The 144,179-nt window shown below is 39.2% G+C and overlaps 6 protein-coding genes across 9 annotated transcripts; 2 read left to right on the forward strand and 4 right to left on the reverse strand.

Moving 5' to 3' along the window:
• The first annotated feature begins 2,348 nt into the window (after positions 1-2,348).
• On the forward strand, positions 2,349-30,166 carry LOC134838906 (signal peptide, CUB and EGF-like domain-containing protein 1). Of its 4 annotated transcripts, none has more exons than XM_063854218.1 (16): positions 2,349-2,936; positions 6,397-6,713; positions 7,089-7,473; positions 7,707-7,814; positions 8,395-8,547; positions 11,972-12,511; positions 24,695-24,949; positions 25,468-25,725; positions 26,114-26,383; positions 26,728-26,964; positions 27,254-27,415; positions 27,791-27,955; positions 28,102-28,203; positions 28,698-28,907; positions 29,258-29,422; positions 29,866-30,166. In XM_063854218.1, exons 1-16 carry the CDS (start codon positions 2,819-2,821, stop codon positions 30,132-30,134), a joined length of 3,714 nt encoding a protein of 1,237 aa, XP_063710288.1. In that variant the 5' UTR covers positions 2,349-2,818; the 3' UTR covers positions 30,135-30,166. The 4 variants fall into 4 exon arrangements, with proteins under 4 accessions (XP_063710288.1, XP_063710289.1, XP_063710290.1 ...); XM_063854219.1 differs by having other exon boundaries at positions 6,400-6,713; XM_063854220.1 differs by having other exon boundaries at positions 2,858-3,033.
• Positions 30,167-33,276: 3,110 nt separating this feature from the next.
• LOC134838907 (cleavage stimulation factor subunit 2-like) lies at positions 33,277-35,509 on the reverse strand. Its single transcript, XM_063854222.1, has 2 exons — positions 35,178-35,509; positions 33,277-34,392 (listed from the first exon to the last, which is right to left on the reverse strand). The coding sequence occupies exons 1-2, from the start codon at positions 35,388-35,390 to the stop codon at positions 33,373-33,375; spliced, it is 1,233 nt and encodes a 410-aa protein (XP_063710292.1). The 5' UTR covers positions 35,391-35,509; the 3' UTR covers positions 33,277-33,372.
• Positions 35,510-35,882: 373 nt separating this feature from the next.
• Positions 35,883-63,282, forward strand: LOC134838912 (uncharacterized). Its single transcript, XM_063854226.1, has 4 exons — positions 35,883-36,224; positions 55,237-55,593; positions 56,208-56,305; positions 63,018-63,282. The coding sequence occupies exons 1-4, from the start codon at positions 36,083-36,085 to the stop codon at positions 63,153-63,155; spliced, it is 735 nt and encodes a 244-aa protein (XP_063710296.1). The 5' UTR covers positions 35,883-36,082; the 3' UTR covers positions 63,156-63,282.
• Positions 40,155-54,894, reverse strand: LOC134838909 (protein FAM50A-B-like). The gene is made up of 9 exons (XM_063854224.1): positions 54,653-54,894; positions 53,988-54,072; positions 53,808-53,901; positions 53,202-53,415; positions 52,749-52,877; positions 52,362-52,444; positions 52,230-52,284; positions 51,655-51,840; positions 40,155-40,451 (listed from the first exon to the last, which is right to left on the reverse strand). The coding sequence occupies exons 1-9, from the start codon at positions 54,761-54,763 to the stop codon at positions 40,275-40,277; spliced, it is 1,134 nt and encodes a 377-aa protein (XP_063710294.1). The 5' UTR covers positions 54,764-54,894; the 3' UTR covers positions 40,155-40,274.
• Positions 63,283-63,333: 51 nt separating the features above from the next.
• On the reverse strand, positions 63,334-65,922 carry LOC134838908 (NADP-dependent malic enzyme-like). The gene has a single exon (XM_063854223.1). The coding sequence runs from the start codon at positions 65,920-65,922 to the stop codon at positions 64,138-64,140; it is 1,785 nt and encodes a 594-aa protein (XP_063710293.1). The 3' UTR covers positions 63,334-64,137.
• An 89-nt stretch (positions 65,923-66,011) lies between these two features.
• On the reverse strand, positions 66,012-104,283 carry LOC134838910 (calcium release-activated calcium channel protein 1-like). Its single transcript, XM_063854225.1, has 3 exons — positions 104,259-104,283; positions 73,465-73,778; positions 66,012-66,770 (listed from the first exon to the last, which is right to left on the reverse strand). The coding sequence occupies exons 2-3, from the start codon at positions 73,769-73,771 to the stop codon at positions 66,301-66,303; spliced, it is 777 nt and encodes a 258-aa protein (XP_063710295.1). The 5' UTR covers positions 73,772-73,778; positions 104,259-104,283; the 3' UTR covers positions 66,012-66,300.
• Positions 104,284-144,179: the final 39,896 nt, after the last annotated feature.

The raw sequence follows: 144,179 nt of genomic DNA on the forward strand, positions 1-144,179 counted from the left end.
TAGCCGAATTCGAAGTCAGGTTCTGCAACTTCCCAGGTAGAGACATTAGCAGTGCAGCAAGCAGTCAAAAAGAGGCACTAAATTTCATGTTAAAATTAATCAGAACTTCAAAAGTCCGTCCATTGTTTTTAAGTGTTGATTACGACTGCTTAGCGTAATTATGTTTCAAAAGCGAGCAGCTCTTTCGAGGTTCTTTCAGTCGCATCCGTGAGAACAAAAATTTTTGCATCAAATCAAAATTTTTTGAACCGACCAAATCGAAGTGTATCTTAACTATTACTGATTTATACTGCGAATATTAAAAATTCGATTTAAGACATTTGGCCTATTGTAAGACTTTTAAAATTTTTTTCCTGCTCTAAAATGTTATTATAACGTCGTTAGAAAGTGTTTTCTCTCCCTTGTATATATACACGTGTGTGTGTGTGCCTAATTTGGATTAAAAAAATTTTCCGCCCTATTTTGAAAACGGGGAGAGTTAGATACAAATCAGTTTATGATAAAGAGTTGAATAGAGGTGGATATTTAATACTAGTTTATAATTTTTCTGATTTTGAATTTCTTGGTCTTCATATTTTTTTGATTTGATTATTAAAGTTTAACGATTCTGAGAAAAACCTGATGATAAAGTTTGTTATTTCGACCTTCGAAAAAATGCGGAATATTTAAGCTTGGGGTAGTTTTTATTCAGTTCCTACTTTTCAGCTACGCGTTTTTGACAAAAATTTTTATACCAATTGAAAGATATTGTTCTGTTGAGCTCAAAATCAAAAACTTTTTCCACTTCTGAAAATTTATCGCAAATTCACGTTGGTTTGAAAATTTCTACCTGGGTCATTTTGGGATAATTAAAACGCGATATACTGCGCTCTTGTAACCCGCGTAAGTGGGAAGTTAATACGTGCGAAATTAAAATGAAGCCAGCAATTTGGTCCTTTTAAAACATTATGAGGCGCTAAAGATATCATTTTATTTTACATAGCGTGTGGGGAGATAAAAACGGAGAAAAAAAAAAGAAAAAAAAACATTATTTTATAATGATTTCGTCAAATATTCAACCAAACTTTTTTAATTGGCCTCAAATTGCAGTCGAACATTCAGGGCTTTGCGCTGATATACGAGCAGTCTCATTTGTATATCTAGTGCTATTTTTGAGTTTCGCAAGACTGAGTTTGGAGCAGAAGCTTCAAAGAAAGCTTCAAAAGCTTCAAGTCTAATTAAATTTGGGCTTAAAAAATTTTAAACAATTTATAGTTGAAAGAAAACATTAAAACTTCCTTTATCAAAGTACGACCCAAATAAGTATCTTCATTTAGCTTAGTATCGTTTTAAACGATGAATTGGTTCAATTGGTCAATGGGGTATTTGTGATTGCATTGACCCATTTAATGTGATCTTTTTTTCATAAATTTTTGAAACATATTGAATAGGTTGATAGTTAGATCGAGTCCACAACGTGTTTTCGTGATTCGGTCATCAATTTTGCCTTTTGTCAGAAATATAATTTTTGTCATTTTGGTGAAATTTCGTCGAAGTTTTTTAGCTTGAAGCTTTAGAACTGATGAATCACTTCTTTTAGACTTTTAATGGGTATGACATATTGGATGGTAAGCATTTATGGTGCCTCAATTTATTATGCCCGCCAGTTAAAGCGCTCAAAAGGAAGGCAAGTGAGAGCTCTGCAGCCGTTTTATCGGGCACTTGTTAGTCCCGGGCAGAAATTGTTTGACATGAAACTGTGGCAATTTTCGCTTCAAATGATCTAGATTTGCAAGTTACACTGTCAAGTTTGTTGCTGTTGTGTTGAAGTTTTGTTTAAGGGTGATTAAATTAGCCTTTGAGGCAAAAGGTTTGGGTTAAATTTACGAGGAGGAACCACTTATTAGAGTAGTTATAACATTTAAGTTCCTGTCAACTTGCTCTTTTCGAAATCATATCTTGGTGATCAACGTCAAAACCAAGTGTAAAACTTCTGAAAACTTGAACAAGCTGAGCCATAATTTTAAATCTATACTGGCATGTTTGATTCCTTACTCAGAGTTTAAGCTAACAATTTCGCTGCCCTGGCGACGCCAGAACGCCATATTTCCGGGTTATCGAAATCTAGGTGCGTGGGTTGATTAATCCCTGGCAAATAAAGGTTTTTTGAAGCGGACTTAAATTGACAAAGATATGGCCAAATAGGCAACAAAAAAGAGGGGTTCGTTGCAATTCGCTTTTAGCAGATTTAGCTGAACCGCGTTGGTTATAGGATGAAATAACCATTTATTACCTTTGCAGCCCAAACTGACAAGTAACGACTTGGTTCCATCGCCCAGCAAATATCCATTAAGCCCACCAATCTCGACTTTAATCGGGTGGAATTAAAACCCAATTGATTGGCCAGTTACCTGTTCAAAACTGATCCCTTTGTCGCTAACTAGCTCAGCCATAGCGCCCCAACACACCTAGAAATTGTAATAAGTTATCAGACTTAGATTTAGATCGAAACTTAATTTGCGGACTCGCCCGCCATAGAGTTTGGCCGCGACCAGGCTTCTGGTCTGCAACTAACACTTTCCAGTCTCGTTTTTGAAGGAAACCTGGGAAAAATTGATCCCAATTTGTGATCAGCTAAACAAACTTGAGCTTAAAACATGGCTCCAATCCCTTTTTCAATTAGCAGCAAATCTTTCAATTCATTTACAACAGTATGAGTGGCGTCTCTATTCGATTTTTGACTCGCAGGAGCTGTAGAATATGTGTTCACGACTATTTCTTTGCCCGGACGCCACGGACCCTCGATCAGACTACTATCAGGAAGCAATAGTGCCTCGACATGAGTTGTGATAGAGTGGCGCCGACCACTCCACCGCCCGCCCTACTGCTGCTCATACTTTTTATCCTACTCTCTACTTTTTTCACACCTGTTTCTGTTGCAGGTAGTAGCCATTATGGTAAGTGAATTAGCGCAAGGCCAATAGATTATGATAAGCAAGTGTGAATCGTCAACATAGTTATCGAGGTTAATCGTGAGCTCAGAAGATCGATCAGGTATTTATTGTTTTTAACTTTCGAGTTTTCCGAAGCCAACGGCAAAAATTATGAATTTTTTAATAGCCAGGGAATTATTGTTGCGGTAAACAACTCTGACAATTTTTAATGATAACAGACTTCAGTTCAGCATGACCAAGTACATCAACACGCTAAATTACAGTTTTTAGAGTTTTCGGTAAAAATATTTCGGTAAAAAAACAACCTTTCAAAAATAAATATAAAACAAGACTGCTCGTATCAGAGCGAAGCCATGAATGTTCCGACTGCCTTTTAATGTTTAAGGACCAGTAATAACCTATAAAAATAAAAATTAATAAAAATGAATTTTTTTTTTAATTTGAAATTTTTTATGAAAATCATCCCCCCACACTCCATATAAAGTACAAAATGATACATTTTGCTCCAAGCAACAAATCAATTCTGGCAAATAAGCTTCTTCCAACTAATTTGGAATGATTTCTAAGACGGATTAAATCTCCGCTTACGCGTTAATAGCGCGAATTATATCGCGCGTTAATTGTCCCAAATTGGTCAAAATGGCCAAAATGGCAATCTTTAAACCCTCATAACTTCACGAAAAATGATCACAGGTGAAATATCTTTTCAAATTTAAGCTCAAGACAACAATAGCTTTCAAATGATATTAAAAAAATTCCGTCAAAAATGGCTAGTTAAAAAGTCGAAATTTGTCTGAAGAAAAAAAAACCCACCCCGAGCACAAATATTCCGTTACTTTCGTATCGAAAGTCGGAACAATAAACACCAGCTCAGAAGTTGTTTCTAGACTTTTATCATCGAGGTTAAGACAATCCCATAAAATATTCCAATTTTTGGATGTATTTATCTTGATAAAATTGGTTCACAACGTCCAATTCACGAAAGTGCTAAAAAATTGATGGGGCGATATTTTGTGAGAAGCAACAATTCGTAACAATCAAAAAGTCGCAATAAAGCATTGGCAATTCTTGCTCCACTTCCGTCCTCATTCGGCACAAGTGGAATACTGCGCGTGAATCAGTGTTCTGTGCCTGAATCTGCTATTTAAAAAATGTTAGAACAAAATTTGAATAACGACAAACATGTTTACATAACTATATAATAACTAATGTATAGGTTCTATATATATATACATATATAGATATATATATATATATATATATATATATATATATATATATATATATATATATATAAAATTATAATTAAATATATTATACAACTGCGTATACGTATAATTAAAGATAACGTTAATAAAGTTAATTAATACGATTTTTTTCTAGTTTTTTTTATAATTTCTTACAAGATAATCTTTTAATTTCTTTTTAAAAATTTTTTAAAAATTATGAAAACTCTTAAATCGACTCTTAAATTGATAAAAACTTATTGAAAATGTTTAATTTGTTGTTTTTTTTTTAACATTTGTTATTCTTGCATCAATCTTAGAATCTGCGTATTTCCAGGCAGGTTTGAACTTTCCTAAATTTCATGTTGATTCTACATAAGAGGCTCATTTAGATATTGGAGGATAAGATACATAATGCTCTGATGCTGAAAGCACAATAACATTTATTATCTCGCACACAAAATTGTTGTTCCGATCATTGAAAATGGGGAAGAATTTTGTATTTGGATGTTTTAATTTTTTTTTTAATTTTTTTTTGTTTTCCAAGCTAAAGCAGGTACCAGAAATAGTCATCAAACAAGATGATAAAAACCATTTTGAGATATTTTGATTTTTCAAAAAATTGATTTTACTACAAAATAGCTTCCTTTAGTTTTTCTCTGGCAATTTTTTTTTTCAAAAGTGTTTTAAAGTTTTTTTCAAGTTTTCTTTTTTCATGTTTTTAACTTATTTTTGAAAATCATTAAATTTATTTTTGCCTATTTTAATATTTTTTTACGCGTTCATGTAGGTGCATCATCACGCGATGTACAAAAACAAAACAAATTTGAAGAAAAAATATGGAAATATATTTCTCTGAAACGTGGTGCGAACATTCTGTGCTACTTGTAAAGCCACTGGCTACCTTGTTCCGTATTGAAATCGGTTACTTGGCCAGATACTTTTTATACGACTCTTTTTTAACATTTATTAGTTGATGCTCACAATACAAAATGCATGGTGTATCATATCTGTCCTAGCAAAAAACAATTGGAGACCAACAAAAAGGCAAAGGGAACATTCAGGGCTTTTCCCTTGTACACAAACAGTCTTGTAATACTATAACATACTGAAGACTCACAGTGTGAGTATAAAAATTGACAAGGAGGAGAACTTTTTGTTCGTTTTGGGCAGCTTCAAGAAAAATTAGTGGGGGTCAGTGCAAAACCATATTCGAAAAAAGTTACCTCCGTATTGCAATCAATTGGTTTCACTTCTTTGCTTTTCAGACTCAAATTTAGGAAAGAGCTGAAAAACCTCATTGTATATGTCGAGCATTTATGTCTCGTCCTTGATAGTTAACATGCCTTCATACGTACCATAACCTGCAGGTTTTTTCACTTCAAAAAACAAAAGTAACGGAGTATTTGTGGTCGGGGTGTTTTTTTTCTTCAAACAAATTTCGGCTTTTTAACTAGCCATTTTTGACTGAGTTTTTCGTTTTTTTTTATTGTTCCGACTTTCGTAACGAAAGTAACGGAATATTTGTGGTTTGGGTGCTTTTTTCTTTTGACAAATTTCGGCTGTTTAACTAGCCATTTTTGACTGAGTTTTTCAATTTATTTTTATTGTTCTGACTTTCGTAACAAAAGTAACGGAATATTTGTGCTCGGGATGTTTTTTTCTTTAGACAAATTTCGACTTTTTAAATAGTCGTTTTTGACGGAATTTTTCTACACCAATGAAAAATTATTGTTGTCCTGAGCTTAAATTTGGAAAGTTATTTCACCCATTATTGTTTTTTGTAAAGTTATGGGGGTTTAAAGATAGTCATTTTGGCCAGTTTGGGTCAATTAACGGGCGGTTAACGCTTAAGTAGAGACTTAATCCATCTTAGAAATCGTTTCAAATTGATTAAAGGAAGCTTATTTGCCATAATTGATTTGTTACTAGGAGCGAAATCTATCACTTTGTACTATATATGGCGTGTGGGGGGGGGGGGGGACAAAAAATCTCAAATTAAAAAAAAATCTTTTTCATTCTATTTTATTACAATTAATTTTTTCTTCTTATTACTGCTCCATAAACCTTAAAAGGCAGTCGGAACATTCAAGGCTTCGCCTTGATACGAGCAGTCTTGAAGAAACAGAAAAATTGAATAAAGTGAACTCCAAAAGGAAAGTAGCGATCGCAGTCTGTAGTTGACTAAGTTAAGTTTTTGGGCAGTGACATGTATTATTACGCATATTTTTTGCCAGCAGGTTTCAAAACGGCGACTTTGCCGGTTAGACAGACAGCGTCAGTTGACCTCAGCCACATCAGAGCAGCCAGTTTCTACACCAGCAACACATCCATATTCTCATTCGACCAATCGCATCTCACCCCAAGAGGACTTCTAAGAATGGACTTGGTTAACTTACACCAGATAATGTCAGAAATTAAGAGCATCGAGATCCAAGCGGAGCTGGAAATCAGTAAAGATGTCCCTGATTTATTCTCACTGCATATTTCGACTAAAAGTGACTCGACCGGTTTCGGATGTAAATCGCAACCATGTCCGCTAGCCGAGTTACAGGTAACCCAATGTTAAGTTGGAAACACAAAAAAATGCATTTTTTAAAGATCAAAATAATGCGCTCGCGGACTAAATCCCAAGGATAAAATCCTCCCGGATAAAATCCCACCGGATATAATCCCCCAGGACTAAATCCCCCATATTTTATTCAATATGATGGAAATCAAATTGTACACATTATACGATTTTATCTTTTTATTGATTCCATTTCGAATTGACTTCCATTTGGTTGTCCAGCTTACTTTTACTATATTCTAGAAAATCCAGAATTTCGCGACGAGGCAGTACCCAAAAAAGGCGAAAAATGCAACTAGATTTTCAATAGTCAATCATTTTTGGCTCTTTTTCCTTCCAAAAAGAAATAGTCTATTTTAGATTTTCAACGAACAGCTCTCTTTACATTCCAACCAATTTGACCATACATATCAATCATTTCGGACTACTTCCGAACACTATAACGACAGTATTTCACGACAAAAAATTGGGTCCAAGAAATGTTTTCGGATCAAAATTGACGATCAAGGCATGGTAAACGCCTTGGAATACTTCATAAGCATGAACTCTGACTGTTTTCACGTGTTCACAAACAGAGACAGTTCTATTAGTTTGCTGAGTCGACACTTTTCTCGACCTCTTTTGAACTTGAAAGACGAGACTGATTTGTACATTGGACTGAACAGATTAGTGGGCAGTGAAAAGAGATCTGGAACTAGTTTGAAGCGAATCAGTATGGTGGTCAATGCTGGCTTTCATCAGAATGGTAAGAATGGATCATTAACATTCTGATGGTAAAAATGATAGAAAAAGAATCAAAATGATAAAAATGAACCAAACTTTGATCTCGTGGGTCGAATTGTACTCACGGAGACTGAAAAAAGCTCAAATCACGCATGAAGATTAAAAGAATTAGTTTTTGGACACAAAAGACTGCAGAAAAATTTTAAGATAGAAAATACTAAAAAAAACGAGAGAGAATCATCCTGTTTATTTTAGAATTGGTGATTTTGAACAGTGATTGGTGCCGATGGATAGACGAGGACCAGTTTTACTGCAGCTGCCAAGTGGGATACATATGGAATCAGAACACTCACACTTGTGATGGTAAATTATAAGGAATCCACATGGTCAAAGTACTTGTATAGCAAAAAAACATGAGTAAATAGCCGGTCTGAGAGATATAATCTGGTTTGAAAAAATAATCCTCGATTCAGCGGGAATCGGATTAGAGCCGGAGCGAATCTAGGGTTTTCTCGGTGGATATTCAAAAAAAACTGAAAATTTTGTCGGTCTTGTTTATAAGTTGGCCAAATTGATTATGCAAAATCTTCCAAAGCACTAAAATACCTCATTAGGTCATTTTCTTGCATTACAGGCGAGTTATGATAAAATTGGCCTTGTAAAACAATTTGGGGCATTTTTTGGAAACTTCTGACTAAAAACTTAGCGTTTTTTTTTGTTCAGCGCTCCCTTGCACGCGAATAAACCATCTGTTTGTCTTTTAGATTAAGACCATTTATCCACGGGGGAAAGGACCAACACAATAGCTGTACAGCTCATCCCGGAGAACAGCTGTTGTTCCCCTGTTTAAGAACTGCATGCAATTTTTTTTGGTTATTTTTCTTCTAAAAGTTGTTGTTTTTCGGGTGTTTAGTTTACTATACCCAATTTTTCTTCCACTTAGATGTGGACGAGTGTAGTGTGATGGCATCCGTGGAGGTTTTGTCTGTTCTGCCTACGAGTTGTGTGCACAAGTGTGTGAACCTGCAAGGCTCCTATGACTGTGACTGCCACCCTGGATTCAAAGTAGATCCCCAACTATTCTTCAACTGTATAGGTCAGTCTTGTCAACTTCATTTGGATTAAACAACCATATTTCAGAAAATATTTTCTGCCTAACACTTTATGAGTTGCGTTGTGGCGCATCAGTAGTGGTGGTGTTCAGCAAACTTCAAAAAAGATTTTTTTAAAAAAAGATTATAGTCCATTATAATTGAACATAGTAGAATAAAAACATATTTTTTGATTTGAACAATAGTATTTCTACATTCTAATAAAAGTGCTCATATCAAGGCGGAACCCTGAATCTTCCGGCTGCACCTTCTGCATGGCTATGGATTGTTTGGTGTCAAATAATGAAAAAAAAAATCAAAAAAAAAGAAAAAAATAAACATTTTAAAACATTATTGGTTTTTGAAAGCCATCATATGGAAACCAGACACCATATAAAAAAACAAAGTGAAAAATTTCGCTCCTAGTAACGTAGTAATTATTACAAATAGCCTGCTTCAACCAATCCTAACCTAGTTTTAAGGCTGATTTAATCTCCGCGAACGCGTTAATAGCGCGTAATAAATTGTCCCAATTTGGCCAAACTGATTTCAAAACCCCATAACTTTACGGAAAACGATCGCAGTACATTCTGTTTTTAAAACTGAGCTCAAGACAACAATACCTTTCAGATGGTAAATTTGGTCAAAAATGGCTAATTGAAAAGTCGAAATTTTTCTCTGCTGATAAAAAAAACCGCTCCGAGCACAAACATTCCATCTCTTTCTTCAAAAGTCAGTATAGTGGTAACATAGGTTGAGCCATAAGACAGTTGAGTAAAAGGAAAATAAAAAACGTTAATCGAGCACAGCCTAAGCGTAAGATTATTTGTTGTTCCGACTTTAGGAGAAAATGAGGAACATATTTGCTCGGGGTGGATTTTTGTTCCGACTTTCAAAGAGAGTGAGGAACATAGATATCGGGGTGGTTTTTGTTGGCTCAAATAAATTTCAGAAAACTCTTTGTTTCCACGGGGTATCGATTCCTTGTTATGTATGGGCTCAGCTGGGTAAAACACAACTATAGTAGCCTGCCGCAAATCTGACTAAATTGCTCGTTCAATACTTTACACAATACTTTAAACTAACCAGAATCATAAAATTGTTTTAAATTGAATTGAGGCAGCTAATTGGGATTATTAATTCCATGCACGACTCAAAACAAGATTCAAGAGATATTATCAGCCTAAAAAGAGGTTTTGCAACATTCAGTTTAACAAAACTTTTCCAGACCATTTAAAGGGCAGTCGGAACAGTCAGCAGGGCCTTGACCTGATACAAGCACTCCTGTTATCAATTTTTGACCGCGTTTTTGAGCGTTTTTTGAAACATTTAACAGCACCATCCGATTCCATAAAAATAGATTCCGTTCACTTTTGGGTTTCGAAAATAAAATAAAAATTGAGACCAAAAATTTTTTGGTTTCAAAAAAAAAAAATTGGTTGAGGGTTTTGACGCTGTCGTGGGTGGATTTAGGGGGACGCGCTTCCTTTGAAGATTTGAACTCCTCATCAACCAAAGGGTCCCCCATTGGTTTTAGTTTATGACATTCTTTGGCAGACCAAAAGTAATGTTTTTATTTGATAATAATGAATGTCTCGAATGTCTATGCTATCGTTGAAAAAAAAAACGAAAATCATCCAGATGCTGTAGGATGTCGAAAAGTTTGATGCAAATAATTGGTGGCGCAAACGGTCGTTCGAATACTTTTAGTCGGTTGCGGGCTTTATTTAGCGCAGACCGACATAGTCGTGTCAATTGGACAATTTTTCATCCTGGGTGGACTGCAAACAGCTTGCTATGATGCTGCTGTTGATAGGTACTAGTTGGACTTTGCGGATATTGCTTCATTTTTAGAACAAGCATCCATAAATCCGACTATCCCAGGAAAGTTTTGTGGCTATGCTGACTTCTGTCAGATACTAGGCTGTCCTTTTGAGTGATTGCAGTCACTTAACACTACTGCCAGCTCTTTCTTGAACAATTCCAGTGAATATTGCCGTTTTTTGCTTTTTGTTTATTTTAACTAATGATCATCGAGAATAAAAGTTGTGCAGTTTCGCAATGAAATTCCCATCTAATGTAGTTCATGGTCTTCTAGTTTGCGTGTAATAACTTGATAGAACGAATCACACTTTGCTTCCGTTTCTATTTTGCTAAGCAAAAATTGGGGATTAAATTTGGTAAGAGCTCTAAATGCTCAAAAGTTTCAATCGAATCTTTTAAATCCTCATGTTCTTTATTATCAAGACTAAATTTGAGTCTACACGGCAGGTTTAAAAAAGAGCGCCTCCAGATATGTACCTAATACTACATGTGATAAAAGATAAGTTTGAGGATTATCAAGCATACATTAGATTTGTATAATGTAGGTAGATTGGCTGAGGGTAGATTGGTATACAGGATAGAATGTCATAGGTTAGATTCGGATGTGGTACTCAACTCGTTTGTTCATTTTTTTCTCTCAGTAAGTTAAGTGTCTTGAAAAAATTATAACAATGGGTTGATCAAATCTGCTATGAACAGTTATGTTTGCGTATCGAACATGCAAACATTATTTTTTTCGTATCTCAATTTAATGACAGATAAAAAGCAAATATACCATTAAGCCTCACCAACCACAACGATTTATCAGTTTAGTGCTTTTAGCGTTGTAATATGGGTATGTTTCAAAATAAAACAAATGCAGCAAGTTATTGTGCAAGTAGCACAGAATGTTTATACCATAGTCTTGAAAAAAACACACAAAAAAAGTTTTTTGTTTTAAAATTTAGTGTTGTTTTTTTTTCTGGGTGGCGAGTCTAAAGGATCTAAATAATAAGCTAGAGCTTAGAAACATTCGACAGTCGCAGTAAAAGAGGTAAATTCGAAACATTTAAAAAAAATGACTAGATCTGTAAAAAAGAAACATTATAAAAATATTTTAAAAACTACACATTTTTTCCATTTTTTTACAGATCTGTTTTTGAATTTTTGAAGTTTTTCACGTCCAAAAAAGCGTTAGAAAAATCCTAAAACTAAATTTACTCGAGCATATGGCTTTTGTAATCGTCTTGACTTAAGCCTGATGGCATTAAAAATTTAAATTTTCAAACCAGGTTTTCTTGACACAGAGAAATTTTTTTCTAGTACATTTCTTAAGGTGGTTCAAATTACAACTGAAAAAGCTTCAATATGATATATCACTCAACACAATCTGATGATTGTTTGTGGCACCTGATTTTGCGTGGAAAACAAAAAAAGAAAAAAAGCTAAAACACAAGAATACAAAATTCCTCCCCATTTTTCAAGTGGTCGGAACAATAAACCAATTGAATGATAAACAAATATGGTAAATTTTTAAAATCCAAGATTTTAAATTGGAGCAAATTTTTTCATTTGACTTATTTCTGGAAAATATAAACTGACATTTATAAATTGATTTGGTTCTAGATATCGACGAATGTCAAGAGTCAAGAAATCCTTGCAAAATTGGACGGTGCGTCAACACAATCGGCTCGTATTATTGCGACTGCTATGGTGCCGAAGACAGTGCACTCTATAAATCTTTGACAACTTCCGAATATAGAAGCATGTGTGATGGTCGAACGTCCCACATTTGTCGACCAATGCTCGGACGACTAGGTGGATGCCAGCATTATTGTCATTCTACATCACGCGGAACTTTGTGCACATGCCGACCTGAGTATACTTCTGTTGGTATAAATCAATGCAGACCAACTTGTTACCATGGCAACTTCGGATGCAGTCAACAATGTGAAATGATTGACGACATGCCCACGTGCACTTGCTACCATGGATACGAGATCGACCGTGAACACCCGAATATGTGCGTAGATGTGAACGAATGTGAACAGCGCGTGAATGAGTGCACTCACGGATGCGTGAACACAATTGGGGGTTACTACTGCACATGTCCTGATGGGTTGAGTTGGCATGTGGACCAGAAGACAAACACTTCATACTGTGCTGGTTGGTTCATTTTATGATTTGATATTTTCAATCTTTGACTCGCTTGATTTATCGTAAAGTTTCAACTATTTTTCCACATTTTAAAAGACTTTCAGCAAAACATAGCATATTCGTGAAAATTAAGAACAAAACATTGATAGTTTTAACAAATTTTCTGTTTTTTTTTAGTTAAGGATAGGGGATTTGTTTTAGTTAAGGATCGAAGTTGCGATTGTTTTAAAAGGATTCTGATTGGTTGAAATTTCTTGTAACATATTTAGTCCTTGTGCCACTCGAATAGCCACCAAAAGACGAATTAGGCCTTGCAAAAAAAATAGTATATTTTGGAGTTATCTTTCTTAGTCGAGAATGGGTTTTATAAGTAATTTAGTTTGAATTTGATCGTTTCATATAGTTTAATATTTAATATTTTACATCGACTTGGGTGTTTAAATTAGAACAAATCGATTTATTAGTTTATTACAATTGCGTCGTCATCCATTGCGCCACGCGTCCTCTTTTTGACACCAACACTTTTTAGCTCTCCTTTTTTCTGGGTTTTTCAATCACGCTTTTCCTTCCCGCCCTAATTAGCCGCTTTTGATCGCCATGTGCAGCCGTGTCAGTATCACTTTTCCTACCGCTTTTCTTCTTATCCCCTTTCCCCTTATTCTTTTTTGATCTTCTCACTGGAGATATGAATTCTTCATGCAAAGTAGACCCAAAACTTTCCACTATTTTTTCGACTTCTCTGCTAGTGAGAAAGTTGTTTACGTTGGTTTGAGTCATCTGCGATTCCATCTTTTCCCGATTTCTGAGTAGCGAAGACGAAACTTGTATGATATTAATCTGGAAACGAATTTTTTTAGTAACTTCTCACACCCTGTAATGACATGAGAAATCATCCAAGATAAAAAAATCTTATGTGAGCTAAAGACAAGAAAAAAATTTAAAAACGAGCTTTAGACTAGTTTAAAAACAAAGATTACTTAGGTCAATCTAAATGAAAATCTCCATATTAGGTCGCACCAAAACAAAACAGGTGTGCAGTCGTCGGGCCATTTGATTATTTAAAACAATTCACTGGATCTTCCAAAACTGAGTGGGCAGTGAGCTTAATGACTGCTTTTATAAAGATTGCCCTCGGAAAAGAAAATAACAAAGCGAAACTGCAGACGGAACGCATCTTGCTGACCTCCAATATACAAATTTCTTCCTCAGCCAGTGCGGACTGCAAGGAATCATGAAATTTAGGAATCCGGTTTCGCACAAAGTCTTCAGAACTTAGGAAAACCGACAATGCGGAAGAAGATATGATATGAAACAAATTCATTACCCAATTTAGAACTGCAGAATCTAAACTCAAGTTACTTGAGGCAAATAGAGTAAAAACGGACATAACTACTTATTATAACTGATTAGCAAACTGTCTCACGCTTTAGCTATCAACCACAGTCTTTTTTAAAAAATAAAAATCGAAAAGGAAATAGCAAACAAGACTGCTCGTATCAGGGCGAAGCCCTGAAAGTTCCGACTGCCTTTTAACGTTTATGGAGCAGTAATAACATAAACAACATAAAAAAATTAAATGGAATAAAATAAAATGAAAAAAAAAATTCTAAAATTCGAAAATTTTTCTATGAAAATCAACCCCCACACGCCATATAAAGTACAAAACAATAGATTTCGCTCCTTGTAACAAATCAATTGTGGCAAATAAGCTTCTTACAACCAATTTGAAACGATTTCTTAAACTGATTAATTCTCCGCTTACGCGTTAATATAGCGCGAATTATATCTTTAAACGCTAGCTTTAAACCCTCATAACTTTACGAAAAATGATCACAGGTGAAATATCTTTTCAAATTTAAGCTCAGGACAACAATAGCTTTCGATTGATATAAAAAATTTACGTCAAAAATGGCTAGTTAAAAAGTCGAAATTTGTCTGAAGAAAAAAAAAACCCACCCCGAGCACAAATATTCCGTTACTTTCGTATCGAAAGTCGGAACAATAAAGCTGGTTATGCGGCTAGCAATACAATAAAAGAAATAACAGAACACCCTGAGAATGAATTCAAAAAAATTTATATATTTTTTGCATCAGTATGTTAAGAGTGTGCCGCCTCAAAATTTCAGCTTCTAGCCAATATAATGGATGAAGACTACACGCTAGGCGGCATGGAGACATTTTCCCCAAACATCTGACGTCTTAAACGGTACAACAAAATCAAAGTAGACGACGACAAAAACCTTGCAGAAGCCACTAAGATATGCGACTGCTTTAGGGCTGGAAAATGTTTCCTAATTTTTTCAAAATTGCAGCTACTATACACTCAGACAAACCAAAGGAATGCTCGTTTATGAAAAGATTGCACGACCTACTTTTTCCTTGGGATAACAAGAGCACAACAAAAACTGAAACAGCATATGCTTGAAATAAACAGACAATCACAAAAAAATTTTATTGACGAAAAAATGAAGCCCAAAGACACTTACGACGTATTGTTTTATTAACTAGCAGCTGCTAGAGTAAAACCTGACGATTGGCTAGTTGAGAAGTTTCGAATAAAAGGATAATTGCGAACCAGGAAAATGTTTTATGCTATTGTGGACTGGCACTAACAGAAGGTATCGAACCTCGCCAAGAAGATGCTCTTGTTAAAACGCCTATCGTCAGAACTTTGAGAAAACTAGCGAACACGACACTAAGTTTTTCAGGAAACCAAGCATAATTTTTGTTTAAAACCCTGGACGCAAAAAGAGACTGACAACCAATACAACGGGACAGGTAGTTGATTGTGTTCTCTCAGAACCTCAAAGTTTTCCTTGAGGCTATCAGAAACCGGGGATAACCACTCCAAGATAAAATTTAGATTTTTTGGCAATAGTGTTTATGATGTCACAATTAAAGAATTTTTTCGGGCGCAAATTTACTCTGCAAAATGGTTATAAATAGCTACTGACAAAAAGATATCAAAAACAACATCTGCCATTAGAGGGGCTATTGCGCTGATGCGTTTGACCACAAATTAAACCATAAATCAGGATAGCAGAACCTAAATGCGAACGCTGTACGTAGACTGCACTTTGATGAGTAACCAGAAGATGGCAAAATTTTTTAAAAGACGCTTGCTTCGTAGACAGATGCAACCAACCTCATGGTTATCAAAAAATAATTTCACTCAATTGCATCTTTCACGACGTCCATAAACGCACAAAGACTGGCGGTTGATCGCAATGCTCAAAGCCTGATTCCCATTTTAAGGAAGCTGAAAAAATCACAGCGTGAGATGGATTGATATACCGAGGTGCTGTACATTTCGCACTACAGCAGATCAGGAGTCAAAGCAAAGATGGTGCTCAAGAAAAGCATCCACTAGGGCAGACAAAAAATGCGGGCATGCCAAGTCGCAAGATATGTAATCACTTCTCAATAGACGTGAAATATGGCAAGAACAAACCATAACTAAGAAAAACAAGACTGCTCGTATCAGGGCGAAGCCCTGAATGTTCCGACTGCCTTTTAAGGTTCATGGAGCAATAGTAATAACATTAAAAAAAATTAAATTAAATAAAATAAAATGAAATTTTTTTTTCTAAAGTTTGAAATTTTTCATGAAAATCATCCCCCTACGCGCCATATAAAGTATAAAAAGATAGATTTCGTTCCTTGTAACAAATCAATTGTGGCAAATAAGCTTCGTCAACCAATTTGGAACGATTTATAAGACGGATTAAATCTCCGCTTACGCGTTAATAGCGCGAATTATATCGCGCGTTAATTGTCCCAAATTGGTCAAAATGGCAATCTTTAAACCCTCATAACTTTACGAAAAATGATCACAGGTGAAATATCTTTTCAAATTTAAGCTCAGGACAACAATACCTTTTGAATGATATAAAAAAATTCCGTCAAAAACGGCTAGTTAAAAAGTCGAAATTTGTCTGAAGAAAAAAAAACCCACCCCGAGCACAAATATTCCGTTACTTTCGTATCGAAAGTCGGAACAACAACTCCAAGTAGCAGCAAACAGACGTTTGAGTTTAAATCGATATAAATTATGCAGGGATTGATTCCTGTTGACGCTAAAAGAAAAGTTGGTACTTGTTAAAGCTAAAACTTCATGACTAACAATGGACTACTCCTCAAGTCAAGGAGGACCTGTCGGCAGCTTAAGTCAGATATTGAGTACCAGAAAATCTAATCTCTGGCAATGAACTTCAGTTTGCAAGCGTCGATTTCAAAGCCTGTTCTGAAGTTCCGATAGAAATGAATTTGGAACCTCTGAGCTACTACGCACGCATGATCAAAGTAACTGGAAGAAATAGCAGGTTAAAAATCAAAAAAGCCTGAAGAACAAGTTCTTGATGATGAAATCACATAGTCTTTATCCATAAAACTTGACGTTTGCGAACAAAAATAGTTTTGGCTAAAAACACACTAAAGCAAAAACTCTATTTTTGATGTGGAAACAAAATCGTTTATGTGCACGGCAATTATTTAAAATAGCCTGCTCTCGTTAGCAAAAGCAGTCTATTCCGTCAAAAGAGAAAAAGTATACGAAACAAGAATTGGAGATTTTGAAATCGAGAACAACGTGATAGAAAACTTTGATCTTCACCAACGACAAATAATAAATATGTCGTGGACTTAGCTAAGACCAAAGAAAATCAAGAGTCCGAAAAAAAACACGAAACATAATTGAAAATCTCTGATGACAGGTTCTTTTTGAAAAGAGGGACTTAGTGTTGACTTGAGAACTCAACCAAGTCGAAGTATTTAGTTTAAATAACGAAAATAGCTGAAATACTGAAGCTGAACTAGCCCTAAAGAAGCTGAATTAAATATGATTTGATTATATGTTTTTAGTTGTCGCTGATATATGATCGAATTTCACCAACTGTCAAAAAGATCGGGCATAACAGTTTTCCTTGATATTAGTCATTTCATTATGAATTCAATGCTATAAAGGTCTAATAAACCATTCGTAACAATTATCAATAATAGGATCCTGCAAACGATATAAACATTTACCCTGTATAGCAACGTGCTCCTATGTATTTTTTCTTAATGATAACGGCCATATTTACGGACTATTTTCGATGCAAATTATCATTCTTATCGATCTCAATAAAAGTTTTCAGATTAACTCTCTTGTATCGCTTCTATCTACAACGCACATGAGTCTCGTAAAATGAAAAATTGATGATTGCTCCAAAAAAACGGAACATTTTCTGATAGTTACGCAGGCCTCGAAAGAACTTTAACCTGTTAATGAGGAGAACATTAATGCTTTTGTAATTCTTGATCGATTCTCGAAAGACAACTAGTCCGTTTCTCACCATTGACGATTTATAAGTTCCGCTTAGGCTACGTACTAAAATTTGAGGCTCGTTTTTAAGCCCCGTTAACCTGCAGTTTTTTTACTTTCAAACTACCGAAATGAACAGCTGCAGTTACCACAAGGTAAAGAAATTTTTCATGAGAACAAAATTTTTTTCTGAACACACTTTTTTCATTGCTTTTAAATTCACGCGTAAAGTCCTAGTGAATTCCTTATGCAGTATAATACGTGAAGTCCTTAGGAATCTTTCACTGTTCCCGCACCACCCAAAAAAAGATTTTATGGGTAGAATATTAGTTTACAATGTTGTGAATCAAGACAAAATAGGTGGGAACTGTTACCACCCATGCCAACATTCAAAACACTCAGATTTTTTCCCTTCCCTCCACCTGCGAGTTTTTACAAGTAAAAAGTTTGTTCACATTGTCTGATTGTTAAAAAGTTGATAAGCGGACTAGTTGCAGGCCATGACAAAAATGTTTGCTTTTCATGTTGAACCTTGAACCCATCTGCCATTAGAGGGGCTATTGCGCTGATGCGTTTGACCACAAATTAAACCATAAATCAGGATAGCAGAACCTAAATGCGAACGCTGTACGTAGACTGCACTTTGATGAGTAACCAGAAGATGGCAAAATTTTTTAAAAGACGCTTGCTTCGTAGACAGATGCAACCAACCTCATGGTTATCAAAAAATAATTTCACTCAATTGCATCTTTCACGACGTCCATAAACGCACAAAGACTGGCGGTTGATCGCAATGCTCAAAGCCTGATTCCCATTTTAAGGAAGCTGAAAAAATCACAGCGTGAGATGGATTGATATACCGAGGTGCTGTACATTTCGCACTACAGCAGATCAGGAGTCAAAGCAAAGATGGTGCTCAAGAAAAGCATCCACTAGGGCAGACAAAAAATGCGGGCATGCCAAGTCGCAAGATATGTAATCACTTCTCAATAGACGTGAAATATGGCAAGAACAAACCATAACTAAGAAAAACAAGACTGCTCGTATCAGGGCGAAGCCCTGAATGTTCCGACTGCCTTTTAAGGTTCATGGAGCAAGTAATAACATTAAAAAAAATTAAATTAAATAAAATAAAATGAAATTTTTTTTTCTAAAGTTTGAAATTTTTCATGAAAATCATCCCCCTACGCGCCATATAAAGTATAAAAAGATAGATTTCGTTCCTTGTAACAAATCAATTGTGGCAAATAAGCTTCGTCAACCAATTTGGAACGATTTATAAGACGGATTAAATCTCCGCTTACGCGTTAATAGCGCGAATTATATCGCGCGTTAATTGTCCCAAATTGGTCAAAATGGCAATCTTTAAACCCTCATAACTTTACGAAAAATGATCACAGGTGAAATATCTTTTCAAATTTAAGCTCAGGACAACAATACCTTTTGAATGATATAAAAAAATTCCGTCAAAAACGGCTAGTTAAAAAGTCGAAATTTGTCTGAAGAAAAAAAAACCCACCCCGAGCACAAATAATCCGTTACTTTCGTATCGAAAGTCGGAACAACAACTCCAAGTAGCAGCAAACAGACGTTTGAGTTTAAATCGATATAAATTATGCAGGGATTGATTCCTGTTGACGCTAAAAGAAAAGTTGGTACTTGTTAAAGCTAAAACTTCATGACTAACAATGGACTACTCCTCAAGTCAAGGAGGACCTGTCGGCAGCTTAAGTCAGATATTGAGTACCAGAAAATCTAATCTCTGGCAATGAACTTCAGTTTGCAAGCGTCGATTTCAAAGCCTGTTCTGAAGTTCCGATAGAAATGAATTTGGAACCTCTGAGCTACTACGCACGCATGATCAAAGTAACTGGAAGAAATAGCAGGTTAAAAATCAAAAAAGCCTGAAGAACAAGTTCTTGATGATGAAATCACATAGTCTTTTTCCATAAAACTTGACGTTTGCGAACAAAAATAGTTTTGGCTAAAAACACACTAAAGCAAAAACTCTATTTTTGATGTGGAAACAAAATCGTTTATGTGCACGGCAATTATTTAAAATAGCCTGCTCTCGTTAGCAAAAGCAGTCTATTCCGTCAAAAGAGAAAAAGTATACGAAACAAGAATTGGAGATTTTGAAATCGAGAACAACGTGATAGAAAACTTTGATCTTCACCAACGACAAATAATAAATATGTCGTGGACTTAGCTAAGACCAAAGAAAATCAAGAGTCCGAAAAAAAACACGAAACATAATTGAAAATCTCTGATGACAGGTTCTTTTTGAAAAGAGGGACTTAGTGTTGACTTGAGAACTCAACCAAGTCGAAGTATTTAGTTTAAATAACGAAAATAGCTGAAATACTGAAGCTGAACTAGCCCTAAAGAAGCTGAATTAAATATGATTTGATTATATGTTTTTAGTTGTCGCTGATATATGATCGAATTTCACCAACTGTCAAAAAGATCGGGCATAACAGTTTTCCTTGATATTAGTCATTTCATTATGAATTCAATGCTATAAAGGTCTAATAAACCATTCGTAACAATTATCAATAATAGGATCCTGCAAACGATATAAACATTTACCCTGTATAGCAACGTGCTCCTATGTATTTTTTCTTAATGATAACGGCCATATTTACGGACTATTTTCGATGCAAATTATCATTCTTATCGATCTCAATAAAAGTTTTCAGATTAACTCTCTTGTATCGCTTCTATCTACAACGCACATGAGTCTCGTAAAATGAAAAATTGATGATTGCTCCAAAAAAACGGAACATTTTCTGATAGTTACGCAGGCCTCGAAAGAACTTTAACCTGTTAATGAGGAGAACGTTAATGCTTTTGTAATTCTTGATCGATTCTCGAAAGACAACTAGTCCGTTTCTCACCATTGACGATTTATAAGTTCCGCTTAGGCTACGTACTAAAATTTGAGGCTCGTTTTTAAGCCCCGTTAACCTGCAGTTTTTTTACTTTCAAACTACCGAAATGAACAGCTGCAGTTACCACAAGGTAAAGAAATTTTTCATGAGAACAAAATTTTTTTCTGAACACACTTTTTTCATTGCTTTTAAATTCACGCGTAAAGTCCTAGTGAATTCCTTATGCAGTATAATACGTGAAGTCCTTAGGAATCTTTCACTGTTCCCGCACCACCCAAAAAAAGATTTTATGGGTAGAATATTAGTTTACAATGTTGTGAATCAAGACAAAATAGGTGGGAACTGTTACCACCCATGCCAACATTCAAAACACTCAGATTTTTTCCCTTCCCTCCACCTGCGAGTTTTTACAAGTAAAAAGTTTGTTCACATTGTCTGATTGTTAAAAAGTTGATAAGCGGACTAGTTGCAGGCCATGACAAAAATGTTTGCTTTTCATGTTGAACCTTGTAAAACCAGTCGTTACACTTACATCATAAAAAGGCTGTGACAGATTTCGTCCCATGACAGATGTCGTCCCATTTTAATTTCAACAGATTAAAATTCAACAGAAGTCTGTAGTAGGACGAAATCTGTGCCAATTCATAAAAATGATGATCGTGCGCGATGCTGGGTGGGGGGGGGGGGGGGGGGTAAGAATATACTCAGGCAAGGATAACGTAATTCACAGGTTAACGTTAAATAACAAGATTACCGGCGGAAACGGTAAAAAATGCTGAAAATAGTATTGAGTAAATATGGACTTAGAATTTCTCAGAGGCTAGAACGTTCGAAACAGCTCTAAACTTTTTGATGAATGCTTTTTAAAACAATAATTTTTACGAGATATCTGAAAAAGTCAAAAAAACCCCATTTTTTCCTATTCAGCGCCATAGACGAATTTCTGAAAAATGGGTCAAAAATGCCAGTTTAGGGTTTTTAAGACAATTTTGGACAAAAAACCGGGAAAAAGTTTGTTAGGCCAAAACTGGATGGCAAATAATGCTAGAGGAGGAAACTAGGGCGTTGAAGATACCAATTTTCTGAGGGGGGGGGGGGGGAGGGTAGGATGCTTTCACCTTGCCCCTCCCCTAAATTCACCCCTTATGATGGGTATTTGCGGTCCAGCTTACTCTAAAGTAAGATAATAAAAATTGTTTACAGTGAGGAATATCCGCTGATGAATTGTCCTCTTTGCATGGTCGTAACAGGTTGGCTTAACAGTCATTATCTTCTTGACAGTCTGAACAGTCCTGCAGCTCTGAGCTTGAGGCTTCATCTTTGTTCGCACGTTGATCTCGGATCCCTCCTCTTGCAAAACTAGATGGCAGCCCGATTGCTGAAACAGAAAAAAAAACTTTTTTTTTGGATATAAAATGTTTTTTTTTGTGTTGTTTGTCTGGAGTGTTTAGTTACGAAAAAGCTAGGCTCGGAAACAAAAACACTAGTTGTCCCAAACTGCCATAACTTAACAAAAAAAAATAACAGGTGAAATAATAAAAAGTGAGCTCAGAGCAACAATACTTTTCGAGAGATTTGAACAATTTTTGCCAAAAAGTCAATTTTTGACTCGTTAACAAGTCGAAACTTGTCTGGAGAACCAAAACACCCCGAGCACACTTATTTCCTCACATTCTTCGAAAGTTTTGAATAATTACTAATTCGATGAATAAACCTAAAAAAACGTTGTAATTAAAGAGAAAAAATTAAATTAGTAGGAAACACAAGTCTCTTGTAATTAGAATTGCAAAAGGATATGGATCTCAAAAAATCTCATTTAAAAAAACTCATTTCAAGATTAAACACAATTTATCGAAATATTTTTCATTGAATGAGTAAAGAAGAATCTTCAAACAAAAACTGCATCATTTAAATCATTTTACACAAAAGATTGCCGATACATAATCATGCAGCCCATCAAATCAATTTTTTTAACGAAGTTAACGCACATTGGAAAATTGGGAAATTTTAAAACAGCTAAAAATTTTAAATTTTTTCACCTTTGTCTAGAAAAAAAATCTGCGTGCTTTTTTCCGGAATATTTTATTGAAAATTATACATGTACAAGAACTGTAGTGAAACTTGGAGATCACTCTCAGTTTTTTTATAGAATCTAGCTACTAAAAATATGTTTTTTTTTGCTACTAGTGCTTGAGCGGCGATATAATCCGGCTCAAAAAATGTTTCAAGTTCAATTAAAGTATGTTAGTTATTTCAATTATTTGAATTGCATATCATTTGGTACTTTAAATAGCGTGCAGGGGATGATTCTTAAAAGAAAAACAATCAATAGACGTGGAAGGACATTCGGAACATTCAAAGCGTCACTCTAGTCAGGCGCGGATCTAAAAATTTCTCGGGGGGGGGGATGGAGGGCGGATTTTCAAAAAAAATTAAAAATTTTGTCGACCTTTTTTTTGGTCGACTAAATTGATTTTCTGAGCTCTCCCAAACCACTATAAAAACACTAATTTGACCAAATTTTGTGCGCCGTAGGCAAATTTTTGAAAAAAGTCAAAAAAAGGCGTTTTAGGCACTTTTTGGAAAATTTCGACCAAAAAATCGCGTTTTTTCGGCGCGCGCTCCTACCTCAAAATTAGTATAGATTGGCGCCCAAGGCGCTTTTAGAAAATTTTTAGGGTTCGTCAGCAAATATGGAGGCTCTTTTCCAGTCCCCCCCCCCCCCCCTTTCAAAATACCGAGTTTTATGTTTGTTTTGCGTGTTATTACGGCTAAATGCGTGATGTTACGCTGTAAAGTATGAAGAACAAATCTGTTCACTGTTGTCGATTTGTTCACCACGCCAAATTTCATTGCATTATGACAACGTTAAATAAGTTTTTCAAAATTAAATTTGAAAGGGGGGGAAACTGGAAAAGAGCCAATATGGATATCTCCAAATAGTACAAAGGGGGACCCTTTGGGTCGGCAGGGGGTCGAATCCCTAAAATAGAGGGCGTCCGCCTCCCCCCCCCCCCCCCCCCAAATCCGCTACTGACTCTAGTACTTCAATTTTTTTTCTGCTTCAATCGTACCTGTGATTTCTTGCAAGTAGAACTTGCTAACTAAGCCTGATTAATATGAAAGGGGTGGAAAAAGCCCATAATTGAGCTTTTTTCCACCCCTTCCCACTAACTTTAAGTTCCAATTTTCAAAAACTTCTACACTGTCCTAATGCAATAAATCTTGGCACGGTGAGCCAGCAAAAAATGTGAACTGATTTCTTCTTCATACTTCACTTCGTAACATTACGCATACGAAATAGCCCATACATATTTGATCTGCTTGTTTATCCTTGTAAGGTCGCCATCTACACGCCATAAAATTGATGCCGATGTTTAGTGGGGAGAACCAAAAAGAACTGTAAGCGATCTAAAAATGTATTTTCCAGTTTCCCATTTCCTCATAAAGGTAAAGTATTAATTTGTCTTTATTTACGACATAACTCTGTGTCTTTTCCAAAAGAAGACAAAAAAGCAGAAGCCCGAAATTGGGAATTTCAAGAAAAAGTTTTTACGTATTTGCAACTCAGGCATTCTGCTTGTTGTACTTTTGCCTGGAACACATCCCACTGTTTGGGCTTAAGCTGCATGTTCATGATTTGAGTTCTGACTGTTCGTGAACCGGAAGTGGAGACGGGGGGCGATGGGTTTGCACTTGAAGCCACTGACCCGCCGCTGTATATTGCCTCCGAGGAGCTTGACATGATGCTAATATATAAAATTCAATCGAACTAATTTTTCGACGGTATATGCAACGCGAACACGTGTGAAATTGATACTGAGTTCATTGAAAGGTCAACGTTCTAATCAAGTTAATTCCTTTCTTTGTTAGAGAAGAGGCCAAAAAAAAAATTCAGTGAAGTTATTTGTTCAGACGGGTCTGAAATTAGTTTCTAATTGTAGTTAAGTTTATAAGAAAATCATAAAGTTGAATATGAGCATTATTTATATGTTCCAGACATTGATGAGTGCCGATTCCTCGGACGTATGTTATGCGACCACCTGTGTGTGAACACATTTGGTTCCTACCACTGCGACTGTCCCTCGGGGGGCTACGAACTGTTTGGCGGAAAGCACTGTCTCGACATTGACGAGTGCACTCGTTTGGGAGACAACGGAGGCTGCGAGCACTTCTGTGTCAACAGAGAAGGAGGCTTCGCCTGTGAATGCAAGCAAGGATATCTGCTGCACGCAAACATGTTCAGTTGCCGAGGTGAGATCTAGTTTCCATGGTAGCATGCTAAACCACGATTTAAGTTCTGTGCTCCAGTTTTTCTTGTTATAGACATTCAGTTTTGTGTCAAAACTCTTGTGAATCGTTTCTGCCAAGATTGCTAATTTAGTGATATTTCGAATAAAATCAACCGCATATCACACTTTTTATAAATTCAAGTCAATCAAGATGTTCAAATTGGGTGTATTTGAAATATTAGTCGATCTTTTTAGTCATAAAACACTTATTTTGGAAATATTGCAGCTTTTTCGAACCCCGTCCTACCCACTTCATCTAAGCATCAATTTCATGGAGAAAAATGGTTTTTACAAAGGTTAGGTATGAGGACCAAATAATGTTTTGAATTACTTAATAAGTCCGCCACATCAAGATTTATAACACTTTGTCATTGTGGACAAAAGGTTTCAGAGTAAAAAATGGCAAAACAGAGCCGAAATATTCTGAATAATGAAAAAGAGAAACCACTGAGACATCAACTGCTGTTATTCTCCTTTAAGAAATCAGTCAATGTCCTCAGCTGACCCCGTCCCAGCATCAGACAATCAAGTGTAAAACAGTACCAAATGGGGACGAGGAGTGTGAACTAACATGTGATGAGCACAGTGCATTCTTCCCCTTCTACGGTCACCCTACATCAATCACTCTGCATTGCAATGTGTCTCAAGGGGGTGCATTCTGGTACACTAGGGGAGGAGGGGATATGTTGTATTCGAACCAGATGGGCTATATGGGGGCACCTGATTGTCATCAGCCAAGTAAGTTTCATCTATTGACTGTTTCCCATTATAGCCCCTTCCCCAGCCTATTACCAAAAACCTGTATAGCCACCCTTCAAACGATTTTTATATATTGGGAGTATATAATTTATTCGGCGTAGGTTTATAATGGGGAAAGAGTTAAGTAAACATTTTGAAAAGGTTCTTTTCTTATTTAAAATGACGCACTTGACGGCAATTTTTCATGATGCAATGAAAATTGTCTGAACTAACGAAAATTCATTATGAAATTATACGCCTTTTCCATTACGCTGAAAAGGCCTTTGTTAAACTTTAATTGCAACGATTTAAGTCTCCAGTAAACCCGAACTAACAACTCTTTCTTATGGAACCTGTTGTTGTTTTTTAGTCAAACCATGAATTTCAGGCCGAATATTCACGAAAGTAGAAGCTCACGTGGCTCTAAGTGGTTCATTCTGCACTTCCACAACGGAATTCATCAACCACAATCGCAACGCATTCAGGAAAAAAGTCCGATCTCAACTAATTAGCGCAGGTCTACTAGACACATGCACAAAACCATTCAAATGTGATGTGGGAAATATTTACGCACAGTGTGTCGAAAAAAATTCGACCCATTTTGGAGAAGACGATAAATATTTCTTCATAGTTCCGGTCAAAATGTATGCAAACTTGGGTGAGATATTTAATACATAACAGAATCTCAATTCTTTTAATTACTGCCATTTATTATCAGCTATGGACTGAAAAAAGTTTTCTTTCGACCTGAAAGAATTACATCAAACTACTAAATAAAAATCCATTACGAAGTTACTCAGTTGTAGCCATCATTTATATAGCAATTTTCTCTTGAACATCCCATGTTCATTACATGAACTTCTCCCATCAATCTGACGGAAAAAGAACATTCGTTTGGTGGTTCATTTTAAATAAAAAATAAGAGTGAATAACTAAAATAATAAGGTCCAGGCCAATATTTTTCCTATTTGTTCTCTTAAGACAATTTTCCATTGATCGTAGGTCCTCGCGAGCGTCTAGTCACTTCGGCCCATCAGATTAAATCAACAGTGGCATTCTTCATAGAGCGCCACATCGTCCGAGTTCTAACCAGTGGGGTACTGAAGAGCAAGAGAGTGAGACCTCTGAGGAAGGCGAGAGTGGACGAGAGATACTTCAGTGTCCCCACCAGTCTCAGGATGAAGCAGAAGGAGTGTCCCAGTACTAACATGTTTGTCGATCAATCAGTCACTTCATGTCGTGAGTAATATCAATCTTGATTTTAAGTTTGAATTTCTATAGATGCAGTTACAAACTGTTAGCTGCAAAAATTACAAAACTGTTTATATCAAAAATTGCGAAAAATTTTACAGCAAAATCTGCAGCATCACGGATTTGATACGGGTACTATTGCCTATCAAGATGTACCCTCGGGCATAATTAGTTTAAATTCAAATTGAGATAAAATGCGATGAAATTCCGTCGAGATTGGATTTTCTTGCTTTTTTTTGTTTTCTGATTTTGTCATTTACCTTTATTCCGTGTTTAGTGAGGTGCCCCAAAGTACCGACGATAGCAACAGTATCTGACAGTAGAGGAAGAAGTTTCTGCATCGACTGTGGAATTGGAAACGAGCCAAATGAAGACAAGACTCAATGCGTGAAATGTTCAGAGCCAGGATTTACATTACCTGGGCAGAAAAAATGTGGAGGTACTCACCTTATACCATTCCTTCGTTCACGACAGAAAATGTTCAAAAATAAAAGAAATCAAAAGTTTATAAATATTATAAAATTATTGATTGAAGAAAATAATCATACCGACGGCACATACAAAACATACGCAAATGCCAACTTCCAAAACTTTCATCGATATGCGTGCAATGACCGTTTGATTTAGCCTAACAAACAATAAGTTAAGTTTTTTCGCATGGAAAACGTTGCCGCAATCATTAATAGTTAAGCATTGAACATCAATCTATTGGTTGAAAAGAAAAATTTAAATAGTTGTTCTTCCTTGCTAAGAAATGTTCTGAACATCTGGCTGCAAACATGACTCAATTAGACTTTTCAAAAATAATTTAAAGGCTTGTGCACTCCTGGACATTGGGGAGTCTATAATGCACACGAGACACAGAGCAGCTGCAAGAAGTGTCGACCAGGATACTTTCAGCCGAGACACGGGAGAAGGGAATGTCACAAGTGTACAAATGGAATCGTGTCACCGGATAGAACAGAATGCACAAACAAAGGTTAGAAGCTGATAGAGGTGGGTAGAAGATGTCCAGTTTGAGGGTTGTTACATAATATGCAAAATCGATATCTTAAATGTCTGAGATAATTCATTGAGTACGCCAAATTTAAGCCGATGGCAACCTGTTTTCTGTGTTGCATGTAGTGTCGTGCGGACAAGACTACTTCTCTAGAAATGGGAGCTGTGAAAAATGTCCAGATGGAATGGGCACTGATGACCCTGGATCGAGCATCGCCAGGTGCAAAGGTAAAATCACTGGTTTATCAGTTCCGGGGTCGTGGTTGTGGTTTTACGATCAGACGGTTGCGGACCAGTTTTTGTATTTCCAGACTGTCGCGATCAAAATTGGGTGTTTCTGATAAGCGCAAGACATCCGCGAGTAATTTTTATTGAGTTCGAGAATGTATAGGAAGGATCGAAGTGAGCGAAGAAAGTCTGACTTTGAAGCAAGGACATTGAAGGAATCATTCAAGCTGCGGTTTTCGCTGAGATTTTTTCGTTTTCAAAATTCAGAACTTGTACCCTCTCATAAAAACAATTTAAATCGATAGTTTGGATTCAATTTGAAACTTAAGGCATTATAGGTATACCAATATAACTTGGATGAATTATCATGTAATCGCAATCACTATTATTGATTCAGCGAAAAAGGGGTGGTAGTTCTCTTGATTTTTGATTCATAGTTTTTTCAAGAGACAATAGTGAAGACAATTTTACAGTTTTCTCTTTTATTCGTTTAGACAGAAGTTGCAAGCACATAAACCTTGGTAGTCAAAGTGGTGCCTTTTCCACGCCAAACTGGCCCTACAATTACTCTATTGACTCCAGTTGCCAAATGAGAATTCCAGACTCTGTCACCAGAGGTACTCGGAGCATTCTTATCTTCATTTCTCAAATTAGAATAGGTGCAAATGAGGAGCTACAAGGCGAAATCGCAATTCAAGGCAAAAGTTAGTTTGCATTTTTGATGCTGTTTTTATTTAATGCATATACTTGTGCACAGTCAAAGCTATCCTAAAAATCAAAAATAATGTGACTAAATTAGATAAAATCACCATGTGCATTCGGTTTTCAGTATTCTGAGATCACTTCTTAGACTTTTTTCATTGGAGTTCAAACCACGACTAAAGGAGCTTCAATATGATTATCATTCACGCCTTGTACGACTTGTCTCAGTTCTTCTTAGTTTTAAAGTTTAATCAAATACAAGATTCCCTACCACTTAGTGTTAGGAACACTAATAGACCGCCTTGTTTCGTTTCTCGTTACGCGTCTGGTTTCTTGCAACTTTCAATTTCAGAATCTGGTCATACGTACTTTCTGTACTACAAAACATCCACTTACAGACCCCAAGTGCAATTCATCAGAATTGACCCCGAGTTAAACGATGAACTGGTTTTCGAGTTCAAAAGCTCCGGAGGGGAAACGGACAGAGGAGCTGTCATCTTCTACTTCACCATTCCAGGTAATTAATATTGATTAAAGTACAATTTCGTTGACGAAGTATCCATTTCCTACTCACGTAACACCGGCAAAAATATACACAATAACATAAAAATCGAGTAAATACTCTTTGAAACTTTAAAGCAATGCAAACACAAAAGGATTTGTAAGTTTTGACCATCTTCAGATCATTAAGTTTATTAAGGCTATTTATTTACGAGGTAAAGGACCAATATACGAGCTGTGCAGCTCATCACCGCTAACCGCTGTTGTGCCCCTGTTTAAGAACTACATGCATTTTTTTGGTTATTTTTCTGGGCTGGGTAATTTTGCCTCACCCTCAAGCAACGAGCACGGATCATGGTGGGCCTCGAACATCCGACCTGTCGATTGAGAGGCGGAGACGTAACGACTTCACCACCGCTCCCGATTTAATATTCAATTGATCTCCCAAAATTGTTTTAGATGATTCACCCTTCCTCAACAATCCAGTGCTACAAGACAACTTTCAGCAGAATATCCTCACCAGAAATATCATGAAAGACGTCATCACAAACCCAATACGAGTCGCCCAACTGGTCAAAATCATGCAGCAAGTGGGGGATGTTTGCTTTAAAAGGGAGCCATTTACATACGGAACCAGGGATCTCATTTTACCCGAATCTGTGTACAATGGATTTCTAATGGACTTTTTAGTTTCTCCTGTAATTAAAGTCTGTATGGAAACTCAGTAGTTATTAATTATCGATTCCGAATTTATTGAAATCTTGGCCAAAATATTAGTTATTTTCTCATGTGAAATAAATATATGTTTAATCTTCAGATTTAGTAAGATCTAGCTGAACTAGAAATCAAAATCATTTATAAACTAAATGAAGAGTTTAATCATGGCACAGCAGTGATGGCTCAGCGTTATTAGCAAATCAGCTGGCTCGTTTATTCTTTTATACTGGACTTTTTCATTTAGCAAAACGGCCCAATACATTGCATTTCACTTGTTTCGTCGTATTGTGCATTGCACAAGCATCTACTGTAGCGTCTGCTGTATCTGCTATATTGGTTATTTTTATTAAAAGAAATGAAAGTAGTCAAGACTCTTAAATAGGTCTAGGTAATTTTTTGTTATTTTTTTAGGCAAAAGTCCTAAAATGCTCTAATGACTACTGATGTGCATTCATACATATAAATGCATTTATGAATGCACTTCGGTATGCATGCACTTTTTGAGTTCAATTGAAATTCATCTGCTTAAAGTTATTTAAATAGCACTCTCCAAATACGAACGTGGAAATGGCGCAAAAAAAAACGTGAACAATTTATAATTTCGAAAGGAGTTGAACTTTTAGATTTTCAGTGGAATAAAAAATGTACCTATTGATCCAGTTTCCTGAAGTTTGAGTAAAATTATCAAAACAAGCACCAATCATAAATTGTTCTAGAAATTCAAAGAGCTGAAATCGAAAGTTGAGATTTGTCCAACAAAGCAAGTGTTTTTATTTCTGTTTACTCGCTTTCCGTACTCTTTTCCAACTGTCAGTTGGCTATGTTTTTAACTCTTTTCCTTTGTTCATTCCTACTTTTCAGAGAAACTTTTCGCCAATGTATCGGCTGTGTTTTTAACAGCGTGCAGCTTCGCCTGTCTTAGAGCTATTCATTCAGAAGCTAGCCACTGAAAAGATAGGCCCTTAAATTAATTCTGAAAATTTTTCCTGAAGGTTGTATTCGAAACTTTTATTGTTCCGATTTTCGTAAGGAAAGTAACGGAAAAATTGTGCTCGTGGTGATTTTTTCAGACAAATTTGAATTTTTTGACTAGCCATTTTTGACGGAATTTTGTTATATCATTCAAAAGATATTGTTGTCTTGAGCTTAAATTTTCAAACATATTTCACCTAGGATCATTTTTCGTCAAGTTATGGTGGTTTAAAGATTGCCATTTTGGCCATTAACGCGTAAGAGGAGATTTAATCCGTCTTAGAAATCGCTCAAGCGAAATCTATCACTTTGTAGAAATCTATCACTTAGTATTTTATATGGCGTTTGGGAGGATAATTTTTACAAAAAAAAAACTCATTGTATTTTTGTATTTAATTTTTGCTTTGTTTTTACTGCTCCGTAGACCTTAATAAGCAGTCGGAACATTCTGGGCTTGCTAACCAATGCTTTCCTTAATAACCAATGCTTTCCGTCAATCCAGTCCAATTTTGTTTAAATCTTTGTGAAATTCACGCATGTATATAGCAACAAAATTAAATAATTTTGAAAATTTGTTTCAATAATAATTGAAGAAAAATATGTTTTTTATGTTTATAAAACAAAAATGCTTTGGTAAGGAGCTGTTCATTCAATACAATTTTTGATTGCAATAAAAAGCCTCTAAATATTTCTAATTATCTAACGACAAAAAACGAACAGAAAACCTGCAATTGTTTGTTTGTCCATCATTTTTTGAATTTTGAAATCAACAGTAAGAAAATAGCTAGCCACCGGCTCGTAACCGGTCGAAGTTTGGCTAGCGCTTTTGTGTGGGAGAAAATCCGGTAATTTTGCGATTTTGTACCAGCGCAACATGAAATGATTGACAAAGCTAAATTATGTGGAGACATTTCATTTATGTACCCCCAAAAATATCATTTATAAATTAAATATACGAGAATTTGTGAGTGTTGATAAAATTGTAAAATAGGTTTTTCGTGGATCCAGTTTTGAGAAATCAGTAGGCCTGAAAAGCAAAACGTACGCTTCCTTGAAACTAAATAAAATTGTTTTCGTGGCTAGCAAAAATCATGTAACACAACGTGTCAAACTATAAGCCTTACCAATAAAGAGTTCTTTTTAAAATTTGTTTGTTAAAATTGACAAAACTTGCAAATAGTCTATCAAAAAGCCCAAACTTCATTTTTCAAGTTACCGCAATGATAACGATCACACTCATCGATAGCCAACAGACAGCATTTATCGATAGCCAATTTCCACCTCCAAGATTACGAGACGTCGGATTGGTAACAAATCCGCAAAAGACCGATCAATTATCTTGAATCCTTATAAATCCTTGTAAAATTCTTTATATAACGGAGTTTTTTCGGTCTGAAATTTCTTTTGCTTTTGACTATATCAAAAAATTATATCAGATTTTTTTGCTGTCTTAAATTTCTTTTGCTTTTGACTAAATAAAAAAAACTCCTCATTAGTTATCCTGACAACGAACAAAACTGAAAAACCAACTGCATTTTTTTAATATGTCCCAAATTTAAATGAAAACACGAAAACGAATGTCAAGAATTTAAGCTCTATTAGTGTTGTTCATCAATTTGGTGATGAATATCAACTCGGTGATGAAAAATTGCCGAAATCGGTTAATAGTTTTACATTGAACAAATCAAAACAAAAATGGATCAATTGTAGGGGCTAACTGTTCTTCGATTTACGATAATCAAATAACCCAAACTTTTGTTAACATTAATGCTCCTGACTTTTAGTTACCTTCAACCTCGACTAAATCCAAAGCAACAAAAATTGGGCTCAGGTTTCAAGTGCTATTTTTTTAGGGAAAAAGATGTCTCCGGGTCTTCCTAAGAAACTTCTCGCGCAGTGGATATATTTCTATGATCGTTCACATTACTACAAAAACTTGCTTAAGCTTTCGAATGCCAACACAAACGACTCTTGATCGACCTCGCATTGCCTGAAGATTCATCAATTCATCGACCTCGCATTGCTTGAAGATCAAAATTTCTGACTTATCAATAACCATACTTAGTGTTTTACCTAACTATGTTTATCCTAGATTTGAGATGGCCTGTTTGAAATTTAGGTTTTAGGGTTTTTCTCAAGAAACCTTAATAACCCTATCTTAAAACGCTGCCTAATGCGTTAAGAAAACTTTTAATTTACAATCAATGGAGCATACAACATCAAAACAAAGATATTCAACAGTTTACAAAGTAAAATCGAACAAGTTAAAGTAAGTTTCTATCGTTTCTGTTGTGACTTCATTATCTGTTCACGTAAAGCAATGATACTCTGCCTCTGTTCGGGTGGCAATTGGTTAATCTGTGCATCTGTCAGCTTCATAACCTGGCTGATTACCTTTGCCTTCTCCGCATCTGTGTTTCCTCCAGCAGCCACAGAGCCATCTGCTCCAGCCGAGGTTCCAGGTACGCCTCCCGGAACTCCCATTCCCATAGGAGCGCCAGACGATGGAACCGGTTGAGGTCCAGCTACTCCTCCAACTCGAGCTCTCGGATCCAAAGGTTGGACCGGAGGCTGCATCGGTTGTGGGGGAGGCATCTGACCGGGCATCTGCATAGGCATAACTGGTCCACCCGCCGAACCAGGACCGCCCAACATCCCTGGGTTCGGACCCTGGAAATCCATCGGCATTGGTCTTCCTCTAGGATCCTGGGGCGTATTCTGTCGCCAGGGTTCTGGACCTGATGGAGGCATGTTCGGGTTGTTAGCAACCGGGTGCATTTGCTGCATTAAATTCGCCTGGAAACCACCGGGACCTTGAGGACCTATATTCTGCATTGGTCGAATTGCATCTACTTTGGTAGACACCCTGTGAAGAAGCTCAACTGCCGCTTTTGGATCAACTATTTTCATCACAACTTGGGCCTGCAGTAAAGCATATGCTAATTGAGGATTCTGCAACAACATGGTTCTCGCTTCTACAGGGTTGTTTTTGATACACGCTTTCATCTGACGCATTAGTTCAAACATCTGTTCCGGAGGCAAACTAGCGACTGCCTTGGATATTTCCTCCGGCGCTTCTGCTGGTTCAACTGCATCTCCGTAAGGACTCTCTTCTTGTTTTCCAGTTACCGCCTGAGCTAGGAGACGCAACTCCTCTTTGCTCTTTTCGCTGCTAGCGTGATCGACTCTCAAAATACGACCACTTAGATCGTAGTTGTTCAGATTGCGCATCGCCGACTGAGCTGTTTCCTGGTCTGGGTACTCAGCAAAACCGTATCCTTTTGCCTTGCCACTTTCCTAAAAAAAATCAAATTCAATTTTAAGTTCAACATGCTTTTGATAATTGCTTCTTGGCTGTCTTTTGATGAACTTGTAAAATGAAGTGATAGTACGAACAAAAGGTTCAAATAGAAGAAATAGCATTATGAACAAATATAACCAACGACGAAGTTATCGGTCAACTTCAAAGAAAGGTAGAATCGACCTCCTGATACTCTGCTCAGCAATGTGACACGTATTTCAAAATTGATCCGAAAAGACTATGCTAATGTTTTGGTAGGATCGGGTTCCTCAGATTTACCATCTAATCAGGGTAAATTTCGGAACGACATTCAAACACTTCGGAGTTTTAGAATTCTCAATAAACTACAGTGCTTTTACTGTTTCCCCACAACAAGATGAAAACACCATTTTAATGGTGTAACCATTGATTTTACGAGGCTGTTCATGAAGATAAAAAATGTTTGAATTTAAGAAATTAAACCACATGCCAATTTTCGTGACAATCGGAAAACGTCAACAAAAATTGAAACTTTAAAAATTGACGTTGGATGTGGTCAGGTGCGGATCTAGGATTTTCTCAAGGGGGATCGCATTTTTAAAAATTTTCGAAAATTCTGTCGACCTTTTTTAGGTGTGGTGTAACGGTAGAAGAGCCAACCGCTGACTTGGAATCAAGCATCTATAACAACTTTTATTCATCACAAAGAATCGCGAAATATTTTAAACACGTAATTATTCATTGGTTCTCCATAGCCTGAAAAAAATTTAAGAATAGGCTGGTAGTGTGAGCAAGGCTTTACCTTGTCGTACACAATTCTGAAGCTAAGCACAGGTCCCACTTGACTAAATATCTCCTTCAGCTGATCCTCTGTGACGTCATTGGGGATGTTGCCCACAAAAACAGAGCGGAGGGATTTCTCAGTGGCAGGGTCCAGCAGTTTGCCCTGGGTGGCCACTTGGATTGCCTGGATCTGCTCTGTTGTCAACACTCCTCGCGGGTCAGAAAAGGCCATTGCACTTACAAAAAGGAACAAAGACTGCTTCACTAAGCAACCAAATGGTTTTTGTCCACAAAGAATCAGAGTTCTGAAATTATCGAGCGAGTTTTCGGCAAAATTCAGTTGCGACAAATTTATCTGAAATGAAAACTACTAAGCATCTAATTAAATGTCAACAATTCAGCCAAGTCTTCTAAACATTTCAAAATTACAGTCAAAAACATCAGTACTTTTTCCACTAGCGTAAAATATTTCCTATGAAATTGTCCATCACAGGCAGCATCCTAGTGTTTATACCATGAAATTTTCATAGAAGCCGACTTGAGATGCAAAAAAGCTGACAATAGCTACCTTCTGTATCATATTTCCTGAGTCCTGTCAGGTCCAAAAATTCAATCAACTTTACCCAAAAGGAATACCACTAAGGAACTGAATCAATCTGCCTCAAAAATAATAGCAAATACCTTTCGCAGGATGTAAATTCACTCTGGAGGAAACCTATATCGATTTAATCTCGAGAATAGCCGGGCAAAATGAGCTCAGGTGCATTTTTCAGATTGCTATACTTGATTAAATGTGGTGTTAATTTTTGAAAGCCAGCAAAAAGACTTACTGAATTTTCAGCTTTTTAAATATTTAACTGACCAAGTTCTACCTCATACCAAACTAAATTAAGTACATTATCAATTTAGGCCCTTATCCCAACAATGTTTCGACTGAACAAATTATTATCCAAATGTAAATGTAGCAGAACAAAGCTAGACATAATATCCTTTTCGTCGTTGCCTCCACAAAGTCTAGCTAGAAGAACAGCCATCATATGGGGTAGACAACTGGCTTTTTTCGGAGGTGAGTTTCACATTTTTGAACTTTCCCCAATATAGCATAAACATTAAATTGATGGTGCAATTAGTGGTTTTACAAGGTTGCACGTAGAGATCAAGTATGTCTGGATTTCGGTATTTAGTTCAAATACACAATTTATTTCAATCAGACAGTGTTAACCTAAGTGCTGAAAAAAGCACACGTTCAAATCAATGAGTGTAAATATCCCTACAATAACACTGACAAAAGTTTGGGCTCATTCAACTAAAATTTCGCCCCACACTAGTTAAACTTCAACTTGGTAGCGTAACCGGGAGTTCACTGATTTTATAGGCTTGTGAATAATGACTATGCGACCTACTTAGGCCAAAAAAACAATGTGACTGGTTTTAAAAGTTTAATTAGCAAGCCCATCTTTCTAAAGAAATTCAACAATCTGATTAAAAGTTCAAACTAGCATTGAGGTTTGAAACTTATATGATTGGTTTGGTCAGTTGACTATTAAAGAGATGAAACTTGGAAACATTTCAAGTTTCCTTCTTAGCTTGAACTGCTGCGCAAAAAAAGAAGCTCCCAAGCAGCAAGCTATTCAAGAGATCAAACTTTAAAAAACTCTAAGTTAGTCTTTCTTGCATCGATTGAAAAAAAAACTAAAAATAAAAGAATAGCAAGTTATTCACGTGAAAAACAAAATTATATAGCAACTATACCGGAATAATGAAAGTTGCTAGGTAAAAATTTCGATAGCTAGAAGCCATTTAAAAAAAAAACATCGAAGAAAAATTTCACGTTGATAACTTCGACCATATTTGCAGAAAATTGTTCACAATAAAGATGTTCCAGCGACGATAAACTTTTAGCTTCTTTAGATAGCTTCAATCAGTTCTTCACAATAGTTTTTTGAGAAGACTGCTCACCTTTGGAAATTTGGATTCAAGTAATTTCAACTCGATGCAGTAGCTTCGCAACAAATACCGACTTTTTCAGGCAAGATATTCGAATGACAAAACTTTCATAATATTCGAAAAAATGAATTGATAGCGAGGCATCATTTGTTTGTTTTTCAAGCAATGTTTTCAATCAAGCAAACTTGAAAAAATCAATTTGGTTTCATAGCTTGCAAAGATTTGCTAAAATAGGTTTTTATGAGCAAGCTTTTCAAAAAAATGAAACACTGGGAGTTTTTGCTAGAAAATTAGTTTGATAGTCTGTTTTGTTCAGTACAACTTCTTTGATAGCTTTAAACGCAGCGAAAAAAGTTCTGGAGTTCTGAAAATTCTTCGAACAATGAGAAGATTTAGTACTTTAAACTTTAAGTTAGTTTTTACTTTTCAATGCTGACCATAAAATGAAATCTTTTCGGCTAACTATTGAAGCAATGAAATTCGCAACTATTTCAAGTTGCCTCGTTAGCTTGAGCAGCTGCGCAAAAAAGAGAATTTTTCAAGCAGCAAGCTATTCAAGACTTTGAAATTATAGAGCTCATTGTATAATTTGACTCAGCTCACAAAAATGTTGATTTCTAAACCAGAATCAAGCGATGAAACATTGATAAGATTTCAGTTAATTGATAGCGTAAATCAGTTTGCAAAAAAAATATTTTCATTCTAGACCAGCTCATCAAGCGATAAAACTACGTAGTCTTACATAAGACTTAGTTCAAAATATTTAACACGGGGGCGGAGCGGAGCTGCGCATCAAATGCGATACAACAAAAGCGTACCATTGCAAGCTACTATATGGTCAGTGAGATGGAAACAACCAAGTGGAAAAAACTGAAAATACCAAAAACTCGATCACGGAAAAACAGAAGAAAAACACAACCACCAGCAAAGAGCACGCTTTTAGTATTTTCCGAGCGTGGTTAGACGCCAATTGATCCAAAAATTTCAGTTTTTTGGTAATACGAAATTATCAATCTGAAAAAAAACTGACGAGAAACACAGCCACTAGCATAAAACAAGCTTTTACTATTTTTCAAGCATTCACTCAGCTGATAACTCGTAGTTAGACGCCAATTAATCTGAAAACAAAAAATGTCACAAGAAATTGTTCTTGACAAATTCGAACTTTTTAATCGCTCAAATGTTTGTAAGAACAATTTCTTGTGACATTTTTTGTTTTCGGGTTAATTGGCGTCTAACTACGAGTTATCAGCTGAGTGAATGCGTGAATGTTTTTAACTTTATATTACCTCCAGACCAAAAGCGATGAGGCCTTGAAGTTGCTAGGGTTCGATAATAAAGCAACATCAATTTAAATTACAGATGGCTAAGAAAATTACATCAAATAATCATAAAAACACTTCAGTTACGAAAAAAAGATCTTACACAAGAAAAGTAAAAAAAAATGGGGCAACTAAGCCGACAAACTATAAGCAGACAACCCATAGGCCAATCATTTTTTGGTATTAAAAATTTTAGGTGCTGACCGGATTCGACATTAGTCTTTTAGCCGTCTATTAGAATCTTCCGTACCCAGTAATTAAATTTGAATTTCCAAGAAATAGAGCATATTTTGTTGCTGCAGAATTGAATGCTGCGAAATGATTCAGTGATTTTGTCCAAACTAGTTGTTAACTAGAAAAAAGTCTATATTCCAGATTGATAACGCTCGCTAATCGCAAGCGTAATTATGTAAATTGTCGAAAAAATTCTAAGCAAGATATTCAAGCTACATGGCTTCAGTTAGTGCACAAACTTAAATTGCTTTAAGTTGTAACTCTGATTTAAAGCGATGCAACTTGGAATTATTTCAATCTTTTATAGCGCCAGCTAGTTCGCAAAAAAACTAGATTTCTGCAAGCCAAGATATTCATCGATTATAACTCCAAATATTTCAAGGTATTTCATAGCGGAAATCGACCAGTAAAAGATTGAAATTATTTCAAGCAAGTCCATCACGCAATAAAGATTTAGTAAAATTCTAAGTTAATTCCATAGCGCCAATCGCTTTGTAAAAAGTTACCTTGCTCCTAGCGAGCTCATTGCGAAATAAAACTCGTTAAAAATTCAATGCTTCTCTATTGAGCGAATCGGTTGGCAAGAATTTAAAAGTTTTAAACAAAAAAAAAACTTACATATACGTTCAGTTTCCGTTCGGACAACTTACTTTTGTGGGCGTTTTTATAACAACAAATAATTAAACACAGAGGCGAAGTTGCACTTCGCATACACAAGCAAAATATGACCAATAACGCTACGACGCATTAGCAATAACAGTCAATTTGAAAAGAAAAATTTACCAATTGCACATGCCTCAATTAATTACTAACATGACAAAATTTAATGTTAATTAAAACAAAATGATTTTTTTTTACTTCGCAATTTTTGTGAAAACCATCCTCCCACACGCCATATGAAGTACAAAATGATAAATTTCACTCTTAATAACATATCAATTATGGCAAATAAGCTTCCTTCAACCAATTTGGAGCGATTTCTAAGATTTGGAGCGATTTCTAAGACGGATTAAATCTCCGCTTACGCATTAATTGCGCGAAATATATTGCGCATTATATTTCCCAAATTGACCAAACTGGCAATTTTTAAACCCTCATAACTTTACAAAAAATGATCACAACTGAAAAAGCTTTTCAAATTCAAGTTCAGGATAACAAAACTTTTTGAATGAAAAAGAAAATTCCGTCAAAAATTGCTGATTAAAAGTCGGAATTTGTCTGAAGAAAAAAAACCACCCCGAGCACAATTATTCCGTTTCTTTCGGTACGAAAGTGGGAACGACAAGACTGCTCGTATCAAGGCGAGACCCTGAACGTTCTGACTGCCTGGTTATAGACATTTTGCTTTGACATAATAAATATATCCCTTTTTAAACTTGAAAGTTATTCATGCCTTTCCTTTAAACATTGTACCAAACGATTTCCTTTAACAATTGCCTCCCTTTAAAAAGCTTACACATTATGTTGCTGCTTAACATTGCTGGTGCCAAAAATGATCAACACAATATTCAATATTACCAATATATTAACGTTGGCTAGCAATTAGATAACAAACACGTTACATCAACAATTTAAAAAGATAACTCGAACTTGTTTAGGATTTTTTCACATAATCATGGTTTCATATCTGCTGAAGTAGACGCAGCACTTGTCTGTTGGGATGATGAGGAGGTGCCACTGGTGCTGTTTGGCGAAGTGAGCATCTTCTCTGCATCGAATGCGTCCCATCTGCTGGCTGGGTAGATGTGCTTGTGTTTGTCGTACCAATGCCGAAGAGCCACCTTCGCATTCTGAAATGAAATATGATTCACTTCAGATTGTTAAGTGCTTAGTCCAAAATGGATCAAAATTTTCGTAAATGATAATTCTAGAAACTTAAATTGTAAATGATAATTCTAGAAACTTATTTGTAGATAATTCTACAATTTTTGAAAATGAGAAATTGACAAACTCACGCACTTTTATGACGTTCAGTGGGTATCATTTCCATCAGGAAACATAGCCAACAAACGAAAAGAAAATTATTTATCAGCACGAGAAAACAAAAAAATAAACTTTTATTTTATTATTTTTTTAATTTTCGGAAAGATTACATCAACGATGATCAAATGAAATCAAGCTTCAATTATCTTGAGCGATAAGAAACTTTTTGAAATATTTTACCCCAATTTCAGAAAATTGGATCAAAAGATAATTACTTACAGAGTGGTGAAGCGGAAAAATGTGCCAAAAATGGTTCCCAAGCTTATCACCCCATGTTTTTCAACCACCTTTTTCTTAACCCCTTCTCATATAACCCCAAAATTAGATAACCCCACTACAATTTAATCCCTTTTTAATTCCAATTGTTAGAATCAAAGTGAAATTTACTTGAAAGGGATTCGGAACCATATCGTCGGTAAACATCAAAGCTTTAATTGCAAAAAATTTTGCGAACCAAAATGAATTAACATGCACGCTGCTAAATGCGATTTAGATTTGAACAGAAATGACCTTGCCGATAGTCTAGACTTTGATATGAAGTTGAAAACGAATCCGACCGACATGATTCAAATTAGTTCTCAAACTGTACTTGGTCTTGAAACAGTTCCTGACTGAACTTGATCTTGAAACAGTTCCTGCCAATAAAAGATTTATTGGATGAATTTAAATAAAATATGGAATGAGAACTGGTTGTGACCCAAAGTTGATCTAAGCGGACCATTTTAAATTGAAATACCGATCATTTTAAGTAAAACATAACTATTTTTTCGAACCATCTCAACTTAGTCAACTTTTTTTTGAATTGTCGGTATACAACGCAATGTCTAAAGGGTTTGCCAGCCCCTAGACCCGGTATTTTTTTTCGTAAATTGGTGCTCACTCGAGGCGTTATAGAAATTAAGTTTTTGGACGGAAGCGTCTTTTTGCTCAAAATCCAGCAAAATTTTTTCAGGTCTACTATAGTTAAAGACATAGGCAGTATGATTTTTTTTTTATTAAACTCAAAAACCTCTTTTGTTGCCTTCAATTAGCACCATGTAGGTTATCTCCGTTTTAAACGCGTGAGTGATGAATTATTTCTCTAACTAATCGAAATGCAATTATTTTTGAGATGCTAGAGGCATCAAGTGAATTAAGACTAGCTTTTCAGGCCTCAATTAGTACATTTAATTGGACTACTCCTGTACTTATAAAAAGGACTTCATTTGAAACAAATTATCGTCATTAAAAGGGGGTTAAATTGTTGTGGAGGTATCTTGTTACGGGGTTATAAAATAAGAAGTATAAACATATGGGGTTAAATATCGTGGGGTTGATGAGTGGGACACCCTTCATTCATTGATTCCACAGGCGTTGAAATTTATTTGATTCCACAGGCGTTTTAATATCTTTACTGACAACTTATTTGTTCCGCGTCTAGATTTTCATAAAAACCTTTTAATTATTTATACCGGCTCTGTTTTAATAGGATCGAACCTATAATCGGAGAATCTTGCGGCGAAAATAAATTCTGCAGCAAAATGACACAAAATGGAATATTTTAATTATTCATCGTGAAACAGGGCATTTATTTACCGTTCGACACAAAAATTATTTACACAGATGCGGAGCGCGGCTTCGCGCCACTTGAGGCATATCGCAAACGAAGCACATCCAGCTGGTAGACAAAAATTTGAAAATCAATAAAGTGGGAGAAAAAAAAGTCAATAAAACTAATTCTTTCGATAATTAATATCACAAATTGCCCCAACCGTTGTTCAATTCATGACAAAAAACAGGTCTTTAAAGTATAACAAGCGTGTAACGCACCTCCGGTGCTTCGAATTTGTCGCTAGTCGTGAAAAAAAGCATATTTAGCAAACAAGATCTGCAGCCTTTTAGTATACTCTGACCTCACCCAATTACAGGTAACTGTTAATTTCAAAAGTTATAGTTTTATTGTCAAATTTTGAAAAATAATAGAAATGTCATATCTCGAAAACTTGAAGGGCCTCGGACATTCTGAGGCCTGATCTGCAACCACTGAGCGTAACATGAGCGCAAACTACTATAGGATTTCACATTTTTTCATTTTTTTAAACCTAACTTTCCAGAAAAAATTTCAAAATACAGGAAAAATGTCAATCTCGGAAACTGAAATTTGCATTCATAGTTAGAGACGAGATTCGCAACGGCACGACAATAAGGGTGTCTCTTTCTAAGGTTGAGAATTTCAAAATTTAAGAATTTATTTGTATGAAATTCTTTGAAAACTTTTGAAAAAATTACAAAAAAAACGTCACATCTCGGAAACTAAAAGCATTTGAGCAATCTCAATTGAACGCACGATTTGCAACCCCTGTGAGTACCCTCACAGTACTTGACAGCAGGGCTGAGAAATTCATTTTTTTTGAATTTTTTAAAATCTAAAACCTGCAAATGTTAGAAAAATTATGAAAACGTCAAGAAAAACTACAAGACGTCTAGAAAACTACAAGAACTTAAGCAGTCGTATTCGGAGGCAAAATCTACAACCACTGAAAGTACGCTGACAGTATCTCACTATAGAGATAGAATTTTCAAATTCAGTGAAATTTTCTTACATATAAAATGTTTAAACAAAATTAGAATGACAAGAACAATGTCTCAACCCGGAATCTGAAAGCATTTGAGCAGGCGCAATTAAACGAAATGTTTGCAAATCCCGATATTTATCTAACACTTCCCAACTACAGGGTTGGGAGGTTTAAATCTTTTGAATTTTTTACATCTAAGTTTTTCTGAAAATTGAAAAGAAATCATCAAAAAAAACCGTCATATCTGAAAAACTACAAGGATCTGAGCAGCCAAATTTGGACGCGAGATTCGCATTCCTGAGAGTGATCTGACAGCCCCAATCTACAAAGCTAAGTTTTTGAAAAATTTTGAAGAAAAATGACAAAAACTGTCGTATGACGTAAGCTAGGATTTGGCTATTCATTCTTCGAGTCCAAATTTGCAACCTCTTGGGGAAACGTGGCGGCATTCTACTATTGGGTTGCTAATTTTAAAGTCGAAGAAGTAACCACTGAAATCAAATTGGAAGAACGTGAAAAAAATCATTGGGTAAACATGCAAAAACTAGTAATTTGGAAAAGCTTCAACGTGTCAAGAAAGAGAAATCGCCTTGAAATACATAAAACAAAGATAGGGTGTGTGATAAGAACAAGGATAGCCGGTTACTGTGCAAGTAGCACAGAATGTTACGATCAGTCTTAAAATACAAAAAAAAATTCAAATAATGGTAGTTTTTTTTCTGAGTGATGTGATAAAAAGGATTTGAGCGAAAATTAGAGCTGAGGCATACTCGACAGTCATAGTAAAATAAGCATAGTATGAAAAAATAAAAAGAAGTATAAACTTTTTTTTTGTTTTTTGACATTTTTGTTCCCAAAAAGGCTCAAAAATACTAGAAAAACTAATTTAGTCAAGTAAAACTCTGTTTCTACCGCTTCAATTGAGCAATCCTAAGCTTTTAAGCTGATAAATTAATTATTGGAAGAATACTCGCTCACTCGAAATAAGACGAAAAATAAAAGTTTCAAACTGGTTTTTCTCGACACTATCAATTTTTGTTGAAATTTTTTTAATCTTCGAATCACGACTGAAAGGCTTTTAAAATGATATATTATTCAAATCTCTTCGATTGCTATTTGTGGTAGCTGATATTGCAAGGAAAATGAAAAAAAATCATAAAATAAAACCCCCGAATAGAAAGTTCCACTTCATTTTTCAAATGGTCGGTACAAAAAGTAGAAATAAGTCTGGAATTACTAAAATAATTCTCATACGCGACGGATTCCAAACTGCTACCTAGAGATTAAGCTCACTAGTGTGCAGGAACAGAAGCGGAAAATAAGCCAAAAATACACTTCGGCCCAATAAGCTCATTCGGCAGCAAAATGATGCCATGGTTTTATTACTTTCATAACGTTCAGTATGTATCATTTCTATAACGGTTCGAACACTAAAACTTGAATGATTCTTTGGAATGCAATTCTTTACACAAGAAGCAATATTTCACCCGCGCACGACGCAACTTGAGCCAAAGGAGCCGATAAAACATACACTGACGATAAAAAACTTAGCCAGATATACCTATTTATGAAAATAAAAACATTTAAATTAGATCCACGATGAGAAAAAAAACAAATTTCGATAGTGAGGCGAACCTACGACTTAGCAAAAACAACCCAGGAAGCCTCAAAAAATCAGGAGCTTTAAAATGCACAAAAACTCAAACATCGCATGTGAAAAATTGAAAAGTAAAAACCTGAAGGCAACCAAACTAACTATGCATTTAATAAATTCGTAGGTATTAAACGAAATTGCGTATAAATTATTCATTTCAAAAATCTTTCGAAGTATGAAGAATTTGGAAGATTACTGAAAGGGAATTTTAATTATTATACTGTTGCATGAAACAACTAGCTTTTTTTGGCTCAACTGATGAATTAAAAAAGCAACAACTGTAATAACTTTTTACTAATCAAATTTCCGAGTACATATGACTTTATAGTGCTATTGCAGCCTAACAATTCAAAAAGCCACCAAGGTAGAACTTTTATTTGATACTTGGCTGGGAAAAATTACACAGTACTATCAGACTACGATACGCTCGTGTAAAAATCCTATAAATCATCATTCAGATTCCGAAAATAACTTGAAATTCAGGGAAAATTTCTTACAGATCAGTTGCTTAAACAAAATTAGAATGACATGAATTTTTTTTCGTAAATTGGTGCTCACTCGAGGCATTATAGAAATTAAGTTTTTGGACGGAAGCGTCTTTTTGCTCAAAATCCAGCTCCAATTTCAGGTCTACTATCAGGGGCTAGTATTTTTAGGGCTTCTAAGAAACGACGTTTTTTCTGTTTTATTTGGCAGGAACGCATATATGCATTAGGGGGCAATTCCTGAAAAATTAACGTGTATAGAATACAGTTGATAAAACATTTTCGGGATGACTTTGAAAGTTCCATCAGCCAACCAAAAGTTGGATTTTTCAAGCACACGTAGCATTTCAGGGTCGCCAATAAAATAATCTTCTCGTGATCATTTTGCCCACTGCCAAAACTTAAAAATTTTTTGAAAAATTCGGGTTTTTCGAATCTTCTCGTTGCTTGCGCGCTCGTTGTGTGGTGCGCGCTAAGTTTTCTTTGGTTGGTAGGGCTAGTTGAGTGGCAATGTCGTCTGTAATGGGCTGAATGGCGGTTGCGACAGTTGGGATATCACTATCGCTCAGATCCTTGATGTTTTTCAAAACTAGTCGAGCATCAGGTTTTCCCGTGGAAGTATCATGATTATAATCACCCTCTCGTTTCAATAAAGTTTACTCCGTCCGTAATTGCTGTTGCGCGGCATTTATGAGTTTGGTACTTCGAGTAGTTCCAATTTGTAGTTGTCTTGTTTTTGCGTTTAAGGTAACACTTGTGGCCTGATACTACTAGCATTTGCTTACCTTTGGAAGATAAAGTAAAATGATAATCCTTTTAGTATACTCTGACCTCACCAAATTACAGGTAATTGTTAACTTCAAAAATTATAGAGTTTTATTGTCAAATTTTGAAAAATAATAGAAATGTCATATCTCAAAAACTTGAAGGGCCTCGGACATTCTGAGGCCTGATCTGCAACCACTGAGCGTAACATGAGCGCAAACTACTATAGGATTTCACATTTTTTCAATTTTTTAAACCTAACTTTCCAGAAAAAATTTTAAAATACAGGAAAAATGTCAATCTCGGAAACTAAAATTGCATTCATAGTTAGAGACAAGATTCGCAACGGCCCGACAATAAGGGTGTCTCTTTCTAAGGTTAAGAATTTCAAAATTTAAGAATCTAATTGTATGAAGTTCTTTGAAAACTTTTGAAAAAATTACAAAAAAACGTCACATCTCGGAAACTTAAAGCATTTGAGCAATCGCAATTGAACGCACGATTTGCAACCCCTGAGAGTACCCTCACAGTACTTGACTGCAGGGCTGAGAAATTCAATTTTTTTTGAATTCTTTTAAATCTGTGTCCTGCAAATTTTAGAAAAATTATGAAAGCGTCAAGAAAAAGTACAAGACGTCTAGAAAACTACAAGAACTTAAGCAGTCGTATTCGGAGGCAAAATCTACAACCACTGAAAGTACGCTGACAGTATCTCACTATAGAGATAGAATTTTCAAATTCAGTGAAATTTTTTTACATATAAAATGTTTAAACAAAATTACAATGACAAGAACAATGTCTCAACTCGGAATCTGAAAGCATTTGAGCAGGCGCAATTAAACGAAATGTTTGCAAATCCCGATATTTATCTAACACTACCCAACTGCAGGGTTAGGAGGTTTAAATTTTTTGAATTTTCTACATCTAAGTTTTTCTGAAAATTGAAAAGAAATCATCAAAAAAAACCGTCATATCTGAAAAACTACAAGGATTTGAGCAGCCAAATTTGGACGCGAGATTCGCATTCCTGAGAGTGATCTGACAGCCCCAACCTACAGAGCTAAGTTTTTGAAAATTTTTGGAAAAAAATGACAAAAACTGTCGTATGACGTAAGCTAGGATTTGGCTATTCATTCTTCGAGTCCAAATTTGCAACCTCTTGGGGAAACGTGGCAGCATTCTACTATTGGGTTGCTAATTTTAAAGTCGAAGAAGTAAACACTGAAATCAAATTGGAAGAACGTGAAAAAAATCAATGGTTAAACATGCAAAAAATAGTAATTTGGAAAAGCTTCAACGTGTCGAGAAAGAGAAATCGCCTTGAAATATATAAAACAAAGATAGGGTGTGTGATAAGAACAAGGATAGCCGGTTACTGTGCAAGTAGCACAGAAAGTTACGATCAGTCTTAAAACACAAAAAAAATTCAAATTATGGTAGTTTTTTTCCGAGTGATGTGATAAAAAGGATTTGAGCGAAAAAACGAGCTGAGGCATACTCGACAGTCATAGTAAAATAAGCATAGTATTAAAAACTAAAAAGAAGTATAAACTTTTTTTTTGTTTTTTGACTTTTTTGTTCCCAAGAAGGCGCAAAAATACTAGAAAAACTAATTTAGTCAAGTAAAATTCAGTTTCTACCGCTTCAATTAAGCAATCCTAAGCTTTTAAGCTGATAAATTAATTATTGTAAGCGTACTCGCTCACTCGAAATAAGACGAAAAATTAAAAGTTTCAAACTGGTTTTTCTCGACACTATCAATTTTTGTTGAAAATTTTTTTATCTTCGAATCACGACTGAAAGGCTTTTAAAATGATATATTATTCAAATCTTTTCGATTGCTATTTGTGGCAGCTGATATTGCAAGGAAAACGAAAAAAATCATGAAATAAAACCCCTGAATAGAAAGTTCCACTTCATTTTTTAAATGGTCGGTACAAAAAGTAGAAATAAGTCTGGAATTTCTAAAATAATACTCCGACGCGACGGATTCCAAACTGCTACCTAGAGATTAAGCTCACTAGTGTACAGGAACAGAAGCGGAAAATAAGCCAAAAATACACTTTGGCCCAATAAGCTCATTCGGCGTCAAAATGATGCCATGGTTTTATTACTTTCATAACGTTCAGTATGTATCATTTCTATAACGGTTCGAACACTAAAATTTGAATGATTCTTTGGAATGCAATTCTTTACACAAGAAGCAATATTTCACCCGCGCACGAGGCAACTTGAGTCAACGGAGCCGATAAAACATACACTGACGATAAAAAACTTGGCCAAATATACCTATTTATGAAAATAAAAACGTTTAAATTAGATCCACGATGAGAAAAAAAATCAAATTTCGACACTGAGGCGATGCTACGACTTTGAAAAACGACCGAGGAAGCCTCAAAAAATCAGGAGCTTTAAAATGCACAAAAACTCAAACATCGCATGTGAAAAATTGAAAAGTAAAAACCTGAAGGCAACCAAACTAACTACGCATTTAATAAATTCGTAGGTATTAAACAAAATTGCGTATAAATTATTCATTTCAAAAATCTTTCGAAGTACGAAGAATTTTGAAGATTACTGAAAATGAACTTCAATTATTATACTGTTGCATGAAACTAGCTTTTTTTTGGCTCAACTGATGAATTAAAAAAGCAACAACTGTAATAACTTTTTACTAATCAAATGTCCAAGTACATATGATTTTATAGTGCTATTGCAGCCTAACAATTCAAAAAGCCACCAATGTAGAAATTTTATTTGATCCTTGGCTTGGAAAAAATACACAGTACTATCAGACTACGATACGCTCGTGTAAAAATCCTATAAATCATCATTCAGATTCCGAAAATAATTTGAAATTCAGGGAAAATTTCTTACAGATAAGCTGCTTAAACAAAATTAGAATGACATGAACAATGTCTCAACTCGGAATCTAAAAGCATTTGAGCAGGCGCAATTAAACGAAATATTTGCAAATCCCGATATTTATCTCACACTACCCAACTACAGGGTTGGGAGGTTTAAATCTTTTGAATTTTTTACATCTAAGTTTTTCTGAAAAAACGAAAAGAAATCATCAAAAAAATGTCATATCTGAAAAACTACAAGGATTTGAGCAGCCAAATTTGGACGCGAGATTCGCATTCCTGAGAGTGATCTGACAGCCCCAATCTACAGAGCTAAGTTTTTGAAAAATTTTGGAAAAAAAAAAACGACAAAAACCGTCGTATCACGTAAGCTAGGATTGGGCTATTCATTATTCGAGTCCAAATTTGCATCCTCTTGGGGGAAACGTGGCAGCATTCTACTATTGGGTTGCTAACTTTAAAGTCGGAGAAAAAACACGGAATTCAAACTGGAAGAACGTGAGAAAAATCATTGGTTAAATATGCAAAAAATAATAATTTGAAAAAGCTTTAATGTGTCAAGAAAGAGAAATTGCATTGAAATATATAAAAGACAGATAGGGTGTGTGATAAGAACAAGGATAGCCGGTTACTGTGCAAGAAAGTTTTTTTTCTTCAAATTATAGTAGTTTTTTTCTGCGTGATGCGATAAAAAGGATCTGAACGAAAATTAGAGGTGAGGCATACTCGACAGTTAAAGTAAAATAAGCATAAAATGAAAAATTTTAAAAAGTACTAATTTTTTTTTCAATTTCTTGACGTGTTTGTTCCCAAAAAGTCACAAAACAATACAAAAAACTAACTTTAGACAAGTAAAACTCATTACTACCGCTTCAATTAAGCAATTCTAAGCTTTTAAGCATATAAAAGTAATTATTGTAAGCCTACTGGCTCACTCGAAGTAAGACGAGAAATTAAAAGTTTCAAGCCGGTTTTTGTCGAAACTATCAATTTTTGTTGAAATTTTTTTTATTTTTCAATCACGACTGAAAGGGTTTTAAAATGATATATTACTCAACTCTCTTCGGTTGTTATTTGTGGTAGCTGATAATGCAAGGAAAACGAACAAAGAGAATCAAAAAATAAAACTCCCGAATAGAAAGTTCCTCTCCATTTTTCAAATGGTCGGAACAAAAAGTAGAAATAAGTCTGGAATTAGTGAAATAATTCTCCCACAAGACGGATTCGAAACTGCTAAATAGAGATTAAACTCGCTAGTGTATAGAAACAGAAACTAAGCCAAAAATACACTTCGGCCCAAGAAGCTTATTGGGCAGCAAAAATCATGCCATGGTTTTATTACTTTCATAACGTTCAGTATGTATCATTTCTATAACGGTTCGAACACTAAAATTTGAATGATTCTTTGGAAAGCAATTCTTTACACAAGAAGCAATATTTCACCCGCGCACGATGCAACTTGAGTCAACGGAGCCGATAAAACATACACTGACGATAAAAAACTTGGCCAAATATACCTATTTATTAAAATAAAAACGTTAAAATTAGATCCACGATGAAAAAAAAAATCCACTCTGAGGCGAAGCTACGACTTAGCAAAAACAACCAAGGAAGCCTCAAAAACTCAGGAGCTTTAAAATGCAAAAAAAAACTCAAACATTGCATGTAAAAAATTGGAAAGTAAAAACCTGAAGGCAACTAAACTAACTATGCATATAATAAATTCGTAGGTATTAAAGGAGATTGCGTATAAACTATTCATGTCAAAAATCTTGCAAAGAATATATAGACTTTGGAAACTTACTGATATGGGATTTTAATTATTATACTGTTGCATGAAACAACTAGCTTTTTTGGCTCAACTGATGAATTAGAAAAGCATCAACTGTAATAACTTTTTACTAATCAAATAACAATTCAAAAAGCAACCAAACGTAGAACTTTTATTTGATACTTCGCTTGAAAAATACACCGTACTACCAGACTACGAAACGCTCGTTTAAAAATCCTATAAATCATCATTCAGATTCCGAAAAAAATTTGAAGACATGACTCAATGTCGACAAAAAACGCTCTGAATTTTTTCGACTTTCAGATTAAATTAGACAAAATGGATGAGCAACTGATCGCTAAATTCTTCTAAAACTCAATTGCTAATTTAGCTACTATCACATCACAGCCTAGCAGTTTTTTTATCTTCAGCTGTCCTGAATTTTTTTTCGACGTTTCGTAGTTTTTCTTTATAATGGAATTTGTTTTCCTACATTATTGCGGTCAGAACATATCGGGCTACTTGCACATCTATTTTGCTCTGCTTGTTATCATACTGGATTGAATTGATTTTTTTACGCGAGAGCAAAATTTGCGCGAGATCAAGAATGAAAGGTGATCTTGCTCTTATTTGTTCTCCAACTTAGCCTTATTAAACTGGAAAAAATTGGCTTCGCCCCTGTAAATTTATCTGTAGGTAAATAAACAGAACTTCGGTAAAATTAGTTAATGCAGTTTCAAAGATTCCTGAATCACCGGTGAATAGTTTAAACAATCTTTGTCGCTTTTTTATTTTTCGAAAATGAACAACTGTCGTGAGAAAATTTTGATTTACTGGAACACCAACCCGATAGTTCTGTTTTAATTTCCTTCGTCGGAACATTCAGTTTGGATCTCAAATCAGTGCCACTTACATCAACTTTTTCTCCAACATTTTTTGAAGAAGCCACGCTTGTTGGCGCTGAAGACTGCTGCGTCTGCGCTAAATCTGCTTCGCTTTCTGAAGATTTGATAGGAGAGCTGTCAGCTGGAAAATTGAAGATGAGGCTCCCATTTTTACCCCGCGCCTTCATCATTATCAGGTCGTAGAAGCTCGAATGCTGAGAAAAACTTTTACTAACACTTTTACTAACATTGACATACAATTGAAAAACACGAACCTAGACGTTTTTAACTATTCTTTACTTTGTCAAAAAACACTAGGTCATTTCAACTTCCTTCAAGAACATGAGACTTCTTGGATGAAGGAGTTGAAATTGCTAAAAAACTGTTTTCAAAATGAATAGATGCAATTGACCAAAAGAACATTCTCCGCCGAAACCATTTCGGGAGAAGATAGCTCACTTGATAAAAGAATTCATTTTCAACCAATAAAGATTCAGAATTTTGCATGATGATGAATTGCTAAATTTATCGTTTAAATAATGGGGTGATTTTTCATTTGGTCAGTTAAGGGGAGAAATATTTCATGTCCGCAACCAAAACTTACATGGGGAAGTATCATGTCATCCTTGACAAACATGAGCTGGTCCACACTGATAGACCTATTAAGAAAACACAGGTCGTTTAAATCTCCTCGATATAAAAATGATGAAAATTCATTACTCGAAGCAAACAGTGCCTGAGTTCGGGGAACTGTCCTTCGCCTCTCAACATTTCGAGACACTTGTAGAGGAATTGATGAATATTCACTCCTTTTTTCACCTAAGCAAACACAATCAACACTAGTTCAAATAATTTTTACGTGTTTTTTGATAACACTGTGTTCGATTTCTTTTTTAAAAAATCGTCAGTCAACAAAAGAACCCCAGGGATTTCCTTAAGGAGCCAAGTCTCAGTAAATTATCCCAATTTTTTGCAGGCCCATAAAGGAACGCTTTCAGTTTTGAATTGGTGCCTTAAAAAATAATCAAAGGATATTTTTATGACAATTGCGTGATCTCTCGTTTCAATTATATGGGATCCTCGTGTTTTTTTCTTATCGAAAGAACATTTTAATTGCACTGACCAGCATTTCCCTCTTGTGTCCGGACCCGTCCCAATAGGAGAACTCTATCTTGAGCACTTGGTCCTTAATCCTCTGCTGTCTCTCACTCCACTCACTCATCAGTCTCTCCCTCAGTCGCAACTCTTCCTCCTGCAACCCACCTCAACACAACACAAACAACTTCTTACACATCATTAACACACCCACCACACTGTACTACTACCGTGCTAACAATTCTTTTTTTTTTGATTTTCAATAACTTCAGAAATCTTTAAAGCTCATGTACTCTCCCCTATCGTTTGCATATAAATTCTCGACATTCCAAAACACCTGGATGTCTAGGAGCATAACTCGGCAACACGATAAAAACTACATTTATTTCGTAACAATTTTGTGGTAACAATTCTGCCATAATTTATTATTCACACTTCTGCTTTCCTCTATTTACACTGTAATTCATTTGCATTTACTTACATCTCGGTTGGCATCAGGTAGAAAACTAGTGTCCACATTTGGGTTCTTCTTGAACCTCTTAAACACACTGATATCCTCATGTTTGCTTTTCTTCTTTTCCTTTTCGCCCTCATCTTCTGAAGAGTCTTCCTCCTCTTCATCTTCATCGAAATTGAACGAGAGAGATCCGGTGGGAGGAGCTACATACATGCCAGGTTCTTCGCTCTTGAAAGTACTGAAATCATTAAATCCATTCACCTACTTATCTATGGCCGCTAATTTCCTCTAATCAATTCCACTTATACGTCCAACTGCAGAAGTACAACCCATCTGTAGTCTTAAGGATGACTCATCGAAAATAGTTGAAAATGAAGTGCTCACGCTTTACTTGCCCCTTTTGATCCCTACCTTGAGGAACCTTTCAACTTGAGAAACACATTTTAATCCTATTGAGCAAGTATCAGCCAGTCTTCGATACATTTAAAAAAATGAAATAAAGTCTAACTCCAAATTGTTGGCATTACCATTTTCAGTCAACAATCGCTCACAATGATCTTTGGAGGTCCGAAACCAACTTTTTACGCACTTCAAGAAAATAAAAGAATGCATGCGAAACCTTTCTCTGACCTAGTGTCAGCTGTCACTCTCGATATCATTTCAGTCTCTTTCTCCTTCACAATCTGAGTCTGCTTCGCCTTCATCTCGTCCAGAGAAATGAGACCTGCAAAACTTCATTTCATTCATTTTTACAGATTCATTTCCTAGCCTGTTACTCAATTTCAGCATGTTAGGAAGAAAAGCACAAACCAACAGTGCTGTCTTTCAGTTGTTCCTCGAATACATCATAGTAAGAGGCAAACTTATTCTTGATGTCCGCAGCAGCAGTTGCTTCCTGAAATTTAAACACAGTTCAAGACTTCAATTTCTTGTTCTTGTTCTTAATCATCATACAACACAGCTAATTACTTCGGTGTCATCAGATTTAAAATGGTTTATTGAAATTATATCACCATACTATCAGAAAAGATATACGGAACTATCAGAGAAGCGGTACTAATTTTGGTCAGGGATGGTATTTTAACAACATAAGACCGTCGTTTGTGAAAAGTTCGTTGCTATGTGATGATACGAAAACATTTCCACTATTAAGATTAAGAGACTGACTTTTTGCACGGATATCGTCCCGCAAAGGCAATTTATAGCAATACATTTGAAATTGGGGCAGGCATGTGTTATCGAGAGTTCGGCAAAGTATAGGCGATATAAAACCCAACCAAAAACAGTCAGCCGTTACCCAATAGTTATGCAATAACTGCTAAAGTTACAAAAAGTTTACCACAAACAACCCAGAACTTTCGGCTAGTACATATATTGTTTATTTTTAGTTCATTTCTACTTCGGCTCGTTGATTCCGCCCTCAAAAAACAGTATAGATTAACGACATCGTTTTTGAAGTGTTCAGTTGAACTCACATCAGTGATTTTCTGCCTCTTCATCTCCATCTCCTCCTTCTCCTTCTCCCGCTTCCTCATCAACACCATGGCCCTCTTCGCCTCACTCGCAGCTCCCCTGTAGTCCGCCATCCACACACACACACCCACACGCACTAACTCCAATCACGCAAACAGCTCCTGCAAACAACTCCTTCAAACACCCCACAAACCTCAATGTAGTCGACTACACCCGATATGAAATATTACACCACAAGCTCAGGATCTGAAAAACAAAACGTGGGCGATGTCTTTAAGCAGTAACCTCTTTGTTGTCTCTCCCTTGTCGCAGACGTTGAAACTTGATCAAAATGCACTACCTAGCATTGATCCCACTTTATGAGTGCTAAAAAGAGCAATTTTCTACAACATTAGTTTTATTCCCAAATTGTAAGAAAATAAAAAAAACTCATGCTCAATAAATTAAATTTCACTGACTTGATGCATGTTGTTCTTTCAAAAATCTTGATCATAAAGCTTAAAAAAATGTTTATCAAACAGCTTAGAATACTAGTATCGACTTTAAAAAGAGCTTTTTATGTTCATTACCTTTAAAACCATTTTAGCTTGCCTTTCCAGTGGAGAAATTATACAACAAAAACTGGAACACTATCTAAAACAATCCCAGTTACAAATGAACAACGATCAAACTTCAAACAAAGCCATCTCTAAGGGATCCAAAACTACCCCTCCAAAAAACACAACTATGGGGCAAATTTTTGACTTCAGTTGCATAGACTGGCGTCTTGTCTCTCACGTCACCTTGGCTGGGATGTTGGGGAATGGATGTGTGTGCTGTTTGTGGTACAATCATATTTTTGACAGGCTTATCAAACCTGGATTTACGGCCAAGATACTGGCTAAACGCGTGATGGTCGATAACTGCATCGCTGGAGGATCATGTCTCATAGTATTTTACGCAAGTGAGCTCAAATCGAAGCTATTCTTAGCATAAATGGTATTATATTTTATTGTTCCGACTTTCGATACGAAAGTAACGGAATATTTGTGCTCGGGGTGGGTTTTTTTTTCTTCAGACAAATTTCGACTTTTTAACTAGCCATTTTTGACGGATTTTTTTTTATATCATTCAAAAGGTATTGTTGTCCTGAGCTTACATTTGAAAAGATATTTCACCTGTGATTATTTTTCGTAAAGTTATGAGGGTTTAAAGATTGCCATTTTGACCAATTTGGGACAATTAACGCGCGATATAATTCGCGCTATTAATGCGTAAGCGGAGGTTTAATCCGTCTTATAAATCGTTCCAAATTGGTTGAACGAAGCTTATTTGTCATAATTGATTTGTTACAAGGAACTAAATCTATCTTTTTGTACTTTATATGACGTGTGGGGGGATGATTTTCAAAAAAAATTTCAAATTTTAGAAAAAAAAATTTCATTTTTTTTATTTCATTTAATTTTTTAAATGTTGTTACTGCTGCTCCATAAACCTTAAAAGGCAGTCGGAACATTCAGGGCTTCGCCCTGATACGAGCAGTCTTGTTTCTATTTGATAACTTCTGGCTTGCTTTAGCTCTCGCAATTTTGGAGAACTCCAGCATAAAAGAAAAAATAGGCCAGAACTTTGGACTATCATACTTGGCATCTTGGACATACTGGGTTCCAATACAGGTATTACTTTTAATCTTATTAACCAGGGTAAACTTCTTAGAAAAACCAAAGCCTATAACATGACTCCGAATTCAGCTTAGTTTGAGTTCCACTTGTATTGCCTTTTGACCCACCAGATAGTCAAGCATTGGGGCAACATTGCCCTTCTGACAAACGGAATAGTTAGTCAAAAAAATCAATTTCTAACTCAATGATTGTCACTATCAGCTTTTCAATCACTCCGCCGATGCTTTCTAATTGATTTCAAATTAATTTGGAAATATCGAGGCGAAGCTGCATATCCCAAACAAAAATAAATGGCTAAAAGGAGCTATAAAAGGCAAGTTAAGTTCCCTCTGAGAGGAGTCCAACTCAGTAAGTCCAAAGGCGGACTCAATTAACAAATTTGCCAAGGACTCTTAATAGCGACAAACATTAGCCACTAATAAAGAGGACAAAACGCACCCTAATAAAAAGTTCATGTAGCAAAAGAGCTTATTTGTTCAGGACTAATTACGCTATTTCAATTGAAAAAGAGAACTTGTAGTATACACACAGCCAACAGATTTTTCGAAACGTGTAAGAGAACAATGAGACCGAAAGACGAGTCGATTGAACATTTTTCAACTTTCAAACTTTCAAGTATATCAACTTAAAACTCTTTGAATTTCAATTTTTGTTCCGACTTTCGATATGAAAGTAACGGAATATTTGTGCTGGATGTGGGTTTTTTATCTTCAGACAAATTTCGACTTTTTAACTAGCCATTTTTGACGGAATTTTTTTATATCAATCGAAAGGTGTTGTTGTCTTGAGCTCAAATTTGAAAAGATATTTCACCTGTGATCATTTTTCGTAAAGTTATGGGGATTTAAAGATTGCCATTTTGGCCAATTTGGGACAATTAACGCGCGATATATTTCGCGCTATTAACGCGTAAGCGGATATTTAATCCGTAATAGAAATCGTTCCAAATTGGTTCAAAGAAGCTTATTTGCCATAATTGATTTGTTACAAGGAGCGAAATCTATCCTTTTGTACTTTATATGGCGTGTGGGGGGATGTTTTTCATAAAAAAAATTTCAAATTTTAGAAGAAAAAAAATTTTCATTTTATTTTATTACATTTAATTTTTTTTTGTTATTACTGCTCCATAAAACTCAAAAGGCAGTCGGAACACTTAGGGCTTCGCACTGATACGAGCAGTCTTTGTTTTCTTTTCTTCTTGTTTCTTTTACCCCCCCCCCCCCCCCCCTATAGCGAAAACTGAATCAGAATGTATATTTTTCAATCCGCTGGGAATTCCGGAAATTAATGTTCACTTTTGAAACCATAAGGCGTTCATGTATTTTGTGATATTTACACTTTGCTGTTCGTCAGTGGAGTTTACATTCCTTTTAGCAAATGAAAAGAACAGAAACTTGAAAAAACCATAAATCACACCACAAAAAAAATCATAACGATCTTTATAAGAGAAAATCATTTTGTTCTTTGACACTTAACAAGCATTTGCTTGTTTAAATAATAAAAACACAAATTCGGTGAAGAAAAATGAGCCTAAAAATTACCGACAGATTCCATCATCCGATCTTCTAAAGCTCTTTGAATCTCTAAACATAGCCAAAAGACAGCTGGAAAAGTGTTTATGAGCTCAATGACTAAGAAAATTCAGCCCACTATTGGAATTTTGATTTTTACTCAGTCGGAGCATATTTAGCAAATGGGTTTGAATTGATTATAACGTTGTCAAACGTGCGACTTATTGCCGAAATAAAAACTGCAAAAAAAATTATAATCACTTCGCTCATTAATAGTTAATTTAAACAAGACTGCTCGTATCAGGGCGAAGCCCTGAATGTTCCGACTGCCTTTTAAGGTTTATGGAGCAGTAATAATATTAAAAATTTAATGAAATAAAACAAAATGAAAAAAAAATTCAAAAAAATTGAATTTGTTTTTAAATAAAAATCATCCCCTTACACGCCATGTAAAGTACAAAAGAATAGATTTTTCTCCTTGTAACAAAGCAATTATGGCAAACAAGCTTCTTTCAACCAATTTCGAACGATTTCTAAGACGGATTAACTCTCCGCTTACGCGTTAATAGCGCAAAATATATCGCGCGTTAATTGTCCCAAATTGGCCAAAATGGCAATCTTTAAACCCCCGTAACTTTACGAAAAACAATCACAGGTGAAATATCTTTTCAAATTTGAGCTCAGGACAACATAACCTTTCCAATGATATAAAAAAATTTCGTAAAAAATGGCTAGTTATAAAGTCGAAATTTGTGTGAATAAAAAAACCCACCCCGAGCACAAATATTCCGTTACTTTCGTATTGAAAGTCGGAACAATAAGGATGTTCAGTTTTTGTGTCTCACTAAATGTTACTCTAGTAAACTACACGAGTGGTGCAAAAATGGAACGTGGCCAAAGAAAAACTTCAGACTTTGAATAAGCCCATAAAAAACGCTCCAAATGATAAAATATATATATCGACCATCAATCAAAACACTTTTTTTGTATATTTGTTCAACTATTTTTGTATATTTTTAGTGAGACGTTGAGAAAGCGAGATATGAAATTTACCTTACCTGTTTAAACAGTAATAGCAAAACCAATACAAATGTAAATAACAAAAAAGAGGACCTATATCCTATATAAGTGTTCAACTCATTCATTGATTTTCAAGACTGTTCGTTTCTGGACACAACCCCTGCTTTTTATGACTAAAAATATTTTTTGATAAATGAAGAAATTCCCCCGACTCTGTGTAAGTACAAATATTTGGCGTCTAGCAACAAAATAAGACTAAATTGCTCAACAAAACCACAATGAGTTCTTCGAAAGTATGAACAAAAAGTACTGAAATAATAAATTAAGTCTTGAAGGAATATTGAGATCAATCAACTAGCCTGAATTCAATTTAAAACGATTTAAGTGCTTTGAAAATTGAATTAATTCGCCGCTCTATAATTTTGCCGAGCATGAAAGAGAGCGCCTAAATTGCGCAAAATTTAATCCAGAACTTTTATGAATTCCAAAATTTCAAACAATTTACGAGAATTGATCGCCAGCTTTATGGATTTGATCTGACTCTCGAAGAAAGTGACGAAAATATATGCTATGCGTGTTTTTTATTGACACCATTTTTACACAGAACGTTTTGACAGCTTGGAGATCAATCCAGAAAACTGATTCCCGGACCGGTGTACTCGCACTAGCCTAACCGTGGTCAGAATCTTCTCGTTTAATTGATAATAGTTTGATAAGCTAATTTTTTTTGTGTGTGACGAATTATCCAGCACTCAGAATTGTTCCAAATTGAAATACAAGTAACTAAATTTGTCATATTAATTCAGTCTGTAAATGACTCAAATTTTACGTGTCTGTACAAAACAGTCCCATACAAAACAGTCCAATGCAAAACAGTCCGAAAAAACATAGCAAAATACAAAAAAACAGTCCCATACAAAACAGTCCCAAAAATAGTCCAAAAAATAGTCCAAAAAACAGTCCCATTGATCGAAGTGATAATTGTTCTAGAAGCTGATAAGTAAAGTTATCTCATATTAAACACATTTTGATACCAACTAATCCGGATAACAATAGGTACTATAGTAGAGAAATTAGAACAACCTAGATAACAGCAGCGGCTACTCAATAAAAGCAATAATCTTCGAAACATTAAAGTTAACGCAATTTAAGAAAGTGGACTCTTTTTTTAATCTAAGCAAAAAGAGACAAGTTGTTCAATCTGTTTCATTTGCAAACACTTGACAACACTCAATAGAAACGAAATTCACTATCTATCGATGGAAATCATACTTACAAACAAAAATTCTGAGTTACTGATTTTTGAAGGGTATGCTTATATTAAACACAGAACACTGGCAGACAACTCCCTTTCCTGGCGCTGCGGACAAAGTAGCTGCAATGGCCGTGTGCGTACAAAGGACGACTCCGTTGAGATCGTTAAAGATCACTGCCACTTCCCCGATCCAGCTGACATCGAAAAACGTAAGTTCAGAAAAACACTTAAAGATCGAGCAGCAGTATCCGATGTAACACCGCGACAGACTATTTTCGCAGCCCAACGTGATGTGAACCGAGAAACAGCTGTTCATTTACCTAGTTATTCTGCTAATCAGCAAGCTGTAAATAGAGTTCGACGCGAAAAAAGACCAAAGATGGCAGAGCCAACATCGCTGACTGGCTTTGAACTACCACTGGCTCTAGAGAAAACCCACGATGGAGAGCAGTTCCTTCTTCACGATTCTGGTCCCCAAAATCGGGTTATTGTGTTCGCCACGTTACCTGGATTAGACTTACTATCTTTATCGGATGATTGGTTCTGTGATGGAACGTTTTCGACTGCTCCCAATGTTTTCTATCAGATTTATACTATACACGCTTCTGTTGAAGGATGCCTTATTCCTATTGTTTACGCTCTGCTACCCGACAAAAAGGAATCAACTTATTGTCGCCTTCTCAGTATTCCTAAAGTTGATTCCCCAAAACGCGTCACAATTGATTTTGAAGTAGCTGTGCGAAACTCAATAATAGCTACCCATCAGAGTGCTCAAATTCAATTTTGTTTTTTCCATATGAGTCAAAGTGTCTGGCGACATGTTCAGTCGTCAGGCAATACTCACAATTACAACAAGGACCTTAATTTTCGCGAACTTATTCGAATGCTTCTCGCAACAGCATTTCTGCCCGTAGAGGACGTCCCCACAGCTTTCGAGCTTCTGCAAGGTATGGCATCTGAAGAAAGTCAACCGATTTTCAATTATTTTGAGGACACATATATTGGTAGACTGACTTCTCAAGGACGACAGAAGCCCAGATTTAATATGGAGCAATGGAGTTGCCATCAAAGAGTAAAAAACGACCTTCCCCGCACCAACAACGCTGTAGAAGGTTGGAACAGCAACTTCGTGAAACTGGTCAATAGTAAGCATCCATCATTCCCAAAACTGATCGAGAAGTTCCAGGACGAGCAAAAAAACGCGGAAATACTGTTGGAAAAAATGTGCGCAGGACAAAAAGTAGCCAGACCCAAAAAAGCTAAATACCAAAAACTCCAAATACCAAAAAGCTAAATACCAAAATTTTTCCAAGTTAATTAATTTCCTTGATTTTTCAAAGTTGAGCTAGAGTCGATTTGAAACCGGCAAAATAATGAATCCATACAAGGTGTTGATTTTTCTTTTCCCTCCGCCCAACCCTCTAAGGTTGAACCCTTTGTTGTACCCTAGATATACCCGTTATCATATTTACCCGAATTTCAACTTTTTTCGGAAAATTGGAAAAATTTTTGTGCCGCCGGAGATTCGATCCTTTGATCTCTAGAGTTTGAGACTAACGCTTTAACCACTATACCATGAATCCTTTGATTTTCATCCAAATTATTGTTCCAAATTTGGCTCTTTGATCTTTAATTGCCCATGTTTGAGTTTTCAAAGCGTAGATCAATTCGGTCGGCGCCAAAAGATCAAGGTCATGAAATTCAACTGGTTTTGGATTGTTTTGTATGGGACTGTTTTTTAGAACCTTTTTTTGATGTTTCGGACTCTTTTGTATGGGACTGTTTTGTATGGGACTGTTTTGTATATGCACCAAATTTTAGCAGTTAATATTTGATGTAGGCAGTCCGAAATTTATAATTAATCAAAACTTTTTTTACCAAAAATATTCGAGATCATTTAAGGGGGAGCCGGAACATTCAGAGTTCGACTTTCGAAGAAAACGGAAGACTTATGATTGGGGTGGTTTTTTATATTAAGAGTAATAAACGTAAAGAAGATTCTTATATAGGTCTTGATGATTCTTTTTAGATTTCCAGCGGAATAAAAACTTTACCTTTTGATCCAGTTTTCGCAAGTTGGGTTAATATTATCAAAAAAGCGTCAGTCAAACATTGTTCTAGAAAATGCAAGAGCTGAAAGGGCATCTATTTTTTTCTTCAAAATTCAAATTTTTTCTCCATTGAAGATTTTGACTCGCTGAAATCAAATTTAAAAAGATATTTTACCTCCGATTAGTTTTTGCAAAGTTCTGGGGGTTTGAAAATTGCCAAGTTGGTCATCTTCTGGACTAAGTTATGTGAGCTTGGAAGAGTTTATTCATAATGCTGAGAGCGTAACGGGAATTATTTATGCGTGGCAAAATATCCCGCACAACATAATCGTTCGAAATTGAATTAATTGAGGCTATCTAATCGGTCGTATTAATTTCGTTTGACTCAAATTTTTGCACTCGATCTTTAATTTTGTCCAAAATTTATAGTTTTCCATTTTTTTTCTTCTCCCAAAAATTTTTCGGTATGGATTGAGGGGCAGTCGGAACATTCAGGATTTCACTCTGATATTCAAGCAGTTTTGTTTCATTTGTGCTCAGGGCGTCAATGTATTCAAAAGGTTATTAAACTTCCATCAAATTTTTTCTTGCATAAACACTTCGTGAATATGGTCGTTAACAATGGACTGCCCGAAAATACTATGCTTGCAAGCACGCTTGTTTGAAAAAGCAAAATAACCGTTTTTTTGGCATTATAGAACATTTTCGGAAAGCTTCTCCGCTCGAATCACGACTGAAAAGCTTCAGTATGAAGGCTCATTTGTTATCATCTGTTCTTTAATTTTGGCAGCTACAAACTAGTGTTACAGCAATAAGAGTTTTCACTGCTTTCGGTTTAGTCTCCTGAAATTTCTTTCTTTCACGTTTAGTACATCAACTTCCGCTGGTTTGGACCCGAGTGGAGAGTCGCATTTGTAGCAGTGAGCACATTAGTATGGAGCGTCCTTCTGTGTATCATCAAAAACCCACGTTTCCATGTTCTTAAGCCCTCAGACTTCGAAGGATAAAGCTGACCAGAGGTTCGAGCAACATGAAGAACAGAGCTGATCTAAGATTCGAGCACCATGAAAAACTTTGGCATATTACTCAACTTCAGTTATACGCTTAATATTAATGCATTACATAAAAGCTTAGCAAACTTGACTATCTGATCGAAGTTTAACGACCTCCTTCTACTAAAAAAGCAAAACTAATGAATTCAATTTCCAAATACTAAGTATTACCAAATTGAAAACTATTTACAGCGATAGAAAGACATCTGGACAACGTAAATGCAAATCAATGTACTGCAGTGCACTTGCAGCGGTGTTCAAAACAGAATTTACTGAAAGATTATCATCACAAATTATTATCGATTCATCTATCTTTAATGAACTAACTAACAGATTACGCTCCTTTTTGAAAGTTATCAGCCATAAAATACAGAAGGAATCTAAGACTTGACTCCTTCGTTCACCTTTGAACTGCAAAATGCAGATTTACCAAAAAACCCATTGCTTTTAGACCTCACTTTCGAAGAATCGTGCCATTCAGTGATTTCTAAGTTTCGGAAACAATATTTCAAAATTTTGTTTTTGAGAAAATTAGATAAATAGTATTATCGCAAGGGTAAATATCATGAAAAGTCAGCTATAATACCTCAGTTTGATTGAATTACATCAAATGAGATAATATTTATATCAATTTGAACACCACAAGTATTTAAAATATTCTCTCGGAGAAACATCTGTTAGAAATAATCTATACAAAATCTAATACATAACAAAATTCCAGCGAAAAAATCAAAACGCATCCCAATTTGGAAATATAGCTTCTTTTCTTTCTTGCCACAAAGCTGAAATCCAAACAATTAGTACCATATTTCACTGTAATTTGGAAAACTGAAGATAAAGAACTGAAATGAAAGGAACTGAAGTAAATGAAACTTGGCGATATGAAGGTCCACACAGCATGCAGTGGCAACGATTTCTAATTCCAGATCAGTTTGTATCACTTCACCTCATTCGGACCATCAAGAGGGAACGGGTAAAGTTTGGGCATGAAATCTCTGTACTCATAATCATACACATGCTCTCTTATAAACTCATCTTTATCCATCGGTTCCGGGTAGTAAGTAGCGATTCCAGTTCTGTAACTGTACTCGGCTAGTCTGGCGGCTAATTTGATACTGTCTTCTCTGATATCGCCCAGGGGCGGGTAGAGCAACCCGCGATCCAGGTCTTCCTCTCTGACCATCTCAGCTAGATACTGCGCACACTTCAAAAACATGTGTTCAGTTATATGTTTCACTCTACAACTCATCGCCGTCATTGCCATAGCCGGAAATATGAAAGCGTTGTTTCCTTGACCCGTGTAGAACGTCTTACCTTCATACTCCACAGGGTCGAAGGGACTTCCAGACGCGAATAGAATTTTTCCCTTCGAAATTCTATAAACATCTTCAGCTGTACATTCAGCACACGATGTCGGGTTGCTCAGGGCAAATATCACTGGTCTTTCATTCCACTCCGACATTTTTGCAATTATTTCATGCGATATCAGACCTGGGGAACCGGTAGCTCCAAGCAGTGCAGTCGGTTTAACCAAATCAATCACCTCTTTGTAGTCCGGCATTAGCGGAAAGTCTTTGCAGAACGGCTTTTGGAAGCTAGAAATTGCCGCGTCTGTTCTAGATTTAACTAAGAGTCCATCTTTGTCCACCAAAAAGATCGAATTGTAAGCTTCTTGACTTGTCAAGCCACTGTCGACCATTGCCCTGTGAAGCAACATTGCGATACCTGTGCTAGCTCCCCCCGCTCCCAAAAACAGAAACTTGTTCTCTCTCAAAGGAACTTTGGTGACCCGTAGGGCAGATAGAAGCCCTGCTACTGCAACAGCAGCAGTACCTTGAATGTCATCATTAAACGTGCAGTACTGGTTTCTATATCTATGAAGAAATTTAAATGCATTTTGATTGGCGAAGTCCTCGAACTGAATGAGAGTAAACTGTCCGTACTTTCTTTTCACGGCCGCCATAAACTCTTCCATTAAGGCGTCGTATTTTTCACCTGTAACTCTTTTATGTCTCAATCCTGTATAGAACTTATCATTCAATAGTTTATCGTTGTTGGTCCCTACATCAATACAAACTGGTAAAGACTGATGCGGCTGAACACCTGACAGCGCCGTGTAAAGGGCTAGCTTCCCTACACTAATGCCCATCGCATATGCTCCTAGATCACCCAAACCCAGAACTCGTTCACCGTCAGTTACAACTATTGCTTCTATATTTTGCTCAGGCCAATTGCACAGGACATCGTATACATGTCCTAAGTCGTTGATCGTTATGTACAGACCTCTAGGTTGATGGTAAATCATGCCATATTTGAGACACACTTCTCCTACCGTTGGTGTGTACACTATCGGCATCATTTGTTCTATATTTTCAATGAGAACTCTGTAAAATAGTTTCTTGTTCCGCATTTGCAAATCTGTCAGGTAGATATATTTGTTCAGGTTCGACGTCAGAGCATTGAAGTTCAGCAGAACCCGCTCATGCTGTAAGTCTTGGTTAGTAACTACAGGTGGCAACAAACCGTGGATCCTTAACGTCTGACGTTCTTCTATAGTGAATGCTAGTCCTTTATTTAAAGCAGGTTCGCGTAAGAGTTGAGTGCCCTGAATTGCATGGTTCTGGGGCGATTTCTCTTTGGAACCATTTCTGACAAATTGCGATGAAACTGCAGCTGATTGTCGCTTTGAGACACTAACTAGTCGTGACTTACAAACAAACATTTTCTGAAATTAAATATTTCATATTACACTCAACTATAAAGGAAAGTTTTGAAGCAATTACTGATCGCAAGTCTAAAGAAAAAATAATATGATATTTATCATCTATTGTATTGAAATATGCGATTCTGAATACCTTTTGAATTAAAATAAAGGAGACTTCCCCACTCAATAAATGACTAATCTAGAACTTATATTCAAACACTTTTCTAACTTAATTCAAACGTGAATGCATCTTTCAAACGTAGATCTTCATGAAAATCAGAGACTAGTATTGAAGACTGGTGAAAACCTATTCCAATGTAACACGTTTGATGCAGAAACGTTATTCGTGATTTTCGATTTGATGCGTCTTCGTATTTGGTCCAGGTTAAAGAAGAACTAGGCATTCATTATACCCCCGGCTAGGCCAGGGGAGGCACCACTTGAGCTCACACTGTTAGTCTTGGGCAGTTTGCGAGAATCACTAAGCAACATGTCCAAATGACGATTGTAATTATCAGTATGCATTGTTGCCAGCTGCCAGTAAAACTTCACTCCAAAGCAGATAAAAAGAAACATTAGCGGAATAACTATTATTGTAGCTGCTATCGCTGCATACACATTGTAAGGCCAGAACTTAATCCAACAAACCAGCGCAATTTCAGCCAAGAACAACATGATCCCGACGCCTGTAGAGAGAATCCATGCAAGGTCCACGTAGTAAGTAATGTGTTTGTCATGTACCATATATGACCTGTCTTCTAACTCCACCTCCAAATTTGGTAGAATACACGTTGAAATTAGAAGTGCCAGCAAATGTACTGCAATTAAAATCGTCGTACATACAGAGAATAGCACCAGCAAAGAACCTGGAAGTATACAGCAAAGACGCTTAAGGACTAGAGCAACATTTCTAACTTTTGAAAAACTAATCCCTTTAACAATTACCTCCCACCAAGTTTGGTGAATGACTGGATCTAACATTTGGCAAAGAAAGTTTCCGAGCTCAGCTAGAGAAACATTTTTGTTTGACTGTTTATAAGTTGTTGTCTAACTTTATGAATTTGAAACTTAAAAAAATAACCATCAGAAGGGTGGAAAAGTTTTAATGAGACCGAAAAAAAAATTGTTTGATATCTTCTGAACATTTCAACTTCCGAAAAATGCATATCAGATTATTTCAAGAACTGATGTTAGTTAGATAAGCACTTTTTTCATAAAATTGACTGGCTGGGAAAATTGAAACCAAAAATCTATTTTCGAAACTAGAAGTCGATCACCGTTTTTTTGCTATCAGTCAATCACAGTTTTCTTATTTGATAATCAGATTAGTTGATTGTTGATTGATTACTTGAAACTGCGAGTCAAACTTTGAATCCGTTATTGGTTTTCAGTTTCACTGTGCAGACTAATCCATCCTGTCGAGAAAATGTTTCGACGACTTTGGCTTATGGCCACAATCCGCAGGAATTGAAGTCTTTGAGCATCCAAACCATGTTCGGTTTCAAATTTGAAGTTGAAATTGTCCACTTTGCTTGCTTCTGCTGACCGGTTATAAATTCCCTTGAAGAAACTATTCCAGAATTGATCCAAGAGCAGCTGTGAAGCTTTCGAAAAAATTGAAAGACGGGTTTTTCACTTTAAAGACAGCGTGGCAAACTCGGGAGTTACTCGACCGAGTAATAAGTGTTTCGAGTGAGCAGCAGATCATCTTCAATTCCGTCGGATACGTGTGTCAGCGGCCTCGCATTCATTGTTGGCTCAATTTCTCTGATGAAAAATGTCAGTGTTTTGAAGGTGAGTGTTCTCGAGCGGATAACCTTGTGTGAGGCGAGTTTGAAAAACGTAACTAGCCATTCCCACCGGCGCTGCTGAAGGGAGTATAGCCGCTGTTAGGCGCTGCTGGAGGGAGTATTAGCAACGACAAAGCTTGTTCCAGAATCAGACACCAGTTTCAATGGTTTTCCTCGGCGGGCAAATAAGCGTCTATTACAGAAAAAAAACTGTTAAGTGAGACGAGAAGTGAAAAATCCTGTAATTGCGAAGGGATGGTGATTTGTAGAAAGCAGTCTTCCCATTGGAAGATCTGACTTTTCAGCATAGTCAAATTACTGCATTCTTCTGAGCGATATACATCTGCGGATGATACTTTTAGGCATCCAGCAGCATCGTAAATTCCAGTTGTGTTCGTTTGCTGTGGTCATTAATTATTCCTTGCCGCAGTGAGCAGGAAGTGTACATTAAGCAATAGCAATCGAGTAATTGAATTATCACCAGCAGGAATTATTGGATATCTAACAAATAGTAGCATTGGTGCGTGGGTTAACTGTCCTGTTGAACGACATACAGGAAATACACCAGGTTTCATCCAGAAAAATGGCTGAAATCCGAAGACGACTTCTACTTTTCGATTGCTTTCTATTTCTGAGGGTCTGGGATTTCAGGGGAAAAAAATCATGCCTTTGAGCAGTTTTGATGATCAGACTTTTGCCAGATGCGACACTTGCTGGTCTTACATTGGCATTTTTCATCTCGTTTGATGTTTTCTGAGAAGAAAAAAACAGTTGGCAATTGTCCGCAAAAGACTTTCCAGTTTCTGATGCGTTGAGCATCAAATATAGGGTTCAAAATTGGAACCAATATTGGTCGCGAAAACAGGAACGTTTTCCAATTGCATGTTTTCTTGTGAAGGCCAGTTGCTAGAAAATTCCTTCGAAAATATGGTCCTTAAAACCAGCGCGAGTGTCGAGACATTACAGCAGCAGTGAAACTTCTGATAAAATAGTCAGCAAGGTTTAGCAAAGTCAGAATGTAAAACCATTGATCGTATTTCTAGTGTTCGCAGTCCGTACAAAACTGCTGTGTATCGGACCAGAAACAAAAATTTTCCGATTTGTTAATCGAGTTCCTCGATAACCAAACAGAATAGGCCCACAATGTGAACCGCACCTTGCATAATAAGATTCGGAATCGTAAGGCGTTTGATCGGAGCGACACATGCCTTTGAGATGACAAATTTGAACGTTGTTGTTATAAGCAACTCAGAGGTTGTAAACTGCTGCAAGAGCAAAAGCTGATGCGCTACACAACGTGTTAAGCTAGATTGTGACAGGATTTCCCTTATCGAAGCAATTCCGTGCTAAAAAAAACAGTTTCAAAGCTTTCAATTTCTTTGAGCCAAAATATGAAATCCTGAATTTTTTTGACATCTAAAGCAGTGTCTCACTTAACACCGTGAGACCACGAGGTTTAATAAACTTTCCGAATACTAATTGTCCTGTTCCATTTGATAATTTTGCAATCAAGCAAAAAATCAGTTTTATTGTCTGTCGCTAACTTGCGAACGGCATAACAAGTTAAATAGGAAGAGTATAGAGCACGAATTATAAGTATAGTAAAATCATTAACTTCTATTTGACTGTTTTCCTTCCAAAAGTACCGAAGATAGGGCCTGTCCTCAGGGTTCACCAAAACCTGGAAACACATGTCGTCTATGTCTGCATATATATCTATTTTGTTCGGTCGAAAGCGAAATATAAAACCAGTCAAACTGCACGTAAGATCGTTTGAAGGATTATCCCTGAAAATCGCGGACTAATCTGACTTTATCGGGTGTAACGTCATTGTTCACTAAATGATGCCGTAAAAACTATGACTTCATGTCTGTATCGTTTGGTGACGTAACTTTTTCTAACTCTGACATGGCTGTTGCCCTCGCAGTTCAGGTTTCTTTGTTAGTCGTAATTTCGATGGCACAATATCTGATTTCCAATGAGAGCGTTTCGAAGACCCATTTCCACTGATTTTTTTTGTAGCCAATCGAGTATCTTTTGGTATAAAGCTTTACCCAAAAGATTGTGCGAATGAACATGAGTGAAAGTCTTAGGAGTAATGGCACTGAAGAGTATTTAGCCTTGTTGCGACCGAAGCAGGTCCATCCAAGTAGCACTTCTATTGCCCGAGTAACGGTTAGTCCGTAAGCTGTGTTTTCAACTTCAGAAATTCGTGATTGTTGTTACCGATTATAATCGAAATATTGTTATCCTTGAAATTAGGAACTTCAAAAACATTTCAAGTGTGAAAACTTGGTACACATAGCGCTGATATGAGAAACGACCAATGGGCATAAGTTAGAGTCTGGGACTGTCAAGACATCCTCTAGTAGAATTGGGTTTTGTGTAGCGTTATAACGTTTAGTGCGAGCCACCACAGATGCAACTTAAACCAATTTGTTCTGGTAATATCTAGACGTTGGAAGTTTTGTGATTTTGTTAGTGTCCGAACCAACTTTAGCAGCAAATGATTCCAGTAAGCGGACGACGGAGCTACCGTGTCAAAAAAAGGAAAAAAGTTTTGCCACCATAAGAAGTTCGACTGGCAAGTAGGCTGCTAGACCTGACCTCTCACAACTATATACTGCGTGAACAGCAGCTTTGTTTGCGTTTTTTGCTGGACCAGCAGATGGATCGCGAAGACGCGTATGAGGCTTTTCGCCATAATTGTTTGTTCGGCAAAGCAGTTTCAATATGAATTCAGAAACTTTGATTTGCTAAAAAGTTGAAAAACAGTCATTTTCCTGTTGAAACAAGATGTCTCGTATCCTTGCTTACAATCTAAGGCTTTGAAGTACTCAAGTAAGTAGAGAGGCTAGCAAGTGTCTCCACCAGGAGGCAGAAATTTGCAGTACTTGAATTTGCGTTGAAGCTCTTTTGAGTTAGGCTTTTGATCCTCGGAAGATTGTTTTGTGCACAATGGTTTTGTCTGCTGTTTCCAGTAAAACAACGAGAGTTTCTGAAGTTGCCCGATAACTCGAAGACTAATTGCTATCGTTACGGAAACCAGATGTAGGCATATCGTGACAATCTTTAGCATATCGTTGAAACGTCCGAGTTTAATGTCTCCAAGCAAGCAATGTTTTTATCAATAACATATCGATTCCAATTCTAAACTGACAAGATTCAGCAATTTTGCCAAACCAGTATTTTAGTTTCTTGTTGAAAAAATGTCAGATACGAAGCCCATTCGCTCAAATGTGTTAACTTTAGTGAGTAGTAAGTCAGAAAATTGTGTGTATGACTATGGTTGAACAGGAGTAGGAGGTCTAAACTTGAGAGCCGTTGTAAAAACCAAATCTATTCCAATTACCAAATTCATCACACGGACAAAGAAGAGCAAGTTCAGTTCATATGTGTCTCCAATTATGCCATAACCAGCAATCACGGATTTTGCTTCGTCAGTGATTTCAGATGACTCATCTTAATTGGAGGAAGCAGTTTTTAGACGAGTTTTGCTTGTTGCAGGCATTCTGAAACCAAATGAAGCGACCAACCAAATTCCAGGTGACAAGAAAATTTTGAAGTTTACGCTTTCAACCAACATAACGAATTTGAGCCAAAGCTTGTTCAACGGAGTAAGATAATTTATACCGAATAATATCAAACATTAACCGTAAAATATCACTTTCACCTATCCTCCTCCGACAACGATGTGTTATTGAGATTAACAAAGGTTGTAGTGATTGTCTTTATGTTCTTGATGAATTGGAATCATCAGAAAGTATTTTGAGATGACCGCAGTCTAATAACAACTTTTTTTCCTTCAAACTAGTGTCGTTTTTATTGAAAAAAAAGTGATTCGAGAACTATACAAAAGCGTAGAAAATTAGTGAAAGAAATATGATCAACATAACATGTCTTCAAAAAAAATTTAAAAATAAATTTTTTTTTTCTGGTTAGGCTCTAAATGAAGAGAAGAATCCAAAACAAGTTTTCTTTCTAGTAAAATCAAATTTTCATTCTAGAAGTCTACAAAAAACAGAAAAATTTCATATAACAATTAGACAAATTCTGCATTTAGACAAAAATTAAAAATTTAAATCTGCTTTTTCGCAACAGTTTTTTTTTCTCCTTTTTTTTGTCTTTGGAATCACGACTGAAAGGGCTTTCATATATATTACTCGAATCAATCCAATGATTATTAGTGGCATCTGAATTTGCGCTGAAAACTAAGACAAACCGGAATACAAAGTCCCTCCACATTTTCAGATGGTCGGAACAATAACGGTGTATATGCGGGTAAGACCAAGTATAGCAAAGTGTAACTGGTTGTTTTTATATGTTTTGACAAAACAAACCATATTGTATAACTAAAAATACAATAACACCAAAAAAACGCGTGTTACCGACCAAAACAGTTTTAATGGCGCCACAAAAAACGCTTAACCTCTTTATTCCAGTGGTAGGATAGTTGAGTCAAATTTGTTATCCTTACAACTATACGGTCTTTAATGTCAGTTGAAACCGGAAACAGGGTTTAAAATTGGTTATGATTTATCTTATTAGTTTATTAGAGAAAAAGAAGAGAGAGAAGGACAAAGAGGATTACTGCTTAACTAATAGAATTTAACTCCAACAGCAAAATAAAATAGATTGCAGTGAAAGGATACTTAAAAATAACGTTTACCTCTAATCTTGAAGGTGTTAGGTATTTTAGCAGACCAGTTTTTTTAGCAAACCATCTTTTAGCAGACTCAAACAATTAGCATTTAGAAGACTAACTTCAGACGCGTATTTTTTAAATAGCTTCTACTTGCACCGGTGCTCTTACATTCGGCACGAGTGTTATCGTGGGTGTAAATCTGCTTTGCCACGAATTTAGACCATCCGTTTTTGGAGTTAATAGCGTTGTAAGCAAATCATGAGATGATTGTATTAACTAGAAAAGCTTGGCCGAGCGTCTTGTTACGTCTGTGAATCAATTAAGTGTCAGTTGTATGACGTCGGTCTCCTAAGAGGCTCATTTTTCAGTTTTTATGCTAAAACATTGGTCTGCTGGAAAATCCGTCCCAAACTTGAAATTGGATCGCAAAGTAACAAGTTCCCACATTTGAAGTTTTGAATCAAGAGTATTGACTTAATTCGTAAAACATTTGATTATATTAGGCTAATTCGCAAAAAATTCACCGTAAAAAATAATTAGGTTCTAAAACTGGATATTGTAAAAATATTGTTCGTGTTATCCAATTGTCATGAACACTGTAACGCGGACTAACTAAGCAATGAAAAACACATTTTTTCTTATTACCTGGCCAGATAAAACCACTACTTAAATCATAAAATTGATGATCATTCGAGATGGGGCGAAGAAGGAAAAAGAGCCTTAAAACAAATCGTGGAATTGACATGTGTAAAAAAGTACATTCAGCGCCACAAACTGGCGAATTTTCGCAGTTCAATATTTTTTAAATGTAAACTAAATGGGAGTGAAAAGATATGTCATATTGAATATCTTTACTCGTGATTCGCTTGATACACGAATTGTTTCTGAGTGAAGACAAAATGCGATTTTAAACTTTCAGAGTAATTTAGAGCGAACAACTCTTGTTTTAAATGGTTCAACAGTGTTTTGTGATATTTTAACTGAACCACCTAACAAAGATAAATAGATATTGTAGTTGTTCAACGCCGTTACGAATATTCTTTTTTCTATGAAGTAAACGATTTCCAGTAACCTAAAGTTATCAGACAAAGAAATCAGACGCATTTTTTATTGTTTGAAATTTACCTGGAATGTCGGTAGAATCCGATGAGCCAGATTGAATTTGAGTTTCCACTAAAGCTATGATTGCGAACCCAGATAGGAGAGCCGAGGTTCCAGAAGAAGCTTTCAGTTTGGATCGACTTAGAACGAGATGGCGCCATCTGATCAACTGATCATGAGAGTAATTCGATGTAGTGTTGACAAATGCATACTGTTCTTGGGTGTTGCCATAGGGAGACATCGGGTTAGGCGTCGTCGGGAGTGAGGAATTGGGAGTATGGACAACAATGGAGGGATATATGGGAGGTGGTACTAAGCTCTTATCCTTCATTTCAATTTCTGAAATGTCGCTAACAGACTGTTGAAAGATTTTCAGCTAGATTAACAAAAAAAACAGCAAAAATTATCACGGTAACTGAAGTTACTAAACTTGTCTTCCGTCCTTTCACCCAATCAAAAAACAATAGAATTTTTTATAAATTAAGGGAGGGTAAAGAAAATTAGGTGGATAACGCGAGATAAAGTAAAATCGAGATGACTGGGAATCAACTCAACCAGACAACAAATACCTGCACAAAAGACACGAGTTGAATGAAACTCAAAAAAATGACCTGCTATTAGGCTACAGGTCTATCAGATCCTTGACTAGGCTGCGCTTAAGTTCCCTTGTCTCTACATATTAGGACAATCGAAAACAGTTTTATCATTAGTAGTGACGAGTACACAGGAAGCATTTGCAACTTTTAAATCCACAGAGGTCACATCTAAAAAACGGTTATCCACAGAGATCACGTCTGAAAAACAATCCCAAATTTTTACTGCGTTTTTCTCTATACTGGCTTATTGTTGAAGATTTTCTCGACAAAACCCAACAAAAATATTCGAAAATAGAGCTCGAGAGAGGCAAAATTCTACTGTAAACTTCGAACTACTTGGCACATCGAAAATCAAAACGAAAATAATAAAAATGGATCCATCAATTGAATCGTATTACATTGCTTATAAAATTGTAGATAAATTCGAATGAAAAATGTTCTTCTTTGTAATTTACTTTTTTATTTTACTACTTAAATTACTCAAACTATTCCAACTGACCTTTAACTATTCCGTATAAAAAAGATTCATCTCATCGATCGAAACTCTAAAAAGAAACGAGATGGAGCTTAATACTTGTTTGCTGCACTCAGTAGTTACCAAATTCTTCTTCAATTTACTGATTTGTCTTTAATCGCTTTTATAATACTACTCAGTGTTATTTGAGAATAAGCCGTGGATATAATGTCGAGTGCTCACAAATTGAGCTTCGAAGAGTTAAATAACTTTTGTAAGTTCAGCCGATTATAAAATATATTCATACCTATACAAACCGAAGAAAGATTATCGGAATCTTATAGAGATAATCGGCAGCGTATCTGCCGCAAACAAAAAAAAGGTCGGATTTAAGCTAAAAAAACCTACTGATTCTAACCGCGAGAGGTTTTTGCTCTTCTTCATTCCCGAAGACACCAAAAACTTGATTTTAGTGTCGAGCATAACGGCTCCTATTAGATTTGAAACCCTGTCAAATGAAAACCTTGTGCACTTTTATAAGGAAAGTACCACCGAGAAAAAAATATTGAGCAGGTACGTTTTATAAAAATTGGAATGCATAAATTTTTCAGAGAACCAAATCTGTGCGCAAAAAGTTTTGAGTCCAGATGACATTATTGTCCATGAGCTAAATGATGTTATAACCACTAAATTCATTCCCGAAATGGTTGTATTTGTGAAATACCCCACATCTTAAATAATCAAGGAACCAATTTGACCATTGACGCTTATAACAAATTGATAAACGAAAATAAAGGCAATAGGGATGAGTTCCAGGTGCTAAAGAATAACTCAAGGGTGAAAGATTTCAAAGAATGGAGTTTTGCGTTTTGGGACAAGATTCATTTCAAGGATGATCATGGTGTCCCATTCTTGCGTAACTGCCTTCGATCACTAGTTTGTCAATACTCTAACAACCTACTCAGGCAGAAATCTATCCCTGACTATACTAACCAGGTAAACTCGAAAGCAAGTTATCAACATTGAAACCAACCCTATAGAAGACAAAACAACGGCAGTTACACTTCTACTAATAAATTTGCGAGTTTAAATCACCAGTACCAGCAGCAAACCAGCTATGCGTAGTGTTTTCATCGGAAACGACACTAGTTCAGATATATCTCTCAAAAACCTGGTAATTGTTTTCTAAATCTTGAAAAGTTACAGAACACCTAGAGAACAACAGGGACAATAAAATTATTTTTATTCTTAACTGTAGAAACTTGAACCATTATGACCGTTGTTTATCAGCAACCTGGTTTAATGACTCAAACAACAAATTGTGGCCGCTAGACAGTTCAAACTTTGTTGTATATAGATCTGACAGAACTTTAGAGAACAGCAAAAAAAAAACAAAAGGAGGATGTGTAACGCTACTTGTAGCAAAAAACTTGAACGCAAAACTACGTCAAAATCTTAATACACTGAAACAAATGTATGATAGAATCTGGGTTGAACACAAAAACTCATCGAATAAGAATGAAAAATTAACAATTGTTATATTATCATACAACCTCAACAAATAACCCGAAGCAATGAAAATGAAAAAATTGAGGAACTGGCTAGCTCTACTGACTATGCACAATCATAGAACTCTAATTTGATCCTGTTAGGAGATTATAACCTGATTTATCTCACGGTAGATGAGAAGTCATCTCTGGATACGATTTAATCCCGTATAACATCGAAGTTACCAACAAAACAACACCAACACTTTCAAGAGCTCTTTTAAACTGCAGAATCACAGATTATATTTTAAAAAGACCAATCCAGCAGATCAATTATATTCACTACTCCAATTAAATTGGACCATTTAACCACATTTGTCATCACTGAAACCAGAATATGCGAAAAAAACCATTCCAATAACACGCAGTGATTGTTTAAACTTATTACTCGAAGAAGCCTTAGGAACGAGATACTGAACGAACTGCTGTCAAATCACTCCGGACAAAATGTACAAACTTAATTGTTGTCAGCGCAATTATCAGTTTTCCCCCACCTTAAACCAGTTATAAACAAAATGATAAACCATGAATAAACTTTGAGGACAATCAATTTATATCACAACTCTTCTCAAAAAAAAGACTGAACGTCAAAAATGGAACATCATCCATGACACAAGACACTCAAAAAAATTATCCAATCACATATGCCTTCTGAAAAACTTTTTCTGAGAACCCATGAGAAAAAATTTCAAAATGGCAAACCTCCTGAGCTAGGAATTTTGCACATTAGGTTAATTCTTTGATAAAAAAACCAAGTATCCAAGATTTCTTTGTGAAATATATGAATTTCAAAAAAAAAATCATTTACGTTCTTCACAAGCATTGAATGTAAAAAAGAACTGCTGAATTTTAATGCCAAAAACTAGCAGGTCCATCTGAAATTCATGCATGGGCTCTGAAATATAAATGCAAAAAAATGGACAGGCATTTGATGTTCCTTCTAAACGAATTCCTGAAAAAGGCCAATACCCGAGTTACTAAAAAAGCAAGTCACACCAATATACAAAAAAGACGATCCAGAAGATTCTATGGCATTCAATTCTAATGATGACTGGTTCCCAAAACGTACGATAGGATTGTTAGGTTTCCCTGAAAGTGCGATTCAAATTATAAATTGTTTCATAAGAAGTCGTAAACAGAAAACAATTGTCAATAGTTGAATCAAACTGGATTTCATTACAACATGTGGATACACAGGGTTTTGTACGGCGACTTCTCATTTTTAATCTTTACATCATTGATCTAAATAAGCAATTACCTGACTCCTGTAAACTAGTTCAATAAGCCGACGACACATCACTGAGAACAACATGATGTAAGTCTGGCGCTAAAATTCATTGGAAAAAAAGCTGCAAAAAAAATCACAGAACTTCAATTCCATTCTCTCAGTGAAAGCCAAGAAAACAGAACTTATCATCTTCAGTCGAAAAAATGGAAGAGAAAATGGGGGAAAATTCTCAATCTCGTCAGATAAAAATTGGAGAAAAAGCGGCAGTGAAATATCTTGGAGTTATTATCGATCAGTTAACACTTATCATTCAATGAGAAAATAAAATGATTTAAAGAAAAATGGCTTCCGGAATAAAAACATTACAACTGGGAAAAACCAATTCCAATCGAAACAAAAATTTTCATAATAAACGCACCTGTTAGTAGTCATCTGCACTACCCAGCAATTCTCCTAAGTGGAATTTCTTCAAGTTTAATAATTTCACTTGGTAAACATTAAATATGGTCAATTAAAACAGGTTGCGATTGTGCAAAATTTGGTTCATCGTCTGACTTGAAATTTAAAACCTTTTACCGATTTCCATTTTTCTTGATTGAAAAATAGTTCGTCAGTTTTAGAAAACCAAGACTAAACGACTGCTAGCTTATGAAAGAATTAAAAATGAAAACAAGGAAATCGAAGTCAACCCAAGAACAAAAAATCTTTTCTCTTCTGAAACATAGAACAGAGAGCAGATTGAAATCTTTTTCAAAAGATCAATTACAATATGGAATAAAATTCAACAAAGCATAACTTCGGATAACATTTTGATTTGAAGAAAAATTCAAGTAGAATTGAAGATCTATTTTTTATTACAGTTAACGAAGATTACACTGACAATCTAATGTAAACTTTACGGAAAAATTTTAATTCAAATTTTCAGTCAATTTCTCAGATAACTGTTTGTGATTACGATAACTCTTATGGCTAGAATTATACTATAATAATAATGCTTGATGTGAAAATATACTGACATACACTTGTTGTCCCGAATTAATTTCGAACTGCAATTTAGGTGTTCATTTTTTTTGCTATTGGCGATTTGGTTGAGAATAATTTATGATACTAGAGAACTACAGTCATATAGAAATAGTGTTTGCCCAGCAAAATTTAAGCTCTATAAATTTACTTTTTACCTTTTAAGCGAATTGGGGAACAATGGGTCGAAAACTGCCTCTGATAAAATTTTTCAAATTTCACCAACACAACTTACGATGTTATTTCGTCAGCCATTTTGAGACCCCAACTCAGTTTTGAGTATCTCGTTTTCTGCGGGATTGACAACTTTATTCGTTTTCATTAGAATTACGCAAAATCGGGTAAAATTCAATATTTCACTTTTAATATGGACTGAAAAGTTTTTTCCAACTCCAAAATGAAGCGTTAAAAGCTTAGATACATTTTTTTTCTTTTCAAGGAAAACCATGAGGTCAAAAATATCACGGTAACTAAAGTTAAAACACGTTACATTCAGCAATTCAACCAGTAGATATTCCCTAGTTGTTTTATAATTAGGGGAAAAAAGAAGAGTACATTGTGAAGGGTGAAGGAAATTTTAAAAATCGAAATAGCGGGGAAGAAGAAGTATTTAATGAATATCTGAAAAAAAAGTCAGATATACTAATAACGTTTCCTGAAACTGCAATGAAATGATATTGGCTTATTTACTGAGTCCTAGCTTTTGTTGTCCTGGTCAGTTACTTCTGGCTCTGATCCTTTTGGCAGCTATCTCCTTCTGGTCTGGCGAGTTCGCCATTGCCTTGCGTCTTCTGACAGCGGTGTACTTCTCGTCTGGCCAGTTCGCCAAGGCCTTAGCCTTCTGGCAGCGCTCTCCTTCTGCTTTGGCGAGTTCCTCAAAGCCTAGGGCCTTCTGGCAGCGGTCTCCTTCTGCTTTGGCAAGTTCACCAATGCCTTGGGCCTTCCGTCAGCGGTCTGCTCCTGCTCTGGCGAGTTCTCCAATGCGTTGGGCACTCTGGCAGCAATATTTTCCCAAAATTTCAAAAAAAAAATTCAAAAAAAGCTGCAAAAAATATCACAGAACTTCAATTCCATTCTCTCAAACTGAAAGCCAAGAAAACAGAACTTATCATCTTCAGTCGAAAAAATGGAAGAGAAAATGTGGGAAAATTCTCAATCTCGTTAGATAAAACTTGGAGAAAAAGAGGCAGTGAAGTATCTTGGAGTTATTATCGATCAGTTAACACTTAACATTCAATGAGTAAATAAATTGATTTAAAGAAAAATGGCTTCCGGAATAAAAACATTACAACTGGAAAAAACCACTTCCAATCGAAACAAAAATTTTCATAATAAACGCACCTGTTAGTAGTCATCTGCACTACCCAGCAATTCTCCTAAGTGGAATTTCTTCAAGTTTAATAATTTCACTTGGAAAACATTAAATATGGGCAATTAAAACAGGTTGCGATTGTGCAAAATTTGGCTCATCGTCTGACTTGAAATTTAAAACCTTTTACCGATTTCCATTTTTCTCGATTGAAAAAAAGTTTGTCAGTTTTAGAAAACCAAGAATAAACGACTGCCAGCTTATGAAAGAATTAAAAATGAAAACAAGGAAATCGAAGTGAACCCAAGAACAAAAAATCTTTTCTCTTCTGAAACATAGAACGGTGAGCAGATTGAAATCTTTTTCAAAAGATCAATTACAATATGGAATAAAATTCAACAAAGCATAACTTCGGATAACATTTTGATTTAAACAAAAATTGAAGTAAAATTGAAGATTTATTTTTTATTACAGTTAGCGAAGATTACACTGACAATCTAATGTAAACTTTACGGAAAAATTTTAATTTAAATTTTCATTTAATTTCTCAGATAACTGTTTGTGATTACGATAACTCTTATGGCTTGAATTATACTATAATAATAAAGCTTGATGAGAAAATATACTAACATACACTTGTTGTCCCGAATTAACTGCAATTTAGGTGTTCATTTTTTTGCTATTGGCGTTTTGGTTGAGAATAATTTATGATACTAGAGAAGTACAGTCATATAGAAATAGTGTTTGCCCAGCAAAATTTAAGCTCTATAAATTTACTTTTTACCTTTTAAGCGAATTGGGGAACATTGGGTCGAAAACTGCCTCTGATAAAATTTATCAAATTTCACCAACACCAACTTACGATGTTATTTCGTCAGCCATTTTGAGACCCCAACTCAGTTTTGAGTATCTCGTTTTCGGCGGGATTGACAACTTTATTCGTTTTCATTAGAATTACGCAAAATCGGGTAAAATTCAATATTTCACTTTTAATATGGACTGAAAAGTTTTTTCCAACTCCAAAATGAAGCGTTAAAAGCTTATATACACTTTTTTTCTTTTCAAGGAAAACCATGAGGTCAAAAATATCACGGTAACTTAAGTTAAAACACGTTAAATTCAGCAATTCAGTCAGTAGATATTCCCTAGTTGTTTTATAATTAGGGGAAAAAAGAAGAGTACATTGTGAAGCGCGAAGGAAATTTTAAAAATCGAAATAGCGGGGAAGAAGAGTATTTAATGAATATCTGAAAAAAAAGTCAGATATGCTAATAACGTTTCCTGAAACTGCAATGAAATGATATTGGCTTATTTACTGAGTCCTAGCTTTTGTTGTCCTGGTCAGTTACTTCTGGCTCTGATCCTTCTGGCAGCTATCTTCTGGTCTGGCGAGTTCGCCATTGTCTTGTCTTCTGACAGCGGTGTACTTCTCGTCTGGCCAGTTCGCCAAGGCCTTAGCCTTCTGGCAGCGCTCTCCTTCTGCTTTGGCGAGTTCCTCAAAGCCTAGGGCCTTCTGGCAGCGGTCTCCTTCTGCTTTGGCAAGTTCACCAATGCCTTGGGCCTTCCGTCAGCGGTCTGCTCCTGCTCTGGCGAGTTCTCCAATGCGTTGGGCACTCTGGCAGCGGTATTTTCCCAAAATTTCGTCAAAAGTGTCTGGAAACATAGATCCATACACCTCTTCGACTACCACTTCGGCGGTCGGCAGCTATTTTCCACAATAAATAAGTTTGAGTTCTACAATGAACAGAATAATTGCACCTGACCTGGAAGTTGACGAGTGATTTTCAAGCAAATACTTTACAGAAGCACAACTGTTATCTGAACGGAGCAACTAATCGGGGCACGGACCCCTTGTCTCGAACACAGAATTCAAATTAAAACTACTACACGTGTGGCTGCTTAAGTCTGACTTGGTCTAAGAAACTGTTGAAACAAAGAGCTATGATCTGGCACAATTCTAGGATGGCACTGTCAAATTAAAACTTCTATGTATGCATATAATAGAAAAACAGCAAAGGAAAAAATAAAGAGACATTCAGAAGTGTCACTACATACACCAGAGCTTTAAGTTTTTTTAAAAAAACTGGATAAAAACCCCGAAAGAGAAGCACAACTTGGAAAAAATCAAAAAAAAAAATAGCGAAATCATCTTTTTAGTAAAAAAAAAATCCAGTGGTAAAAATGAGCGACACATCATTGAAAAGGAATAGCCAGAGGGCCACTTTCAAAAATAAAATGGCAAGGCATGACAATGATCTGCATTTGAGGAGTCGGTAGTCTTGAGCAATTAGCTGTCTCAGGGAATTTTGTTGGGCGAGCATTCAGCAACCTTAAGTGGGTAGAGGTGGAAAAATCATTCAAAATTTTGCTGGTGGACGATGGGTCTAGACGACAGGTTAAAAGCTATCCACTGACACAATACGAAACAAACGAGAGTAAATCTAGAGCCTGATCAGCAGAGTAAGCAACAACCTGAATTTCTGAATAAGGAAATGAGAACACTGAAGGAACATGAGAAAGTCAGATACAGACTTTCGATCTCTTGAGGGAACAGAAAAAAAAACAGATGACCAGCAACCTATCTCGGAGGATGAAGACATGGAAAAAAGAAAAAAGGAGGGTATAAAAAGATTTAGGAAATCGTGGATATTTTCTATAAGCAATAGAAGAAACAAAGATTATTCTTTACATGGAAGATTGAGTTGTAGCAAGCATGAAAAGGAAGAGGACAGAATCCTATGGAAGCGCAACATCATTTTTCTACGGCACGTATACCAATTTGAGTATTTTCAGACTATACGACTAAATGGGTCATCAAGGTTTGACAGTGAGCCTGAAAATCTTCATCGTTCTGACAAAAGTATCATAGTATCCGAGGTTACAGTCAGGAGTCCCTTCATCACGTATTCCAGTCAAAATCCTTGGAATTTTCTAGATATGGAAGTGATAATGATAAAAGAAGATGACAAGTGTTTAAGTCCTTTTCAATTAAAATCGATACGGGTTACGTTTCTTCAATAAGAACACGCAACTCGACACGAGAAAATATCATATACAAGTGTTACAAATAAAAAACTTCGTCCAAAGTTATTTTGTCAGTTATTGTTCCGAGTACGCAAGCGGCGTTCGCAATCTGTATTGCCAGGGAGATTCTCAGTTTTAAAAAGCTGCCTGCTCTGGGTTCCTCAGTGCATATGCTTAGGTTCTTACAAAGCGTGCTCAGCTTGCTTCTTCTCTTCTACAAAGCTTGCTCAAAAAAATGTCTGTGCTGGGGCCGGCCGCGCCCTGAACTTCAAAAGCTAGCGGTTGAAAAAAATATCCATCATTTACAAGATCTTTATACTTGTAACAGTCGCCTACTTAAGTCACATATGAGGTTAAAGAAAAATAGGCCCTATAACCATTGGCTCAAGAGTCAGGGACACTAACTCTTGTGTTTTTCTACCTCGAACGGTCGGAGCCAATTCGGTTCACTTACGACATGAGACTAAAACCCTCGTTACAGCTTAAAGGCCACAACCAAAATACCTCCCCCCCCCACTCTAGAAAATAAGAACGTCCCCATACTTAGGTCTCAAAATACCCAAAATACGCAAACGCCGTTAAAAACAGGGTCGGAACATTCCTTTTTAGTTGCTTTTTATTAGACAGTGGAACTTTGGGGAAACGGACTTTATCCTCCACGGTAATTATCCTCCAGGCGATATCCTCCACCATTATCCTCCATTTCTCAAACAGGGACTTTTTCCTCCATTTTTATCCCCCAATTTTATGAATTTGGATGTTCATGGTCAGCTGCATGAAAAAGATGGGAGCTGTGCGACCAGTGGTTCAAAAGTTATGACCCGAGCCGTAAACAAGCTCAAAATGAGGTCCAAAACTGACGAAGTTGCTTCAGTTGGCTTGAAAATTAACAAAGCTTGCTCGTAGAGCTTCCGGGATAGGCCCATTCGCTTCCTCGTGAAAAATAGGTCTTAGAACCACCTTAGATGAGCTTGCGCGACCCTTGGTTGAGCTGCAGGAGCGACTGATCGCCTGGAGGATATCGCCTGGAGGATAATTACCGTGGAGGATAAAGTCCTGTACCCGGAACTTTGATCAATTTCAGATGGATCAACCTAAAACTCTCCTTACCTCAACATAAAAATTATAAAACACACTCAACGAAACTTATTGGGTACTCACAAACCAGCACACTCGAGAATTAGAGTAACTTAATTACTCAGCAACTCTAGCATTAAAGGGAATTAAGTATTAATTCAAAAAGTTTGTAATTAACGAATTCCAGCAAAGGAAATCAGTTTTGACTTGAGAAATAAGTTTTGGAGCTGGTTCATTGGGAGACTTCGGTTGTCCCTTTCCCCCGAAGGTTCACTCTGGTTCACTTCAAGTTAATATCTTCTCTTCTCGTAATTGTTCTGTCTCCTATTTCAGGATAAGACAGCTCTGCTCTAGTGTGATTTCAATTTCCCCCTGCTTTCTCGACCACTTTCCCGCGATTGTAGTACGATTGTTCTGATCTTGTATTTCTGATATTTTCAGTTGTCGTGAGAAATTTGAGCATGACAGGCTCATTTCGAATTTTTGAAAATTTCCATTTCACCCCAAAATTACGTTGTTCGTATTGCTCAAGGTCAAACTTCCAAATATGACCGACTGGCACATACTCTCCGGAGTCAAGATCGATGTCCTCATCGCGTGTTGCCGTCTGCCAGTGAATCCCCAGAATGTTGAGTATTGCTCAAGATATAGTGCCAGTGGTCATTTACAGAAGTTTGCAGCAGATTTAACTTTATCTACACCCCAAAGTTCAGAACCATGCAAAACTGTCACACTATCGCTGAACAGCCATCAAAATCTGCTTACACCTGCACCTTAAATTTCCGCTTTGCAAGCTAATGATCAAAACTTCTTTTGTCTTATCCAATCAGAAAAATTGTCATGCAGCATTTTGATTTATATAATAATAATTAACAATATTTCGTTTTGTTAAAATTTCTTTTTCGTGACCTCAGGTTTCATCCGAGTTCACACTCGAGCCCCTTTCCTTCCCTCTCAAGACTCAAAAAACCTTCACTGAGCCCCCTGCTCATTTCTTATTCCTGGCTTTCGAGGTGCTAGGCATTGATGTGTTTGACACCGTGATCTGCCTCAGCAGCAGTTCCTCATCATCGGAGCTGATTACGATCTCTTCCCACGCTCTTAGTTGTTCGAAGGATCGCATCCAATCCCTCTGCTCTTGCAACCTCTTTGCTTGGTTCGGCAAACCCTTCACTTTCGATTCCCTGTTCAAGCAAAAGGAATTGTGCAGGCTCAGGCTCACGTTCGTCGCCAAGTCCTCCTCCAGTATCGATTCCCTCGCCTTGGTATTATCTCTAGACACCCTTTTCCAACCTGTCGTGATCGCATTTCGGTGTGTCAGCAAAGGTCTCTTGAAGGCTTCCAGACCTAACCCGCCACGAATTGCCGATATTCTTTCCGATGTTTCTTCATATGATCCTTCGTCACCATATACACAAAGATGCCAGTGTCGCTCGAAACCACGGGAAGAACCTATATGCGGCTCGATGCGTGCCTAACCTCCATAGGTATGGCGAATACCTTGTACGCAGTCCCAAACAACTCATGTCTCCTGCTATAATCAATAGCGTATATCGATTCCGCCGTCGGTGTCTTCAACTCCCGATAATTCGTCACTTTCTCCTCGATCCATTCCAACGCCAACATTGTGCTTACTACCAAGATGGTCGCCTTCTGCCGATAATCGGGTAATCCGATCGACCGAATTTCTTCCACATGCCACACTAAGCAGAGGTTTGAGTGTTCCGAATACCACGCCCTCTGTGCCAGACAATGGCATGGGCATTCCCCATGTGTAGTATCGATGCTCCGGAGGTTGCGCTCTCCCGAAGCTTCTAGCAGAGGCTCCAATTCCATCATCTTCTCATGTGTCATATCATTCTACTCCTAGGCTGGGATCCTTTGTTTATCGGCTAATCAGCGGCAGTTTTCTTCCATACGTGTGATATCAAGATAAACTCATGGACGACTCAAGCAAAGAAGATGAGGGGTTCAATGCCTCCAAAATAATATGGAAGAAAGATCGTGGAAGAAAGACATATCGCTCTAAAAGACGACATGAAGTTCGCCACGATAAAATATCGGGCGCCCTATGGAGTGGAGCAAGTGGAGATGAAACGAGAAGAGAAGGAGCTGGATGAAACGAGACGAGAAGAGCACATCTGCGAGTCACATGTCTTTCGGCTCCAGTAGCTTGTCCACCACTCTCAACTGCGCAGGAGTAGCCACCCTGATTCTGGCTATGCTCCTTCAATGTTTGGGGGGCTCCACTATGAGTCCTGGACTCACCAACAGCCTAAGGGGCCTATAATTGATCGGTCCTATAAATGATTTCAGCGGAAACCCGGTCAGATCTGCCGTCTCCATCATCCTCGCTCTTGAGAAGTGCGCTTCGTGGGCCTTAAACCAATCCACACAATGGTGCCGACTCAAGTCGGCGTGCGACACATCCTTAAGCCCCAGGACCTCCGCCAATTCCTGCCTGCACTCCATGTCCTCCAGATCCAGTTCTTTTATCTTTTCTAGATATCGCGCCCGGCTCGTCTCAGCCGGCCTTTCCATTCTCTTTTCATCCACTACCACCACCGAGGATACCTCCGAGCTTTGGGGCGTGGACGACTCTGCCTCTTCGGCCTCCATCGGTGTGGACCCCGGTTGTCGGGTCCGACTGCTCCTTGAGCTGTCCCTCGAGTCGACTCTCGCTCCCAGGCGACTGTATAGGGGTCTAGTGGCAAAGAAAGGGGGTATATCGGGTGGACCGAAGGTGAACTGGGCCGTTTCCTGCAGGTCCGACTCTAGCGCATTTATGTGCCTCTGGAAGACACCATTTATCCACTCTAAGCCCTTAGGCCTGTCGAAGTGAATGCCATCCGATGGCGCATCATCCGGGAAGGATCGTTCCATCATGTCGGCCACGTCCAACAGTCTAACGGGGAGCACGCTCCTCTGTTGTATTTGCCTAATTTTTTCCTTGATATTGCGCACCTTCTCGTTTTTCTCCATCGCGTGCTGGTCGGTCATCATATTGTATGGGATCGTGCAAATCGTGAGTATCACAGGATCCAGATAAACCCTCAACTCCTCAAGAATGCAGCTCTTTTTCTCGTGCAGTCTCATCAACTTTCTCGATTCCCCCTCTGGACACGTCATTGGTTCCCATCATCAGAGTGACCGTATACATCTTGACCATGTCCAACATCTCTAGTGACGCCAACATCTGAAGTGTTGCCGCTCCAGAAAAACTCAAGACTCCCATCTGCCAATGCGATTGGATCCGGGTCAGCCCCCGTATCAGGCTTCCCCTATGATTAAGTGGACCGCACCCTCTGGTATCCTCGGCTGTGCGAAATATTCGGCCCCAGACGCGTCGTGGAAACAGTCCCTTCTCGCCCGCTGCGCCATGGTCCAATCCATACGGTTGTGTCTGTGATACCTGCCATCTGTATTCTTCTTATAGCTCGCGATTATGAGACTCCTGACTGGGTGGTCCCTCTAGGTGGAAGGTCGCTCTTGTCGTGTCGAATCATCACGGCTCCTCAACTGTAATCTATCTTGCAGCTCCTTGAGACGCGATGAACCCCCACTGATTTGGCTACTACCAGGAGTTGAACTCGAGGTATAACCCGGCAGTGTGACCTCCATCAAAGGCCTTATCCGTTGCGCCTCTAAACCGCGCACGGAGGGCACCGGCTCGGGTGGTATCCATGCCTCCAGTTCCTCGTTCATATGTTCTTGAGCCGCTCGGTCCATGTTGAATCGTCCACAGGACCTAGGAAATTCTTCTACCTCCATCCGCGACTCCGGCCTCGACCCTGCTGTTGCTTGTTCGGCGGTCCTCGTTCCCTTCTCCTTTTGCCTCGCAAACTCTCGTTGTCGCCTCTGAATCTTTTCCATTTGTGACTTCAGCTGCTCGCAGTTCGCCTCATTTTTGCGTACCTTCTGCTCTTGTTGGTACTCTGCTCTAATCATGTTGAGATCACGCCTGATCTCTCTCGAGTTTCGCACCATCCCGGTCCAGATTTGCTTTGTCTCTTTCCCTCTGGGCTCTTTCCAGTTCACTCTTTAAACTGTTGAGGTCCGGGTACGCTTCCTCTGTCTGCTGGGACCGTATCATAGACAGTGGCCTGCTCGTGGATTGGCCTGCGGATCCTACCGGCGGTCTGGTAGGAAATGGGAACTCTCCCGCACCATATTCTGTCGTGTTGTTCAATCCGGGATTCCTTGCCAGGTCGAATCCCCTCACGCCTCTATCTACGTTCCAGGAGGTTGGATATCCCCTCCGTGGTGTAGCCAACCATCAGCACTGCCTCCGTCGCTGACTCCCTACATTCACCCTGCGCTTCTAGCTGTAGGATGGCATTCAACATCACCGCCAACCTCTCATCGACTTGAGTGTAATCAAGATCCATCAGGTGCTTGTACAATTCATCGAGCGTGAGCCTCTTGAGCGCTGCTAGCATAGATTTCCAGAAGCGATCTACCATCGTCACTATCTTCAATTTGATCCTACTATTAACCAACTTGAGAACACCGTACCAGTTAAACTTGAGAAAACCGTACCAGTTAAACTTGAGAACACCGTACCAGTTAAACTTGACAACACTGTACCAGTTAAACTTGAGAACACTTTCCGAGACCGCTGACAGAATACTTACTCTAGATATCTTTCTCTTCGTTGAATGAGTGATGCTTGGATGTCGATTCAATTTTACAAATCAATCTGAAAATAAAATCCATTTTTAGACTAAGATGTTCTGTTCCTAACCTAATCCCCCCTCATTATTGTGTTTAAAAACATTATCCCTCCTTCTATTTCACTGAAAGAATTCAATTGTGAGTTTTGAGAGCAGGCAAATTCATTTCATGCTTTAGCACCGTCAACTCCTCTAAAATTTAATTGTCAAGCCAATTGTGTTAAAATCCATCTACCTACTTCGCGCCCCCATGTACCTAAATCGAGACCCCCATGTACCTATCTTGAGACCTCCATTGTCCGCTCGTAGCTCAGGCGATACTCAAGTAATATTTCTTGTGTAGGTGTACCATTATCTCCGTTTCTACGAAGAACACGAGTAGGATGGCGTATAATTCCCTTGGGCTCAACTTGCCCCTGTTTGGGTCATAGACCGGCATCGAGACCTCCATTATCCTTCTTTCGACCATGAAGTCTCTCACTCAGCCTCGTTAGTGCCAACATCACGTGCTCAGGATCTATCGTGTTCCTTTCATTGATCCTCGTTACCAGAAAGCACAGGTAATTACCCGGGACTTGTGAAACTGACGGGGGAAGCGCAGCCATTCCTCCCTACCCCGGTCTCTGTCTAAATAGAAACTCCACGTTCTGATATTCTCTGTTAAAGTCGGCCTCTAGTCTCAATTTGAAGCTCATGTCCGCTGTTATACAGATCGCGCTGGTCCTGTCTGACAAAAGGAAGTCGCTGTTCGTGATCAGGATGTTCTCCGAGTATTCATTGGGTATTTCAAATTTTGTTTTGAAGTTTCGTCCTATGGTAGGCTCAGCCTCTTCCTCATTCAGTTCCAGCCCGCTGGTCTCTCTCACTTCTCTGAGTTTTTTTATCATCAAAGTTTTGGTGTGGGTAAGTCCTATCCCCACTCTCCGGACAAAAATATTTATCGACGTCCCGTCGATGATGCTGGTTCTAAATTATCTGGCGGTATCTCGAGCGGCCTGTCGGTTGCTGTCCAACCGAAGAGAGGATCTTCCGTTTTCACGTGTTTTCCTTCTGATACGTCGACCTGCTGGTTGCTTTGCTCTTCATCTCTTTTGCTCTTGACATCGCGCATCCATTCTAGTATACTCAAGATTGTGTTTTCCCTTTCTATCTCGCTCTGCTCCAGATCTGTTTCTAGTTCTGGTGTGGAGGAGTCCTCTTGCGGATAGTTTTCGCTGTCATTGATAATTTGCCCAATTTGCCCATACTCAGTAGCTCTTCGCATAATTTATCAGGCTGTATCTTATCAATCAAGTAGTCATCTCCGTACCTATTGTACCTCATGCCTGTCCGTTTGCGATTGCCACTCCTGGTTCCAGCTGTTATCGGCAAGTCTGTTTCTGTCCACTTCGGCACCTCGTCCTGCTCCGGATCGTTCCAGTCTTCTTCCACAAAGGATTCCGCCTCTGAGTCCGCTTCTATCTTCTCATTATCGTCCAAACTCAAGTCCTCGTTGCCATCATTTTTCTCTCTGGTACCCTTTTCGTTCACCTCGCATGCTGGCTCCACCAATAGGTACCCGAGTCCCTCCATATTCTGCGGTACGCACCAGTCTTCTGGGGATGGGACATGAGGTTTCAGGTTTTCATAATGCGCTGCTCGCCCCGTACTCAAGCGGTAGAACCGTCCTTGCTGGTGCACTTCCGTTATCATGAACGATCCTCTCCATATTTTAGGTAGTTTCTTTGTCCCTTTGGGAGGTATAACATTCTGGAATACCGAGACGTATTGGCCCACTGCATATGGTTTCGCTTGCAGTATTTTCTCATCGTATTTCTTCTGCTGTCTCATTTGTGCTTGCGCTGTGTTCCTCCTGCAGAGCTCGTTTAGTTCCTGTTGTCTCTTAACCGCTTCTTTCACATAAGCTTGAGGCGATGTATTTTTCCCTTCGTATTCTGGGTAAAAGAACGTTAGGGGCATTGCTCTCTCCCTGCCCGTTAATATCATGAAAGGACTGATTCCTGTTGTCGAGTGTTGCGTGCTGTTGTACGCCCCTACCACTTGCGGCAGATACTTATCCCAGTCTGTCCTGTATCTCGAGCAAAATACCCTCAGCATATTCACCAAAGTTCTGTTCGGTCTCTCCACTAACCCGTTAGACTGAGGATGGTAAGTCGTTGAGTGCGCTTGAGCAATGCGTGACCTCTTCATCAATTCTTTTGTCAGGTCACCCACGAAGGCTTTCCCGGTGTCCGACTCATCGGACAACCATATCGTGATATCCAATGTGTTATCAAGGGGTCACAAGTATCCTCCGCTGAGGCTGTTTGACAGGGCACCGCTTCCGCCAACTTCGTAAAGTGGTCTATTATGACCAGTATCTGATTATATCCCGACTCTGTCATGCAGATCTTCTGATGGTCTATCTGCACAACCTCGTTGATTTCCCAGCTCGCAACGGACTTGAGTGGGAACTTCATCTTCCTTGGGTCTTTCACCTGTAGACATGCAAGACATGCGTTCATCCATCTCTCACAGGCCTTCCTTAATCCCGCCCAATCAAACATGTGTAGTATTCTCTGTTGCACTTTGTCTATCCCCTGATGCCCAATTTGACGGTGCGATCTGAATAACACCTCCGTCTGGTACAACTGTGGTAGTATGACGAGGTTATGCTTGTGTAGTATCTTCTCCTCATCCTTTCTCCTGCATGCTACCACCCCATCGGCTGTGTGAAAGATTAAATCTTTTCTATCCTTGTAGAACTGGCTCAAGATCTTGTAGCTGTCTTCTTCCAGGTCCCTTTTCTCTTTGGCTTCCGTCCGGATCCATTTGGAGAGGTTGCTTGTCATCTTGCCATTCTTTTGGGCTCGTATCAGGTCCGACAGCCTATATCTCGTCTTGACGTGCTCCTTCAGTGCCATCATCTGAATATTCATTTCTCCGGGACTGTGGATGTCATCTTTCAGTTTGACGCAAACTATCCTCCTCAAAACCTTCCTGTCATCTTCTGGTACCAGGTTTGTTCTGACATTTGAGTTGCATGATAGCACCCTGAACGGTTTCCTTGATACTGCAATTTTCTGAAGTTCTTCACCTCCACGCACCTCCTGCTGATCCAAATTGTACGTTTCTGAGGAGGGATCCGTCTGTAGCTCCCTGTCGCGGTGCCTCATCTTCTCTTCCGCCAAATCATGCCTAGACTGTCTTGGTCATCGCTGCTCTTTTCTGAGTCTTCATCCCATTCTTCACACTCCCCGGACAAATTTTCTTCTTCAGCATCTTCCTCTGCAGTGGGCCACTCCTCGGACTCTTGACTCAGTCCGAGGTGTTCAGCCTCCTCCTCGAATGCCACCATAGTCCGTTCAAGTGTGTCCTCAGGGATTCTCTCAACCAACGACTGCACGGATTCTTTTCCATCAGGTTTCTTTTCTTTTAAGGAGTCCTCGCTACCATCCGCATCATTCCTTCTCAAAATCGTGACTTCTGGTTCCTCATTACCTTTTTCTTTGACCACGGGTTTATCGTCTGCCAGTTTCTCGAGTAATCTACTCAAGTCTTCATCTATCTCCGCTTTTCCCGTTTCTACTTGGTGGAGATCATTGCCTTTTGCCTCGAGTATCTCCCTCACAATTTTGACTTGAGCATTATCTCCATTATCATCCTTGGGTTCTTTTCAAGATTGTTTTCTCTGGGCGCTCCCTTGGTAATTCGGGGTGATCTTCTATAGGTTTGCCAGACTTGTTGAGCCATCTTGTGAGTGGAAGACTATCATACGTTTCGTTGTCCATGAAGGAGAAGCCATCTTTGATTTCTGGCCTATCTGCGTCCCTCTGTTACTGTCTCTCGTAGAACTCCGTCTTCTTACTCGAGCTATCGGCATTTTGATGTTTGTCTCTTGTCCTATGTTCAATTATCATGTTGTTTCCATCCAGGCGAACTATCCATCTCCCAATGTAGCTCTGATCCATTGAGTACGTTTTCAACCAGCTGAGTGCCCTGTTGTCGACTCGTAATGCTTGAACGGCTCGCTACCTAGGTATGCCCTGTATGCCCTAGGTATTACCTCTGCTTTGGGCGCCCCGTACTCCATCTCCGTATCACTCAAGACTTTACTCCCGTATGCTATTGGTCTGAAGACTGTCTTCCATTCCATTCCTGCTCTTGATGGAGAATGCCAGAAATAGCTACTACCAACGCATCTGTGTCCAGCACTTACATTCCCTTTTCCGTTGGCATCCCTAACACCGGTGCCTCACACAACTCCTTCTTTATTGTCGGGAATGACTCTTCTGCCGCATTTTTCCACGTGGATTTCTTATCTTTGTGCCTCATCAGTTGTTGCATCGGGTACACTTTGTCCGCGTAGCCCTTAATGAACTCCCTGTAATAGTTCGCAAAACCCAAGAAGCTCATCAGTTGATGTTCCGTTTTTGGCGATTTCCAGGTCAGAACCGCTTCTACCGCATCTGGGTCTGGTCTGATGCCGTGTCTGTCCACCAACCTCTCCAGGTATTTAATCGAGTCCTTGAGTATTTCGCACTTTGATGGTTTGCATTTTAGTCCCGATCTCTTCATGCAGGCGAGCACCTCGTCTAGTCGCTCGATTAGGTCCTCTAGTGTCGGTCTCGCAATCACCACGTCATCCACGTAGCACATTATCAGGTTACCATATTTCTTCGTTACAACTATCAATGCGTGTGCCTTCAATCCTTGAAACGTAGTCGTGGCTTTGCAAAGACCAAAGGGCATCCTCTTCCATTGAAACAACCCTAGCTCGCAGGCAAACCCTGTTTAATCCCTGTCTTGCTTCCTCAGTGGAACCTGCCAAAATGCTGATCCTAAATCAAAAGTCGTAAAAAATTTTGCGTCCCCTAACTTCGAGAGGCTCTCATCGATCCTAGGTATGGGATAGGAATCCTTCACTGTGACGGAGTTCAGATATCGAAAGTAGCAAGAAAACCTCAATTGGTCGCCTTTCTTCTCAGCCATCACTACTCCACACGCCCACGGTGATTTGTATGGTTCTATCATATCATACTCCGATTTGAGTTGCATGATAGCACCCTGAACGGTTTCCTTGATACTCAATTTTCTGAAGTTCTTCACCTCCACGCACCTCCTGCTGATCCAAATTGTACCTTTCTGAGGAGGGATCCGTCTGTAGCTCCCCGATTTGTGTGGGGTCAAACGCCTCGCCCCTCCATATGCTGTACCGCCGAGTCTTCAAGCTCTATTTCATGTTCAACAAAATCGCAACATCCAATATCTGCTTTATGTTTCGAAAAAACGTCCTCATTCCGCTCTAGTACGCCCTTGATGGCTTCGAGCTGTTCGTCCGTTACCTTGCCGCTCAAGTGCTCTATTTCAGGTAAAACCGGTTTATCCATTTCCAATTCCTCTAGTGTAAGTTTTTCAGGGAAATTCGAACAGCTCGAAAGTCCATCGTCTGTCTCTGACTTAAGTGATTTCACAAGACCTGATGAATCTTTTGTTTTCTTTAATCTTCTCAAGATACAAATCTTGTCCCTGTGATTGGGACAATCAAGAATTTCATTCTCTTTTACATTTTCAGTCTTTTCATATTGATATTTCACGGGTAAACCGTATCCCCGTTTCCTTCTCCTCTAGATTGTGATGGGTATGTCAAGAATATTCAACGAGACACTGACGCAGAGACCGCTCTTGGTTATCGAGAAGGATCTTTCTAAAACAGCAGCCCTTTGACTATTTGGATTTGGGACTATGCATTCTTGCTTGTTGTCACTTAGTTCATTATAATTTTTCATTCGCAAGCTTACAATTGCCGCTTCGGGCACTTTCAGCCTCACCCTCCTATTCAAGAATACCGGTGCTTTATTCTCATTGCCATTATTAAATTTACCAGTTTAATTACGTACTTCTTTTCCGGATTCCAAATCCTGAACATGGCATTGTTTAGATCAATTTTTACGTCGAAATTTCTGATGAAGTCTCTGCTCAAAGTGAATTGGTCAGACTCATCTAGGTTTTCCACCACAAGAAAGCTCATCCACAGGTTGCGCTCCCCCAAATTTAGGGCTATCATTGGTGTCCTGCCTAGTACCCGCAGTGCCCCTTTTTCTGCAGCTGACAGCCGAATTCTCGAGTCTATTAAATCGTCTTTGTCGAAGCCCATTCACTCCCAAGTTTCGATTGGTATAACGCTCAAGACTGCTCCCGTGTCCAGTAACCCGCGTAACTGAGTCCTCTTGCCACTTATGTCATGCACGTGTGCCGATACGTCTGCTTCTGTACCGATATGCATTGCATCCTCTTCCAACATGGCGCAGTGTCCAATCGATCTCACTTTCAGTTCTTCCCTGCCCACGTAGATTTGTCCGGCTAGGTCTTCGTCACATGTTATCATCGTCTTCGTGTAGATGTTTATTCCATCTATATTTAACATCACCTCATGTGGACCGTAGGCCTCCGTGTATTTAGTTTCGATGCGGACTGACTTGCTGCCACCTCTTGTGAGTAGTGCTCTCAAGGCTCTAGAAGTTGTCTGCGGACTTATTGCACTTAAGTAGTCTGCGTATACATCAATGTGCATTGTCGTCTGATCGCTTGGTTCACTCAGATTTCTCGTTACTTCGTGGCCGCCCACAGAGATTATCGACATTATTCTAACTCCGATTTTTGTTAAGCCAAATGGCTTTCTCGTCACCATTTTTAGCGTGTTGCAATTTCCACACCTTGTCGCTCCCACTTCGGCTTCTGGCATTGGCACTGACCTAATTAATGTCTCATTTAACTTCAGCCTTTCGATCTCCTGTTTTAGTCGTTGCTCGATCTTTTTCGTTGCTAGGTCTTGTTTCACTTTGTTGAAGAACTCCGCAGCTGCTTTCTCATAGTTTATTTCTAGAAATTTCCTGGTCTCAGCTTCTATAGCATTTTTGACTTGCGCTACAGCCTTCACCGTTTTTGTCGGTGGTTCCGCACTCGGTGCCTCCGAGTTTTTTTGTGTCGAACTCCGCTTGCCTGTTCCTCGTGTTCTGTACCGCCGCCAGCGGTAAATTGTGTTTGAGGTGACTTTGGTTCTTCACTGCTTCCCAAAACAATGGACAGTCCATCCTGAAGTGGCCCTCTTGATTGCAGAAGAAGCATCTCCCACCTATCTTGATGATCAAGCCACTGTAAAACTCGTGTTCCTCCGTTTGATTCATGTCCTCCTCTTTCGGCGCGTATCCCAGACTCTTCATGCCTTGCTTGTACGTCGTGCAACCCGCCACGTGATGATCCGCTGAGCCGCAATTTGCGCATGACCTCCTTTTGTCCATATCATCTCTAGGCTTGTACCATGACGACCTCTGTTGTTTACTCCCCCCTTGCATGTTCCTATTCTCTGAGTACGAGTACTTCTTAGGTTTCATCAACATGTAATCCCTAGACTTTTGCCGCATCTCTTCCGGAGTCGGTGCATTATCTTTCGACAGTGTATAGTACGTTGCCAACATTGTTCTCAAGTCGTCACTTTTAACCCCATCGATAAACTTCGAGGCGATGCTGAAGTTCCTTCTGTTTATTGATTTTTCAGGGTCACTCCTTCTTCTCAAGCTCTCAAGATCATCCAGGAACCAATCGATTGATTCATTGTCCCTCTGTCTTCTCTTTTCGAATCTCCTCATAGCTTGGTGATCCTTAATTTCTGGTCCGAATCGGTTCAACAATATCTCGAAGATCTTGTCTGCAGTATCACGTTCCTCTTCCTTCTTTGCAACTACACATTTTAACGCTGTGCCTTCTAAGTTGCTGAGTATCGCCGTGCAGGCCTGTCTCTCGTCATTCAAGTTGTCTTGTTCCAAATGTAGTCTCATGACTTCTACCCATGTTTCGATGCATCCATCTGAGTCGTCCTTAAATTCCTTTGGTTTCTTGAAGGTTTTCCTGGATTTGCCACCTCCTCTTTCACTCGAGTCAATGTGCCTTGTAGCGAACGCTTCCAATGTCCTATTCATCATTTCTAAGGTGCTAGCCCACGTCATGGCATCAGGTCCCACATTATTGCTCGTTGTGGAATCCCCTGGACCATTTGTCGCATTTGAGGTTCCACTCTTCATCATTGTCTTGGCCCCCCTGGTCCTACGCTCGCTGCATCCCGGGGTAACGGCGTGGACTCCTGCTTATTCCGTTGTGGTTCCACGAAATCGACTCTGTTGCCTTGCGTTCGATCTGTTACCAGCTTGTCTTGTGATGTAGAGTTTTTCAAGATAGCATCCAGTTTGGACTGTATGGCACATGAACTCTCAGCCTGGTCTCTGCTCATTGTGTCTATTCTCGTCTCCAGACTCCCTAATTTACTGTTCACAGTGTCGTACCGTTGCTTCATTTCTTGCATTTCTTTTGTGATATTTTTCTCCCTCTCTTTGTCGGTAGCCTCTACCTTGTCTCACATTTGCTGTAGCCTCTCTTCAGTTGCCTTCGCCAGATTGAAGCAATTGTCCAGGCTCTTATCATAACGTATCTCCTTTTTTAGCATTTGTCGATCCTCTTCACTGTACTTCAGTTTTTTGTCGATTTGTTCCAACTTCGCCATCAAGTCGCCCAGTTCAGGAGAAGTTGTTTTCTCTTGGTTAGCTGTTGCCCCACTGTTAACTGGTGCCTCATGGTTAGCTGTTGCTACAAGTTTGACCTGATCATCGTCTCGATTGTACTCTGTTGTTATTGCAGAAACCGTTCCAAATGTCTTGCCTTTCTCGGTCGTTGGTGCTATTTTCTTCTTCTCTCTTGGTTTCATTCCGACTTTCATTGTAATCCTCTCTGTGAAAGACGTTCTGTTTGTTTGAGAGTCATCCTTTATCGTTTCCGATGTGTTGCTCGTTGTATCGTCTACAATGTCAATCGGCGAGAACTCTATCGTCTTCTTTTCTTGTTCTTCCGCATTCGGCATTGGTGTCGATTCCGTTATATTCCTATCCACCTCATCAACACTCTGATCCGGTGTCCAAAGATCAATTTCCGTAGTAGGTACTGTTTTTCCCTCCATAGCGCTTACTTTCGTCTTGCTCTCCTTTGCGCTTCTTGTGTTGACCATGCTCACTGAAAAGTTCCTTCTCATTACTTTTTGGTCCGACGGCATTGCTTTCCGTTGCGACGATTTATGATTTGTCTTTGACTCTAGCACTTTTTTTTCTGCTATCGGTACCATATTTCGCCTCATAATTTTATTTAAAAATTCTCTATTTACAAGGTTAAAATTTACAAAATTCTATTCTAAGGATAAAAATTCTAAAAGGTATTCTTGATTCTCTTAAGTTAACAACTTCCAATTGTTGATCTTAATGGAGCAAATTTTTTGTGATTTAATCGTTCTGACCGGTCTTTGTACTCCTATTTAAGTGTTGGGATATTTCACACTATCACAAGACCTAGCGCTCAAGTGTTGGGCTAGCTCGCACTGCCCCAAGACCCTTTTCGCTCCAATGTTTGGACACTTCGCACTGTCCCAAGACCTCTTAGTACTGTTTTAAGGCTTTTCCGTTTTGTCCCAAGACTTCTTTGTACTGTGTCAAGACTTTTCTGTACTGTCCCAAGACTTTTTTGTACTGTCCCAAGACTTTTCTGTACTGTCCCAAGACTTTTAGGTACTATCCCAAGACTTTCCCGCACTGTCCCAAGATTCTTGGTTTTGTCCCAAGACTTTTCGGTACTGTCATAAGACTTTTCGGTACCGTCCCAAGACTTTTCTGTACTTACCAAGACTTTTCTGTACTGTCCCAAGACTCTTCTATACTGTCCCAAGACTTTTCTGTACTTTCCCAAGACTTTTCGGTACTGTCCCAAGACTTTCCCGAACTGTCCCAAGACTTCTTGGTACTGTCTCAAGACTTTTCTGTACTGTCCCAAGACTTTTCGGTATTGTCCCAAGACTTTCCCGCACTGTCCCAAGACTTCTTGGTACTGTCCCAAGACTTTTCGGTACTGTCCCAAGACTTTTCTGTCTTTACCAAGACTTTTTTTTTTACTGTCCCAAGACTTTTCTGTACTGTCCCAAGACTTTTCTGTACTTTCCCAAGACTTTTCGGTACTGTCCCAAGACTTTCCCGAACTGTCCCAAGACTTCTTGGTACTGTCTCAAGACTTTTCTGTACTGTCCCAAGACTTTTCGGTATTGTCCCAAGACTTTCCCGCACTGTCCCAAGACTTCTTGGTACTGTCCCAAGACTTTTCGGTACTGTCCCAAGACTTTTTCTGTCTTTACCAAGACTTTTTTGTACTGTCCCAAGACTTTTCTGTACTATCCCAAGACTTTTCTGTACTTTCCCAAGACTTTTCGGTACTGTCCCAAAACTTTCCCGAACTGTCCCAAGACTTCTTGGTACTGTCTCAAGACTTTTCTGTACTGTCCCAAGACTTTTCGGTATTGTCCCAAGACTTTCCCGCACTGTCCCAAGACTTCTTGGTACTGTCCCAAGACTTTTCGGTACTGTCCCAAGACTTTTCTGTCTTTAGCAAGACTTTTTTGTACTGTCCCAAGACTTTTCTGTACTGTCCCAAGACTTTTCTGTACTGTCCCAAAACTTTTAGGTACTGTCCCATGACTTTCCCGAACTGTCTCAAGACTTCTTGCTTATGTCCCAAGACTTTTCCGCACTGTCTCAAGACTTCTTGGTACTGTCCCAAGACTTTTCCGCACTGACCCAAGACTTCGTGGTATTGTCCCAAGACTTTTCCGCACTGCCCCAAGACTTTTTGGCTCTGTCCCAAGACTTCCTGGTACTGTCCCAAGACTTTTCCGCACTGTCCCAAGACTTCCTGGTACTGTCCCAAGACTTTTCTGCACTGTCCCATGACTTCCTGGTACTGTCCCAAGACTTTTCTGTATTGTCCCAAGACTCTTCGGTACTGTCCCAAGACTTTGCCCCTCAAGTGTTGGAACACTTCACACTGTCCCAAGACCCCTTCTTTCCTAGTGTTGGAACAATCGGATCTCTTCTTTTTCGTTGTTGGGACTCTTGAACCACTGTCTGTGGTACCACCACTTCAGCTCTAGTATAAAAATTTCCCCAAAACCCAACGTTACTGGCCGAAAGTTTCAATTGCTCACCCTCCTGTATTTATCTCCCTTTTTTAATCTGATGCAAGTTGAAATCCAACTTGTTCGCAGATGTCTTGTGATCACCTGTTCTTTCAAAACCGATAAAATTACTACCGAAAACGTATAAACTTAAACGAGAAAAAATGATAAAAACAGAAAGATGAACCCACCTAAAATTCAAACGTGACCAATGTCGTCCTTTCGTGAAAAAATAATGTCTGGTTCCTGATTGCTACGCGTTTTCCTCCCTCTACTAACGTTCGTATGGTGTTTTTTCCTTCCGGGTTACAAAAACTGTCTATTTCTGTATCCCCCACCCGATCCGACCAGGGTAACTACCTTAATTCGATCTTAAATTTGGATATGTTCTTTTTGTAACTCACGCGTGTAAGATTATAATGTAACTAAATCGACGATATCGGTTGATTAGTTATTGTAACCTCTCCCCCCTTTTTACAATTTGCAACCGCCAACCTCTAACTTAACCAGCTCCTCTTCTAACCTCCCCCCTAATTAGCCCCCCTCTTAAGCCGAAAAATACCTTAAGCGCCGGGTGCTAAACCTCATGAGAGAAAACCGTAGAACCTGTTTCCAAGCTCTGCTCAAGTAAAAACGTTCCTCAAAACAGTTGAAATCCGCTTATCCAATTTTACACTTATATCCTATAATGTAATGTGGATTCTAACGATACCCGATTGACAAACCAGAACACCCCTTTTTTTCTTTTTCTATTCATTTTTGGTTTTTGTTTCGCTTTTTGTCTTTTTGCTCGTTTTTTTTTGTCCCGCTAGTTACCCTCCCTTACTCGGTTAGCTAGGCCTCGTTCGGAGAGCGTACCAGGAAGTTTTCTTGAGTTTTCTTGAGAAGCTGTCACGGTAGAACCGGAAGGTTTACACGTTCCTGCTGAACCGTACCACCGGTAATCTAGAATGGGCATGTAGCCCGGAGCTGTGTCAAGTGGGTTCGACTCCGTAGTCATGATGTCGTAAAAACACCCAACACCCAGGAGCGCCATAAAACACTATGTAACAGTCGCCTACGTGAGTCATATATGAGGTTAAAGAAGAATAGGCACTATAACCATTGGCTCAAGAGTCAGGGACACTATCTCTTGTGTTTTTCTATATCGAACGGTCGGAGCCAATTCGGTTCACTTGCGACATGAGACTAAAACCCTCGTTACAGTTTAAAGGCCACTTCCAAGATACCCCCCACTCTAGAAAATAAGAACGTCCCCATACTTAGGTCTCAAAATACCCAAAATACGCGAACGCCGTTAAAAACAGGGTCGGAACATTCCTTTTTAGTTGCTTTTGATTAGACAGTGGAACTTTGATCCATTTCAGATGGATCAACCTAAAACTCTCCTTACCACAACATAACAATTATAAAACACGCTCAAGAAAACTAAATTGGGTACTCACATACCAGCACACTCGAGAATTGGAGTAACTAAACTACTCAGCAACTCTAGCATTAAAGGGAATCAAGTACTAACTCAAAAAGTTTGTAATTAACGAATTCCAGCGAAGGAAATGAGTTTTGACTTGAGAAATAAGTTTTGGGGCTGGAACATTGGGAGACTTCGTTTGTCCACCTTTCCATCGAAGGTTCACTCTGGTCCACTTCAAGTTGATATCTTCTTTTCTCGTAATCGTTCTGTCTCCTATTTCAGGATAAGACAGCTCTACTCTAGTGTGATTTTTATATCTGGAAATTGCGAATAGCAATTTCCCGCTGCTTTTTCGACCACTTTTCCGCGATTGTAGTACGATTGTTCTGATCTAGTATTTCTGAGGTTTTCAGTGTCGCGAGAAAGTTGAGCATGACAGGCTCAATTCGAATTTTTGAAAAATTCCATTTCTCCCCAAAATTACGTTGTTCGTATTGCTCAAGGTCAAACTTCCAAATATGACCGACTGGCACAACTTGTCAATTTTTCGCTCTTCCGCTTCAGCGGCAGCCGTACCAGGGTTACAAACAGACTCGGCATTAATCCTACAAGGAGCTAGCTAAGGAGTCTACTACCGTTACATCTCACAAGAACTGCTTACCAACTGCCCATGGAACGAGCGTCAAACCGTCTGGTCGCTTCTGATCGGTCCTGTAGAGGTGTCGTGGTTCTAAAACAGACGGAATGTGAGTAGAGGATAAACTCTGCTTTATAAGGGCATTCAGGTTTGAATGCCTAGAGAATCTCCCTGCACTTTTGAGGCAAGAAAGACCATGCCAACCATCCTCGGTAACGTCTTTTCCGCACACGCATTTATGCCGTTCGCATATTTTTGAGCCCAATCGAAGTTCTATCGCAATTCTGAGTTGTTGGTTTGACAGTTTTAATCTTAAATTTTTGAACGGGCTGACGTTCAACCATTGGGAGCCAAATCTATATTGGAACGCGTTGAATCTTTCTACGTCCATTGGTTCGAGTCGTAAAAACAAGTCTGCAATTTCGCTGTCAAAATTGGCTCCGTCCATTTTTTGTTTTTCATTTTCCGGGGCCATTTCATTTTTTCCAAGTTCAAGCCACCGTTTAAGCGCATCATCACATAAGGTTCCATCCGCATGCTCCAAACCAAAGATTGTGCTCAAGGCATTTTTGCTCCTACTGCTGAGGCTAAGAAAGCGGGTAAAGCGAGTAGACGAGCGGAAGAAACGCCCAAGCCACCTTTGGCTGCCGTTAGAACTGCTTGTAAAAACTGGTTATCATCCATTTTCACGTTAGTGATAATGCATTACGAATTTCTTAGCAATTTGCCGTAACGTTCCAAAAAACCATTTTGCAGAAAACAAGGGCTCGTACGCAAAAAATATAGGAGTTTTGGCATGCTAAAGCAATTTTTCAGGAGGTAAAAACCATAATGGACGTCTAGTTTGTCAATGACATCCGAGATTTTTCAAGCTCCTTAATTTTTTTGTCGAGGAATTCTTTTCGGCAAAGTTCGCCGATTGGAGATCCTAAAATGAGGAGTTCTTCTTTTGTTTTTATTTTTGTTTTGGGGCATATTTTTCGAAATTGTGTTAAAAATGAATTATACTGTGTACTAGTAGTCGGTCCCAAAAAACAAAGTTCGCACTTCTCAGTGTTCAAGCTCAGGCCGTAAATTTGTTCCAATTTCAGAATGTTTTTAAGGTCCCGGAGTACTACTTTATAGTCGTCGGCTAAATTTCTATCATCTAAATACCAGAAATTAATTTACGACACCAACTGTTTGACTAGTGTATGAATTGTTTCCGAAAAAGGGGTGGGGCTTCATGATCACCTTGCTGAGTTACGTCTTCTGACATTATGATAGAGCTTCCGTAAAAAAGGTAACATGGTTTACCATACGCGCAATGGGTTTATTTATACAATTCGGGGCGATTTGAATAAACATGATTCAGCATTTATTCTCTGTTTAAAGAGTTAAAGGCATTCTTAAAATCTAGTTTTAAAAGAACAGTGCATTTTGGATTGTCGTCGCGTTCAATTAGGTTTCGGAACGAGTGCGCAGCTATTTCTACTCCTCGTTTGGTACCGCATCCTACCTGTTTTTTTCCGAAAATTTTTGTCGCTCGGAGAGGGCCTTGCTTCCAGCGCATTTAGACGCGATACGTCTCAGCGTGTTGGCTATGGCAATCGGTCTCAACCCTCCGTCTATCTTTATGAGGGCGATAAGCTTTGCGCCAAAAAAAGAAAGGTCTTAGGGGTTCGGGTATTGTGTCATCTCCATTGAGGTTTATCAGCTTAGTAAGCGATTTCAGAAAATTAAGTCCTGCACTGCCATTCGACTTACTATTAGGATCTTTAAAAATTTGAGGAACTATTTTATCAGGACCTGCTACTGATCCGTTCGGAATGGACATTATCGCTTTGTATAGTTCGAAATCGGTTACGAAAAAACTATCCAAATTTTGTGGATTTGGAGCTGCAAATTTGGCTCGTTGATGGTGCTTAGAGAACAATTTTTGATAATTATCAGCTGAAAAAGGAGCAATTTTTTCATCCGAAGCAGCAAGCCTCATTCCTCCCTTTACATTTCCTTCGTCGAGCTTACTACTTATTAGCTTTATTCTCTGCTCGAGGTCACTCAGAGGCGGGCTTGAAACAACTTGGGGATGGGATTTTGGAAGTGACACGTCATTTGCTCGAAATTTTTTATTTATCAAAGAGCTCATGCTTGAGGTCTGTTTGCGTCCGCTCTTTTTCGGTTGCTCCAAAAAAAAGAACGACGTTAAAAAAATTAGCCATTTTGTAACATCTTCTACATTGTAGACGATGTCATTTACTTTGTCCGACAGACTTTCCGCCAAGGGAACACGCGAGTCTTTTGGTAGTCTCTTGAGTACTCGGACATTTGAGAGGTCCGAGTATTAATAGTATTAACATAATTGTCTAGCACTAAATCACTACCTATTGTTTTTTTGTTAACAGAATTTACATCAACGTGTATAACGCATTGGGTTTTCTTAGAGTCGCTACGAGAAATATTTACACAACTGATTTGATACCAACTAGAACAACAATCACATCTAATCCAATTTATCAGTCCTGAAGGTTTTCAGCAATCTTTGCTTGCACACTCTTTGTTGTTTTTCCTCATCTTGACGCAGCATAAAGGGTGATAAGCGGTTAGTGGGAAATTTATAAATCAGCAAATAAAAAAAAGACAATTAAATTTATTTAAATTTTAAAATCGAATTATAAAAATCAAAAACAAGGAACAAACTCAGTAGGTCCAGCGGTGCACCACCAGACTCTTCAAGCCAGTTCCAGTTTCCCACCTCCCCACAGAAAGTCACTTGACAGTTCTGTCTCTAAAATCCCTCAGAGGGCGCTCCACAAACAGGCACAAACATCAAACATAACAAATCTATTTAATAAGTTTATCACAACAGTTACTGCGTACTGACTGGCCAGGCATGCCGAAAGCTCGTGAAATGTGGATAAATGTTTTATCCCAATTAAATAGTGCAAAAAGGCAAACAGATTATCTGCATGACGGCTATTAGACGCAGTAAATTTCTAGTGATGATAGACTAATTTAGGAAGCCATCAGATCAGGGCTGTTCGAAAATCAATCGCGATTGCAATCGAGTGCAATCATGCAAGATTTTTGGCAACAAAAAATGATGATCAGAATCGGTGAAATCCTAATTGTACCATCAGAAACGATGTGTTTTGTGTTACTTGTCAAGTGTTTTGATTACTTAATCTACTGTTAGAGTGTTCCAATGCAGTAGGTAATTCTTGTTTTCAGATACCTGATTGTGTATCCCGTTGTGCCTCAATTAAAATATCTTTCAAGACTACTTTCGCTTTAACAATGGTAGCAGGAGGTAGTTTGTAATGGCCTCTTACAACAATCTACCATCTCTGAGTGATGGTGTATCTTACGACAGTTGGCGTTCTGAAGTCAACATTTGGCGAAGAATGACGGATATAGCTAAAGCGAAACAAGCACTTGCTGTCACGTTGTCTCTGACAGGCCAGTACAAAGAAGTAGGCATATTTGTCAGTGTCGATCAGCCTAACATCGAGGAGGGGATGGAAGCTCTCTTGGCTGTGATGGATGCCAATTTTCAGAAAGAATCAGTGGACTGTGCCTATGAAGCGTATCACAATTTCGAAGTGTTCAGAAGAGGGGATTTATTGGTGTCTTCTTTTCTTATTGAGTTTGAAAGGCGCTACACGAAGCTGAAAAGTCATAGTCTCCCGCTGCCAGAAGAGATTCAGGGTCGCAAGTTGCTAGAAGTTGCTGATTAACAACAGTCCCAGAAACCAATGTCAATTTCTGCTGTTACTTCTTTGAAGTACTCCGATGTTAAGCGAGTTCTTCGTCGTACGTTTTTCGGAATTGGCGAGAGTGCCGATGAAGGCGAAATACGGGTAAAGTAAGAAGCGTTTTTTGCTGGTAAGCACAGTAGCAGATAGTGGGATAAGCGCAAAGACGATCGCAAGAGTGACACGCAGAAGCAAGGTGGTGGTGTGCGAAGTTCTACATTGAAGCAGAACACAGTGAACGTACCCGCAGAGCACTGAGGCACAAAATACGGAACGTTAAACAGCATTTTTAAGTAGGCGACTGCGTGTTTCATAGGCGTTTTGGACGCTAGAGTGGCCCCGGTAAAGTTATCGGACGAGACGGTAAAATTCTTTACGCAAGAAACGGAGGACAACAAGTTGCAAAAGTCCACGAAACAGACCTTTCGTGCTCTTCATTTGACGTTCCAGGGTCGGAAAAGCAGTTAGGAGTATCAGATTCTGTTGAAGAGAAGGTGATTTTGGAACCCAACACCGTCAATTTGGACGAGAGCATCTGTAAAACAGGAGCTGCTGACGATGCGGTGATTGCAGAGGAGAAAATTCAGACAGGAACTTCCATTTTGCAGTCCAACGACAAAGTGCCGGAAGTGATTTCTGATCAGATGCGTGAAATTTCGAAAAAGTTCGAGAAAAACGACAAAATAAAGTTCACTGCGGCCAACGAATTTGGACAGATCGTAGACATCCAAGGAGTTATCGATGGACGTGCTGGAAAAGCTAATGGGAAGCGGAAAAACTGTTACAATGTTCTTTATGAGTCACCAGAAAATGTGAAACGGAGCGTTGGCTGGTGGATTTTGATCGCGTTGACAACAATGATCACGTCGAGGAATTACAAGAATAATTTGTCTCAGGTATTCCCACTAATGTAGATTTCTTACCCTCGAAAAAGAAAGAACTCGACTCTTGGCTTGGGTTAGGAGCATATGAACCAGTATCAGACTGCGGCCAGAAAACAATAGATACTCGTTGGGTTCTGATATTAAAAAAACTGGCAGATGGCTCAGAAGTTCCCAAGGCAAGACTGGTGGCAAGAGGATTTCTGGAGAAAAGTATCGCGAAACATAAGAAAGAATCGCCTGTTTTGACACGTGAATTTATAGGCATTTTTCTGTCGATTGCTGAATTCTTCAACTGGTAACTTGTCAGTCTTGATGTCGAAACCGCATTTCTTCAGAGTGACAAGCTGAACAGAGACGTATTCATACGACCTCCTCCTGCGTCAGAGCAGCAAAATGTACTTTGGAGACTAAAGAAACCAATTCATGGCTTGATAGATGCGTCTAAGCATTGGTTCTCCAAACTTTTGCAAGTTTTCAGTGATTACGGGTTGAAACAATGTGAAATTGAACCATCTCTGTTCACAATGAAGACAGATTCATCAGAGCTGGAAAGCCTCGTATTGTCTCACGTGGATGATTTTCTGATCACAGGTACTCATCAAATCAGGAACAGTTTTTTCAGTTCTTTGAAACGTACTTTCACGATTGGTTCAGAGTCGAGACTGCCTCTGATAATCACTGGACTGGCAATCAAGAAAGAAGCAGACGGTACAATTTCGGTTTTACCAAGAAAAGTTCGTTGAAAATTTGGTTCAGTTGGATTTTGAACCAGACACTCATGATGTTTTATCAGAACGTGAGGTTGAAGCGTTCAGAAGCCTTGTTGGTAAACTTCAGTGACTCAGCAGTCACACAACGCCGGATCTCAGTTTCAGTGTTGATACAATTATCAATTGTGATGGCATGCGTGTCGATCGCGCTAAACTTGCCAACAAGCTGATACACCGGGTGATTTATGAGAAAGACTGTAAACTGATTTTCAGGCCACTCTTCTTCACAGAAAAGCCGCAATTACGACTTCTAAACCTGTGTTTTTTCTCCGATGCTGCGTTTCAAAATCTCCCAGATGGTGGTTCTCAGGCAGGTTATGTCATTGGACTTTTCAGAACTATTACTGAGACTTTTCATCTGATTGGCTGGAATTCTAAGCGGGTTAAGCGCATAGCAAAAAGTACTCTAGCAGCAGACACGCTAGCTCTTCAAGATGCGATTGACCCCGCTTTGTCTCTGAACAGCATTTTAAAATAAAATTCTGGATGTAGAGTTTGAAATGATAGAGTAAATTGATAGCAAGCAACTGCACGATTCATTGAAGTCTGCGAAAGGCGTGACTGAGAAGCGGCTACGCGTCGATATAGCCGCTATACATGAAGTTATCGATGAGAAAAATCTCTTGATAAAATGGCTGCCAACCGCTTCCAGCTAGCTGACTGTATGACCAAGAAAACAGCTCCAACAGACCAACTTTTGAGCGTCATGGAAAGTGGATATCTCCTTAGAGTAATCAGTGACTGATTGAGACGCGTTTGTGGCTTTAATAGCACTTGAGCCGTTAATTACGCCTCGAACAAAATAAAAATGAAAACAGTGCAGTTTGTTATTTTTAATGTAATTTGTTTACTTAATCTACCGTTAAAGTGATCCAATGCAGTGTGTAATTCTGATTTTCAGATACCTGATTATGTATCACGTTGTGCCTCAACTAAAGTATCTTTCAAGACTGTTTTCGTTTTAACATTTTGTGTGGGTTTTAGTGGAAGTGTTTTGTGACCAACTGATAGCACACTGAAACTCGAGAAATGGTTGTCCCATTACGTTTCTGTCTGAAATCGCAATATTTTTCGCAACAGACTTGACATTATGCGCTGATGAAGAGGTCACAGATACATACCGCAAGTGCACTCAACAACCTATTTTTCAAAGAAGAATGGACTGGCTGAGAGACCAAATCGGTAAATCAGTAAAGTTTTTGAATTTAAAAAGCTCAAGGCACACGTACACGATACATTGGTATAAAAACTTGCCCGAGGCAATCGGAGAGCATAGCAGTACTCAAACACTTCACGACAGGTACCAGTCCTTTCACGATGCTAATCGTAAGAGAAGAAGCAATGACGTGCTTTCATCCTGAGTACGTGCCGAAAAAGGTTTCTAACCAGGTGTACGCAAACAAGCACCCAGAGACAAAAAACGCTGAGTGATCTGTGCAGACCCAAAACTATTCAAGCACTTATGCCCCAGAGGAAAATTGCGCTTGAAAGATCATAAGAGCAAAATTTTACCCGAAAATGTGGCTGCGCTAAGCTCAAAAAAGTCAAAGATACTATTATTATGATTATTATTATTATGATTATTATTATTATGATTATGATTATTATTATTATTATTATTTAAAAAAACTCATGTGTACAAAATACACAAAGGAGTTTCCTCCTAAACCAAGAGAACAAATGCGCACAAAACAGCTTATAAGCGCTAAGTAGAGCTCAAATCATGATGGTATGTGTCACGAAAGTGAGTCCAAAAATAGCGAAGCAAACGCCATTTCAGCCTGATGGGCTCAATGAAGTTAACCATGGTGGGCAATTTATTAGCAAGTGTGGGAGCTCTGTACTAAAAACTCTGCTCGCACACTTTTCTTCGTGGTTTGAGAACATCAAAACAAATTCGGTCGACTAGTCGCGTGCCGTAGCTATGAGCGGTGACTGCGAGGTATCTACTAAGATCATGATAATTTGGCAGACCAGTGCACCATCGTAACATTTTTTATTTGCACTGTCTCAAGTTTTTTCAGGTCACCCAGATCTGGATAGCAGCACGTGGAAGCATACATAAACTGCGGGAGAATCAATGACTTGTGCAAATCTAACTTAGATGCGGTTGACAGATTGGGAGAACTGCGGCGTAGCATGAAAAAAGCGCTAAGGGCTTTTTGACATTTGAAGTTTACGTGTTGATGCCACTTCAAGTCGGTTGTGATAAGTAGACCAAGATCTTTCTGCAAGTCGACAGGAGCAAGGACGGTGTCATTCATTCAAATTTCAGTCTCCGATGAATGCAGGAAGCAAAGTCTATTGGACTTGGCAGGGTTCACAGTTAGATTAGATTCACGGCACCAGTTGAACAGCTTGTCAACATCACATTGTAGGTTGCTAGCAGGTAGCCCACAGCTAACCAACTTGGAATCGTCAGCGCACAACAGGGGCCAGGTGAAATCACATGAGTCCGATAGGTCATTGATCAGAATAAGAAAGAGCAATGGTCCCAGGAGAGAGCCCTGTGGAACTCCACTAGTGACTCTTGTTATCCGCGAAAACATATCATTCACCTTGACGCGCTGCGTTCTACCAGATAGATAAGACTTCAACAGTTTTAGAAGCTTTCCACGGACGCCAACACGATAAAGTTTTTGGAGAAGAACACCATGGTCAACTTTGTCAAAAGCCTTTTCGAAATATGTGTACACCACTTGTACTTCTTCGCCGGTGGCGACGCTTTTGTATAATTTGTCAAGATAAACCAAAAGTTGAGTGATGCACCAACGCCCCTTCCTGAACCCGTGCTGAGCATCATTTAGCTGGTCTATCATGTAGTCGTACAGATCAATGAATATACATCGTTCGAACACTTTAGACACTACTGGTAGCAGAGAAACTTGACGGTAGTGTGCGATGTTCCTCTTGTCCGCTTTCTTGAAAATAGGAACAACAGTTGCACACTTCCATTGTTTGGGGAACTTAGAAGTTTCTCTTATCTTTTTGAATAGTTGAGAAAGAGACTTCGATATGGTTTGAAACACATTTTTGAGAAAAGCTGCGGGCAAGTCATCGGGATCACAGGATTTCTTCACATCTAGACTAATAAGAATCTTTTCAATCCGAGCCTGTTCAACAACAAACGATGTTATGCAGTGGTTTGAGGCATCGGATTGCATGACCGGCGAAATGATGGAAACTACAGAATTTTTTTCGAAAAATGTAGCTAGAAGCTGAGCTTTTTGTTCATCAGAATTTGCCAGAACATTGCAGTAGTGCATGACCGAAGGGAGGTTTTCTTTTTTGAGATTACTTGAACAATGATGGCGCATAACGTTTACCGTAGAGACCTTCTTCGTATTCCAGTCTGTCGCGTTCTATTCTATCATGATTTCCGAGCTGCAGACGATTTACTTTGAGTTCATTAAGCTTCTTTTTTTTTCTGGGTGTTGAGTTTCTTCATCAGGTGCGACGTTTCGGGTTTTATCCGCAGGGGTAGGCTGGCTCGGTGCTGTCTACGCCTCGGCACGAACTTCCATAATTTTTCAAACACCCACTGGTACCATTCTTTTAGCAATACATATGGGTTTGACCAGCAAACTGGACTAAAAGCTCGTTCCTTGATATCATCATTCAAGCCTTCGATGTCAATGGAGCAATAGCTGAACGACATTTTTGCGCTTGGAGAGCTAGAGCGCTCAAGACTTTTGTGCTCTGTTACAATTACCACTGGCTTATCATCCGATAGAGGTGCATACAGTCCACTAAATGAACACACATTGAGTATGGCCAACTCGCCCAGTACAAAAACCAAGTCCAGTGTTTTTCTCTCCCTGGTGGGAAAATCAACTAAATTTCAAACGTTTTTGCAACAAAGTGCATTGTCAAAAATTTTACAAAACATTAACTAATCTTGATGAAAATAAAACAGCAATGTGCAACTGTTTTTTATATTAAATTTTAAAACAGTTTAAAAGATTCTTAGCTGTTCGAATAAAAGTATTATTCGAAGTAGTTTAACTATTGATAGTTTCTATTTTGATCATTGTTAGTTTTATCACTTGACCTGTGTAAGCTGAGGCGTGCAGGGAAATCATAAAATGAGCGAGTTTCATGTAGCAAACCTGTTGCCTTGCCAATGTGTTGAGAGTCGACTTAGGAGAATGGAATGTCCTGGAACGACGCCTTCTATGAATATTCTGGACTACGTTTGAGTTCTACAATGAACAGAATAAGTGCACCTGACCTGGAAGTTGACGAGTGATTTTCAAGCAAATACTTTGCAGAAGCGCAACTGTTATCTGAACGGAACAACTAATCGGGGCACGGACCCCTTGTCTCAAACACAGAATTCATTTTGAAACTACTACACGTGTGGCTGCTTACGTCTGACTTGGTCTAAAAAACTGTTGAAACAAAGAGCTATGATCTGGCACAATTCTAGGATGGCACTGTCAAATTAAAACTTCCATGTATGCGTATAATAGAAAAACAGCACAGGAAAAAATAAAGAAACATTCAAACGTGTCACTACATAGACCAGAGCTTACCACTTTAAAAAACTAGATAAAAACCCCGAAAGAGAAGCACAACTTGGAAGATGATCTAAAAAAAATAGCGAAATCATCTTTTTTGTAAAAAAAAAACTCCAGTGGTAAAAATGAGCAACATATCATTGAAAGGAATAGCCAGAGGGCCACTTTCAAAAATAAAATGGCAAGGCATGACAATGATCTGCATCTAAGGAGTCGGTAGTCTTGAGCAATTAGCTGTCTCAGGGAATTTTTTTGGGCGAGCATTCAGCAACCCTGAGTGGGTAGAGGTGGAAAATTCATTCAAAATTTTGCTGGTGGACGATGGGTCTAGACGACAGGACAATAGCTATCGACTGACACAATACGAAACAAACGAGAATAAATCTAGAGCCTGATCAGCAGAGTAAGCAACAACCTGAATTTCCGAATCGCGAAATGAGAACACTGAACAAACATGAGAAAGTCAGATACAGACTATCGATCTCTTGAGGGAACAAAAAAAACAGATGACCAGCAATCTGTCTCGGAGGATGAAGACATAGAAAAAAAGGAGGGTATAAAAAGATTTAGAAAATCGTGGATATTTTCTATACGCAATAGAAGAAACAAAGATTATTCTTTAATTGGAAGATTGAGTTGTAGCAAGCATGAAAAAGGAAGAGGACAGAATCTTATGTAAGCGCAAAATCATTTTTCTACGGCTTGTATACCAATTTGAGTATTTTTGGACTTTACGACTAAATGGGTCATCAAGGTTGACAATGAGCCTGAAAATCTCCATATTTCTGACTGGCCAGGCATGCCGAAAGCTCGTGAAAGGTGGGTAAATGTTTTATCCCAATTAAATAGTGCAAAGGGACAAACAGGTTATCTGCATGACGGCGATTAGACGCAGTAAATTTCTAGTGTTGATAGACTGACTAATTTAGGAAGCCATCAGATCAGGGCTGTTCGAAAATCAATCGCGATTGCAATCGAGTGCAATCATGCAAGATTTTTGGCAATCATCCCGTTGTGCCTCAGTTAAAGTATCTTTCAAGACTATTTTCATTTTAACAATGGTAGCAGGAGGTAGTTTGTAATGGCATCTTACAAGAGTCCACCATCTCTGAGTGATGGTGGCGTTCTGAAGTCGACAGTTGGCGTTCTGAAGTCGACATTTGGCGAAGAATGACGGATATAGCTAAAGCGAAACGAGCACTTGCTGTCACGTTGCCTCTGACAGGCCAGTACAAAGAAGTAGCCATATCTGTCAGTGTCGATCAGCTTAACAGCGAGGAGGGGATTGAAGCTCTCTTGGCTGTGATGGATGCCAATTTTCAGAAAGAATCAGTGGACAGTGCCTATGAAGCGTATCACAATTTTGGAGTGTTCAGAAGAGGGGATTTATTGATGTCTTCTTTTCTTATTGAGTTTGAAAGGCGCTACACGAAGCTGAAAAGACATAGTCTCTCGCTGCCAGAAGAGATTCAGGGTTGCAAGCTGCTAGAAGTTGCTAATTACGACAGTCCCAGAAACAAATGTTACTTTCTGCTGTTACTTCTTTGAAGTACTCCGATGTTAAACGAGTTCTTCGTCGTAAGTTTGTCGGAATTGGCGAGAGTGCCGATGAAGGTGAAATACGGGTAAAGCAAGAAACGTTTTTTGCTGGTAAGCACAGTAGCAGAAAGTGGGATAAGCGCAAAGACGATCGCAAGAGTGACACGCAGAAGCAAGGTGATGGTGTCGAGAAACTAACCAATTCACGCAACAAACAGGGACATATCACACGTTGCGTGACATGCGGATCGATTTTTCATTATGTCAAAGACTGTCCAGACTCAAATAGTGCTGACCAAATTGCCAGCATTTGAGTCTAATGGTGTTTCCGAGTTCGTGGTTTCTCGGATCAGAGCAATTGAAAATGCTAGAAAGGTCTATATTGAAGCAGAACACAGTGAATGTCTCCGAAGAGCACTGATGCTTAACGTACGGAACGCTAAACAGCATTTTCAAGTAGGCGACTGCGTGTTTTATAGGCGTTTTGGACGCTAGAGTGGCCCCGGTAAAGTTATCGGACGAGAAACGGAGGACAAGTTGCAAAAGACGAGAAACGGAGGACAAGTTGCAAAAGTCCACGAAACAGACCTTTCTTGCTCTTCATTTGACGTTCCAGGGTCGGAAAAGCAGTTAGCAGTATCAAATTCTGTTGAAGAGAAGGTGATTCTGGAACCCAACACCGTCAATTTGGACGAGAGTATCTGTGAACCAGGCGCTGCTGACGATGCGGTGATTGCAGAGGAGAAAATTCAAACAGAAACTTCCATTTTGCAGTCCAATGACAAAGTGCCAGAAGTGATTTCTGATCAGAAGCGTGAAATTCCGAAAAAGATCAAGAAAAACGACAAAATAAAGTTCACTGCGGCCAACGAATTTGGACAGATCGAGAATTCCAAGGAGTTATCGATCGACGTGCTGAAAAAGCTAATGGGAAGTGGAAAAATTGTTACAATGTTCTTTGTGAGTCAACAGGAGATGTGAAAGGGAGCGTTGGCTGGGTTGATTTTGACCGCGTTGACAACATTGATCACATCGAGGAATTACAAGAATGTTTTGTCTCAGAAATTCCCACTAATGTAGATTTCTTAACCGCGAAAAAGAAAGAACTCGACTTTTGGCTTGGGTTAGGAGTATACGAACCAGTATCAGACTGCGGTCAGAAAACAATAGATACAAGGCAACACTGGTGGCAAGAGGATTTCTGGAGAAAAATATCACGAAACATGATAAAGAATCGCCTGTGGTGAAACGTGAAGTTAAACGCATTTTTCTGTCGATTGCTGAATTCTTCAACTGGTAAATTGTCAGTCTTGACGTCAACACCGCATTTCTTCAGAGTGACAAGCTGAACAGAGACGTATTCATACGACCTGCTCTTGCGTCAGAACAGTAAAATGTACTTTGGAGACTTAACAAACCGGTTTATGGCTTGAAAGATGCGTCTAAGCATTGGTTCTCCAGAATTTTGCAAGATTACGGGTTGAAAAAATGTGAAACTGAACCATTTTTGTTCACAGTGAAGACAGATTCATCAGCGCTGGAAAGCCTCGTGTTGTCTCACGTGGTTGATTTTCCGATCACAGGTACTCATCAAATCAGGAACAGTTTTGTCAGTTCTTTGAAACGTACTTTCACGATTGGTTCAGAGTCGATACTGCCTCTGATGTTCACTGGACTGGCAATCAAGAAAGAAGCAGACGGTACAACTTCTGTTTCCCAAAAAAACTTCGTTGAAAATTTAGTTCAGATAGATTTTAAACCAGCCACTCATGATGTTTTATCAGAACGTGAGATTGAAGCGTTCAGAAGCCTTGTTGGTAAACTTCAGTGGTTCAGCAGTCACAAAAGGCCGGATCTCAATTTTAGTGCTAATACAATTATCAATTGTGATGGCATGCGTGTCGATCGCGCAAATTTTGCCAACAAGCTGATACACCGGGTGACTTATGAGAAGGACTGTAAACTGCTTTTCAGGTCACTCTTCTTCAGAGAAAAGCCGCAATTACGATTTCTAAACCTGTGTATTTTCTCCGATGCTGCGTTTCAAAATCTCCCAGGTGGTAGTTCTCAGGCAGGTTATGTCATTGGACTTTTCAGAACTATTACTGAGATTTTCATCTGATTGGCTGGAGTTCTAAGCGTGTTAAGCGCATAGCAAAAAGTACTCTAGCAGCAGAAACGCTAGCTCTTCAAGAAGCGATTGACAAGGCTTTGTTTCTGAAAAGCATTTTTAAATAAAATTCTGCCGGTAGAGTTCGATATGATAGCGTAAATTGGTAGCAAGCAACTGCACGGATCATTGAAGTCTGCGAAAGGCGTAACTGAGAAGCGGCTACGCGTCGATATAGCCGCCATACGTAAAGTTATCGATGAGAAAAATCTCTTGATAAAATGGCTGCCAACCGCTTCCAGCTAGCTGACTGTATGACCAAGAAAACAGCTCCAACAGACCAACTTTTGAGCGTCATGGAAAGTGGATATCTCCTTAGAGTAATCAGTGACTGATTGAGACGCGTTTGTGGCTTTAATAGCACTTGAGCCGTTAATTACGCCTCGAACAAAATAAAAATGAAAACAGTGCAGTTTGTTATTTTTCAAGTAATTTGTTTACTTAATCTACCGTTAAAGTGATCCAATGCAGTGTGTAATTCTGATTTTCAGATACCTGATTATGTATCACGTTGTGCCTCAACTAAAGTATCTTTCAAGACTGTTTTCGTTTTAACATTTTGTGTGGGTTTTAGTGGAAGTGTTTTGTGACCAACTGATAGCACACTGAAACTCGAGAAATGGTTGTCCCATTACGTTTCTGTCTGAAATCGCAATATTTTTCGCAACAGACTTGACATTATGCGCTGATGAAGAGGTCACAGATACATACCGCAAGTGCACTCAACAACCTATTTTTCAAAGAAGAATGGACTGGCTGAGAGACCAAATCGGTAAATCAGTAAAGTTTTTGAATTTAAAAAGCTCAAGGCACACGTACACGATACATTGGTATAAAAACTTGCCCGAGGCAATCGGAGAGCATAGCAGTACTCAAACACTTCACGACAGGTACCAGTCCTTTCACGATGCTAATCGTAAGAGAAGAAGCAACGACGTGCTTTCATCCTGAGTACGTGCCGAAAAAGGTTTCTAACCAGGTGTACGCAAACAAGCACCCAGAGACAAAAAACGCTGAGTGATCTGTGCAGACCCAAAACTATTCAAGCACTTATGCCCCAGAGGAAAATTGCGCTTGAAAGATCATAAGAGCAAAATTTTACCCGAAAATGTGGCTGCGCTCAGCTCCAAAAAGTCAAAGATACTATTATTATGATTATTATTATTATGATTATTATTATTATTATGATTATTAAATGAAATTCATGTGTACAAAATAGACAAAGGATTTTCCTCCTAAATCAAGAGAACAATTGCGCACAAAACCGCTTATAAGCGCCAAGTAGAGCTCAAATCATGATGGTAGTTGTCACGAAAGTAAGTCCAAAAATAGCGAAGCAAACATCATTTCAGCCCAATGGGCTCAATGAATTCAACCATGATGGGCAATTTACTAGCAAGTGTGGGAGCTCTGTACCAAAAATTCTGCTGGCACACTTTTCTTCGTGGTTTGCGAACATCAAAACAAATTCGCTGGAATAGTCGCGTGCCGTAGCTGTGAGCTGTGACTGCGAGGTATCTACAAACATCAATATCAACAGCACCACTCAATAATTTAGAAAGCTGCATTAAATCAGTAAACTGTAGATACAGACTCAATGGTAGAACGTTAGAAGCACTAAGAGCATCATGATAATTTGAAAAACCAGTGCACCATCGTAACACTTTTTATTTGCACTGTCTCAAGTTTTTTCAGGTAACCGAGATCTGGATAGCAGCACGTGGAAGCATACATTAACTGCGGGAGAATCAATGACTTGTGCAAATCTAACTTAGATGCGGTTGACAGATTGGGAGAACTGCGACGTAGCATGAAAAAAGCGCTAAGGGCTTTTTGACATTTGAAGTTTACGTGTTGATGCCACTTCAAGTCGGGTGTGATAAGTAGACCAAGATCTTTCTGCAAGTCGACAGGAGCAAGGACGGTGTCATTCATTCAAATTTCAGTCTCTGATGAATGCAGGAAGCAAAGTCTATTGGACTTGGCAGGGTTCACAGTTAGATTAGATTCACGGCACCAGTTGAACAGCTTGTCAACATCACATTGTAGGTTGCTAGCAGGTAGCCCACAGCTAACCAACTTGGAATCGTCAGCGCACAACAGGGGCCAGGTGAAATCACATGAGTCCGATAGGTCATTGATCAGAATAAGAAAGAGCAATGGTCCCAGGAGAGAGCCCTGTGGAACTCCACTAGTGACTCTTGTTATCCGCGAAAACATATCATTCACCTTGACGCGCTGCGTTCTACCAGATAGATAAGACTTCAACAGTTTTAGAAGCTTTCCACGGACGCCAACACGATAAAGTTTTTGGAGAAGAACACCATGGTCAACTTTGTCAAAAGCCTTTTCGAAATTTGTGTACACCACTTGTACTTCTTCGCCGGTGGCGACGCTTTTGTATACTTTGTCAAGATAAACCAGAAGTTGAGTGATGCACCAACGCCCCTTCCTGAACCCGTGCTGAGCATCATTTAGCTGTTCTATCATGTAGTCGTACAGATCAATGAATATACATCGTTCGAACAATTTAGACACTACTGGTAGCAGAGAAACTTGACGGTAGTGTGCGATGTTCCTCTTGTCCGCTTTCTTGAAAATAGGAACAACAGTTGCACACTTCCCTTGTTTGGGGAACTTAGAAGTTTCTCTTATCTTTTTGAATAGTTGAGAAAGAGACTTCGATATGGTTTGAAACACATTTTTGAGAAAAGCTGCGGGCAAGTCATCGGGATCACAGTATTTCTTCACATCTAGACTAATAAGAATCTTTTCAATCCGAGCCTGTTCAACAACAAACGATGTTATGCAGTGGTTTGAGGCATCGGATTGCATGACCGGCGAAATGATGGAAACTACAGAATTTTTTTCGAAAAATGTAGCTAGAAGCTGAGCTTTTTGTTCATCAGAATTTGCCAGAACATTGCAGTAGTGCATGACCGAAGGGAGGTTTTCTTTTTTGAGATTACTTGAACAATGATGGCGCATAACGTTTACCGTAGAGACCTTCTTCGTATTCCAGTCTGTCGCGTTCTATTCTATCATGATTTCCGAGCTGCAGACGATTTACTTTGAGTTCATTAAGCTTCTTTTTTTTTCTGGGTGTTGAGTTTCTTCATCAGGTGCGACGTTTCGGGTTTTATCCGCAGGGGTAGGCTGGCTCGGTGCTGTCTACGCCTCGGCACGAACTTCCATAATTTTTCAAACACCCACTGGTACCATTCTTTTAGCAATACATCTGGGTTTGACCAGCAAACTGGACTAAAAGCTCGTTCCTTGATATCATCATTCAAGCCTTCGATGTCAATGGAGCAATAGCTGAACGACATTTTTGCGCTTGGAGAGCTAGAGCGCTCAAGACTTTTGTGCTCTGTTACAATTACCACTGGCTTATCATCCGATAGAGGTGCATACAGTCCACTAAATGAACACACATTGAGTATGGCCAACTCGCCCAGTACAAAAACCAAGTCCAGTGTTTTTCTCTCCCTGGTGGGGAAATCAACTAAATTTCAAACGTTTTTGAGGAACATGAGAAAGTCAGATACAGACTATCGATCTCTTGAGGGAACAAAAAAGCAGATGACCAGCAACCTGTCTCGGAAGATGAAGACATAGAAAAAAAGGAGGGTATAAAAAAATTAGAAAATCGTGGATATTTTCTATAAGCAATAGAAGAAACAAAGATTATTCTTTAATTGGAAGATTGAGTTGTAGCAAGCATGAAAAGGAAGAGGACAGAATCCTATGTAAGCGCAACATCATTTTTCTACGGCACGTATACCAATTTGAGTATTGGGGTCATCAAGGTTTGACAGTGAGCCTGAAAATTTCCATTGTTCTGACTGGCCAGGCATGCCGAAAGCTCGTGAAAGGTGGGTAAATGTTTTATCCCAATTAAATAGTGCAAAGGGACAAACAGATTATCTGCATGACAGCGATTAGTAAATTTCTAGTGATGATAGACTAATTTAGGAAGCCATCAGATCAGGGCTTTTCAAAAATCCATTGCGATTGCAATCGAGTGCAATCATGCAAGAATTTTGGCAACAATCAATGATGATCAGAATTGGTGAAATCCTATTTGTACCATCAGGAACGATGTGTTTTGTGTTAATTGTCAAGTGTTTTGTTAACTTAGTCTACCGTTAAAGTGTTCCAATGCAGTATGTAATTCTTATTTTCAGATTGTGTATCCCGTTGTGCCTCAATTAAAGTATCTTTCAAGACTATTTTCATTTTAACAATGGTAGTAGGAGGTAGTTTGTAATGGCATCTTACAAGAGTCCACCATCTCTGAGTGATGGTGGCGTTCTGAAGTCGACAGTTGGCGTTCTGAAGTCGACATTTGGCGAAGAATGACGGATATAGCTAAAGCGAAACGAGCACTTGCTGTCACGTTGCCTCTGACAGGCCAGTACAAAGAAGTAGCCATATCTGTCAGTGTCGATCAGCTTAACAGCGAGGAGGGGATTGAAGCTCTCTTGGCTGTGATGGATGCCAATTTTCAGAAAGAATCAGTGGACAGTGCCTATGAAGCGTATCACAATTTTGGAGTGTTCAGAAGAGGGGATTTATTGATGTCTTCTTTTCTTATTGAGTTTGAAAGGCGCTACACGAAGCTGAAAAGACATAGTTTCTCGCTGCCAGAAGAGATTCAGGGTTGCAAGCTGCTAGAAGTTGCTAATTTACGACAGTCCCCGAAACAAATGTTACTTTCTGCTGTTACTTCTTTGAAGTACTCCGATGTTAAACGAGTTCTTCGTCGTAAGTTTGTCGGAATTGGCGAGAGTGCCGATGAAGGCGAAATACGGGTAAAGCAAGAAACGTTTTTTGCTGGTAAGCACAGTAGCAGAAAGTGGGATAAGCGCAAAGACGATCGCAAGAGTGACACGCAGAAGCAAGGTGATGGTGTCGAGAAACTAACCAATTCACGCAACAAACAGGGACATATCACACGTTGTGTGACATGCGGATCAATTTTTCATTATGTCAAAGACTGTCCAGACTCAAATAGTGCTGACCAAATTGCCAGCACTTGAGTCTAATGGTGTTTCCGAGTTCGTGGTTTCTCGGATCAGAGCAATTGAAAATGCTAGAAAGGTCTATATTGAAGCAGAACACAGTGAATGTCTCCGCAGAGCACTGAGGCTTAACGTACGGAACGCTAAACAGCATTTTCAAGTAGGCGACTGCGTGTTTTATAGGCGTTTTGGACGCTAGAGTGGCCCCGGTAAAGTTATCGGAGGAGACGGTAAAATTCTGTACGTGAGAAACGGAGGACAAGTTGCAAAAGTCCACAAAACAGAATTTTTTTGCTCTTCATTTGACGTTCCAGGGTCGGAAAAGCAGTTAGCAGTATCAGATTCTGTTGAAGAGAAGGTGATTCCGGAACCCAACATCGTCAATTTGGACGAGAGCATCTGTGAACCAGGCGCTGCTGACGATGCGGTGATTGCAGAGGAGAAAAATCAGACAGGAACTTCCATTTTGCAGTCCAATGACAAAGTGCCAGAAGTGATTTCTGATCAGTAGCGTGAAATTCCGAAAAAGTTCAAGAAAAAGGACAAAATAAAGTTCACTGCGGTCAACGAATTTGGACAGATCGAAGACTTCCAAGGAGTTATCAATGGACGTGCTGAAAAAGCTAATGGGAAGTGGAAAAATTGTTACAATGTTATTTATGAGTCAACAGAAGATGTGAAAGGGAGCGTTGGCTGGGTGGATTTTGACCGCGTTGTCAACATTGATCACGTCGAGGAATTACAAGATTGTTTTGTCTCAGAAATTCCCGCTAATGTAGATTTCTTAACCGCGAAAAAGAAAAAACTCGACTCTTGGCTTGGGTTAGGAGTATACGAACCAGTATCAGACTGCGGTCAGAAAATAATAGATACTCGTTGGGTTCTGACATTAAAAAACCGGCAAATGGCTCAGAAGTTCCCAAGACAAGACTGGTGGCAAAAGGATTTCTGGAGAAAAATATCGCGAAACATGATAAAGAGTCGCTTGTGATGAAACGTGAAGTTATACGCGTTTTTCTGTCGATTGCTGAATTCTTCAACTGGTACATTGTCAGTCTTGACGTCAAAACCGCATTTCTTCAGAGTGACAAGCTGAACAGAGACGTATTCATACGACCTTCTCTTGCGTCAGAACAGCAAAATGTACTTTGGAGACTTAAGAAACCGGTTTATGGCTTGAAAGATGTCAAGCATTGGTTTTCCAGAATTTTAAAAGTTTTCAGTGATTACGGGTTGAACAATGTGAAACTGAACCATCTCTGTTCACAGTGAAGACAGATTCATCAGAGCTGGAAAGCCTCGTGTTGTCTCCCGTGGTTGATTTTCTGATCACAGGTACTCATCAAATCAGGAACAGTTTTTTCAGTCCTTTGAAACGTACTTTCACGATTGTTTCAGAGTCGAGACTGCCTCTGATGTTCACTGGACTGGCAATCAAGAAAGAGGCAGACGGTACAATTTCTGTTTCCCAAGAAAAGTTCGTTGAAAATTTAATTCAGATAGATTTTAAACCAAGCACTCATGATGTTTTATCAGAACGTGAGGTTGAAGCGTTCAGAAGCCTTGTTGGTAAACTTCAGTGGCCCAGCAGTCACACAACGCCAGATCTCAGTTTCAGTGGTGATACATTTATCAATGGTGATGGCATGCGTGTCGATCGCGCTAGTTTTGCCAACAAGCTGATACACCGAGTGATTTATGAGAAGGACTGCTTGTCCGGCCACTCTTCTTCACAGAAAAGCCGCAATTACGACTTCTTAACTTGTATATTTTCTCCGATGCTGCGTTTCAAAATCTCCCAGGTGTTGGTTCTCAGGCAGGTTATGTCATTGGACTTTTCAGAACTATTACTGAGATTTTTCATCTGATTGGCTGGAGTTCTAAGCGTGTTAAGCGCAAAGCAAAAAGTTTTCTAGCAGCAGAAACGCTAGCTCTTCAAGAAGCGATTGACAACGCTTTGTTTCTGAACAGTTTTAATACATAAAATTCTGGGTGTAGAGTTATATATGAAAGCGTAAATTGATAGCAAGCAACTGCACGATTGATTGAAGTCTGCAAAAGGCGTGACTGAGAAGCGGCTACGCGTCGATATAGCCGCTATACGTGAAGTTATCGATGAGAAAAATCTCTTGATAAAATGGCTGCCAACTCGCTTCCAGCTAGCTGACTGTATGACCAAGAAAAAAGCTCCAACAGACCAACTTTTGAGCGTCATGGAGAGTGGATCTCTCCTAAGAATAATCAGTGACTGATTGAGCCTCGTTTGTGGCTTCAATAGCACTTGGGCCCTTAATTACGCCGCGAACAAAATATAAATAAAAACAGTGCAGTTTGTTGTTTTTCAAGTAATTTGTTTACTTAATCTACCGTTAAAGTGATCCAATGCAGTGTGTAATTCTGATTTTCAGATACCTGATTATGTATCACGTTGTGCCTCAACTAAAGTATCTTTCAAGATTATTTTCGTTTTAACATTTTGTGTGGGTTTTAGTGAAAGTGTTTTATGACCAACTGATAGCACACTGAAACTCGAGAAATGGTTGTCCCGCAATACGTTTCTGTCTGAAATCGCAATATTCTTCGCAACAGACTTGACATTATGCGCTGATGAAGAGGTCACAGATACAAACCGCAAGCGCACTCAACAACCTATTATTCAAAGAAGAATGGACTGGCTGAGATACCGAATCGGTAAATCAGTAAAATTATTGAATTTAAAAAGCTCAAGGCATACGTACACGATACATTGGTATAAAAACTTGCCCCAGGCAATCGGAGAGGATATCAGTACTCAAACACTTCACGACAGGTACCAGTCCTTTCACGATGCTAATCGTAAGAGAAGAAGTAATGACGTGCTTTCATCCTGAGTAAGTGCGGAAAAAGTTTTCTAACCAGGTGTACGCAAACAAGCACCCAGAGACAAAAAGCGCTGAGTGATCTGTGCAGACCCATAACTATTCAAGCACTTATGCCCCAGAGGAAAATTGCGCTTGAAAGATCATAAGAGCAAAACTTTACCCAAAAATGTGGCTGCGCTCAGCTCAAAAAAGTCAAAAATACTATTATTATGATTTTTATTATTATTATGATTATCATTATTATTATGATTATTAAAAGAAATTCATGTGTACAAAATACACAAAGGAGTTTCCTCCTAAACCAAGAGAACAAATGCACAAAAAACAGCTTATAAGCGCCAAGTACAGCTCAAATCATGTTGGTAGTTGTCACGAAAGTAAGTCCAAAACTAGCGAAGCAAACGCCATTTCAGCCCGACGGGCTCAATGAAGTCAACCATGGTGGGCAGTTTATTAGCAAATGTGGGAGCTCTGTACCAAAAAGTCTGCTCGCATACTTTTCTTCGTGGTTTGTGAACATCAAAACAAATTCGGTCGGCTAGTCGCGTGCCGTAGCTGTGAGCGGTGACTGCGAGGTATCTACTAACTCAATATCAACAGCACTACTCAATAATTTAGGAAGCTGCATTAATTCAGTAAACTGTAGATACAGACTCAATGGTACAACGTTAGAAGCACTAAGAGCATTATGATAATTTGACAGACCAGGGCACCATCGTAACACTTTTTATTTGCACTGTCTCAAGTTTTTTCAGGTCACTGAGATCTGGATACCAGCCTGTGGAAGCATACATAAACTGCGGGAGAATCAATGACTTGTGCAAATCTTACTTAGATGCGGTTGACAGATTGGGAGAACTGCGACGTAGCATGAAAAAAGCGCTAAGGGTTTTTTGACATTTGAAGTTTACGTGTTGATGCCACTTCAAGTCGGGTGTGATAAGTAGACCAAGATCTTTCTGCAAGTCGACAGGAGCAAGGACGGTGTCATTCATTAAAATTTCAGTCTCCGATGAATGCAGAAAGCAAAGTCTATTGGACTTGGCAGGGTTCACAGTTAGAATAGATTCACGGCACCAGTTGTACACCTTGTCAACATCACATTGTAGGTTGCTAGCAGGTAGCCCACAGCTAACCAACTTGGAATCGTCGGCGCACAACAGGGGCCAGGTGAAATCACATGAGTCAGATAGGTCGATGATCAGAATAAGAAAGAGCAATGGTCCCAGGAGAGAGCCCTGTGGAACTCCACTAATGACTCTTGTTATCCGCGAAAACATATCATTCACCTTGACGCGCTGCGTTCTACCAGATAGATAAGACTTCAACAGTTTTAGAAGCTTTCCACGGACGCCAACACGATAAATTTTTTGGAGAAGAACACCATGGTCAACCTTGTCGAAAGCCTTTTCGAATTATGTGTACACCACTTGTACTTCTTCGCCAGTGGCGACGCTTTTGTATATTTTGTCAAGATAAACCAGAAGTTGAGTGATGCACCAACGCCCCTTCTTGAAACCGTGCTGAGCATCAATTAGCTGGTCTATCATGTAGCCGTACAGATCAATGAATACACATCGTTCGAATACTTTAGACACTACTGGTAGCAGAGAAACTTTACGGTAGTTCGCGATGTTCCCCTTGTCCGCTTTCTTGAAAGTAGGAACTACAGTTGCACACTTCCATTGTTTTGGGTTTTTACAAGTTTCTCTTATCTTTTTGAATAGTTGAGAAAGAGACTTCGATATGGTTTGAGACACATTTTTGAGAAAAGCTGCGGGCAAGTCATCGGGACCACAAGATTTCTTCACATCCAGACTAATAAGAATCTTTTCAATCCGAGCCTGTTCAACAACAAATGATGTTATGCAGTGGTTTGAGGCATCGGATTGCATGACCAGCGGAATGAAGGAAACTACAGAATTTTTCTCGAAAAATGTAGATAGAAGCTGAGCTTTTTCTTCATCAAAATTTGCCAGAACATTGCAGTAGTGCAAGACAGAAGGGAGGTTTTCTTTTTTGAGAGTACTCGAACAATGATGACGCATAACGTTAACCGGAGAGACCTTCTTCGTATTCCAGTCTGTCGCGTTCTATTCTATCATGATATCCGAGCTGCAGACGATTTACTTTGATTTCATTAAGCTTCTTTTCCTTTTTCTGGGTGTTGAGTTTTTTCATCAGGTGCGACGTTTTGGGTTTTATCCGCAGGGGTAGGCTGGCTCGGTGCGGTCTACGCCTCGGCACAAATGTGCAACTGTTATTTATATTAACCTCTAAAACAGTTTAAAAGATTCTTAGCTGCTCGAATAAAAGTATTATTCGAAGTAGTTTAACTATTGATAGTTTCTATTTTGATCATTGATAGTTTTATCACTTGACCTGTATATGCTGAGGCGTGCTGGGAAATCATAAAATGAACGAGTTTCATGTAACAAACCTGTTGCCTTGCCAATGTGTTGAAAGTCGACTTAGAAGAATGGAATGGCCTGGAACGACGCCTTCTATGAATATTCTGGACTAAGTTTGAGTTCTACAATGAACAGAAAAATTGCACCTGACCTGGAAGTTGATATGTGATTTTCAAGTAAGAACTTTGCAGAAGCACAACTGTTATCTGAACGGAGCAACTAATCGGGGCACAGACCCCTTGTCTCAAACACAGAATTCATATTAAAACTACTACACGTGTGGATGCTTAAGTCTGACTTGTTCTAAAAAATTGTTGAAACAAAGAGCTATGATCTGGCACAATTCTAGGATGGCACTGTCAAATTGAAACTTCCATGTATGCGTATAACAGAAAAACAGCACAGGAAAAAATAAAGAGACATTCAAAAGTGTCACTACATAGACCAGAGCTTACAGTTTAAAAACAATAGATCAAAACCCCGAAAGAGAAGCACAACTTGGAAGATAATCTAAAAAAAATAGCGAAATCATCTTTTTAGTAAAAAAAAACTCCAGTGGTAAAAATGAGCAACATATCATTGAAAAGGAATAGCCAGAGGGCCACTTTCAAAAATAAAATGGCAAGGCATGACATTGATCTGCATCTAAGGAGTCGGTAGTCTTGAGCAATTAGCTGTCTCAGGGAGTTTTTATTGGGCAAGCATTCAGCAACCCCAAGTGGGTAGAGGTGGAAAATTCATTCAAAATTTTGCTGGTGGACGATGGGTCTAGATGACAGGACAATAGCTATCGACTGACACAATACGAAACAAACGAGAATAAATCTAGAGCCTGATCAGCAGAGTAAGCAACCAACAACCTGAATTTCCGAATGGCGAAATGAGAACACTGAAGGAACATGAGAAAGTAAGATACAGACTATCGATCTCTTGACCAAATCGGAAGAGCGATCCGGCTAGGATAGAAAACAGGGTCAGGAATCACACCAGCGGAACCAGAGGCGGATTATGAAGAAACATCGAGACAGAGAGGTAGAACTCGTGTCTCGACCAGCACTAAACTGCCAGGAACCAATAGGGTGACACCACCACTAGTTACACCATTAGTAGACAACGGAGCGACGATGGAACAGGCCTGGACCAGAAGTGTTGACTTTATGGGTGAGCAGAGTGAACAGATGTCAAATACAAGCCAGCGGGAAGAAATTTTGATTCGCAAAAGACAGGAATTTATTGAAAACGAAAATCGTTTAGAAGAAAGGACAGACGAGCACTTGACCAGAAACTTGCCGCGAGTAAACGGGAAGCTGAAGAAAGAGAGAAACGCTTGAGGGCTGATCTGTAGCAACTTCTGGGTCAACAAGAGCCGACTCTTGGGACTCTCGATACCAGGATAGACGCGATGATGGAAACACCCATCAGGCCATAATTGACAGATTAGATGGCCTCCTGGTAAACAGGAGCGGAACTAGGAATAGAGGAACACACCATCCAGAGAGGCTAGCAGAGAGCCGAGAGAGAACTTCTCCGAGCACCTAAACAGAGGAAGAGTCTGTTGGTCCACAAGAGGGAGGGGTAACTCAACCAGAAACGCCACTGGGAGTCAACGGCAATGGAACCCCACAATTATCAGTGGAAGCTCAAATGGGACTAGAAAGACCTCGAACGAAAGACCCAAGCGAGAAGCACAGGCGAGTGGAAGAGGTGATTCCAAAAACTGGAACCAATCGAACCAGCGAAGAGCTCAGCTAAGCGACTCGGGAAAAGAGGAAAATTCCGGAGCCTCGATTAACAGATATGAATGATCAAATGGGACATTCATGGGTTTCAACATTAATGGCCACGGCGTTCGAACACCTGAACAGGTCCTTGTATTTTTTCTTACAAAGATGTCTAGGACCAATGAGCGCAACAAGAAATCTAAGAGTGTGTTCACAAAACCGAAATGCTATAAGGATGAATCTGACAAAGCGCTCACCGGCAATTTGAAAGGAACAGCACTGACATGCGTGATGGCCAAAAAGCAATACCAGCGGGACACTGATTAGAAAATTTTCGAAACCCTCTTGAATCAGTTTGGCTCGGGAGTGCAAGGACACCAAGCGATGATGCGCTTCGAGAAACAAAGGCAACGTAAATATGAAACCACAGAAAAGTTCTTGGATGGATTAGAAATGCTTAGAAGGCGTAGTCACTGGATGAGTCAAAAATCAGGTTGAACTTGGCAGTAGCATCAAAGTTCATTGATGGGGTGAAGAACGATGAACTCAGAACAATGTTAGCGAACGTCACTAAACACCCCCTTTCAACCAATGCATCTACGCGGGAAGAGCTGCGACTGAAGTCCAAGAAATCTCTATTAGTGTCGCCTATAGTGAGATCAGGTTATTACAGTAACATTTATGGCAACGGACCTGCAAACCAAAGTAATAAATGGTACATGCCCAGGGATGACATGGACAAGAGACGCCCTTGTGCAAATTGCAGTTTCACAGACATTCATGTATCAGCATGCCCAACTTATAAACAGGGCATGAAAGCAATCGGTTCAAAAACCTCGAAGATGAAGACGCGTCAGAAATTGATCATGAGGATTTTCTGAGAGGAGTGATTGCGAAATTTGGCCCCAGGCGTTTCTTTTGCAACCTGGAGAGTCACTTTAAAGCAGATTGCCCATATCTTTGGGATGCTGTGGCGGACATCAAGTACCCAAGGCCTGAGAAGGCTTTGTCAGGCGTTAAAACCAAATAAGCACGCCTGATGAGCGAGATGGGAGCACGGAGGAAAGAGAAACCGCAGGAGCAGGCTACGAAGAAAATGCAAGCCGTGCTGAATGAAACGAGAAGCCTGAAACTGCAGCTAACGTTTTTAAGATTGACTATAAAGCAGCGGCCAGAGATGACCTGATTAGAGTTCAACAGGATTGGCGACAAGAGAAATCGAACAAAAAGTCAAGCTAGAACTGGAGAACGAGAGATCTCAGGAGCAACTCAATGCCATCGAAGCATCTGAAGTGGAAGAAACCAACACCCCAAGAACAAGAAAATTAAGCAAGAAGTTGAATGTGATCTCCGGACAGACATTCGGGATGGTACCACAAAGCAACAGGATACAATCGGTCATCTTGGTGGCAGTGCATCAGGTAATCAGGAATCTCAGTGAACCTTTGGAGTTCACCATGAAGCATCTGGACTCTTGACACTGGTTTTCTTAGGGTCTGATGTTATTTCGTTACTTTTGTCCGAAGAGTGAGTGCAGGACATACCCACACTGAAAAAGTTTTAATAAAAAAAACAAAATTTGAAGAGAAAGAGGTGATTTAGAGGCAGAAACCAATGAAGTCCCCAAAGAACCAGACATGGGCACAGTATTAGAGTCTTAATTTAACTTGCCTAGTGAAAACTCAAGTAGCAAAATATTAATATACAGCGATTTTATTTAACGAGCAGGACGTGTGCGATAGCTATCACCGCAGGTTTGAGCTTTAGAACAGCATTAGCAGCGAACTATAGAAGAGAGTACAAAAACATAAAGTTTTTTTTTGGAAGCAAAGACCAGGAATAGGGGTTGTAGCAGCTTTGCCACCAGCGGCTTCCCAGATATCAGGGAAATATTTATGCTTCTTGGTGACGAGGGCGACGGAGAAGCAACACGTGGACCCTGAATATTTGGTTTTATCCCTGACGAGACTAGGAGACTTCTTGGTGGAGAGGAGAGTGAAAAATTCTCGCTTCCAATGTACGACCCAAACAGAGGACGACTTCATCCTCGGGGGATTTACGCGCTGGTACAGTGATCTTTTCGGATACAAACATAGAAGTGTATCTACATAAGAAATTTTATTTGAGTATAGGTTGAGTTTAGGTTGAGCGTAGGATATGTTATGTGTTATGTCATTATGTTACTGGGATCTTGGGTTTGGAGGAGTTAGTGACCATGAATGCTCAAAGTGTGGGCTGTCTACTCTTAGAACAGTTTCCTCTTCATTCGGGAAGTACAGACGAATGAAACCATGGACGATATAAGCGAGAAGAAACACGAGTTGGACGGCCTAATGAAAACATTGGCTAGAACTGAAGAAAATACAGATATGTGGAGAAGACTGCTCGAGGATTACAAAAAGAAGCAGGAACAGGAGATAGAACGCTTGAGGCATGATTAAATGGAGCGATTTGAACAAATGAGAGTAGCAAAAACGGAATGACTGTTATCTGCAGGAAGCGTTCTCCGTGGGCTATTGCCGATGGAGCTTCTGATGCCTCTCAAGCTGAGTCAAACAACGGAAGTGCAAGTCCCAATAGGACCCGGCAGAGTGACCATCCCGGACTCATGCGACAACCTAGGCGATCCAGTTGTGGAGAAAACGAGGAGGCAGCTGGTGGAAGCCGCTGGTCGACTCGTGACCAAAAGGAATGTGCCTGATTCCGTAGTGACTGCACCTTATGGAAAAATGGACAATACCGGCAGATTATAGCTCTCCTCAGAAGTGGTGAAGAAGACAGGAGCTGCTACGATGACGAAGTCGGGAAAAACTTCCACTAGGAAGATCAGGGAGATGCCGATGAAGGAACTGTTGCGTGTGCTAGATGTACAGAAGAACAACCAGATCAAAAACAGCCTCACGGGAGTCCCGGAGACCGACATGCGAGCATGTGTCAGTAGATCAACTAAGAGTCAGGCGATGAACATGCAGCAGCCACCCCTTGGAACGTCTCATTTGATATTGGGCGATAGTCTAGTGGGAGTGTGGCAGAACTTGAGAACCTCATGAATTATTACAGTGATGGCATTCGGAGGTATCACAGTAGCCTAGCTATATCGAATGGTTGAGTTGATAAACCCGGGCAGAATCGTAGACGTGATGATTCTAACAGGCACCCACAACGTGTACAGAAGCTCAATGGGAAGCAATGCTGGTATGCTTGCATACTGCAGTGCGGCAAAAATTTTAGCGCGCGGTACTGACCGTCTGCACTATACCGGTGAACACAAGAACACAGTCAGCCACGGCTAAAAAACATATTGAAAGAGTCCTGAGGTGGAACAGCATAGTGCGTGATCTGAAAAGTCGCAATGCTGGACGAAATATCTTAATGACTTGGAGCACGATTTGACACGACGTGATAAAAACCTCGAAGTCACCTTGGGCTTGTGGGTTTGTCATCGCCAAAAACGAAGAAGGACAGCTAAGATTCTGCTGCGAATCTTGCTAATTGAATGCGGTGACCATAAAAGACGCTTACCCAATACCACGCATAGACGAGAGCCTCTCGAAACTCCTGCCATGTTTTTCACCACACTAGACTTGGATTCTGCCTTACGGAAACAAGATAGAGAAAAGACCATATTTGCATAAGATTTAGGCTTCTACCAGTGGAAGAGGATGCCATCGGCTTGTGCAAGGCAACGGTGAGCTTTCAAAGACTGATAGGCTCAGACTTTGACCAGCGTAACAAAGAACTATGGGAATCTCGTGAAGTCCTATGTGGATGACGTTGTAATAGCGACACCAACCTTGACAGACCACACTGACAATTTTGACGAAGTCCTTGACTGCATGAAGAAAGCTGGCTTGAGATCTTATCAATAAAGGATCCGGTGCCCTTGAATCTGTTGCTACGTTCAAACCTGGTTCAACAAGAACTCTCACGCCAGTTAAAACGGTGCAGGCCACAGCAGAAGTTATGCGGATGCTGGGTTGATTATAAGAGAGAGAAGTAACTAAAGAGGATCTTGAATGGGCATCAGCCAAGGCATTGAAGACAGTCAATGAGAAAGTACGGAGAAAACCATCAAGAAGCCATCACAAGGAAAATGAAAAGAATTGTAGAGCAGTAGCTAAGCAACTAGTTTCCTCAATTCCTCAAAGCGTTTTGATGAGAACATCGTAAAAGACGAAGGAACAGGAGGTCGGAACTCAGAATCAGACAGTTATTTTCGAGGTGCCCTATCAAAGACTGATAGAGATTGAGTCAAAAATCTCGGAGCAAAAAAAATCGAGAGTCGGAAACTGAGAGAAGTGGATTAGAATATGAACTATATCAGGTAGAAAAAGTTTTGTCCGGTGAGTTTAGATTGATGAGTAGATCTTGCACATCAGAATCTGCCGTGGAGACATCCTCCACGCTAGACTAATCTGTCGAAGACACCTCGAGGATATCGGAAGCTGGTACGTTCTCAGACAGGAACTCGAGTACTGGATCTGAGTTATGAGTAAAAAAAAATTGCACCTATTTAGGGAGTGCTTCTTTTTAAGCTGCGAGCCTTATTCTGGGGTTGATAACTTACTCAATTGACCAATGTTATATTGATCTTTGGACAGTTAGGCTGGATGGCTTTCACATTACAAGCGGGTACAGGATGCGTGACAAGCACCAGCATACTGGCATCCTAAGCAAAAAGACTGAATTCTAAGTGAGATTGGAACAGAAACAAAACAATCAATCGGAAATTAAGGAAAGATTCTCGTTTCTAGACAAAAACACTTACGAGGCATTTCCATTGATGAGATGGTTGGATATTTCATGACATCATTTGGCGGGACACCTGAATTACCGGTGGAAAAGGCGGCAGAGATCCAAATTTTTCCTGAGAAAGACGAAGTACCCTTAGATCTGCTGCTAATTTCAAACATGGCTCAACAGGATCTGTCTCGCATGGATATATACAACCTTTCATTGCTATACAAAACGGTAGAAGTTATACCGGAAGTGATGCGGATGCTAGGTGGATTGTCGGAAGGAGAAGTAACGATAGAGGGTCCTGAATTGACAGCAGCGATGTCATCGCTAACGGTCAATTGAGGACAAAAAGATCACAACGTTAGTAAAAGGAAAATAAAAAGTGTTGTAGGACAGTAGCTCGGCAAATAGTCTCCTCAATCCTCAGTTTTTTTTTAATGAGAACATCGTGCAGTACGAAGGAAAAAGAGATTGCTAGTTTCGAGACGCCTGATCAAAGTTTGAGTTAGGTTGAGTCGAAACACTCGTGGCAAGAGATTTTGTCCGGGAGTAGGATACTCAAGGGAACAGAAACAAGAGTAGACAATACCCGATGGAAAAATCTTTTCCTAAGGAGCTTAGGTGGATGAGTAGATCAAGTACATCAGATGCTGCCACGGCCGACTCGTCTTCTGAAAAAGTATTGAAAAAATCTTAGGTTGACACAAACTGAGACAGAAACTCAAGCAAGGATTTGGCCATCCACAATTTGTTGGGGGAAACTCGGATAAGAGATTTAGACAGAGAGCCGTATCAGGACCCTGTTAGCAATCGCTACCTGTTCCCCAGTGAAAAAGTCTTTGGCAACGCGGCAGATGATTTGGAGATCATAGCGGTGTCAAAACGTTCGGTGAGCCTATTACCGCAGAAGAAACCGGTTAGAATTGACCTAGAACCATTTATACAGGAGACAAAGCCATTGGCAAAGATTTGGTGTCGAAATGGAAGATGTGTGCATCGGAAAATGAAGAATGAGCTGAAAAATCACCTGAGGGTCATTAAGACATACTTGAAGGCAAGATAGAGACTCTTGGACTTACTAGGAGCGCAATGAAATGAATGTATCACAAGTAGCTTGAAAACGTGGATCAAAAAAGCGCAGCAGACAAAGGATATCTGGAGGAAGTAAGTTACCGGATATTGAGACGGTACTATATGCAGAAGGAGGGACGGTTATATCTGAATAAGGATCGGATCGATGCTTGCAAAAGGAGAGAGAAGGACGAGGTCCTAAACAAAGATAACGCAATAGTGTTGCCGCAACTCTACCAGACGGAACTTTTTTTCACGTCACATGATCAGATGGGCCATCAAGGAATCGATAAAGTATACCAGAGGATTATTTTAAATGATTTGAATGGCTTATAATGAAGAAGGCATGCAACAAGTGGAAGATCCTAGGAAAATGTGAGTCCCATTACAGTCAATCGAGTCATCCGAGTTTAATGAAGTGGTGCAGATAGATCACCAAAAGGTATGTATGACAGAAAGTGGCTACAATCAGATCTTAGCAATGATCGAACACTTCACAAAGTATGCAGAGGCCGTGCCCTGCTCAAATGTCTCAGCCGAAGAGACTTGCGATCACTTGATCAATACTTAGATAGTCGATGGCATTCCAGTAGAAACATGGAACTGCTTTTGTGTGAGAATTTACTAAGGAGGGCCATGAGACGTTCTCAGGTAGCACAGGCTCACTCTATGACGTACAACCCCCAGAATAATGGCATAGTGGAAAGACAAAAACGGACTCTGGTGTCGAGGATGAAGGTTTATTGTTCCCGATACATCACTGGATGGGACAGATTTTTGCCACAGGTAATGGTAGCGTACAACAGTAGGCAACATTCGACAACAGAATGATGTTGACTGGGCATAAAATGACTTCAACTGTGACTTTCTTTTACCCGGATGATGAAGGAAAAAAGACATCGCCACAAGTCTATGTAAGAGATGTGATTAGAAGTCAGAAGGAGCTAAACGACTTATATAACGCATAACGCAATACGCAACAAACTCAGGCAATGCAGACAAAAATGTTTGACAAGAAAGCAGCTGGTGCAAAACCTTACTCAGTAGAAGACTACGTGTGGGTTTTTCAGATTGTTATACCACCGAATGGATCAATGAAACTCCTAAATAAATGGAGGGGACCGTTTATGATAACGGAAGTGCATCAAGAAGGACGTTTTTACAGACTTAATACCGGCCGAGCTGTGCACTTTGAAAACATTAAACCACATAACCCATTCACAGAAGACTGGTGTATACCTGAAGACATGGAGCAGGGCAATTACCTGGTGATGGACCCTGCTAGCGGAGTCAATGAGAAAGGCACCAGGGAAAAGAGCGATGGGAATAGGGCACTGGAAGAAGGAACAAGCCCGCCATTGGAACCAGTTTCTAATGAAATAACAAAGAGGGATAAAGAAACTTCACTTCATGCGAAAGAGGACTGGGAAGACCTCGAGCAGATAGAAATTCCCAGGAACATGGAACCGGATCTATCCTTTTCGATGCAGACCCGACAAAGTGACAGGACAAGACTCGCAAAGAAGTATAATCCTTATGGAGAAGACTTCTAAGTTGACAGGATAGAGCTGAAAAAATAGTAGAAGATCTAGTGGGTCTGAAGGAGATAACCGTGTCACAGGATGTAGGTATTGTCGATGATCAAGAGATAGAATAAATCGACGATCGGTATAAACCTGAAATAGAATTTGACGAAAAACAGCAGCTGTTTTACGAACAAGAACTGACGAACCTATGCGTCTTGGAGTCGTTGAACGAAATAACATCAGACCCTAAGAAAACCAGTGTCACGATTCAGGACCTGGACCGCGAGAGCATGAAATACATAAAGAATGACAAACATTATCCTTCCTGGGCAGCCCAGGAAGGGCCCATGTTCATTCCTGCGTCCAGCCTCAACCTTATATCCGGTTTGGGATCTACGGTGACGCAAACCGTATATAAGGTTGACGCTGGAGGCAGGAACGAACATGGGCACTTCCTGGGCTGCCCAGGAAGGATCATGTTTGTCATTCTTTATGTATTTCATGCTCTCGCGGTCCAGGTCCTGACTCGTGACACTGGTTTTCTTAGGGTCTGATGTTATTTTGATGCTTTTGTCCGGGGAGTGAGTGCAGGACTTACCCACACTGAAAAAAATTTTAATAAAAAAACTAAATTTGCGGAGAAAGAGGTAATTTAGAGGCAGAAACCAATGAAGTCCCCAAAGAACCAGACATGGGCAGAGTAGTTGAGTCTTAATTTAACTTGCCAAGTGAAAACTCTAGTAGCAAAATATTAACATACAGCGATTTTATTTAACGAGCAGGACGTGTGCGATAGCTATCACCGCAGATTTGAGCTTTAGAACAGCATTAGCAGCGAACTATAGGAGAGAGTACAAAAACATAAAGTTTTTTTGGAAGCAAAGACCAGGAATATGGGGTGTAGCAGCTTTGCCACCAGCGGCTTCCCAGATATCAGGGAAGTATTTATGCTTCTTGGCGACGAGGGCGACGGAGAAGCAACACGTGGACCCTGAAGATTTGGTTTTATCCCTGACGAGACTAAGAGATTTCTTGGTGTAGAGGAGAGTGAAAAACTCTCGCTTCCGATCTACGACCCAAACAGAGGACGAATTCATCCTCGGGGGATTTACGCGCTGGTACAGTGATCTTTTCGGATATAAACATAGAAGTGTGTCTAAATAAGAAAATTTATTTGAGTATAGGTTGAGTTTAGGTTGAGCGTAGGATATGTTAAGTGTTATGTCATTAAGTTACTAGGATCTTGGGTTTGGAAGAGTTAGTGACCATGAATGCTCAAAAAAGTGGGCTGTCTACTCTTAGAACAGTTTCCTCTTCATTCGGGAAGTACAGACGAATGAAACCATGGACGATCTAAGCGAGACGAGACACGAGTTGGACGGACTGATGAAAACATTGGCTAGAACTGAAGCAAATAGAGATATGTGGAGAAGACTGTTTAAGGATTGCAAAAAGAAGCAGGAACAGGAGGTAGAACGCTTGAGGCATGATTAAATGGAGCGATTTGAACAAATGGGAGTAGCGAAAACGGAATGACTGTTATCTGCAGGAAGCGTTCTCCGTGGGCTATTGCCGATGGAGCTTCTGATGCCTCTCAAGCTGAGTCAAAAAAAACGGAAGTGCAAGTCCCAATAGGACCCGGTAGAGTGACCATCCCGGACTCATGCGACACCCTAGGCGATCCAGTTGTGGAGAAAACGAGGAGGCAGCTGGTGGAAGCCGCTGGTCGACTCGTGACCAAAAGGAATGTGCCTGATTCCGTGGTGACTGCACCTTATGGAAAAATGGTCAATACCGGCAGAGTATAGCTCTCCTCAGAAGTGGTGAAGAAGACAGGAGCTGCTACGATGACGAAGTCGGGAAAAACTTCCACTACGAAGATCAGGGAGATGCCGATGAAGGAACTGTTGCGTGTGCTAGATGTACAGAAGAACAACCAGATCAAAAACAGCCTCACGGGAGACCCGGAGACCGACATGCGAGTATGTGTCAGTAGATCAACTAAGAGTCAGGCGATGAATATGCAGCAGCCACCCCTTGGAACGTCTCATTTGATATTGGGCGATAGTCTAGTGGGAGTGTGGCAGAACTTGAGAACCTCATGAATTATTACGGTGATGGCATTCGGAGGTATCACAGTAGCCTAGCTATATCGAATGGTTGAGTTGATAAACCCGGGCAGAATTTTAGACGTGATGATTCTAACAGGCACCAACAACGTGTACAGAAGCTCAATGGGAAGCAATGCTGGTTTGATTGCTTACTGCAGTGCGGCAAAAATTTTAGTGCGCGGTACTGACCGTCTGCACTATACCGGTGAACACAAGAACACAGTCAGCCACGGCTATAAAACATATTGAAAGAGTCGTGAGGTGGAACAGCATAGTGCCTGATCTGACAAGTCACAATGCTGGACGAAATATCATAATGACTTGGAGCACGATTTGAGAGCTCTGGAACAGGCCAGATTCACTACTGATAAAAAACACTTCGACGGTATAGAAGGACAAGCCTGGATGAGCTGTGTCTTCCAGGAACGAGTAGACGAATTAGAGGTTGAACTATTCGACACTCGATCGCTAAGATCGCAGGAGGCAATTAACATTCCAGTAATTTCAACTTTTGCGCCGCCTAACCTGGAGACACGCTTGGGATCAGTCGCAGCCCTGCCGCAAGTGATGTAGAGCATGAATGAACAATAACAAAATCAGCGTATTGGACCGACTGGGTGAAGCACCTGCGAGAAGGATCATCCATCCCCGACAAAGATTGGGACCAGTCAATCAGCCCACGGATGAAACCTCAGGCACCTCCACATCCGAGACGACGACTGCAAGCAAGGAAGAAGAACGTTCAGATAGAAATTTCCTGATGTGGTTGTGCCAGTCGGTCATGTTTGGAAGTTTGACCTTGAGAAAAGCAAGAGCACTCAATTTTGGGGTGAAATTTAATTTTTCAAAAATTCGAATGGAGCCTGTCATGCACGATTTTCTCGCGATAACCGAAAAAGAGAATTCAGAATGATCGAACAAAATCGCGGGAAAGTTGCTAGAGAAAACAGTGGGAAATTGCTATTCGCAACTTCTGTCAGAATAGAACGAGAGTAGAGCTGTCCCATCTGAAACAGAGACAGGCGTATTCCCGAGAACTGGATTGTTATCACTCGTTTGGATTATTATTTGAACTGAACTAGAGTGAACCTTCGGTGGAAAGGTGGACAGCTTGAGTGTCCCAATGGTTCACGAGAAACTACATCCTAGAGTTAAAACTTGTCCTTGTCATTGAAACATTAAAACTCATTTAGTTACGTTATTTAATCCTCGAGTTAATTACCGACTGAAGTACTTCCCTTTCTTGAGTGTGCTACGATGTGAGTACTTAATTTAAATTTCTAGAGTGTGTTTTATGATTGTTATGTTGAGGCAAGGCGAGTTTTAGGTTGATCCATCTGAAATGGATCGAAGTTCCACTGTCTAATAGAAAGTAACTTAACGGATTGTTCCGACCCGGTTTTTAACGGCGTTCATGTATTTTGGGTATCTAGAGACCTAAGTATGGGGACGTTATTATTTCTAGAGTGGGGGGATATTTTGGTAGTAGCCTTTAAGCTGTAACGGGTCGTAGTCTCATGTCACAAGCGAACCGAATTGGCTTCGACTGATTTGAGGTAGAAAAACACAAGAGATAGTGTCCCTGACTCTTGAGCCAATGGTTATAGGGCCTATTTTTCTTAAGCCTCATGTGTGACTACAGTAGACGAATGTTGCATAGTGTTTTTATGGCGCTCCTGGGTGTTTACGACATCAAGACTACGGAGTCGAACCCACTTGAGACAGCTTCGGGCTGAATGCCCATTCTAGAGTACCGGTGGTACGGTTCGGCAGGAACATGCAAACCTTCCGGTTGTACCGTGATAGCTTTTTAAGAAAACTCGAGAAAACTTCCTGGTACGCTCTCCGAACGAGGCTTAGCTAACCGAGTAAAAGGGGGCAACTAGGGGGACAAAAACACGAGCAAAAAGACAAAAAGCAAAACAAAAACCAGAAAAGAATAGAAAAAGGAACAAAAACCATAAAACGAAAAAAGACAGTGACTTTGACACCAGATTAGTTGGACCAAACCTTTATATTAATTAAATAGTATACCCATACTGTTTTACAAGTTCGATCGTTTCGATCAACCTAGCAATTTAACCCAGTAACCTCAATAAAGTGCCCGAGTGTGGGGCGTTGTCAAGGGTTTTCAGATAGCTTGGAACTTAGCTGGACATCAAGGAGACTTGACTGGAAGAGGTGACCAGCCGAGTGGGAAAGTCGTTCAGTAGCACTTGAGCTGAACCAATAGGAGACTTGACTGGAAAAGGTGACCAGCCGAGTGGGAAAGTGGTTCAGGAGCACTTGAGCTGAACTAATAGGAGACTTGACTGGAAGAGGTGACCAGCCGAGTGGGAAAGTGGTTCAGGAGCACTTGAGCTGAACCAATAGGAGACTGGACTGGAAGAGGTGACCAGTCGAGTGGGAAAGTAGCCAAGAAGGATTTGGCAGTTCTCGAGTTCTCAAGTTGGGCAGAACGGGTATCGTTAAAATCCACATTACAGTATAGGAGATAAGTGTAAAATTGGATAAGCGAAATTCCCCGGTTTTGAAGAACGTTTTTACTTGAGCAGGCCTGGAGACAGGTCTACGGTTTTCTCTTGAGAGGTTTAGCACCCGGCGCTTAAGGTAATTTTAGGCTTAAGAAGGGGGGCTAAAAAGGGGGGAGGTTAGAAGGGGGGCTGGTTAAGTTAGAGGTTGGCGGTTGTAAATTGTAAAAAGGGGGGAAATTAGAGTAACTAATTAGTCGACATCGTTGATTTAGTTACATTAGTCATTTACACGCGTTGGTCATAGGAAGCGGATATCCAAAATTGCAATTAGGTTAAGGTAGGTACCCTGGTCGGATCGGTAGGGGGGAACGGACATAGACAGTTTTTGTGATGCCCCATAAGATCGCTAGCAGGGGGGAAGGAAACGCGTGGCAATTAGGTACCAGACATTTTTACCATAGAAGGTAGACATTTGTCACCTTTGAATTTTAGGTGGATTCATCTTTCTGTTTTTATTACTTTTTCTTGCTTAGATTTTGTTGCATTTTGGTAAGGATTTGTGTTTGGCTTTTATACGAACAGGTGATCACAAGATACCTGCGCACAAGTTTTGGTTTCAAGTTGCTTGGAATATTGAAAAAGAGGTAACTAAAAGAGGGGGGTCAGAATTTGGCCACTAAGAGAGGATTTTTGGGAAAATTTTTACTAGAGCTTGAGTGGTGGTACAAGGTACAGTGAGTCAAGAAGTCCCCATAACGAGGAAGAAAGAGGTCCCACCGCTCAGACACTTGTCAACAGTCTTGGGACAGTGCAGTCCTGGACCAGAGCAGTCTTGGGACAGTGGTCTTGGGACACTAGCCTTGGGACAGTGGTCTTGGGACATTGGTCTTGGGACAGTGGTCTTGGGACAGTGGTCTTGGGACAGTGGTTTTGGGACAGTTGTCTTGGGACAGTGGTCTTGGGACAGTGGTCTTGGGACAGTGGTCTTGGGACAGTGGTCTTGGGACAGTGGTCTTGGGACAGTGGTCTTGGGACAGTGGTCTTGGGACAGTGGTCTTGGGACAGTGGTCTTGGGACAGTGGTCTTGGGACAGTGGTCTTGGGACAGTGGTCTTGGGACAGTGGTCTTGGGACAGTGGTCTTGGGACAGTGGTCTTGGGACAGTGGTATTGGGACAGTGGTCTTGGGATAGTGGTCTTGGGATAGTGGTCTTGGGACAGTGGTCTTGGGACACTAGCCTTGGGACACTAGCCTTGGGACAGTAGTCTTGGGACACTAGCCTTGGGACAGTAGTCTTGGGACAGTAGTCTTGGGACATTAGCCTTGGGACAGTAGTCTTGGGACAGTGGTCTTGGGACACTGGCCTTGGGACACTAGCCTTGGGACAGTAGTCTTGGGACACTAGCCTTGGGACAGTAGTCTTGGGACAGTGGTCTTGGGACACTAGCCTTGGGACACTGACCTTGGGGCAGTACTCTTGGGACAGTCTTGGGACAGTGGTCCTGGGACAAGGGTCTTGGGACACTGACGGAAAGTACTGGGACAGTACCGAACAGTCTTGGGACAGTAGAGAAAAAAAAACCTGGGACGGTACAAATTAGAGTAGGGACGGTAACTGGAAGTCTTAGGACGGTATAAAAATTGAAGTAAAATTACAATAAGTGTTCGAGACAGATTTAAAACAGAACAACACTAGTCGGAACCCGGTACGGTTGGGACCACAAATAAAGAAAGTTTCAAGAAAGGTTTTTATCACGTTGTATATTTCCTTTTAAGAATTCTTTTCCACAAAAAATTTTATTCGTAGAATAGAATTGTGTATATAATAATATTGTAAATAAGAGCAATTGTAAATAGAAATAATGAGACGGAGTAGGGTACCGGTGCTCGAAAAAAGGTCAAGTGGATCAAACATGAAATATAACTCGTCGCTGCGCGGAACGACATCAATGGGCCCAAGCAAAACGAAAGATAACTTTTCAGTTAGCATGGTCAGCACGAAGAGTAGTACCGAGAACAAGGCGCGAGAAGGTGCTAAAGACAAACAGGTGGAGCCCACAATTGAAATCGATCTAGAGACACCAGACCAGAGCGTAGATGAAGTGGAGAAGAAGACTACGGAATCCACACCGATGCCCCATATGGAAGATCAAAATCCAAAAACCGTGGAGTTTTCGCCGATAGACGCGTTGGAAGACACAACAGGCGATACCCGAGGTACGGTGAAAGACGACTCTCAAGTAAAGAAAACATCTTTTACAGAAAAGTTGGCGATGATGGTCGGAATGAAATCGAAGGACAACACGGCCGAAGAATCAAAAACTGAAAGAGCACGAACATTTGGGACAGTGAGCGCGAAGACGACAGAAGCTGACCTAAAGGAAGAACAAGCCAAAACGGAAGCGACAGCCGAAAACAAGACAACGGCTGATCATGAAACAGCTACTCTTGAGCTTGGCGACCTGATGACAAAACTAAATCAGATCGACAAACAACTAAAGTACAGTGAGGAAGATAGGGACTTAATAAGGAAAGAGTTGAAATACAACAAACACGAGTATCTGGATAGTTATTTTAACCTGGCTAAGGCGACAGACGAGAGACTCCAGCAGATGTCGGACAAGGTAGATGCCACCAATGAAGAACGAGATAAGAACATCAAAAGAGATATGCAACAGTTGAAAAACCGATATGATGATGTCAACAGCCAATTAGGTAGCCTGGAAAAGAGAATGGACACAATGAACAGGAATCAGGCCGAAAGTTCGTGTGCAATACAGGCGAAGTTGGATGCAATCTTGAGAAATTCTACCTCACAAGAAAGACCGGCAGCGGATCGCACGCAAGGCACCAGAGTGGACTTTGTGGAACCACAAAGGAACAAACGGCAATCGACACCGTTGCCTTTAAACCGGGATGCGGTAAGCATAGCACCAACGGTTGCTAAAACAATCATGAAAAATGGGACATCAAACACAACGAGTGGTCCGGGGGACTCAACAGCTAGCAGCAACGCAGGTCGGGATGCCATGACGTGGGCAAGCACTTGGGAGATGATGAACAGGACTCTAGAAGCCTTCGCCACGAGGAACACTAACTCGAGCGATAGGAGAGATGGAAAATCAAGAAAAACTTTTAAGAAGCCAAAAGAATCCAAAGACGACTCAGATGGATGCATTGACACGTGGGTGGAAGTGATGAGATTACATCTAGAGCAAGATAACTTAAATGATGAAAGGCAAGCATGCACAGCCATACTCAGCAACCTGGAAGGCACGGCATTGAAATGCGTGGTTGCAAAGAAAGAAGAAGAACGCGACACCGCGGACAAAATCTTCGAAATATTGCTGAATCGATTCGGATCAGGCATGAAGGGTCACCAAGCGATGATGCGATTTGAAAAGAGAAGGCAGAGGGACGACGAGTCAATTGATCGGTTCCTAGATGACCTCAAGAGCTTGAGAAGAAGGAGTGACCCGGAGGAGTCGACAAACAGAAGAAACTTTAGCATTGCCTCGAAGTTCATTGAAAGGGTAAAAAGTGATGACTTAAGAACAATGTTAGCAACATACTACACATTGTCGAAAGACAGCGCACCAACCCCAGAAGAAATGAGACAAAATCAAGGGAGTACATGCTGATGAAACCCAAGAAATACTCATATTCAGAAAACAGGAACACGCAAGGGGGAAGTCAACCCCAGAGGTCGTCATGGTACAAGCCTAGAGATGACATGGACAAGCGCAGATCATGCGCGAACTGCGGGTCGGCGGATCACCACGTGGCTGACTGCACAACATACAAACAAGGCATGAAGAGTCTAGGATATGCACCAGGTGAGGAGGACATGAGCCAGATGGAGGAACACGAGTACTACAGTGGCTTAATCATCAAGATAGGCGCAAGATGCTTCTTCTGTAACCAGGAGGGGCACTTCAGAATGGATTGTCCCTTGTTCTGGGAAGCGGTCAAGGACCAGAGTCACCCCAAACATAAGTTGGCATTAGCGGCAGTGCAGAATCAGCGGAATAGACAAAACGAGTTTGAGTCTAGGAACTTAGGAGCACCAAGCACGGAATTGCCGACGAAAACAGTGAAAGCTGTAACACATGTTAATGGTGCGATAGAGTCCGCGGCCGGGAACTCTCTAGAGATAAACTATGAGAAAGCGGCGACGGAAGCAATTGCCAAAGTGAAACAGGATCTGGCTGCGAAAGAAATAGAGCAACGACTAAAGCTGGAGATCGAAAGACAGAATTTCAACGAAGCATTAACCGGATCAAAACCAACACCAGAGGCTGTACCAGGCTCAACAAAGACCGGGAATTGTAACACTGTAAAAATGGTGACGGGAAAGCCATTCGGCATATCGGAAATCGGGGCTAGAATGATGTCGATATTCACAGTGGGCGGCCACGAGGTAACCAGAAACTTGAGCGAACCGAGCGACCAGACAATAATGCATATTGACGTGTACGCAGATTACTTGAGTTGTATAAGCCCACAAACGACTTCTAGAGCACTGAGAGCACTACTCACGAGAGGGGGCAGCAAGTCGGTACGTGTTGACAACAGGTATACTGAAGCTTATGGTCCACACGAGGTGATGCTAAATATAGATGGAATAAACATCTATACCAAGACAATGATAACATGTGACGAAGACCTAATTATGCAAATCTACGTAGGGAAAGAAGAGTTGAAAGTGAGATCGATTGGACACTGCGCTATGCTTGAAGAAGATGCGATGCACATCGGGACAGAGGCAGATGTGACATGTTACGTGCTAGACATAAGTGGCAAAAAGACTCAACTACGTGGGTTACTTGATACGGGAGCAGTCTTGAGCGTAGTACCAATCGAAACTTGGGAACGGATGGGCTTTGACAAAGGTGATTAGATAGACTCGAGAATACGGCTGTCAGCAGCAAACAAAGGGGCCCTTCGGGTGCTGGGCAGGACGCCGATAATAGCCCTCAACTTGGGGGAACGTAACCTGTGGATGAGCTTTATCGTGGTAGAAAACCTAGATGAATCTGACCAATTCATTTTGGGCAGAGACTTCATCAGAAATTTCGACGTAACGATTGATCTAAATAACGCAATGTTCAGGATACGGAACCCGGATAGGAGGTACGCAATCAAACCGGTAAATTTAATAATGGCAAATGAAAACAAAGCACCGGTA

The sequence above is a fragment of the Symsagittifera roscoffensis genome, chromosome 2, assembly GCF_963678635.1.
Source record: "Symsagittifera roscoffensis chromosome 2, txSymRosc1.1, whole genome shotgun sequence".
Taxonomy (NCBI): domain Eukaryota; kingdom Metazoa; phylum Xenacoelomorpha; order Acoela; family Convolutidae; genus Symsagittifera; species Symsagittifera roscoffensis.

Excerpts from the sequence above, each read along its gene's own strand:
- LOC134838906 (XM_063854218.1), top strand. The coding sequence starts at position 2,819 with ATGAGTTGTGATAGAGTGGCGCCGACCACTCCACCGCCCGCCCTACTG. Across the intron at positions 6,714-7,088 it reads GTCCGCTAGCCGAGTTACAG|ATTTTCAACGAACAGCTCTC; the intron begins GTAACCCAATGT and ends AGTCTATTTTAG. Across the intron at positions 24,950-25,467 it reads AAACATGTTCAGTTGCCGAG|AAATCAGTCAATGTCCTCAG; the intron begins GTGAGATCTAGT and ends TTCTCCTTTAAG.
- LOC134838907 (XM_063854222.1), bottom strand. The coding sequence starts at position 35,390 with ATGGCCTTTTCTGACCCGCGAGGAGTGTTGACAACAGAGCAGATCCAG. Across the intron at positions 34,393-35,177 it reads TCAGAATTGTGTACGACAAG|GAAAGTGGCAAGGCAAAAGG; the intron begins GTAAAGCCTTGC and ends GATTTTTTTTAG.
- LOC134838912 (XM_063854226.1), top strand. The coding sequence starts at position 36,083 with ATGTTTCGACTGAACAAATTATTATCCAAATGTAAATGTAGCAGAACA. Across the intron at positions 36,225-55,236 it reads ACAACTGGCTTTTTTCGGAG|CTTGCCTTTCCAGTGGAGAA; the intron begins GTGAGTTTCACA and ends AAACCATTTTAG. Across the intron at positions 56,306-63,017 it reads CATACTGGGTTCCAATACAG|TACATCAACTTCCGCTGGTT; the intron begins GTATTACTTTTA and ends TTTCACGTTTAG.
- LOC134838909 (XM_063854224.1), bottom strand. The coding sequence starts at position 54,763 with ATGGCGGACTACAGGGGAGCTGCGAGTGAGGCGAAGAGGGCCATGGTG. Across the intron at positions 52,878-53,201 it reads TACCTGATGCCAACCGAGAT|GAGGAAGAGTTGCGACTGAG; the intron begins GTAAGTAAATGC and ends GGTGGGTTGCAG. Across the intron at positions 52,445-52,748 it reads GACACAAGAGGGAAATGCTG|GTGAAAAAAGGAGTGAATAT; the intron begins GTCAGTGCAATT and ends GTGTTTGCTTAG.
- LOC134838908 (XM_063854223.1), bottom strand. The coding sequence starts at position 65,922 with ATGTTTGTTTGTAAGTCACGACTAGTTAGTGTCTCAAAGCGACAATCA.
- LOC134838910 (XM_063854225.1), bottom strand. The coding sequence starts at position 73,771 with ATGAAGGATAAGAGCTTAGTACCACCTCCCATATATCCCTCCATTGTT. Across the intron at positions 66,771-73,464 it reads GGATTCTACCGACATTCCAG|GTTCTTTGCTGGTGCTATTC; the intron begins GTAAATTTCAAA and ends GTATACTTCCAG.